At 38.2% G+C, this 137948-nt stretch overlaps 19 protein-coding genes, 1 long non-coding RNA gene and 1 other non-coding gene across 23 annotated transcripts; 11 read left to right on the top strand and 10 right to left on the bottom strand.

Annotated features, from left to right (window-relative positions):
- Positions 1-223: 223 nt before the first annotated feature.
- On the bottom strand, positions 224-3607 carry LOC113680799 (UDP-glucuronosyltransferase 2A2). Its single transcript, XM_089203869.1, has 5 exons — positions 3275-3607; positions 1915-2479; positions 1345-1551; positions 706-994; positions 224-553 (listed from the first exon to the last, which is right to left on the bottom strand). Exons 1-5 carry the CDS (start codon positions 3434-3436, stop codon positions 271-273), a joined length of 1506 nt encoding a protein of 501 aa, XP_089059995.1. The 5' UTR covers positions 3437-3607; the 3' UTR covers positions 224-270.
- A 570-nt stretch (positions 3608-4177) lies between these two features.
- On the bottom strand, positions 4178-13808 carry LOC113680801 (thrombospondin-1). Its single transcript, XM_027197855.2, has 7 exons — positions 13777-13808; positions 12513-12678; positions 8514-8699; positions 7248-7406; positions 6273-6446; positions 5536-5712; positions 4178-5171 (listed from the first exon to the last, which is right to left on the bottom strand). The coding sequence occupies exons 2-7, from the start codon at positions 12577-12579 to the stop codon at positions 5014-5016; spliced, it is 921 nt and encodes a 306-aa protein (XP_027053656.2). The 5' UTR covers positions 12580-12678; positions 13777-13808; the 3' UTR covers positions 4178-5013.
- Positions 13809-16806: 2998 nt separating this feature from the next.
- On the top strand, positions 16807-18556 carry LOC149046698 (uncharacterized). Its single transcript, XR_016185874.1, has 2 exons — positions 16807-17097; positions 17655-18556. It is a non-coding gene; the product is annotated as an uncharacterized LOC149046698 (long non-coding RNA).
- A 936-nt stretch (positions 18557-19492) lies between these two features.
- LOC113680776 (uncharacterized) lies at positions 19493-32085 on the top strand. The gene is made up of 20 exons (XM_027197820.2): positions 19493-20170; positions 21395-21466; positions 21913-21984; positions 22317-22388; positions 22691-22762; positions 23187-23258; positions 23878-23949; positions 24192-24263; positions 24681-24752; positions 25041-25112; positions 25747-25818; positions 26278-26349; positions 26849-26920; positions 27605-27676; positions 28083-28288; positions 28644-28907; positions 29165-29494; positions 30046-30153; positions 30633-30986; positions 31209-32085. The coding sequence occupies exons 1-20, from the start codon at positions 19971-19973 to the stop codon at positions 31271-31273; spliced, it is 2463 nt and encodes an 820-aa protein (XP_027053621.2). The 5' UTR covers positions 19493-19970; the 3' UTR covers positions 31274-32085.
- Positions 32086-32562: 477 nt separating this feature from the next.
- LOC113680775 (cytochrome c oxidase subunit 5A, mitochondrial) lies at positions 32563-35488 on the bottom strand. The gene is made up of 4 exons (XM_027197819.2): positions 35329-35488; positions 34876-34957; positions 33744-34021; positions 32563-32794 (listed from the first exon to the last, which is right to left on the bottom strand). Exons 1-3 carry the CDS (start codon positions 35390-35392, stop codon positions 33757-33759), a joined length of 411 nt encoding a protein of 136 aa, XP_027053620.2. The 5' UTR covers positions 35393-35488; the 3' UTR covers positions 32563-32794; positions 33744-33756.
- Positions 35489-35498: 10 nt separating this feature from the next.
- Positions 35499-46773, top strand: LOC113680774 (uncharacterized). The gene is made up of 6 exons (XM_027197818.2): positions 35499-35718; positions 37274-37792; positions 43196-43320; positions 43514-43588; positions 43836-43982; positions 44674-46773. The coding sequence occupies exons 1-6, from the start codon at positions 35659-35661 to the stop codon at positions 44801-44803; spliced, it is 1056 nt and encodes a 351-aa protein (XP_027053619.2). The 5' UTR covers positions 35499-35658; the 3' UTR covers positions 44804-46773.
- Positions 46774-47561: 788 nt separating this feature from the next.
- Positions 47562-48263, bottom strand: LOC113680806 (partner of Y14 and mago). The gene has a single exon (XM_027197859.2). The coding sequence runs from the start codon at positions 48201-48203 to the stop codon at positions 47664-47666; it is 540 nt and encodes a 179-aa protein (XP_027053660.2). The 5' UTR covers positions 48204-48263; the 3' UTR covers positions 47562-47663.
- A 9-nt stretch (positions 48264-48272) lies between these two features.
- LOC113680807 (alpha-ketoglutarate dehydrogenase component 4) lies at positions 48273-51044 on the top strand. Of its 2 annotated transcripts, none has more exons than XM_027197860.2 (3): positions 48273-48414; positions 48497-48690; positions 50730-51044. In XM_027197860.2, the coding sequence occupies exons 1-3, from the start codon at positions 48324-48326 to the stop codon at positions 50745-50747; spliced, it is 303 nt and encodes a 100-aa protein (XP_027053661.2). In that variant the 5' UTR covers positions 48273-48323; the 3' UTR covers positions 50748-51044. The 2 variants fall into 2 exon arrangements, with proteins under 2 accessions (XP_027053661.2, XP_089059997.1); XM_089203871.1 differs by lacking the exon at positions 50730-51044 and adding an exon at positions 48855-49460.
- Positions 51045-54680: 3636 nt separating this feature from the next.
- LOC113680809 (cyclic GMP-AMP synthase-like receptor) lies at positions 54681-56624 on the top strand. The gene has a single exon (XR_016185871.1). It is a non-coding gene; the product is annotated as a cyclic GMP-AMP synthase-like receptor (transcript).
- A 3035-nt stretch (positions 56625-59659) lies between these two features.
- On the top strand, positions 59660-67076 carry LOC113680767 (RAB6A-GEF complex partner protein 2). Its single transcript, XM_027197809.2, has 7 exons — positions 59660-60173; positions 60304-60387; positions 61470-61619; positions 62644-62781; positions 63567-63694; positions 64376-64559; positions 64874-67076. Exons 1-7 carry the CDS (start codon positions 59852-59854, stop codon positions 65107-65109), a joined length of 1242 nt encoding a protein of 413 aa, XP_027053610.2. The 5' UTR covers positions 59660-59851; the 3' UTR covers positions 65110-67076.
- A 1804-nt stretch (positions 67077-68880) lies between these two features.
- On the top strand, positions 68881-69866 carry LOC113680770 (histone H3.3). The gene has a single exon (XM_027197813.2). The coding sequence runs from the start codon at positions 68948-68950 to the stop codon at positions 69356-69358; it is 411 nt and encodes a 136-aa protein (XP_027053614.1). The 5' UTR covers positions 68881-68947; the 3' UTR covers positions 69359-69866.
- A 686-nt stretch (positions 69867-70552) lies between these two features.
- On the top strand, positions 70553-78742 carry LOC113680768 (isocitrate dehydrogenase [NAD] subunit alpha, mitochondrial). Its single transcript, XM_027197811.2, has 12 exons — positions 70553-70690; positions 70804-70839; positions 71263-71346; positions 72415-72529; positions 73379-73436; positions 74509-74638; positions 75008-75141; positions 75976-76078; positions 76239-76303; positions 76710-76794; positions 77363-77515; positions 78133-78742. The coding sequence occupies exons 1-12, from the start codon at positions 70613-70615 to the stop codon at positions 78205-78207; spliced, it is 1116 nt and encodes a 371-aa protein (XP_027053612.2). The 5' UTR covers positions 70553-70612; the 3' UTR covers positions 78208-78742.
- Positions 78743-82096: 3354 nt separating this feature from the next.
- On the top strand, positions 82097-96753 carry LOC113680784 (proprotein convertase subtilisin/kexin type 6). The gene is made up of 18 exons (XM_027197835.2): positions 82097-82625; positions 82791-82895; positions 83037-83132; positions 84559-84661; positions 85817-85854; positions 86520-86596; positions 87120-87208; positions 88091-88263; positions 88533-88745; positions 88997-89097; positions 89432-89653; positions 89773-90065; positions 90435-90625; positions 91123-91759; positions 92743-93064; positions 93266-93483; positions 93830-94522; positions 94857-96753. The coding sequence occupies exons 1-18, from the start codon at positions 82467-82469 to the stop codon at positions 95870-95872; spliced, it is 4746 nt and encodes a 1581-aa protein (XP_027053636.2). The 5' UTR covers positions 82097-82466; the 3' UTR covers positions 95873-96753.
- A 1627-nt stretch (positions 96754-98380) lies between these two features.
- LOC113680802 (GTP-binding protein Rit2) lies at positions 98381-104218 on the bottom strand. Its single transcript, XM_027197856.2, has 4 exons — positions 104017-104218; positions 101742-101798; positions 101076-101149; positions 98381-100593 (listed from the first exon to the last, which is right to left on the bottom strand). The coding sequence occupies exons 1-4, from the start codon at positions 104099-104101 to the stop codon at positions 100174-100176; spliced, it is 636 nt and encodes a 211-aa protein (XP_027053657.2). The 5' UTR covers positions 104102-104218; the 3' UTR covers positions 98381-100173.
- Positions 104219-105227: 1009 nt separating this feature from the next.
- On the bottom strand, positions 105228-109980 carry LOC113680789 (uncharacterized protein C3orf38 homolog). Its single transcript, XM_027197841.2, has 3 exons — positions 109766-109980; positions 108827-109005; positions 105228-107458 (listed from the first exon to the last, which is right to left on the bottom strand). The coding sequence occupies exons 1-3, from the start codon at positions 109884-109886 to the stop codon at positions 106877-106879; spliced, it is 882 nt and encodes a 293-aa protein (XP_027053642.2). The 5' UTR covers positions 109887-109980; the 3' UTR covers positions 105228-106876.
- On the top strand, positions 109938-113685 carry LOC113680790 (swi5-dependent recombination DNA repair protein 1 homolog). Its single transcript, XM_089203867.1, has 5 exons — positions 109938-110082; positions 111855-111925; positions 112313-112411; positions 112859-113047; positions 113280-113685. Exons 1-5 carry the CDS (start codon positions 110043-110045, stop codon positions 113460-113462), a joined length of 582 nt encoding a protein of 193 aa, XP_089059993.1. The 5' UTR covers positions 109938-110042; the 3' UTR covers positions 113463-113685.
- A 2567-nt stretch (positions 113686-116252) lies between these two features.
- On the bottom strand, positions 116253-118576 carry LOC113680787 (kelch-like protein 40). Of its 2 annotated transcripts, none has more exons than XM_089203863.1 (2): positions 118473-118576; positions 116253-118366 (listed from the first exon to the last, which is right to left on the bottom strand). In XM_089203863.1, the coding sequence occupies exon 2, from the start codon at positions 118198-118200 to the stop codon at positions 116491-116493; it is 1710 nt and encodes a 569-aa protein (XP_089059989.1). In that variant the 5' UTR covers positions 118201-118366; positions 118473-118576; the 3' UTR covers positions 116253-116490. The 2 variants fall into 2 exon arrangements, with proteins under 2 accessions (XP_089059989.1, XP_027053639.2); XM_027197838.2 differs by having other exon boundaries at positions 118499-118561.
- Positions 118577-122273: 3697 nt separating this feature from the next.
- LOC149046697 (uncharacterized) lies at positions 122274-123128 on the top strand. The gene has a single exon (XM_089203865.1). The coding sequence runs from the start codon at positions 122274-122276 to the stop codon at positions 123012-123014; it is 741 nt and encodes a 246-aa protein (XP_089059991.1). The 3' UTR covers positions 123015-123128.
- On the bottom strand, positions 123110-127639 carry LOC113680798 (von Willebrand factor A domain-containing protein 2). The gene is made up of 6 exons (XM_089203864.1): positions 127548-127639; positions 127178-127214; positions 126419-126544; positions 125781-126014; positions 125233-125439; positions 123110-124408 (listed from the first exon to the last, which is right to left on the bottom strand). Exons 1-6 carry the CDS (start codon positions 127575-127577, stop codon positions 124155-124157), a joined length of 888 nt encoding a protein of 295 aa, XP_089059990.1. The 5' UTR covers positions 127578-127639; the 3' UTR covers positions 123110-124154.
- Positions 127640-131212: 3573 nt separating this feature from the next.
- LOC149046696 (uncharacterized) lies at positions 131213-132916 on the bottom strand. Its single transcript, XM_089202636.1, has one exon. It carries the CDS (start codon positions 132914-132916, stop codon positions 131213-131215), a length of 1704 nt encoding a protein of 567 aa, XP_089058762.1.
- A 567-nt stretch (positions 132917-133483) lies between these two features.
- LOC149046695 (uncharacterized) lies at positions 133484-137476 on the bottom strand. The gene has a single exon (XM_089202635.1). The coding sequence runs from the start codon at positions 137474-137476 to the stop codon at positions 133484-133486; it is 3993 nt and encodes a 1330-aa protein (XP_089058761.1).
- Between the last annotated feature and the right edge of the window lie 472 nt (positions 137477-137948).

Here is a 137948-nt window from a genome sequence, read left to right as displayed (position 1 = left end):
TTTGATAAGTTTGGGTATTCTCATTACTTGTTTGTTGGATGATGTATAGATGTTATAGGGAGAATTTACAAGTTAATCGCTTCTGGGAGTCAAAGAGTTAAGGAGGAGCTTATCTGATCGATAACAATCAGAAACAGAAAGAGAAAGTAGGATGAGGAGCAAAACATCACTGATTGTAATCTCAGCTCCTTGTTGTTGTCAGAGGACGATGGAAATACATGATGATAAAGTTGTCTAAGTTTATTTTTGTGACAAAAATATTGCGATCTGTTAGTTCGGCTTTTCTTTCGTCGGCTTCTTGTTGCAGCAAAAACGATACAAACACCTGAGCACTAAATAAACAGCGGCTACAACGATGATTGACAGCAAAAGAAACAGAGCTAATACATCCAAAAGGTAAAGCTGATAAAATGATAGATCCAGGCTTCGTGGTCTGAGGAACGACAAGTCACCTAGAGCTTGCGCGTACTCCACCCAGTCAGCGGCTGCCTCTATGGCAGAACGCGGGCGCAGCTTGATAGACTTGGAAATTCTGGCAGCATTCTCGCGGTAACTGAAAGTAAACAAATGTTGGTTAGTCTTTGGTCTTTTTGATTTTCAAAGTGGACTCAAATTCCCCTTTGCGATAAAGAAAGACAAAGGCGTGGACAAATCCACCATAGAAGTCTTATGACCAGCTATTAGCCGTTACGTGATCTCGCTTACCTTGGTTTGTTAAGAACAGCGGTTATTAAATTCACAAGACTCCCCTCAGTTATTGACTCCTTGTACAAAAATTCCGCCATCCCAAAGTGCTTTGCCGCCACAGAGTTGTCAAACTGGTCTCCAAAGAAAGGCACACAAATCATAGGGACTCCATGGTAGGCAGCCTCCAACATTCCATTCATTCCAGCATGGCCAATGAACAGACGTGTCTTTGGATGACCGAGAATGTCGTTCTGTGGAAGCCAGGAAGACACTTTGACGTTGTCGCCAAGGTTCAAACTTTTGCCCTCTGTATCACGGAAGGATAACATCAAACATCAAAATTCCCAGGAGTGACACAATTACGTACGCACGGTTTCAAATTTTGATATTCTGATTGAAGCCTTGTTGTCGTTATGACAACTAGATCAAGGCTTTAGTCTTCAAAGTAGACAGCAAAAGAATCGCTCTTTAGAAGCCAATAATGAAAGCAGAGTGTTGAGATTCCTTCTCAAACAGTACTTGTAGTCAAATACCAGCTTCTCACACGGGAGCAAAGGAAGGTAAACTTTATTTTAATAGTCCACCTTGGCTTGTGTACACTGAATTTAATAAACAGCACCAACAACAACACATCGACCAAACTCATAACTCAGTTACCTGTATCAAGTTTCCAGATAACTCTCTGTGGTAAGCTAGAAAACACAGCTGCCATTCTTTCAATTGTTTGATCGTCTATCTGAGACAGAATCGATCCAAACGACACAAGTATAACACCTTCGTCCCCAGACCCCATGACAAACTGTTGAAGATCACCTGGGAGGGGTTTGGCCGGACTTGAGAGTAATGGACCAACCAGTTTAGTATCTGGAAATAAAAAATAGAAAGGAAATAAAATTACACACATGAAGTTCTGATGATAACGTTCCCTTAGAGAGAAGCCTACCACTTGTTACTTTTGAGGAAAACATGGAGATTGCTTGTCTAAAAGCATGAGTGGTAGTTTTGCTGTTGTAAACGTAAAAAGTGATATTGAGTTTTAATCTCAGATCACAGAAAAGGAAGGAAAACAAGAGAATAGAAGAAAAAAAGGAGAGTAAGGATTGAAATTTATTGGGATTGTTAACTGCCTCGGTGTCTTCCCTTTCCTTTCTCATTTAAAAGGTTAGCCTGAAGATAAATTTTGGATAAGCATCACCGGTAAGTTAGCTACAAAAGTGTGATTCTCACTCGGTAAATGAAACCTTGGATAATCGAGGGGATCCGATTGAACAAGGACAAGGTCAATTTTTTGGTAAGTCTCTCGGAGGGATTTCTCTGGTGTGATGTTATACTTCTTCTTTAGCGGTCCGTAGACGTTGTCTATTTTCGGAAGAACCATCAATTGATGAAATAAGTGTTGCATGGTATTCTTCACTCTCTGAAGAAAATTCATGTGGTCGGTGAATCCGGAGGTGAACTGGGGTATGTAGGACGGAAGTTGTGCAAAGTTTAACTGCAACACCGAACCGGTACTGAGAGGACTCATCAAGACTGTAACATGTGGTAAGGAAAATTTATCGGCGATCAAATATGAGCACTGGAACGCAGCATCTCCAATAACAGCATCAGAAGATTTGACTCGGTTCATGATCTCAGGGTTGCTGAGTATTGCATCGCAGTTGTCAAACCAAAACTTCATCAAGTGATCTATCTTGGTTGGGTCAAGTTTGGTGAGATCTTCTGAGCACTTGAATGTTCGTACACGGGGGTCCTTCGCAGCAAACTTTTCACAATCCCCCACAATAATCAACACCTTATTTGGGAAAATACAAAGGGCAAAAAGCAAGTGAGCGAGTTTTTTGAAAGGTAAAGAGAGTAAAAACATCTTACCACTGAGACTTTTTAAAGGGATCGTCTATCGAGTATGCGAGCTATCGTGGCGTGCAAAAGTATGAAAGCACTCGAGGAAAAACCATGACTCCTCGTTCGCACACGTCGCTTCTTAAGGCTCCATTTGATTATTTGTGCATCCATGAAGTTCTATGTGTAGCGTACCTCATAAACCTTTCAGTTTATCTGATAAGCTGCTTTGAAGGATAACAATTATATTTTGTGTATCTGTTGCTTACTTTATATATTTAATATGTAATATGTTTACGGAGAAAGAGACAAACGGCGCTTCAGTCACATCCGACGAACCGGCTGTCACGGTTGCCCGGTTTTATCTTCTCTGATTGACTTGCATTACTGCTTCTTATCATCCAATCAGAGAGCGGAAACAGCGTGACAGCTTCAATTACTCAAGCGTAAGGTAGCGATTCGTCACACTAAATCGCTCATTTCTCCATATTTTTCTTTAGACTCGGCTTGTAGAGGCTTAGAATAATTTTTAAAAAAATGACCTGATATAAAAATCTCAGTGTTTAAACTGGACGGGAGCGCGGTTTGGGAACCGTGGAACGGTAATTTTTGGTTGATTCCGGCGCCGAATTAACAACTGTGGGCCACTTACCCTAACTAAGCGAAGTAAGTTGGATATCGAACCAAAAAATTTACTAAACTCATAAGTTGTAATGAAATGTGATCTCCATGAACATTTATACTTCACCTCATGACCTCTGCTTTCCAATTCTTCTCCTATCCTCGCAAGAACTAAGTAGTGACTCCGACCCACCATAGGAAACATCGTAAACTTTGCAGCAAAGCAGCTAGTCTGAAGTGCGAGCAAATATACAAAGCTGCAGAGGAGCGAGAGAATTAATAACCTCATCTTCGCTTAATAAATGCTAATTTTGTGTACCGTAGAATTTCACAACTGAAGTTAGATGGTCAATATGGCGTGGGTGCTCCAAATAGTGTTACTTTACGTAAATATGACCTATTTGGTCGCGGTTAAAAGGGATGAACCGAAAGGACCTCATTAAATATTCAAAACACTGACGTCAGACGAAGTGTAGTTCAGTGCTGAGTAATCAGTGCAAATTGCATTACATCTATCATGCGTAACAAGGGACGAACAGGAGCCCATTATTGCTCCTGGGGACGAATAAACCTTCAAAGTTGAACTGTTATGAGGATCCTCCTTTTTCATCGATACCCAAAAGGCAAAACCGATCACGTTGAAGGATCGATGTTAGCTTAAAAAACAAACAAACAAAACAAAACAAACAAACAAAACAAAACAAACATCCAAAAAAACAATAAAACGATTAAAATCTTCTTCTTGGTGTCATCCGCACTCTCCTTGATTCTCCTTTCTAGCACCCTCCCCTCCCCCTTTTGACAGTAAAAGCTGAATCTTTCGGGCCCAGTCCGTTCTTTGAAAAAAACAATTGCCCTACTGAACCGTCTACGGCTTTCCCCTATGTGGTGATCAATAATTGTGTCGAGGGAAGGGGGAAGGGGGAACAATAGCCTCGTATAGATGCTCGGAACTGACATAACTAAACGAAAACAAGACAAACTGTTCGTAGCTATGTACAACTGATAACTAGAAGGAAATTATCACTAATTTGCCAAAATATTTTATTTATTTGAACTTCAAAAATGTAACCAGTAGGAACATGATTATACGAGGGAAACTCACGCAAACCTTATAAAAATAATTCAGTGAAGCTTATATCAAACTTCGTCAGAGACTGTAACGAGCTCCTGATTCCCGACTCCACTCGTATTCTGAAGATAGATAAAATCTTCGCCTTATTTGTAAACCTTAGTCAAATATTCTTAACTAAGTATTCTAGATATTCATATTTTTCTAACAACTTCTGACTATTAGACTCTGAGATGAATTCTTAAATTTCATAACTGTTATTACTTTGGATAAGTCGTTATTGCTCAATCAGTTCTGACCGAAAAAGTATCAAATTCACTAAAGTTTCAATGGCAAAGTAGAATTTATCGAGAAACTTGTACCATTTCCTTCAAAACGACAAAACATGGTGACAAAATCTCAGTCTCTGGTTACAAGTTAAAATATTTTGAAGACATCAAATGTTTGATTACTTTTCTGATAGATGTTGATATTTTTAGTCATAGTTTATATCTCTCTTCTAAAGAAAAAAAATAACTTAAGAAACTAAAACATTTTTAATCATCAGCTCTACGTCTAACGCACTACTGCAAATCTTTTGCACCATTTGGTTGGCAAATTTTCAAGGAAAAAAAAACTCTGAATGACCCTTTGCTACGTCTTTGGCGGATCATCATCGGCGACTCTCCACCCCCTCCCTAATTTTTAAAAGCGTAACATTTTCACTATAAAATTGTAAGAAAAGAAACGATCGCTTAACTACTCTATAAAGGAACTCTTGAGGACGTTGCCAACGTAGACGTAACATCTATCACTCATCGTAAGTCTTCATCATCGCTCCAGGCTCTCTTTCTCCTTCTACCACCTATCTCCCACCCGTCGTCTGCCCCAGACCCAGACCCAGACCCCGCAGAGCCGGATCCTGATCCATCACCACTTTCCCAGCCATCTCCTGAACCAGATCCTGAGAATTCTGTAAAACATTAAAAACCAAGTTTGAGAACCGAAGAGGTAAGGACTTGTAAGCACCACCACCAACACAATACAGGAAGTACTCCATCTTGCCTGACGCATCCTAATGGCGATGAGGTACTGGTCTTTATTTCTTGCCTGAGGAGGGGGAGGAGGGGAAGGCTGTCGAAGGAGTTTGCTTGCGTCATAAGAAAACTTACCAGATTTCCAGATCCCCCCATAATGGTCTGAGGTATTCTGACGATGCCCTCCTCATTGGCAGTCAATAATCCAAAGTGACCCATAACTTAGGCTCATCAATAAATAAAATAAATAAATAAATAAACTAGGACTAACATTTATTATAATGTAATCTTCAAACAAACCTTCTCGGCATTTTTGTTCCCTGCAATGTTTTATATCAAGTCTTTCACTTTCTTTACACATTTGGCCACCATACTGAGGTTTTGGTGAGTCACACTTTCGCTCACGTCGTCTTGTTCCAATCCCACACGTTAAACTACATCCGGACCATGCGCTCCAATCGCCCCAGCCCCCGTCAACTTAAAAACATAATCGATATAGTTCATTTAGATCTTAAGTTTTACCATTGATTTGCTGGTTCTCGAACTTAGATCTAGTCCCCAGGCCCTCGATACTACTCACTACAATCTCAGGGGCTCCCCCTACCTCATTGCAGTTGCCTTTACCTGTGACCGAATACCTAACAAAACAAATTTTCTAATAGTGGTGCTAAACTATGGAACTCACGCCCTGAAGACATCCGATTGTACGAAACTTAATCATCACTTCAAACAAAAATTAACGCTTACACCTTCTCACCATCTTAGATTCACGTGATTATTTAATTGTAATATTTTAAATTTATTTTTTAAACGTAGTGATTCGGATTTTAAATTCAGTATTCCTAACCATAGGTCCCTAACTGTGGAAATCAGCTCAGTTGACAGGGCAAGCGTGTTTTACTTACTTACTAAGCGTTGACTCTTTCTTGTTTTTCACAGTCAATTAAACCTTCAAACCTTATCCCTGTAGCATCCAAAACCATGTGCTTGTTCTCAGTAGTTAACAAAACGACAAAATCAAAATCATTGAAACTCACTCGGGCATTTCTCTTGTTCCATACAAGGTCTTCCATCTTCCAGTTTCCCCTGACACTCTTTGCCATTAAACTGCGGAGGAGGATTGGTACAGGTCCTAGTTCGTATTTGTGTGCCATTCCTACAAGTCACCGAGCACCTTGTCCAGTTACCCCAGTCAGACCAACCACCATCGACTAAGAATGAAATAACAAAGGAAGGAAACCTGTAAACTCCCTTAAAAATTAGTGAAGGAAGTTAGAAAAAAAGAAAAACATCTAAATAGGAAGGTGAGAAGATGATCATGTGAAATTTCATCAGGGACCTCCATTGCCAGCCAGGAGGGTCGGGCGTCTTCGGAGGTGGTACGGATCAGTGTTGGTTTTGGTACCAATCGCTGCGCCATCATCTTTGATATGCGACAAATTAAATTATTCACAACCTTTTTTCTGCGAAATCAAATATTGTGGCGAAGAGATAAAAATACTTTCGCGCAAATGGCTACTTCATCATTACAATTACAAAGTATAACCTGATTGGCGATGGAGTGATGTTTTGGCACGAAATACTGAAAATATCATTAGTGAAATCGAACCCTCATAAACAAGCTCTGCGTCTCGGATAGAATTGATTGATCTTGAAAATAATTTTAATCGCAACGGAAACTTGAATACAGTGTCGATGGTTTGGTCGGTTCTTGTTGTAAACATAAACAATATGTCTGTCTGTCTATCGGGCAGTTGATGTGTCTTTCTGTAGGTGTGCTTGTCAGCAGTGCCTAACACATATAAAAAGGGTGACATTTTGAAGTTTTCATTGCAAATTGATTAGTTGTCAACATCAAACGAAAAGTGACAAAATTGTGATATCACCTGTCTCTCCCCTTCCCTAATAAATACTTGGAACCCTCCCACCCCTCCCTCAATACATACTTGGAACCCTCCCACCCCTCCCTCAATACATACTTGGAACCCTCCCACCCCTCCCTCAATACATACTTGGACAGGGCGTTGTCTTGCAGCGTTTCCATTCCTCTCCAGATCCCTTGCAGTTTGGCTTTCCCTTAGAGATGCATGTTCTGTTACGGACTTCAAATGAAGGACCACACGTCGCGTTGCATTTACTCCACGCATTCCAGGGTCCCCAGTAACTTGTTACTAAGAAAAATGATTTTAAACAATTCAAATTCATTCCTAAGTGCTGAAATTACTACCTTTACTCATTTTATGATCGTAAACTTCAGTTATCCAGTAAAAAGGCTTAGTACCGTATTTCCTCGAATAAGCGCCCGTGTGTTAATTTGAAATTTCGGCTAAATTGGGGGGCACATGTCGGAAGGAGGGTGCTTAATCGAGAGGGGCACTTATTTAGAAATTATTAACCCATGCTGATTATATTTGGTTGAAGCTTAAAAAGTTACAGATAAAGTGGCAATAGACACAGTTTTTCCTTGTATCCTTACTATTTAAGAAAGTAAGGGAGTAGAGAGGGGAGCACCTATTCGAAGGGGGTGCTTGTTTGATATAATGGCCTTAGCAGTGGGTGCTTATTCGGGGGAGGGCGCTGATTAGAGCGTGGGCGCTTATTCGAGGAAATACGGTATTCATTGGAGTCCACCCGAGCGTGGCGAGCTGTTACTTTGACATATTTTTTCAGTGGCCTAAATGTTTTTAATTTAAACCTGGATTTCTGTAAAAAGTTTGCATGACAAAGTTTGTATTTGTTCATCGACGAAACATGTACGAACCATGGTACAACTCCGCTGCGCACCTGTGGTGCCAGTGTTGATGGTGACAAAAACCATTTCCAGAAATAGGACAAGAAGATTTGACAACAGCTGATGCAATCACACGTCACGAACTAGTCGCCTTCTCCATCAACGCTTTATTTTTGTTCCTCATCATATCTTTTTGGTTCCTCATCGTATTTCTTCGTTACTACACTCGCTAAAACTAGTCGTGATTATCGACCGTATAGTACCGCAACGTCCATTAAAATTAAAAACTGTTTTTTGTTAAAAAAATCCCTTGTTATTGTCGCCAATTGTTTTTTTTTTCTTAAATGGTGTGTCAAAACGTGTTAACGTCATAAAATGCCTGAAAAACAATTTCGAATTAAATCGTTTGCCGTTGGACGTTCGTCAGATAAAACCGGCCGTTTCGCGTGAAAAGAAAGCGTTTCCCAATTAATTCATTAAATGCACACAGTTACAGCTTGTATTACTTCCAGTCGCAAATATAGTTCTCAACTGAAGCCCAATTTACCTTTATTAGAAGTCTTACAAGGCTCACATCTTGTTCTGCCTTTTTTTTTAGAGCTCCATCCTCCGCCGCCATTTGAGCAACAATCGCCTTTCAGTTGCTTGAATACTTTCATTCTTTTCTTGCATTCTCCAGTTTTTTGGTTGTACCTCTGGAAACAAAATCCTTGCCCGGCAGGACGTTTTGCTTCTGCAATAAAGGGAAGTGAAACGTAATATATCGCATAACAACGGGATTAACTGAAGAGCTGTTTACGGCAACAGTTTCATTTATTCTAACACTTGACTCAATCTACTCGGAAAATGCTCTCTCGTTCAACAGAAATGCAAACATCACTAAATTAGCCAATTATCAAGAGGATATCAACACATCCTCTTGCCAATTATCTAATGCGGAGTTTGTTTTCTTCCAAATTTACAATTTACGCCCCGTTCCTTTTTTTTTAAGAGGGTAAGTGGCGATTGTGAACGGGCTAATTTGCAAGTAGCAATCACAACCCAAATCAGGGCGTGAAATTGCGCCTAATACAGGCGCCAACGCGACTAAATTTTTCACTTGGGCGACCAAATCTTGAAAATTAGTCGCCAAAATGGCGACCAGAATGTTTCATCACAACCTTACCGAGAGATATAGTGAATAAAAAAGATTTGAAAAGATAAATCCGCGGCAAACTTCCTCGTTAAGTTTGTTTCCAAAACTCAGCACACGCATCTCAATCGATAACCGGACACCATCTTGGATTTAGGTGAGCTTTAACGTTGTATATCATCCATCCTAGTGTCCACTTTGTAGAACGTTAGAGATCTTTTCCCTAAGTTAATTTTGGAGGGTCTATCTAGAACGTTGACAGCGTGAAAAAAGGTTTTGTTTGTCTTTCAAAATGGCCACCGACTTTTTTTGAATTGGCTACCACTTTGAAGAATTTAGGAGCCAAGTGGCTACCAGAAAAAAAAATTAATTTCACGCCCTGCAAATTGTGTTCTGCTCCATTTCCGTTTTCTCTTCATTTCTCCTTCCCCTTAATTGCAACTATTAGACTGAATGCAACTGAATATAGGATAAATTAATAAAGGGGGTAAGTTTCTAAAGAAACTGTGGTACTACGTCGGTAGGAGAGTGTAGCAGGTAATTTAGTGTTAACAACTAGGTTGAAAACGTAAATTGGCCACCGTAAAGAGTAAAAAAGCTGACGTTTCGAGTGTTAGCCCTTCGTTAACCCTTTCGAGCGTTGCCCTTCAGCAATTGCTCTGACGAAGGGCTAACGCTCGAAAGTGAGCTTTTTTGCTCTTTACGGTGACCAATTTACGTTTTCAAACTAGTTGTTAACACTAAATTACCTGAATATAGGATACTAAAGGAACTGCTCATTTGTTTGAGGGTCTTGGGGAAGTTTATCTTTTTTTGCTTAGAGTCTCTGCTTGAAAAGTGGGTAATGAACTCGAGAGACACAAAACGTTTCTTCTGCCCTTGGTGCATTTTAAAACAAAATTAAAAGAGCGCGAATTTAGAAAAGAGTATTTCGCCATCTTTTTTCGAGCCACCATGTTTAATTTGAATTTGTATGATTAGCTGAGTTACCCGCGCATTTTTAGTGACTTATTGGAAGAAAGGTGCATAGATGACGTCATGATTAAGACTTTTTTTTGCTTCTTTCTCATATAAAACAAATCGATTCCATGTTGCCGTGGGTCTGTAAAGTGATAGATCGCAGAAAACATCAAAACGTGGCAAAAACCTTGCAGGTAGGAGCTTGGGGAGGAGTGTCGAGAAGGCTCCCTTCCCTCCCACCCATACTCTGGCCTATCCATCGTCATCCCCCTAAAGAATTTTATTTGTCTCCAAAGATTTCTGATAGCTATAGAGCTTTTAATGGTAAGAGTAATATGCCTGCAATCTCGATTAACTATAAGTGAGCTGAGATCAATCATCCAAAGATTACGTTTGAAATTTAAAAATAACTATGAGCGAATGAAAAATTGTATTATCTTGCAGCAATTTTCAATGTTAACTGCAGTTTTAGCCCGTCATAGTTAATGTTAAGTGTCCCAACTAAATTTTAAAGCCTTTGTATACCTTTTCAAGAGATCTACAAGCAATAAAAATATTTTGATAAGGTCGTCAGGCATTGTCAAGATTTCCGCGGATTACAAAATTAATCATCTTAATGATTTTAGGTCAAACAGGCACCGGCTTAACCTGAATTCCTAAATTTAACCATCCATGGCATTCCTGCTTTAATCAATTGCTTTTTTGTTCACTTCCTCAGCTTTTGAGGCCGTGGTTGCGGCTGTAAAGTAACCGCTCGTGTTTTTAATTTCATTGGTCTTTTTTAACCGGGCGACTGTATAATAGCAAAGGGAAAGAGCAATTTAATACAAGGAAATGTAATAAAAGCACAAGTTATGTTTTTGCTGAAACGTGCCTCTGGCGTTAAGTCTTTTAAGGACTTATAAGTTCCTCTTTGCAATACAGGAACTTATCACTGTGTTTGCTGAATCAACAATGGCAAGAGAGAAGACAGCAGACATTCAATATTTTTGGCAAGAAACGTTGAAACTAAAAATATGTTAAAATAGATGCTTTGCTTCTTAATTCGTCCAGAAATTGATTTAAAATTTTCAACACAGTTTTTATTTATTGGTGACATGGTCGAAGGAGATATGTCACGAGGCATTTAGAGTCCGAAAGAATTGGCCAAGAATGAAATGGAATCATTATGTTGACACACAAATTACTGTGGAAAAACAGCAACGAAGTGGATTGAATCAATAATAAAAACAATAATTGCAAAGACGAAAAACGAGATTATTTAGATCCTCAAGAAGGACAAGCCATTGGCATTGTTACTTTAAGGTCGAGACCTCAATTCCTGAGTTAAATCGTTCCGGTTTGTTCCATGGCTACACAATTTTTGATGTGATACGCCAGCGTTCACCTTCAATTTTCCGATTTGGTAGTCGATGACAAGTAGTTACATGCACGGTGCATTAGGAAAAGCCAAAAATATGCTTCGTGTTCCGCGGTAAAAATAAGCAGTTCAATGTACTATGAACATGAGGCAAAGCAGATTTCCATTAAGTTTGTTTTAGCTACGAAATGCCCCAATTAAAAATACTAACTGATGACTCTCGCAAAAGGATCCAGTCCCTGTCAGGTACAGTGATCCCTGATGAGTAGAAAATTACTGAAAAAGGAGTTCAAGTTTTTCTGGAACCTTGCCGGTTGCTTGGGATGAATTTGATACCAGGGAATCTTTCTGGCAGAATAATACAATTGGCTAGCGGCCACGAATCGGTCCATTTCTGGACTTTATAATTGTTTAAGTCCCAGATCATCTTTTCTTCCTTTCGAGAAGGATATTTTATATAGCTTAATGAGCGAGCGAAATAGATTTATCTGCTTAATGAAAAACATTTGTCGTTTGAAGAAAGCTTCGAGCTCATGAAAAGAAGACAGAATATGAAACTTTCTGCGAATGAGGAGGGGGGGGGCTATTTGGCCTAAATCTTGATACGAGAGAGTGGGTGACAGTTTGAAAAAAATCAGTGTGCAATCCATTTTAGGACGAAGAAAAAAAAAACTTAGGGAAAAACTTAGGGACCACAAACTTAGGGACCACAAACCCTGCAATAAGTCTGATGTGATAATAGGAAACCAGTTATAATTCTCAGAATTGAGAGCAAAGGGAAGGTATCGGAACGCGACGACAGAATGAGATCCTATTGAGGTTGGTGAAAGCAATCTTTATTCTAATATCGGCCCTCCAGAACCGGGATTATTTTTTGCGTTTTTCAGGCAAACAGAGGCAAGCGCGAGGCGAGCGCGAAGTGCAAGTCACACATAGATGAAAGGAAGAATTTTCATCGTTTCAACCGTCCGTCGGAAAAGGTCATTATGTACACCGTCCGATACAGGACTGTCGTCTAAACCCCCCCGGAAAATACCTTGCTCAAGGCGAAATTGAGACGACCCAGATTTATTAATTACGTTAAAGTTACATACCTGAAGTTTGGAGAAAGAAGCAGATACTTAGAGCTACCGCCGTCACCAAAACTACCAACTTGACCATTTTTTAATATAGCTTTGTCGCTTGTGGTGTAAATGTTCTTGAGAGATTTGAGGGGCGAGCTGCAAACAGTTGCAGGGGAGATGAATCGATGAACCAAATCTGCAGCAAATTCAATTAAATGTTGACCCTTAGTGTTGAAATAAAGCTAATGAAATCTTAAACCTGATGATATGATGATAAGGGCCTTTACTGATTCAGTTGAATCGACAAATATCGGTACAGATACGCTGGATCGTTCAGTTCTTTGGCGAGCTGAACTTCGGTTATAACTGTTTCCTTTTTTTTTCCCTTCTGTTGTTCGGCTGGACCATTATGCAATGCATTTTATTAATTGCACAATCAAAGTATAGTCCTAGGAGCAGGGAAAAATCTTAGTCCTCTACTTTTTATTGCCTTCAACTTTGATATCGGGCGATGGTAAAAGCAGGAAAATATGAAATTAGATATTGAGGAAATTATAGTTCAAGTTCTAATCTTGCTGAAACCGGGCTCCAGTTTTAAGTTCCTCTTTGCCCTACAGGAACTCAAGTGCCTGTTAATGTAATTTGGTATGTTTACTGAACCAATAACGGCACTGAGAAAAAGGGCATGCTTAGAATGACTCAAGTTTTGATCATGCTAAAACCAAGCTCTTGTTCTAAGTTCCTCTTTGCCATACAGGAACTCAATTGCTTGTTAATGTAATTTACTATGTTTACTGAACCAACAACGTCACTGAGAAGATGGGCAGAATCTGAATACGCGCGAAAGAATCGTTAAAGACGCTAGCTGGATTGCCTTTTCGCCTAATAGGGGATTTGACTGCAAATTCTACCATATCTTTGTGTGAAGCAAAGCGAAAGATCATTGAATGCATCATTAAGTAAGTGAAATAAGTGTGCGTTAAAAGAGATAAAAGATTTCTGATGTTTTCTCGCGTGCTCCAGTGCTGACAAAGACAAAACAAAGGGTGATCTTTTTATGATGCCGAAGAAAATCTTCGCAGACATTACTGATTATTGTTGGAACTTAATGTGGCACGCGGTGAAAAACGCCAAACGCCAAACAGACATAGAAACGGCGCAGCTAGAAAAAAATTTCATGCTTATGACTTGAAATAACGGAAATAACAACGCTACCAACGGTGTACCGGTTACTTGTTAGCTAAATCGAACACAAGCTACTAGAATAATCAGGAGAAAGAGATTGACTACTCACTAAATTTCCCTTTGTGAGAGCGTTTCAGTCATAACAGATTTTCCTCAACAACTGAGCCTTCTATGATCCTTCAAAACGATTCATAGAGTGAGCGACGTCATTTTTACATCACATCCCGCTGTGCTGAAGCGTGTGAAGGGTCGAGATTTACATCCAATTGGACGATACCGAGGTCAGAAGCATGAAAGGAAATTCAATCTATTGTTTCCTACTCATCACCTCACTAACTAAGCAGAACCTACGCTTCAGCCGATCCGGGAAAAAAACCCTTGAACGTTTCTGAGATAGTAACGGAGTAATTCCTCAGTATGGCGGATATTTTGATCACGTCTCTCTGGGGCCACGCACGCTCATTGGTCGATGTCAGACTGTGAATTAGTCTATCCAGAGATAACAGGTTTATTTTGAAGTAATTCTAAAAATATCAATGAAAACAGACTTCAGTGCTAACCGATAAATCGAGAAGTACTAATACTTGTCAGACGGACTTTAAGACGTGCGCACTGCTACTCAGAGCTCGCTGCAAAAAACATTTGACTCATGTTAGTAGCCTTAAAAAATTTCCTCCTTCAGGCAATTCACCACGGGATAAAACATGTACTGAAAAAGGTCAAATAATAAAAATTTCTATTGTTTAAATACCGTGACCAAGTGCCAACTTCCTTCGGTTTTATCTATCATTTAAAAATGGCATTTAAATCTTTCACCACTAAATCGCTTAAGATTCCTCTTAGGTATTCCCCTGAGGAACTCAGCAAGGATTATAGGAATAGAAATGTGTTAAATTTTATCTACAAAAGTTCAGTCTCCTTCAATCAGAGTAATTGTTTCGAGGCGTTCATTTTTACTTTGGGTTAAGTGGATCTAATCGTTAGTGGTTGAATTCCGAGTAAAAAAAAATATATTTCTTCAACTCTTGTCAGATCCTTGCTAGACCGTGGGACCATCTGCTTAACTCATCGACTACAACCATTGTTCGATACATTTTTCATCGGAATCTTTCAAAACACACTTCATTCGATAATGTGGACGATACTCGCACAAACAGTTTCCAGACGTGGGGAGGCGGGTACTCCAACTAAATTTGTGGCCATAGCCGGTGTTGGAAATAACAAACGAGCTATCAAAAAGATTTGTGCACAGTTTTACGGGGCATGTAGTAAAACATGTAAATAAAGGACTTCATGTCAAGCAAACATTAGCCCAAGTTTCAAGTTTTCATTCTCTTATTTACTGCAAGAATAACCTGTCCAGTCGTGCCTTAGACATCTCTACCAAGCGGATCCCAAATTAAAATTAGACTGATTTGTTGCGTGAAACCTATATTGAGCTGAATACTTTAAAGGAGAAAATCAAGTTTCGTTTCATCCGATTTAAGTTTAAATTGACGTATCGTCTTCATCTTCAAAGCGTTTATTCGGAGAAATAAGCTGATGTTATTTCATTTACCTGAAAGGGGAAAATTCCTAAGGTTTCCGATTACTCGCTCCGTTCTTAACTTTGTGGATTTTGACATTAAACTACCATGAAACAATTTTGTGGAACTGTTTAAAGCGGATGCCAGCAAGAGTTCTGTTGTTATTTAATAAGAACATGAACCACTGGAGCTTGTTACAACTTAAGAACAAAGGGAGAAAATCTTACTCCACTCCCAATGGTCACCCCATCGTTTTCAAAATTTTTCTCTCTTCCCTTCCTGTTCGCTCGCCAGGCGAAAGAAGAACTTTCCTCAGTACGCACGTTTTAGGCCTCGAGGTCAAGTATCAACTGAAGTTCCTAGAAGCATCATTTACGTGTCAGCAATTAGGGTTCTTCTTGTCTTGGCCCTCAGCCAAATCTTTTGAAGGATTTAGTTCCTCATCCCCAGTCTAAAAACCTTCAAGTAAGGTGCAATGAGCTGAACAATAAAACTGCCTTCCATTCAGGCACATAAATGGATAACTGCCATACATGTCACTTTTTATTTAAAATCTTCCCATCGCATATGATGTAAACAGTCGTGAATATCTGATAACTGCACTTTTCATCGTTTAATCATGTTCGTACGCATGCGATTAGGTTAAGCGTGTTGTGTTACCGAATATGCCTAACTAATGTGAAATGAAATCGGCCAGTACACTGTGGGTACCTTTACGAGTGAATTTCCCATTTAGATTAGATATTTAAATCGAATAAAAAAAGTAATTAATTTAGTGTTATGGCAACGGTAACAACCCTGAGTCACAGGAAGGGCAAAAATGAAAACATTTCCTGTGACGCTTGTTTTTCCTATATATACCTATATATACCTTTGTACATTATAAAATGGGGAATTTTTTATCAAGAAGAAGGCCGTAGTTATGCGATTATTCTATCAATTCGAAGCTTCAACGATTTCCCCACGGGGAACCCCCCGGGCATTTGAAGTTTTGAAGATTGGTTAAATCAGATTCCCTTCCTCCCCCGGGTAAAAATTCCGTTCAAATGCCCGCTCAAGCACAATTTTTGTGCGATCAACGAATGTCGTAGAATTTAGCGAAATCGTGTATTAGTTTTTGATGCCGCTGTTTGCTATATGAAAATCTTCTTGGAAGCCATTTTCTCACGAAAGCGGACTCTTCTTTTTAACTCCTTCCTACTTAAAATTAAAATTTGTGTATTGCGCTGATTCAAATTCCTTAACCCTGGGGCACGAACGACAGTCAAATGCCCGTAAGTCAGACCGGGAGGAACTCTGAAGCTTCGAATTGATCAGCGCATAAATTTAGATCAACTTTCAGACGTAGGAATAAACGTAAAGAACTGCCTAACGTACATATCGATTCAGTATATTAATATTTATGCTTCTCGTTATTTCTAGTTTGCCAAGTAAGCTTTTAGTATGATCGGATTATTCTGATCTTCTTTGCATAGTTCTTAAAATTTAGCCGACCGGCGCCAAGGGAATTAAAGTATTTAGTACCTTGAGCTATGAACGTCATTGCTCGATTTTGTATTATTAACAAAAAGATTCTATATTTCCGCGCGTCTGTTCAAGAATAGATCACAGAGATGACGTCAAAATGTGATAAAAACAAAAAAAAGTGGCACGCGAGGCGCAGTAACATGACAGAGTGCTGGGGGACCTACCTTCCCAAAGGGCCTTTTTTCGTATCGTGGCCTCGTTGCTTTATGTGTGGAAACTGAGACGAGCCCCAGCACGTTTTTTGGTAGCAAATGTTTTGCTATCCGATGACAACTTTTAAGGAAAGTAAATTATAAAATAGTATCCCGTCTAGTAATCCTTGTGCGTCAGCATGGAGTGTACGTCTGGGGAGAATTGCAGCAGGAAGCATAAATAGTGTGAGTGAAATTTATATTAAATTGAAACATAAGAAGAGGTATCATATCAATTTTTACCCCTGAGTGACATGTGCGTCTGGTGTAGAAGGGAATTTCGTCAGTGACATGATGTTGCCAAGGTGTTGCTTGATGGTCTTAGCCCTTTAAACACTAAGATCAGTATCCATATTCTCTATACTCTTCTCTATACATTTCCCTTGGTACTGACCAGGAGAATTTGTTTAACAATCAAAGTTTCTAAGGTTGGTAATCATTTTCTTTATTATTACCATGAATTACCATGATCTTTATTAAAGATTTAAAAGTGATTACTGTAAGGAGAAATTAGATGCTGGTCACTCCTACGGTTTTAAGGGTTAAAACAGGTTTGCAGCCAAGAAAAGGTAGAATCATACAGGCACAGCTCTGCTACTACCTATGAATTAATATACTTGCATGGAGAGTAGAGTTCCATTGTGGAGTATTTTAGCCTCTAAAATTGAGATAGAACCTAAACTGCTTCAAACAAAATTAGCCAAGTCTCTGTATCAGCTACTAAATCAGTTTTGCATTAGCAGATTCAATCAAAGATGGCCGCTGACCTGTTTCCGACGGAACGCGAGTTTAGTAGACACAGGGTCATTGGTGCGTTTAAAAATCAATGGATTTCTTGACTGGGAAGACAAAGAAAGATGGCACAATCGAGAACAATGAGAATGAAAAGTTGAAATGTCGTCGAAAACGTTAGGATCGAGATTCAGTTTGAACACCAAATCGCCTTCTAAAATGTAGTGGAACGTACTGAAGAGTTAGAATAAAAAAATAAAAAAAAAAACGAACGGGTGATTAGCACGTTTGATCTTAAACTTACGTGCTCCATATTCCAGGCCGTAACAAGACGAGTAAAAAAAAACAACATGTACGTCCAAATGGTTAGTTACATCGCTCCAGGTATACCGAAACTGAAAACAGCTCATTATTGTTCGAATCTCACCAATTCTTCGTGGAAGGTAATAGCCCATGGTCATTATTCCACCAACAGTTCATCGAAGAAACATCTAAATATCCGTAAGACTTAATCGATGCAGAACAGACTGAAAATGCCGAGTCTTCCTCACGATGTCTTTAGTCAGCTTTGTGCTCAGGGCTGTGCTACAAGTAATTAGACATGACTTTCTTCATCCAAGACGGTCAGTTGAGCAACAAGTGTGGAGGAGCCATAGAGACTGAGGCAAGCCCAACACTCATCACGAAGAAAGAAAACTTTTTTTATTTTTTTATTTAAAGAATAAACCTTTGAAAAGAGCAGAATTTATGAGTCGATTTAGAAGTCTTCTTTGGCCGTATAACGGCCGCCATACTCACGTGCCCGCAAATATGTATGAGACATGTCATATTCGATTTTTTTTATATCCAATGACAGTAGAACCCTTGGGTAGGACAAGTGTACGAAATAAAACCACTTAGCAGGGAAATTAAATTCGTATGTACGGTAATAAGTCCAGTACGATTTTAGCATGAGCAGTAACATTCAATACTATTGACATAAAAGCGTTCTCTTTCTATGAGAAGCGGGGGGGGGGGGGGGACTTTCTAGTTATAAGCTAGTGGGGTTATGCCGCTGGATAGGGTCGCATTTTCGCGTCTGGATTGAGAAGAATGTGCCTGTATTTTCAATAGAGTTAACTTGAATGGAGTCGTTCATTTTCAGGATTTTGGGGGTATATCCTGGAAAGTGAAGTGTTCTGCATTCAGTTTAAGAAATGTGTCAATGAATTTAAAGATGACCTACTTAGAAGGCTCTACAAGGTAGATGCATCGCCAGAAATGAAATTTTCCCAAAAGTGATTATGATGGGGTACAAATTGGCCGTTGAATAGACTGTAAAAGGTCAGGAGTGCTGAAAGACCACTGCACATACACAGCAAAAAGTGACCCAAGTAATCCACCCCGGAGCAACCGGAATGAAAGTAAACTTCAATGGGCTGTTGCGAGGAGTTAATATTTATTCAGCTTGAATACACCAGCTAAACATGGTACCTAAGATTATTCTGCGCCCTTTGCGTGACATTTACACATGCAGAAACCGTTGTGTTATAAAATATGACGACGACTAGGCTCCCATAAATGGGAGTGCCCTTGGAAGGTATTTATTTGGTAGTAAGATCAGATTGCTATGACGTGATCAAGAAAATGATTGGGGGGAAATAGGGATCAAGACTGGGTTACATGTCAGGTAAAAAAAAACTAATAACAAGAAACACAGAGAAGAAATAAAAGAAAACGCGAAAAGTGGAATTATTGACAAGAAGACATACCTCGTTCCAGGTTTGTTGTGTGTACACGCAGAAAATCGTATTTCAACCCTGACCGCAAGAGACGCCTCTTAGGTTAATTTAAACAGGACATTTTTAAAGAATTTGAACGCTCGAAACGAACATAACTTAGTTTCCTGACATCCATAAAGACTGGTTTTTAGGAGCTGTACATTCTATGCAGTGAGAGCACTTCTTCAGAAAACTGGTGAAAATTCTTTTTTTCATCTTTATCTCTTTCTTATCTGTTTTTTCCCCTTGTTTTTTAAGGAGCTTTTTTCTTGTAACCGTTTTTCGTCCATTGTCATGCTGTCAATAAGTGAAACACGATCTCCGCTTATCATGTGTTAGGGAAGCAAATGGTTAAGAATCCCCAGCAGGCAAACGCTGGAAAATAAATCATAACCATTTGAGTAAATGAATGTCATCTTTGTTTTCTAAAGTCCGTCACACCTTTGGGGCGACGCTACACTGGGCAGAATTGTAACAGAACCGATTTCCACGGGATAAATTGGTACAGATCTTCATTGTTATCTCGAGAGCGCTGTGCCGAGGATTAGACAGGAAATTATCGAGGCTATGAATTCCCTAATAATTGTGTTTGTCGTCGTCGTTTTCTGTGGCATAGGCCTGAGTCAGGTTATAACATCATGTCCAAAGCAGTGCTTCTGCGAGGAACAATTTTTTCCCGAAACGCAAGGCTATGGAGTGAAAGTGAACTGCTCAGGGAGAAGACTGAAGAAGTTTCCTCGGCCCCTTCCACATGTCACTACGACGTTGTAAGTAAATGCGTCAATGTTTCTGTACTGCAGTGTTCGTCATGAAAGGTTTACGTAAAAAGGCGAAATATCAGAGCACGTTCGCAAAATGGATGCCTAATCAGTTTGCATGATTGAGTAATCAGGTAAACAGAGTTTGATCAATTAGTTAATTACTCAATCTGTTGTCACGAGTGCAGCTGCGTGTATAAGGAGTCACAATGAATATCATCGATGAAGAGATCTATTAACAAACAAAAGGATTCGTGTATATTTAGAAACAATAAATTATTACATGACAAAAGGTTCCTTTGTAATGCCGTTCTCTCTGGCTATCAAAGGAAAATAACAAAACATGATGACAGCAGTTCAGACGTTGCGAATTAAGACAATTAGCAAATCGATCATTAGCCAATCCAATTACAAAATCTTTAGCGTCAATTTTGTTCGCGAAGTTTCCAACTTTATTGATTGTTCGGACTCAATTTCGTCGAGACTGGAATTCAAATATAAAGCCATCTACCATGCAGTGTAAAATCGATGTTTATCAAGAATGGAAACATCTCGAGGTTAGATTGGAAAAGATCGAGAGAAAGTAGTACACGATTTTAATCAAGACGGTTGATCAGTCGCTATCGATTGGCAATTTGTTGTGTGGGATAAGGGATATCACCAAAGTAAAGAACTTTCTTTCTACATTCATCTCTATCAAAGGAAACAACCCATATCCTGAAGAACCGAAGTATCAATTTCCCGTTAAGTCTCTGGTATGATAAAAATTAAACAAACTTGCAGCAATTTGTTTTGTTACGAGATAAATATAAAACCGCCAGCTTCACGCTGATTTTGGTAGGATGCTGCACTGTTAGTAGTTCTCCTTCGCAATTGTTTGGTATCATCAAAAGACGTGATCTCTCTCTCTCTCGGATTGAAGGTCGAGACATGTTTCCCCTAAAAAATTTATAACATAACCAATACTCTTAAAAAAAAAGGCAGCACTAAGCGAACGATTATGAAGAATTTGTACAAACCATGTAAAGATAACACAAAGAACTCAGGCATGTGCGTGGACTCTGGCTGACAAGGCTCGTTATCATTTGAAGCTATTTTGGAGATGTCATGTAACAACCTCATCCAATTTAGGGACTGTCACGAAACAAATAGTGTTCATTAGCACTGTCGTAAGAACAAGGCTGAACGGTTTCTAAATTAAGCAGCTATATTCTATTTTCTAACATATACCAGGCTACTACAGAACAACAGAATATCCAAGCTGGAAGGATGGCACTTCTCCGGAATGATCTATCTAAGGATCTTGTAAGTGTCTGTGGGTGATTAAGCTCGTTCTCATGTTATTACGCAACGCGACAACTCTGGGTAAGCATTGCGTGACGTCTTGCAAACATCTTGTAACGCAACGCTCACCCGCTGTTAGATCGCGTCATGATTCTGCAAACATCTTAAACGTTCTTGGCGAGATCGCGCCAAGATATATGCATTCTAGACATATGATGATTGTGATAAACAAAGTTTAGCTTGACAATCACGTGCGCGCATTGGTTGCTCCGTGATTCCCCCAACTTCTTGCCAAGGTTCAGCCGAGCGACCACGGCGAGATCGCGCCAAGATCTCATTTGTCTTTCATTGGGCGACGCACTTAAAAACTGGACAATGGACAGAGAAGGTCGATGACTTTTTTCACAATCATCAAGTTTCGAAGTTGATTTAATTTTCCTGTTAATTTATAATTTATTTATACGCAGGCATCTCGAAGGGAATCGAATAAAAAAGATTGCAACAACTTCCTTGGGATATCTTCCTTCTCTTCAAACTTTGTAAGTTGTCTGAAGATTACGAATCATAGTAGACAAATCATTGTACATAAATTATTGTACATAAATAAGAGGTTTCTTGGATGCACTGGTTTTGTCTATTAGGTAACTCATATGAAAAAGGAAGGCGACACTTTTTAAAAACGTTTTTCTTGTAATAGAATGAACGTTCGATATTATGCGCATAAAGTGATACACAAAACAGCTTACCCCTCAGGTGTTAGTTAGAAAATGATCGGACCGGTGTGACCTGTGACTCGAATAATGGGCCTAGATTTGAGTGATCCACTCAAACTTTTTCGCCCTGCGTATTACCGTCTTTTTTTTCCCACCAGGTATTTGCAGAACAATCGTATCGAAGAACTGGCCTTCGGAGCATTCAGAAATTGTTCAAGACTTCAAACTTTGTAAGTAAGGCATACTGATGAAGTTTGTTTTTGGTTAGTAAGATAATAACTGATTGCATAATAATCACGTGAACCAATAAGATAGTGTCTCTTAAAATTAAAACGTTTGCCAAACTCAATTTCTCTTCTAGAATTTTTGATACCGCTTTAAAATATTTCTGAACTATAACATGAATTCGTAATCGTTGTTAAATGCTTTTAAGATGGTTTTTTGTTGAGTGAATTTCATTGTGCTCTGTTGTGAACAACCTGATATTACAGTGAAAGCAGATTGAAATACCTTAATTTTTACCATCGCAAAGGAATCTTGCTAAGAACAAGCTTACTACCCTTCAGTATGCTGCGTTTGATGGACTGAATCAACTGGATGCATTGTAAGTGAGCTTGTTGAGCCTTCATTCATGTCACCACTTCTGTTGTCTTTTTACGTATTCATGTGACATATTATTGTTATCGTTCTATGAAGCTAGTTAACATGGCATTCGCACGAAGACGCTATATTTAGGCTAATGCTTAAGTCAACACAGTTTTTTACCTAGAATTCAGTGAAGATTATAATTCAAGTTACAAGAGAAAACAATTCCTAAGAGAATTTCAGGCTGCGACGTGGCTTGGAACTGTGCCTCTGTGATAATGATTGCTTTCAGTATAGATATCTCATAAATAATATTTGAGATTAATTTTGGTTATGAAAACATGATAGGTATTTATCTTGGTAATATTACGGATCACTTCCTCTTTCAATCTACTTTTGTGAACCTGTCAGAACAAAAATCCTTTACTCTCTTTTTGTTGAAGGGATCTGAGTGCAAATTTGATCGGTTCTATAGAAGATGGGGCATTTCTTGGTCTACATCGTCTTAGATCATTGTAAGTATATTACCGACCCAGCCATTGATAAAGAAAGTCATGGTCGAGAGTATTATGATAGAGAATCGACGTAATGTGTCTTTTAACAAGCGAGTTTCATGATAACTGAACGAGTTTTTGCAGTTAGTGAGGTGATCCGGGAATTTCTTCGCGTAGTAATATTAAACCGCTGAAAATGGAAAGACCACCGCGGGCGCAAAACTTTTGTCCTTAACCACCATGTTTTCGAGGGGCTTTGTAGCGATAACCTAGGTGAACGTGCTTTATTGATATCTAAATGCTATACTAGTAGTCTAAGAAGCTATTATTTTGGACAAAATCATTCGCGTATTCAATTAATTCCATATTCACTTCATCATGAAGATGCGATGGTCTTTTTGGAGTCAGGGAAAGAAAGAAGCCTCTAAGGCAGGGTCTCTAGGGTAAGCTGACGGGGGAACCCCTGACTTCCTCTCCCCCCTCCCCCAAACAACTGCAAACTACTTGAGAAAGTAGGAAATGTTCCTCAATAAACTTGTAATCCGAAAAAATAATTCTTAATGTTGATTATTTGGTCGACCTGTAATGTCAAATGTTTTTACTCAGTATTTGTTATTCTAACTGCCAAATTCCTTTTTAGGTCCCTAAGCCAAAATCAGATTACAAAGATTGGAGCATACCTCTTTGCTGATGTCTACTCTCTTACTTCACTGTAAGCCATACAATCTTAACTTTACTAATCACTCACGTTCGGGTTTGACAAGATGGAGGTCTCCTCCTAATAGCGAGAAAGTTTTTCAAAAAGCAAGAAGTCTTGCCAAGAATTTGAAGTTTCTCTTATAACCCTTTACACCAAAGCTACTTCTCCAATGTCTCAAAAAAGAGTATGAGTGGCTACGACGTAAATTGACACAACCTTTTTGCTAATTTCTTGTTCTCTCCCCAATCTTGCAGATACCTTTTTAGAAATCAGATTTCAGTCATCGAAAATGGTGCCTTTTCACGACTGCTGTATCTCAAAATTCTGTAAGTACTTCGGCTCTGTGGTGAGAGTTGAGATATCGAAGCTACCAAGATGAGTTTCAGAAAATGATTGACACCCTAACATCAGTATGTGCATTCTCCATACTGTTCTCTATACATTTACTAAGGTGCTGACAAGGAGAATTTGTTTAACAATCAAGAGCGTCTTTATTTGGTGATCATTTCTTTTATTCTTGCGACCTTAATGTTTGATTCAGGATTGGTATTGAAAGGAGAATTTAGATGCTAGTCACTCCAAGGAGTCAATGAGTTAAGATTTTCTTTTGACATCGATAAAATAATTGTTCCAAAGAAACACTGATAGGCTGATAGTGTGGTGTATTTTCTTATACCATGGTGTAGAATTGTACTGAGCTATCGCAGCGTTAAGACACCACGACTTTCTTTTAATTTCCGTAGGTCACTTTTTGACAACAAGATTTCCGCAATTCTTCAGAAAACTATTGTTGGACTTGAGAACCTCGAGGAACTGTAAGTCATGAACACCAAATGATCAGCTAAATGATATGAAAAAACTTCTCTTTAAGACGGAAACTTTTCAAACTCGAGAAAGGCGAAAGACAGACCGTGGAGGAAAATTCTCAAGGTTGAATGATTAATTCCGTCAAATTTTTATGAAGAGGTTTTTTTGGCAAAATCTCTTTCAACAATTTTTTTCTTTCGTATGAATTTTTTTTTTCGGTTTCGATTTTTGTGCCTCAGCGCCAGTATTTTTAGTGACTAGCTATCACTAACTCGCGATTATATTTTCTTCCATAGCTATCTACAACGAAACCGAATCTCTAAAATTGAGCCATGGTCTTTCTCAGCCACCAAGAAATTACGATTATTGTAAGTACTTCGCTCAATTTAACTTCAGGTATTGCATCGCGCTCAAACACGAAGTTCTGTCACATTCCGCGGTAGAACAAATTTGAATGGTCAGTCTCTTTCGAAGGTCGTCCTTTGCGACATGTGCAAACATTTGGGATCAAATCTAAGTATGCGCCGACAAATCGAATCAACGTTACTGTTTGGTTCTCAGAAATTTTGTTTGACTTTTTCGATATTAAGAGTTTTGGATTTGCCAGTTTGTATTTGAATCTGAACCAAAGTAAAGAGCTCATTTCGATTGAGTGTCATAAAACCAAACCAAAGTTATCACAACGACCAATCAGAAGAGTCAATGGAAATTCAAAGTAACAACAACCAAACTGCCTAAAGCGCGGGAAAACGCGGGCGACCATATGGTGGTTGGTTTTAGTTTTGAACCTGATTGGTTGAGAGAGTGGCGCGAGTTTTTTTTTACCAATCACAGAGTGAAGTTAAGCACAATCTATGCGGTTCCGGATTTTTTTCGAGATTTAGCTGGTTCGAAGGGTGTGATTAATATAAAAAAGAGGGTTTGTAGAGTTTGGTAGAGTTTTAAAAACTTAGTGATATTTTGACACCCTCCAAATGAAGTGCAATGAATTTTGTTTCTCAGGTACCTGTACTCCAATCTCCTCTCCGTTATTCCCGACAACATGTTTGAGGATCTGAGACATCTGAGTGTCCTGTAAGTCGAATAATTGCTTGTTTCATTTGACGTTTTTTGTGACCTTCTTACGAATTAAACATTTCTATAAGAGTAAAAAAAGTACACGAAACCGATCTTACATGAAGAATGACGACTTTAAGAACTTAGCTGGCCGCGTAGGATTGACAAGTAAGATTCCCCTTCATGGAAATGATTAGATTGTGATATTTTGCCAATCGAGTTGAGTATTTCGCGGACTGAAGTCAGGTGTAGAAAGAATCAGAAAGGGAAACTATTATGAGACATTTCAGATGATTTTTCATGAGTGGACTTTACACAATTTTTTAATGTACTCCTCCAATTTAAGTTGCACTGACTTAGAACCTAATTTTCTAAGGAAAATACATTTATTTTTTGGTAAAGACATGACAAAGCACTTTTCCAGATGGAAAACAGTCAGTCTGATCTGAGGTTGTCGTTTCCTTTTTTTTTCTGCAGCCACCTTGGTATCAACACCATCTCCTACGTCGCAGACGAAGCATTCCGCCATCTTGGACGTCTGAACGTGTTGTAAGTTTAGAAGGCAACTCAATTATTGGGTGTTGTTGTTGTTTTTAAATATTGTTTTGTTCGTGTATGTCTCTGTTTGCTTTTCTTTTGTCTTTGATTTGACCACAATTACTGTGTGACAGACTTCCCACGATAAGTTCTTTCATATTAGAAATAAAAACTTGTAAGTTAAGGTATTGTGCAGATGAAAGATTTCCGCCATTATTTACATCCACTCAGTTTTGTGACGGTGTAAGGAATGTCCTCATCCTAATGGATACAGACAGGACCACGAATCAGCCTCTTCAGGGTCGTTCCTTTGGCGAAGATTGGCAAGGAAAGAGATTTAATCACAATTTAAATCACAATATAGGAGAAAAATGAACGTAGAACGGGAATATAACGGAATTTTGTTCAAGACTTGTCCTCTAATTTTTCTCACAGAACCAAAAATGCAGTTTTCTTTTTTTCAGTTTAAGAGAGTTAAAGAATTTCACACTTCTACTTTATTCTTTTCTAGAAATCTCGATGCAAATCGTCTCACTCTTCTTAATCACAAGACATTTTATGGCCTTTCAAATCTCAAAGATATGTAAGTGTACTTAGTGCTTCCTCTCCCCCCCTTCCATCCCAAGGGGTGCCCTGCATTTCTTGTCATGAAGCACCTGAAACAGCTGTAAAAGTAAAGGGATGCCTCGATTGAGGCCTTGAGGGAATTCCCTGACGATGCGGTAGATCGGCAGCAGTAGAACCCAATAGTTTTTGTCGCTGGACTGAAAGTCTTAAGATCCCATGTTCAAATCCGCTGCTAAGCGACTTAATTAGATTTGCCTCTTCCATTCTCGCACCCAGACCCCCGGTTTCACTGTGCTTGGTCCAAAGGGCCAGTCATGCGCAATGGTAGAAAGCACTGGAGTCGAGATTGAGTTTCTTCGCAGTCTCCCCTCAGTTTGGGGTCTTAACAATTCATGCCCATTTTACTGGCTTGATTAAACGAATTTAAATTGAATTTTCCTCACTGGCTTAAAGGTACTAAATGGATTGAGAATTCAAGGCACAAAGTCATGTCCTATAATTAACTATGACGTAACCTTCCCAATCAACTTTGCACGCCCCTCTTGATCTCATCACGCCATCCCTCGTTTCAAGAAAAGTAACGCTTGCGTTGGAAGCTACACAAGCCCAACCCACCTTTAAAAATTTATGAAAAGTAAACATTGCCTTAGCGGTAGTTTCCTTGTCTTTGTAAGATATTCTTGTTTTCCCCTCCGCTTAGACATCTTTACTTCAACAATATTTCGTACGTTGGAAAAGGAACATTCGATCATTTCAAGGGAATAACAAGACTGTAAGTATGATTTATCTAGTTATGAACTTTGTCCTTTAGTCTAAAGAACGATATACTTAAAAGTCTTTTTATATTTGCCCTTGACAATAATTTTTTTTTTAAGAACACGCCTCAAGAATGTCAAAATTCAGGAAACAAATTAATCATGTCGATATTAATTCCCGCTCACTTATTTATGTAAGGTTAGGAGTTTAAGAGGGAGTCTTATTCAATGAAACGCTTAAAGAGCCCCAGGTATTTGCGCTTCTTACGTGATTGTTTAAACAAAAGGAACCGATCATGTACAATATTTCCTTGTTCTTACGGAACTCATCTCCAATTCCCACCTTCTTGTTGATCCCACACTGGTTAGAGTTTTTCCACCCATGTATCATCGAGGATGGCCAATGTCTGATTTACCCATTAGGTTGTGGGATGTCCCAGAGGCTTACCGCGTGTCTCTGAAACCCAGTGCGGCTAAGACGAGAGGGAGTGGTCTCCACTGTGATTGCAACGCACGTTGGTTGAAGGCCTGGTTACTTGAAAGAAAATTAGATGACATTACATGTGCCACTCCTGCCCACTTGACGGGGGCCACGGTGACAAAACTGAGGGATAGCGACTTCGTATGCGGTGAGTGGCCATAGCTAAGGAATAAACACAGGCCATCTATCATACATACAACACACGGGTATTTCAATTGAAAAGTCTCTAAATTTGGAATGAGTTTATTTTGCGAAGAACTTTCTGTGAAACAATCTAGCCTATCGCGATCTATCTCTTACCCCCTTCCCCCACCCCTCCCCGCGTCAGGTTTTTCCTGACAGTTTTCCGGTACTCTTTTTTTCTCCTGGGTGGAGACTGGAGAGAGGCACGGCGAGAATCAAGTGACAACATATGACCTGGTCAGGTCATCGTGTATTAACCAAATAGTATGCTGAAAATAAAGTAAGTTGCATGAGTCTGAGTGCCATTAATTATTTTGCAGGTACTTTCAAAGTTGCAGTGTACCCGAAGCAAATCCTCGCCATTCTCGGACAAAATGTTGAAATTCATTGCCATGCAAATATGGGCGCCACATATCACTGGATGTTGAGGGGTGTTAAACTGGAAGCTGATCAGTATCGTGTCCCTAACCCCCTCGGTCTACTGACGGTCTACGGCTTGGCCGAGGAGGACTTGGGGGAGTACGTCTGCGTTGCTCAGAACGAGGCTGGATTAGGAGCCAGTTACGCTACGGTTACCAATGGAGGTAAGATTATAATACAATAAAATGCTGTAGGTGTAATTGTAATGCTTTTATTTGCCAATTGCTGTTACTCTCTTTTACTTTCCTTCATCATTAAGTAAATGAAGTTTTCCCTCATGCTATCTCTGGCTCGTGACTGTCAGAACCCTTCCTGCCTCTTAGTCTCTCATGCCCCTTTTGTCACTCGCTCGTCTTCTTTCTTTGGTGCCCTATCGACCCCCAGCGGTCTTTAAAAAAATAGCTCTTTGACTTGTTCACAGTTCGTCCCCAGTTTACCGTGTATCCGTCAGCAGTTGACGCCACGGAGCCGCTAAAACCAGTGGTGCTAAAATGCCGAGCGAAGGGAACACCAACACCTGAAATCAATTGGTACAAAGATGGTTTGTTGATTAAGGGTAGCCCTGAGGAGTCAGGCTTCCAAGTTACCTTGGAAGGCTCCCTGGTGCTCGTGGGAAAGAGGTTCCACATCACGAGGGAGGGGTCTCTTATAATATTTGATCCTCGCATGGAGGACGAGGGGAAATACACATGTGCCGCTGAGAACAAGTTGGGGAAAATATCGTATGATGTCAGCCTTTACGTTGAAACAAGTGAGTGTTTATTTTCTTTTGCAATACGGAGCCCACCCGCTCAGGAATTCCGTAGTATCTTATTCGAGTATATTCAATCCTCCTCATTTCGCACGTACTTCCAACTCCCTGAAATCTTCATACTGGATATTTTCCATCCCCTGCAATCTCGGAACCGGGGATCTCCATCTACCCATTACCTTCAACTTTTTCGTCCCCAATTGTGTATCTTCGAATTTAAAGCCGCATTCTTTCGTTTAGGGAAAACTTTGTCATCTAACATCTCTGGTTACCTGGGAGCTAGAAATAGAGTTAAGATTCACATTCCGTTGTTCACTCCCCTGCCTCCATAGAAAGTAAGATTTATCTTTGTGTCGTGGCAAAATTCTGTGAAATTAATTTTCGCAAACCAATTCACGGCTTTACAAATTAAAAATGCTGATTACTGTAGCCATTACTAAAAGATTCCAAGATTTTCCTCGACTTATATATATAGTTGGACCTTACCTGAGAAAAAAGTTTTAAATGTTTTGTTTGTTTTTAAACTAAGGGCCTCATACGTTTCCCCACAGATAGTAAGTGCGCTCGTGGTTGTAGGGGTGGAGGAATTTGTACCGCAGTGAAGTATGACTGTATATGTACTCAAGGATCTCACAAAGAAGGAGACAAATGTGTTCAAGGTAAAAAACTTTAATTGTAGAGTAGTTAAAATAGTTGACTCACATGAAAAGTTTATGAGCACTTTCTGTCGCATCTTAGCGATGGGTGTGGTCGCCATAGAACAGACTAGTAGACTCGATCACCAGCCGCTCTTGAAGAAAGGAGCGCGAGCTTCTTACGAGAGGCGTGTAAGGACGTAATTACGCTTCTTCAAGAAGGGGGGGGGAGCAGGTTCGAATTTCTGCGCCCTTACATGAAGTATCCTAAACCGCTGTTTAATTTCGTGTACCAGCAGGTTCGCAACCAGTAGATTCTTCGCATTCACGCGTTTTTTTGCGAACTGAACCTGCATCGTAGCGATTTCAACATTTCTTGTTTTGAATATTTATCGTCCATACATAATTGATACACGACTTTAGAATGAATCAGAAGATGTTTCTTCGAACATTTTAATAAGTAATAACGTGAACAGCTGCAAACTCCTTTATCCCCTCATCAGATAAAAAGGTCAAGAATGAGAAAACAATCGAAACAGGTTCCGGTTCTGGATCAGGACCTGATGGAGAATCTGGTTCGGGGGAGGCGGAATCAGAAGTTGGATCTGGATCGGGCGATGTGTCACCAACCAAACCAACTTCTCACAAAACAGACGGGCCGGGAATTGATCAGGAGACTGGAAGCGGAAGCGGGGAGGGTGAAAGGCCATCTTCAGCCTCCAGGGGAGCTGGGGTAGATCAAGAGGAGTCTGGTGACCTTACATCGTCGACTCCCTCAACTGAGGCTGGTAGCGGAAGTGGCGATGGAAATGCTGGAGGAGAAAGTGAAGATGGAAGTTTGGAGACCTGGATCCCAGGTAGCTTTAGGTCTTAATACTATTTTTTAACACTATCAATTCAGAAAGTGACATACTAAACACAAAGGGCATACGACGTTTAAGTTACAAAATTCAAATAAATGGGAAAACTTCCGGCCTCTTTGTGAACTGCCTCTTGTTGAACTAATTCGGGAAAGTATGAACTTCTCGTGGAATCTGATTAACTCTAAGTGCTGTTATTATTATTATTTTTTTTTCCAGTGGAAGAGAGATCCCGTTCATCCGAGGCGAAGCCAATGAATCCTTTAAGAGCTCCACCCTTGTGAGAACATTCTAAATGTCTCCTTTTTTCAGCGGCGGTTATGTCAGAGACTAACAAAATAAGCCAGTTATGGTATTGAGTTAAGCCAGACAGCCTAAAAATCATATTGTAAACCTAATGCCGGCTTTATCAACTAAGTAGTTGTACCTTCACAATTGTCACTGACTCGTCTAACCAAAATAAATACAGTGATACTCATGAAGGTATGGATGGGATTTTTCATTTTCAGAGGGGATGGGATTGGAGGTTCTACACTAACACCCTACAGGAACCAGTAGCATGCCATGTGTCAATCTTCTTAAATGGTCACTTTTTTTTATTAGAAAAAGGGGATAGGGGGTCATATGCTCCCTACTACCCTCCTTAGATACACCCTTGCACACTTGAATAGGTAACATTAGATGAGCAGTAAATATCCTCAATTTACACACCTTAGTATATTTCTCTACTTCTACATATATTCATGTACTCACATGAATTTGAAACTGAATATGAAGGCACTCAATCTATTGGTCCCTGAATGATACGACAGAATGAGCAATCATTCTGGTCATTTGCCATTACAAACAAGGAAACTACAAAGAATGAAATTGTTGAACATTCATGTTCTTTTCTCCTCTACTGCAGCATTATTTTAAGTTTCTGTAATGAGGCTCCACAAAATCACCCTGTTTGGAGTATGATTTTACCATTTCACTCCCATGATCACAATAGTAATTCTCCTTACTGTCTACCATACAATTCTCATGAGAACTTCAGAGAATTTGTAATCAGATCAACTAATATTCCCTTAATTGATATTTTTCTAAATTCTCATCACTTGTGTGCTTGTTGCATTGATAATGTGAGGAGAAATTCTGTCTTGATCACTCCTGGGAGTTAATGGTTAAGAAGAAATGGTGTAATTGTACCAAGGTTTGGCAAGAAACTCCTTGTTTTTGTCTGTTCCCATGTTAGTGGGAATTTCACAAACTCAAGAAGCCTCTGCGAGGTAAAAGTACCCTGTAATGAGAGCTTTTCCATTATCATTAACATTTTTAAGCTACCAAGAGTTTATACTGTCCAAAGACCACCCCCATCTCTTGTTGTATCCAATCACAAGGTAGGTAAGGCAAATTGCACAAGACTGATTGGAGTGGCAAGGTGTGTGAAAAATCAGTCAATCACTGCGGGCCATCTTGTCTAGGGACTCTTTATCAACCTTTGTGACCAAAGAATTTGATGGTTATTGTCATGGGTCATGGCTTGTTAATATTAAACCAACCACCTTCCAAAATCACTTTGACAAGAAAGTTGTTGCATTGTACATTTAATCTACATACACCCTAGGTGGTCTTATCACAGTTTACATCAAACCCTACTTAAGAAAAAAAGCATTGAGTCACCAAGTGATGCAAAAATTTCAAAATTACATAGCCAAGTTTAATGTCATGTCAAAATTTTATAACACAATACGAGATAATCCAGTTCAAAAACTTCTCATCAAAGTCAGTATGTGCATCTAACACCACTTCAAACACAAGATCTGAAATATACAAGAAATGAAAGGATTACTCATAGCTCAAATTGGAAATAAAAGGAGTGAAATTTGTAGCAGTTACAAATACATGTATCTGGAGGAAGATAAGAACAATCAAATTTTCTCATATCTAATTGACAAAATTTGTTATCTTCAAGTGCAGTGAACACAAGCTGCAAATTATTATGTAACATAAACAAAAAAAAACCACACACACTGCACTACAAAGTAACCTGGAATTTTCTTTAAAAATCATTATGCAATTGTGTGTAACAATAAGGGCTGATTATCTAAACAAAGTTTTAACAACGTTTGGGAATCATAAATGCATGCAGAGAACCTAGAAGTTAAATTCAAGGGTGATTATTTAAATAAAGTTTTAGTGAAGTTCATGAAAGAAGCCACAAACCCTTAAACCAAATGACCAATTTTCCTCCTTAACCCTGTTATGGGGAACAACTAGTAGGAAGCTAGCTGTGCTCAAAGATGGGTTTTAACACTGCTTACACAAGCAGTTTTTGTTGTATATCCCGCTTTGACCTTTTGCTTTCAAGAACTAAAACTATAACATCATGAAAAAATAGGACTTGGCCATGAATATCCTCTGACATTCCTTTAACCCTCACCCCTCTATTTCCCGCTCTTCCTTAATGCGCAGTTGTGAAAGGCAACTTTTTTAGCATGATCTTTGTCATATTACATCTACATAAAATGTATAAAAACCCAAATGACAACATTTACCAGTTTTAACAAATCAAGGGAAAGTCTACAGGTCAATTTTAAAATCTACATGAGCTTCCATCCTCTGACCCCTTTGCTTTGGAAAAACAGAAAATTGTGAATGCCTTTATTGCACCATGTATGTTAAAAATTGCAGGAGGCAAACTGCTTCCCAACACTGTGCTAGAAACTGCAAAAAAAAACAAAACCAACAATATAAAACCATTAAGTATACCTTGCAATTGGCATCATTTGGCCAAACCAAGCTCTTCAGGGGTGGAAAGTCCTAATTCTTCCATAGTGGGTTTGATTTCACCCAGAATGTAGTTATAGATTTCATTGCTTCCAGCACCTTTATCGTAAACTGCTTCAAGAACCCTGACAGTCATGGGAAAGTCATTAAGTCGACGGCAGGCATGGAGCATTGCAATAATGATCTTGGGTTCTGGAACCAAGTCATGTCCATAGATTTCATTCAGTCCTTTACGCAACTCCCAAGCATCAAGGTCTGGTCTAATAGACAAATATAATTAAAAAGAAACAAATTTCAAATTCCTCAGCAAAACATCACATCATTAATCCCAGCAAGAACTTTGAAGTTTTAAATATTAAACAAACTAAAAAAATTTGGATCAATATCAGCATCTGGGCAACTGCCCACCTACCCCTCCCCTAACCCAACAACAGTCAATTGATAACAAGTGAGGGTTAATGTTGGGTTAGGGGAGGGGTAGGTAGGCAGTTGCCCAGATACTGATATTGATCCAAAAATTTCAAGTGGATTTAAAGGATTGAATACTAAGTACAATTGTTAACCTTTATCTTTAATAGTAATTTTGCACAAATCTTCTTTTGTATCTTTTTTTCAATTTTCATGTAAAACAGCTCCAATGAGATGCATGCATAATAACAATTTAATGTACCATAAAAGTTTTAGTAATTATAATAAGGTTATGTAAAAGAACATTTCAGGCAAAAAAAAAAGAAAACATGTTCAGCAGGTGGAGAAACATGACCTTTATGATTTCAGCACAACCCTATGTCATTGTAAAACAAATCAGCAGTCCTGAAGGCAACTAATTCCTTTCACTTTTTCTTTTATTAATCAAAGAACTGTACATAAAATGAAGTATAGGGCTGTGTGGAAATCTTACCAAGTGGCCTTCTAACTGTTTATTGTACACAACAAGTACTAATTTTCTACTTAAAGATTTTCCTGGAATCAAATTGGTAACTGAGGCAATATAAGACGAAAATTTGTCGAGAAATAACTTTCAAACTACTCCTTTTAAAGTGTTGTTTACATATTGTTCATGTACAAGTAAGACAATGCAAATTGAACTGTGAACTTAAAGGAAAAAACCTGCCTTGAAAAGTAAGCGTGCCATCGGTTGTCAAACGCTTCATCTGATTCTTTGGGTTTGCTGCTCATCTTTCGTGATGTAACACCTGGTTTTAAGCAAATTGTTTTAATATCAATTGCAGCATGTCATTTTCAGTAAAAATTCCCTTTCTTGAAAAATTCACGCAGGAAACCCAATATCCTTCTTCGTCGCAAACCTGTAATCTCAAAACTTAGGTTGTTACCGCTCCTGAAAATATGACCCTAATTTGAATATAAATCAGTTATTCAGAAACCTCGTACATCTTTAGACGCTTGAAGTCCTGTATCGTAAAATTCAACACCACTAAACTATTTGATTTAGGAATGAGAGGTCACGAATCGGACTATGTTGAGTATTCTGGAATTACTGCGTCGATTAGTGTTGCCCAGTCTCTTAGCTTCCCTCGCAGATTCTAGAGTCATAAAGGAACCTTACCCAGCATCGAGGCAGCACCTCTCATGGAGGGAACCACAAGGCGGCTGGCAACACAACGGAGCATCTCGCAGAACTACCGCTACTCAAGTAATCCAAAATGGCGACTAGGTACCGATACCCGGTGGTCTGTGCGAAACGTGCGTGACCGCTGAAGGAGGAGGTGTGCTTTGCAGGCGCAGAGGGGTATGATTATGTGACCGAGGTGAACGGTGAAGGTGTCAAGTTATTTCCCTTTGAAACCGATTACTTGTGAGACTTTTGTGAAGGATCTTAATTTTCCATCGTTGGACACGATGTAAAAGAGCTCAAAAGAGGAGGTTAGCCAGTTAAATGAGCATCATCGATGAAGATAATGGCTTCGAGGGCAATGACAAAAAGGGTGAATCCGAAGTGAGTACTTTGATTAACTATGCATAACATTTTGACAATAGCCTTGACAAATGAGTTTGTTTCCAAAGTTATTGCACTTATTTTGATTGTTATCGAGCTAGATTTAGATGATTTTATGTCGTATTATAATAAATACCTCACAACTTCTCACAGCTGGTGGGTTTAATATGAAAAGCACATTCGAAAGACAATCTACGAACCACAATAAAGTAGCCTGTAAACAACAGAGAGCTGCAATTTAGTATGGAAATCCCATGTCAGGAGGAGGTAGCAAAGAGGGTTGCTCCAAACTTCATCGGAAGACAACTTCACCTGGCTTCTTTTTCACAACAACGAAATTTTGCCTGAAATTTTCACTTTCTCATTACCATGTCATCCCAAGGTGTCAAATTAAGAAGGTAATTATGTTTAAGCGGTTTGGGATGTAAACAAAAAATTTCAGTGATATTCAGTTATCCAGGGCCATGCTTGCTCAGATTAGTTTTACAGGATTTGATAAACAACATTGAAATAACCACTTCCCCTCAGGCTGTAAATATCCTATCCAACTCTGATTCAAGATTCCTTGAGGCTTGTACCACTTAAAATAATAGTGGAGCTCGCAGAGCGTAACCCCATAATTATACAAAATAGTAGTAACCCTTCAAGCCAAAAAAATTTGGATGTACAAATGTACGACTGTATGACTGTACAAGGTGCTGCTTTTAACATGTGTGGTCAACTGTTCTGCAGGCACGCCAACGCCACGGCTTTGTCCAGTAGTCCAGTGGTCAGTGCACTGGGCTCGAGTCGGATGACCCAGGTTCTAGTCCTGGCCGGGGCAAGGCGTTGTGCCCTTGAGATGTGCAGGAAAAAAAAATGCGAGCTTCGCTTTTAGCCTTGGCTAAATCTATATATTAAAGTGGCTGTAAATGGTTTTGTCAGTTCTAAACACCAATTCCTTGATGCATTGCAGCTTTAACACTTTTTCATTTGTATCCTCAGAAATTGTGTCTAAAAAATGCCTAATTATTATTTCTTATTTCTTTGACTTACAGGGTTACCATAACAACACTACATCTTCTTCAAAATGCCCTTAATTTGGGCTTTATGATCCTGTACCTAAAAATTTAGTTCATTGATACCCCCTTTTTATTGCTGAATTGCATCCAGTGTACCAAGATGGATCCTCCTTCAAAAGTTACAAAATTCTGCATTTACTGGTAGTTCAGAGCTACCTTAGTTTTTTATAGTTTTCATTTGGCACAATTGATATAGCTTTTCTAGAAGGAGGTTAAAATCTTGAATGTGTTAAGTTGAAAGAACTATCCAATGTTGAGTGTTTTTGTTTCTCTAGTTTAAAAGTGGAAATAAGGAAAGCTGCAACATAGATTGTAAGTTGTTGCACAACCAATCCTTGAAAGTCAAGGAGAAATCATTATGATCAGCACACTAATTAGAGATCTGTATTACCTAACACTTTTAACTAGTGCATGTCCTATCAGTCAATGAGTTTTAAGTACAGTATGTTAAGATTGTTCTGTGTACTATTATAACCAAAATTTTGTTTCTTCAGCCAAACCTTCAGTGGTCTCCATTCAAGCAATATGATCAGCTTAACAGAAAAACTACAAGAATTGATATCAACCTAGTTAAATCTGTGATTGATAACACTTTCCCTGATACAGAACTTAAAGATGAAAGAGAGTGCAAGGACCTTGAAGCACTTGTTAATGTCCCTTGCTTGGCAAAACTTGTTTGTAATGATAAACCTCTTTCTTTGGGAAACAATCCTACTATATCTGAATGTGCTTGTGGAAGTCTAGCAAAGAGGGAATGTGTTTGTTTGTGGGAAAGCTTGCAAAACAGCTTCTTTCGAAAGACAACTATTCAAGGTACCGAGGTGACTTGGTGGAGGAACTTTTTACATCTATTTAGCCTGGGAACAAAGGTAGAATCAAGGTTTGGGAAAGGTTCTGCATTGGATGTCTCAGAAGATCTGAATGATAAGCATCCTATTTATAGTGGTTCAGGAAAGCTCCGAAATGGATTTTATGTTTCTTCAAATGGACTTGTGTTCTCAAGTGAGATTAAGGTACAAAACTCACCGGTTTTATTATGCAAAGTTGTATCTGCAAACACCCCTTGTTAGTGACTAATTTGCAAAAATACCAAAATTTCATGTTGAAGTTGAATCCGTTATCACTTACAATAAGTGTAAGACCCTTAGCTTTTATCCAATAATGATCTCTCTAATTAGAGCTGGCTGTTTAGAATCTTCCATTTAAACACCCACATGACAATCTGCTTTTAATGTCACCAAGACAAGAAGTATATAATTTATTTCTTAACATTTTACACCCTCACATCAGTGTGCATATTCTCCCTACTGTTGTTAATACATTTCCTAAGGTGCTGACAAGGAGAATTCTCTCAGCAATCAAAAGCTTCTTAAGTTGGTGATCATTTCTTTTATTCTCCTGACATAAATGTGTGATTCAGTGGTGATATTGTAAGGAGAAATAATTGGATGCTAGTCAGGGGTCAAAGGGTGAAACAAGTATTGGGATTATAATCAAAACAAACATTTCAACTCACAATAGAAATTACAAGAGGTTTATTGATTGAATTAGACTTACCATAGCTATAAACCAAACTTGAATACACTGTCTCTGATAACATGGACTTTATTCAACTATTTTATTCAACTAATTTGTTTTTGTGTTTTTTAACATTACCATATCCCACCAGCATAGCTTCTTCTTTCTGTATATGTATATAGACCATATGCAACCCACAGATCCTTTATTTGCTCTGACTTAGGGCCAACACTCAAACTGTCAGCTTTAGAAACTCTTTACTGCGGCAGATTTACATCATCAACTCAATTGATTAAACTAAATGATCTTTTTATACCTCCTACTGATGCATGTGCAACAACACAGTTTCTCAAGAAACTTACCCTTGGTATGCTGATTTTGCTTTACAATTTATCACTACCTCCAACTCTCTGATTTGCACAATATGCCTAATGGTATGGTTTACTGCTGCGTTAGTGTTGAAATGTTTTTACAACCCAGGTATGGTACTTTTGATACTTGGAACCATTACAGTGACTTAACACTTCTTATTATTATAATAATTAATTATAATTTTTAATCATAAAATTATGATTGATATTGCTTGCTAATGCTTCAAACCTCAAATTGATACATGTATGTGGTGTCCTGACTTCTTGAGAAATCTTGCCATATCCTGTAGCCTTAGGTGTCTACAATCCTCTTCAAGATCTTTGCTGCATCCAATAAGAAAATTTTTCTAATGAACAACTGATTTTAGAAACTCCAATCTTGCTAAATCATGTTTTTAAATGCTTGATCACTCTTCCAAGTGCTGTGATCATGTTTGTTCCTATAGTTCCTACATAATATTGTGTGTCATCATCTTGCCCAGTTTTCCTTACAGAGTGGAAGCTTTGAATTGATGGGCCAATTACATGTAAATAATTGGTTTTTCCAAGCTTTAACCCTTCAAAACCTAAGTCATTCATTGAGATCATGTGAATAAAGTAAATGATCACCAACCTAAGAAGCTTTTACTGTGAACTGAATTCTCCTTATCAGCACTAAAGGAAATGTGTAAGGAACAGTATGGAGAAAATGGATACTTATGTTGGCATGTATAGGGTTAATTGAAAATTTTGAAACCAATGTTGACTGCATGAGGACTTTGTGATGATCTATTCCTGGGAAGAGTCTCAAAAAAAGCTTTGTTCTTCAGTTGCATTGCAAGTTTGCACTGTTTTTGGTTACATTTGGCATCAAAGGAATGTTTAAGAAATTAATTATAGCTCATGCATTCCTAATCAGATGGAACAGTTCTTTTTATCCTGTTCACATCGCCATTTATTGCAAAATATTTACGTTTGGTTCCCACATGCCAGTAATTGATATTATTACATGTACCTTCAGACCACTGAAAACATGTTTCACAGACTCTAGTTTTTAACTGTATTTTGATCAATAATATCTTCAGTTGTGGCCAACAAAGATAAAATACCCACAATTTTTACTGTAAGTGTTCTCCATCATTATCAATATGTTTACACTGTTTGTAGTATGAATCATAAATTCACAATGAAACACGTGGCTTTTCCAATTTGTAAGACATATGATAAGACTTACATACATTTATGTTTTGATTGAATGGCTTGCTTCTGTGTGGTTCTTGTAATGAACCAGATATGTTTGAAGATTATGTACAACTTATTTTGCTTGACCGTGAAGGCAGCAGCACAGAGATTTTGTGCCTCTGTTGAATGCTGAAATAAAGCACAAAGAAAATTTAAGTTTGATTATTATATTGAAGATAGCAACCAACCAAAAGAAGGTTGTCATCACCAATTGCAAAACGATAAAATGTACCTTTTCTTTGTGGGTTTTTTTTTGGCTTTGAGCCTTTGAATACGAGGGTCTACTTTTTCCACTGATGTGAGATTTTAGTGAGTCACTGAGATACCATTTTTCTTTTTCAACATGCGTTCACATTGCCATTCATAGCTATGTTCAATTTCATGGACGATTCCAAATTTATGACCATTTTGCATCAATGTTTTCTTCCAAGTAAGACTTTCTATTATAATTATAATTAAAACTTGTAAATATTTTGATTTTGTTTTTCTCAAGCTGATACAGAGTTACTTTACAAAGATTACATATAGATATTTATTTTCAACTCGTCATTTATCAGAGGTGTATGCATTTGTTTTTTGTCAATTTTTCTTGACATGAATAAATTTTTGATGAATTTTTGATAAATTTTTGAATGAATTTTTGATGATGTTTACTTTAAATTTTGAATATTGATGGAATCACTAAAAATATTAAAGTCACTTTGAAACTGGAAAATGGAAGTGCATAGAGAACACAATCTAGGAAACTTTTTAAGGCAAGGATCTGAGTTTGGAGATTAGTATTTAGGACACCAAAAATGGATGAATTATTGTAATTGTTCCTTTAAATTCTAGGAATGTTAAGACATACACACGCTTTTAAGCTGAATATTGTTGAATGAATGTCGTCTTCTACAATTTTAATCATTTGTGGTTTTAATATGTGGGTTTTGTCCCATTAATTATTCATGAAATTATTACTGACATTATTTGTCACAGTGATTTTTTTTTAGAATCAGTAAGATCAACAAAATTGGTCCTATGGTTGCAGGTAATGAATTGGGTGTTAAAGTATTTCACACTGGCCCCACATTTGATTTTTTTTTTTCTCACATTTGGCAAAAAATTTGACAAAAATTGTTTTAAGATGAACTCAATATGTGAGGAAAATTACAGCCCAGAGATTGTACAATATTAAAGCAAACATTATTATGTAAATTCAGATGTCACTACTGTGTTATGGAAATTCTTGTAAGCCATTATTGACATTTAATCAAATGGAAGTGTAAAGTTTGCTGTATTTTGATTGGTTTGTTGTTTTCTTGTCAAAAACATAGTGACTTTTAAACAAATATTGCATGATTTGCCAACTTTATTTCTTTTTCACCAAATGAAAATCTCCATATTACATAGAGTGTGTCTGTCAAGTTGTCAGAAAAATATTTATCCTCCTGAACAATTATTTATGCATCAGCTTGAATATGAATCATATTTTGTTTTGACCAGGTGGACAATGTGTCTAATGTAGAGTTTTTTTTTTCACTAAAGCTGATTCGGTCATTAAAGAGCTCAAGGTTAAAAATATTTCCCTAGTGAGGGCCATTGGGAATCAATATAATGAATATTATTGTCATATGCCATTGAAAAATTGTCTCAATCACTGAGAGAAGATTTCAGTTACTATTGGATCCTTCTTTTTCTGATAAGAAACAATGTCATCACGACTGGTGGGTTAAATTTAAGAATCAACCATTTTGTGTTTTTCTTATTTTGTGTTTTTTCCCTTTTTTTTCCTTTTTATCGATAAGCACTCGTTAACCCTTAGTGTTTTCTTCCCTTCATGTATCAAATTTCTTTTTGTAAGACATACCGTTTTGAATTACCAAGATCAATCTGTTTAAAATTAGTTTTCATATTATTTTGATAGTAAACAGTATAGTGATTGTTAAGCATCTGACTCTATATCTCAGATATATTTTGAATCAATGAAGTAGAATTCTTCAAACATTTTAATTCATCCTTATTGTGGGCTAATACATTTTTTCTTCTTCTCACTACTTACTGTAGATAGCTAGAAATTAAAGAAACTCTCAGAGATGTTTTGGGTGCAAGTCAGTTTTTACTTTTCAGTGGTTTAAATTACATGAGTTAAAAATTTTTTTTGAAACTGGTAAAAATTTTAATATGAAAATAATGGAAAACAAAACATGATAGTGAAATGAAATATATATTGAAAAATTGAATTACCAAAAGATTCTAATTCTGCCTCGATTAAAGGGAAAAATACAAAGCAGAAAGTTACCTGCTTTATTCATTTGTGCAATCTTAAAAGATGTTGATGTCTTTGTTCATTTGAGCAATAAAAAAAGATATATAATGTCTAGTAGTTTTCACTCAATGACCTTTGTGGAACTCAAACCAAATGGGAAAAAGGAATTATTTGCTGTTGATAATTTTGATCTGTAAAATGATGTAATTTACTTGTTGGTGGCTTTCATTAAGTTAAGGTGGTTTTGATAATTTAATGTAGATCTTTGTTGCAGTATTTGTGAAGTCTGATGTTACGATTCTTGTTTTTAGTAATATTCAATGCCTTCGTGTTTATTTTGAAGAACCCCACATTGTGTGTACTTTCATGGATAAGTGATTGACTAGAAGCAACAGTTTTATAGATTCATGCGTATGTTGTGGTTCAATTATATCCTTGGTTCGAAATTTATTTTCCTTTGTTTCAAATTCATTATCATACATTACAACACCCAAAAACAATTTGAACCAAGGATAAAATTGAACTACAACAGATATACTGGACAATGTTGGTCAGCTATTTTTTCCAAATCTACCATGGCCCCATATGTTATCTGTTAGGGTGTTCCAAATCATTTATTCTAATCTATGTTAGGATGATAAAACCATAACTAATTGAATAAAGAGAGATATTGTTTATTTTTTACAAGCATGGGAGAAATAAAATAGTCTGGATTTCCCATGATAAGTCAAACCTGGAACCTTCCTGTCTGGCCATCAGGTTGTCAGAAAAATACTAAGCTTTTTACACTGTACTGTAATATAAGGGTTTTATGATCAAAATCAGATGGTTTAAAAGGTTGACAAATTGTGGCTGATACAGATCCTGACAGGCAAATTCCAGCTTTAATTTTTCTTTTCCTGAGTCGTAAGCATCTTTGATTCCACCTAAATCAGTACAGGTATCCCCCATCCACCTAATCCATTCCTTCAATGCCGTTCTGTGCTCATTTTTCCTTTTGCATACTGTGGTGTCTAAAAAAAGCTGCTGCAGTCACTATTCTTTTTTCCCTTTGCCAGACAAAAGCAGAAGAAAGGAAGCTTCTTTCTCATAGGATGGAAAGTGTCGAGTCTGACCAGGATGAAACACCTAACGAAAATCAACTGTTAAACAAAGAAAACAAAGCTAAGGATAAAACAGAACGGTTAGATAAATTACTCATATTGCATTTTAAAGTTATTTGCAGATAGAAAATTTAAACTGATAATTCTCAAAAAATATATGTGAAACTGTTAGTGACTAGTAACTGAACTTATTTCTTAAAAAAAGGAAGAATTGGAAATAGACTCTGGCATTGTAATGCTGTTATTTAATTTTTGTTTAATGTATTTTCATAGAAAATCAGGATTGTTTGCATCATTGAGTGCCTCCTTGTGTGCAGCAAGGTCTGGGATTCAAGGACTTTTGGAAAGGTGGGTCATTTAGTGCATTTCCCTGAGCCAATGTGGACTACAATCTGGGGCAAGCTGTGTTGAATAATACATGAAAACATCAAATTTTGACTTAGGACCTATAAAATAAGTCTTGGAACCTCAATGCCACCTTTTGATGTTGGATATTATAGGGGCACAAGCTTCTCTGAGTTAAAATTGTTCATTCAACCCTGTGCAGTGAATAAACCAGTGACCAAATGATACTTTGATTTAATAATTTTTTTAGATCCTCACCAAAGGAGCAAAGGCGCTCAACCAGTGTTGTACCCACAGGAGACAGTGATGGTGAAGATGATACAGAAAAGTTGACACAGAAACCAAATTTGCCAAATCCTGATGTAGATGGCTTTGATAATCATGACGAATTTACAAGGTGATTGATTGGTTGAAGATGTTTGACTGCATATTAAGGTTGACATCAAATCAGTGAATAATGCTCTCAGGAATACGGCAACTGACTCTTTAAAAATGTGTCTCAGAACAAAATTTTAAATTTATTTGTTTGGGGGGGGGGTGGGGAGGGGGAGTAGGGGGAACCTAAAGTTGTGTTCCCTTGGGAAAAGGTCCACTAGAATTGTGGTATCCTCATTCCTGTCATTCAGAGTGACCCAGACAGGATTTCACTTGACAGCATTTGTATATTTATTTAATTATTTTGCAAGAAGAAATATAACAAGAAGAAAAAAAAAGTGTCAAAGGGCTAATGTTTGATCCATAACTTAATTCTAATAGCAAAAGAAGTATGTGGCGAACATAATTATTAATAGTTATTGCATTATAAAAATAGTTCCAAATCACTGAATTATTGCCTTGTTAGTGAGTAACTGGGAGAGATAATTATTTGAAAAAAGCTTTGAATGTCCACATTGCCCTCTTTTTGAAATTACTAAGCACACAACTGTAAAATGGCTCATTAGGTTTCCTTTAAATGTTCTCTCTCAAAAACCTATGTGAAGTCTAAATGAGACATAATCTGTTACATGTTGAAATCAGTTTTTTCTATTGGATGGCAATGAAAGCCTAAAGCTGTTTGTTTATTTGTGTATTCGCACTTATATTCTCAGACAAATGGAAGCAAAGGGAGGTTTAACTTACCAGAGTGCTGACAGAACAGTTCACCAATTGTCCCATGATTCTTTGCCTCCTCCACTCTCTCTTCAGTCATTTCAAGCTGAAAATCAAGCTGGCAAATAGAATTTACAATATATGTTTATTGATTAAAATAATTACTTTGTTACTGGCCCAAGTTATTCAACCAGTACAATACCTTTTTGTCTTGTCTTGCTTATGATATCATGCTCAAGGGTGCAACATCTACAGTGAAACTCAGAAAAACCTTGAGGGCTGGCAATACAGATTAATTATCAGGCATGATATATCTTTACTGAACACAATATGGATGAGTAGTTTGTTATGTTGATATATGCTCACATGTCCTTATCATCCACACAGTTAGTCACTTGTGGGAGCTCTTTTATCACAACAGGATAAACAATTTTGGGGTGTCTTTCAGGTGTTCATGGTTTTCTGAGTTTGACAAGAACCCTTTAATTCCCAGAGATGATTGGTACAGAGATTCTCTACACACTATCAGTACATTTTCAGCAAATAGGTAACAAGAATAGACAAACGTATCATTAGGAGGATGAAATTTCGATATAACATAATTTACAAAGAGGAGCTCAGAATAGACAAAGTTTGCACCCTTAGAAGGCATGATCATGATGCAACAAAAATATTCTTCCCAAATCTGAAGAAGAGAATTACTCATTAGATCTCAAGTCTAAAGGGTTAAATATCAATAATATATGTTTTCAGTTAGTAATTAATTGTAGGGCTCTGCACTTGATTTCATTCTGACAGTTTCTTATGTTCAAGAAATAAGGAATTTTGAAATCAAATTATTAACATTAATTGAAGTCAATTAAAACTTTTAACTTCCAAGATCTGATTAGTAATTATTCTATCTGTAATATATATCAGAATAAGATATGACAATATGGTTCTTTATCAGCAAATTATCTCACAAATTATTTAAAACAGTGTTTGGGACAATTCACATTAAAGAGACTTGGTTACTCCAAATGGTGCTGTCAAAATTTTTGCTGAAATGCGACATGAGCAAGAATTTAAGTGGTAAGCTATTTCGGGGAACAATTCTGCTGGCTCCACTTTTTTGACATCATATGAAACAGTTTTCAGTTTCTGCTTGTGAGAGATTTTGGAAACAAGCATCTCTAAAAGTGGTCACTTACAAGAGGTGGTCACTTATGAGAGGTGGTGGATTACAAGAGGTTCTATTTATAGTGATTTGACTTAGAAACTTTTGGTATTTTGAAGAGGTGGTCTCTAACAAGAGGTGATCGCTTATAAGGGGTGGTCGCAAAGAAAAGTTTGACTGTTGTAACATGATTGAATACCACTATGAATGAAGTTAAATACTTAGATGTATGAAATAATTGTTTTTTCATTTTATTTGAGAGAAATGTATGAAAGATTGTGAGTTTTGTGAATTGCATAGTAAAGTGATTAAGTTTCACTGTATATGTTTTGGTTAAAAGTCAAAGCAATTTCAAACTAGTTTGATATCTATTTCTCTAGTATGTTCCTAATACATTACCAGAATCCTTGAGGAAATGTAATGGAAATCAAACTATTTTGAATTCATTTTAACTTGAAATTATTCCAAACCACAGCATATGTAGGTCAATCTAACTAACTTTAAAATTACTATCACATGGCATGAAGATTATTGTAATTTTTATGATTATTATTACTATTATTACTGATATGTCATAAAAGTATCTCTGAAGGGTTATTAAAAATTATTGTAAAGTATCAGATTTTTTCTTCACAAATTGTTTGACAAAATTGGTTAGAATCTGTTTTTGTGTTACCATGAAAGAGATGTTTCATATTTTCATTTGTGTTTTTTAATTTTTTACTATTATCTTGTAATTCATGTCAGAGCACAAAAACACTTATTTCTAAGAAATGTTATAAATGAAATATGAAAGAGAATGACTCGAATGTAATATATATGATAGAATTAATAATTTTTAAATATTTAGTGTAGTGAGAGATGTCATGCTGCACATGTAGCTGACCACAGATAAAAATTTTCATGATGGATTTCAATAAAAGTATTGTTTCCTCTGTTGTAAGGAAGTTCCAGGTAATTGATGTTTTGTCAGCCAAAGTAAATGCATTTAGGTACCCTTATCTGTGCTGGAGTCAAATGAGCCTCCATGACACACACAGGTGGGTGAAGGCCATTCCTCACTACTCATTTGTTCTTTTCCCTTTCCCTTTTGTCCAATAGCTGCAGAGCAGGATGAAATATGAGCCTGTCTTGGTGGGCTCTGCCACTGACCAGTTTCCAATCTTGCCAGCTTATTCAGCATTTATCCCAATTCTCTATGCTAAGAGGGGAAACTCTTCAGTGGCATTATAAGGTGCATCTTAAAGTGATGAGTGTTGAATCTGTGAAATTAAGCTCTGAAGTGGCAAGGTGTTTGAGATGGAAATGAATGTGAACGGGCTAGCTTACTGTTAACCATCTGACTCTCATAAGCCTTCAACTTTCAAATCTTAATGACTATGGGAGAATCATTTTTCACCTTGAGCAACAACGTGGATTCATGGATTCTGTTGAAAGTCGAGGTAAATATCCCATTTCATTTCCCCACCCAGGTTTCAAGAGAGTTGGAGGAATAGAGACATCAGAAACATGGTTGCCCTTCCCCACCAAAACTTACCATCCACTCAGGGAGTTTTATCAACGTGTAACTAAATATGGAGACAAGCATGCTCATCTCTACTGAATTGTTAATTATCATGGGTACACAGGATACCCAAGTCTGTGTTCAGAATCAAACTCTGCCAATTTAATCCAAACCCGTTAACCCCCTACTACCACCTTCACAATTAATCAATCCGTGAGCACAGAAAATAAAACTCTAAGCATTTTAATTTGATTTCAAACAGTAATAAAACAGTAGCAAATCTTCTTTGAAGCTAGTCTTATTGTGGTGCTATCAAAACATTCAGTGTCTCATGCTTCCTGTTCTAACTCTGCAAGTTCCTTTTCAATCTCTTCCCTTCTCGAAAGCTTTTCTAACTGTGTAGCTTCTGGATTTACTAACTCTCCTGAGTCAATTTTTTCTTGTAATTCTTCAATCTGTCGCAATTTCTTTCTGAGATTCTTGACACGTTTTAATCTTAGATCGTCCGGGTTGCTAGTGTATACTGTGCCCGCTGCAGTCGCGGTTCTAGAAACTGTAGCACTTTGCAATTTTTCCGTAACTTCCTCGACTTCACATCTTTGATGTTCACTCTCCTCTTTCTTTTTATTCTTACGTTTTTTCTGGTTTTTCGTGAGCTGTTTGTTTTCTTCCTCGTGTACACCAGGCGGTAATTTCGAAAAACTATTGGCCCATTGTTTTCCTTTACTTTCGTACTTTGCCACTTCATCTGGTGGGACATAACCCTCCTTCACTCTACGAGCCTTACGCCATGTGCCATCAGGTCTTCTAGAAGCTGGAATCCACGTCTCTCCAGCTGCATCACCAGAACTTGCACTATCGTCCGCCATGTTGGAAACTTTTCCGACATGTTCGGCGATTTTCCGTACTCTAGAGTTACAATCGGCATATATTCGATAACTTTCGAGACTACGAATCCCAGAACACCCTGCGTAGGTTTCGGACCCAAAATGGCGTCCGCTACCGGTAGAATTTTTCAAACTGTGAGAAAACATATACCAAGTATAAGATTTCCAAACAGAGCAAAACAAAAAATGGAACGTAAGTGAATGAGAATTATGTCTCTTTTTATTAACAAAAGAAACAAACCTAGAGATTCTCTTTCCGTTTTGCATACCACTAGCCGGTTCATCACACAGACCACCGGAGATTTCGTCAGTTTTATCTGCGATCACAAGTAAAGCAACACCAGCAGAATCAGCGACTCGACCGACAAGTTCCAATTCTATGACCGCCGATGAGTCGTTCGGTTATCAAAGTTTACCGGCAAGATACAGAAGAAGACTTCTAACCCAAGAGGAAATTGATTATATTGAGGTGAGCCATCATATCAAGCTGAAATTTTTACGATGCGATATTGTGATAGTTTCACTTTACTATCTACATGTTTGATCTTAAAATCCTGGCACACTAGAACAAGGGGACTTCTTCACAAAAATTGGCACATTAGGACAATGACTTTATTTTCCATTTATTCACAGAAACAATAACCTTTCGAAATGACACTGCAGCAGGATCTCTTTTTCATGACCTCATTGTTCATTATAATTACAGTTCTCGTTTAAAAGAATGGCTAAAAGAAAAGATCGCTTTTAGGACTACGCTTTTGTTTTAGGATAGTGTAAGATTATGCAGACATGTTTCTCACTTCCCTATGTCCCTGAGAGATTCCATATACAAAGCATTTGTGTCAACTATTACAAATCTCGTGCAAAGTTTACCAAATCTCCCAAATAAATTAAGTTTTATAAGCTTTTCTGTAGAAGAGGGCTAATCAAGTATTTTAATCTACTATAGGGCAAAATATTGAGGCTAATTGTCTCAAGGTTAATTGTATTTTGTATTTGCATTTATCATCTGTTTTATTGTTTTGGAATCATCTGCATCCCATGAAACAATTTTGAATTGGTGGGTGGAGACTGAAACAGAGCATTCAATTAGAAAATTCAGGGGGAGGAAGGGTGTCAGGACTCCCATATCTGTGAGATAACAAAGCTGTTAGAAAATTTGCAGCACAAGGAAAGTTAAAGGGTGTACAATGTCTTTCTAAAACATTGTTATGAAAATAAATAACCATCTTGAACCCACTCATGAACCTATACCCTTCTTACTGCTTACAGTCTTGAGCTGTTGCAGAAAGAAACTGACAATAGGGAAATCACATGCATTTACTTTAAGTAAGAAACCCCTCTGAAAAGTACACCCTGTAAGACCCTGCAAATAGCTTATTGGAACTTGCTGACAGCCATAGTTAAAAATTATTCACCAAAGTGGAAGTGAAAAGTGGTGGATATTTACCAAGCTGTGAAACGGTATGGAAAATATCCACTACTTTCACTGACACTGAGGTGAATAACAGTTTTTAGTTTATACCACACAGTTATAAAAAAAATTAGTTTATTTATCTCAACATACTGAATGATGGTTGGAAATTAAACTCTGGAGGCACAATTTTGTCTTTTGGCTGCTTGAAGGTGAATAGTACTCACTATTCACCTCTGAGCTAGCCAGTCAACAGGCAGGAAAAGAACTATTCACCTGTGTGGTATATACTAATATGTCAAACTGTTACTGACAACCCTTGCGACTGTGACAGAATAGCCTTTGAAGTTTTTGTTGACAAGCATGCACATGTAGAGTAGATTAAAGTAGGGTCATAATAATATCATTCAGCAGAGGTGATATTTAATGGACTGCAAGGTCCTTTGTCCTGGAAATAAGGGACTGAAAAGAAATCAGATCAGTAACAAGATAAGTGTGTGAAAAATGTTGGGGATTACTTGATCATAGACTAAGGGACAAGTCTGGTTGAGACTTTTAGTTGATGCATGTTATCCACCCATGCACTGATCACTTCAAATACCCAAATTCCATCTCCCCCTCTCCCCCCCTTCCCCCCCCCCCCCTTTTCATCAACCCATGGTTAATTGATCGTTAAGCATATCTGAGGGATTAGGGATTGGGAGTTTGAACCTAGCCTGGATGGGGTGGCGAATTTGAACTTGAACTTGAACTTGGAAGTCTTTTTCAATGGAATAAACTTGTTTTATCGTTTGATATGGAGGTGTTCAAAGGTAAAAAGTTCTCTTTTGTGAGCACATAGCTAAGAAGAAAAGGTCTTTAAGAAAGTCATGATCACTAATCTCACCTTATACAGAAACATTGAGGGTGGTGGTGAGGGATTTGAACAAATGTTTTGCCCTAGGGGGCTTGAATTTGAAAAACTAATCTTCAATAGTTTTAGTGCTCAAGGGAAGATTTTGAAGCTTCAAGTTAATTGACCCATTAGGATGGGCATGAGTTAGTTTCATGGGCTATCATGACTGATTTTCAATTTTTTTTTCCTTCAAATATAGAGAGGTGGTCCAGAATGAAACCTCCCAGGTGGCTGGAAGTATTTTACACTGTCTATTAATTATTTAACTTGTTAGAAGACTGTTGGAATCATTTTCAAGAGAAAGAAATGTAGTGAATGTTGAAGTATCATTCACTTCTTGGTCATTTGGTTTTAGACCAGTCATATGCGACATGAAAAATGATTCACTTTTAAAATAGTGAATAAGCATTCATCTAAAGATGGTGTTTAGCAGAACAGAGTGACTCCCAGTAAAGATGGCTTTTTACACATGTATTACAGATTTATGAGTAATTAAACTTAACTTTTTATAAAATGGCAATGGTGTGCATTTATTAATCATATTTTTGAAAACTCAACAAAATGTAGGGTTTTAAATTGATTAGGCTAGAGGTTTAAGGAGTGTCTCAACCAGGTTAGTAGGAACTCCAGCACAAAGAGTAATCACAGACCCAAAATGATTAGGTTGTGTGACAACTCCTTCAGATGGAGAAGTATCATCTATTGAACATTGTATGGTTGTTTAAATCAAGTATTTCACAGTTTGAAGTAACAGTAGGCCTGGGCAACTGAATTTGATGCATATGGCTCAGAATTTCTGTATTCTTACTCCTGCTTAAGAAGTATGGGTTTGTTTAAAAGAAGGCCTCTACTTCATTCTCTTGGCTCAGTTTTCCTGACTTAATCATCATCATGTCCATGCCTATTTACTTTGAGCTTCTGCACATTAGTGTACAAGTTCTATTTCAAAGTTTACTAAGCAGGATCTGAAGATCTTTTCTAAAGATATCTGTTAGGAACTTCGCAAAATTGGCTATCTCTTTGTCACCTGGTTTAAATTCCTTTGTCCAGATGTTGTAATTGGGTAAATTATCTCCAAGACTGTTCATTCTTGTCACAGCTACTTCTTTGAAAAGGTCTAAAGCTCTGGTAAAGCCTTTATCGACTTTGAAGCGTTTCCTGGGGTTTAATAGTATTAAATTCTCTTTTGGGGCAACTTTTTCAACTAAGGCTTGAATGTAAATTTCACAGAAACAGAATCGGTTCATTGCAAATGGAAACCAAAGAATTCGATTCTTAAAAGATGATTTATTTGTTTGCCTTGTTTTATTTCGATCTGGGGGTTCTATTCCAGTTGCTTTACTTACCACTAGTTCCAGGTGTCGCTCAAAAGTCCTTGTAAGTGTCTTATATGACAAATTTGTAAACGTTATTTTATGACATGCAAGTCTTGAATCTTCTTTCACACTTCGGATGCAGTCATTGAAATTGTAATCAGTGTCATTTCTTTTTGATGTCATCCAGTGCTGCAGGATGGTTATTGAGTTGATGGCATCAGCCTGCCCCTTTGACATCTCGTCGTAATCTCCGGGTAAAACATTATAATCTGAATAAAAGAAACTTCGCATACCCCCGTGCTTTACGCAAAGAAGAAGCTCATCTAGTATTTGAGAAACACGGTCACTCATACAGCTTTCAGACCAATATTTCTTTTCTGGGTATTGACTCCATTCATATAACACTAAAGTTTTAAACGCATATGAAGAAAAATAACCGTTGCTTTCCAGTGGAAGATCAAAACCAAAATAATCCTGTAATTTGGTGTTTGGCAAGCTAGTATTAGCATCCAGTCGAAATTCGCACGGAGCAAGGTCAACGATAGTGGTTATGTCACGCAACATCTTGAGTACCCTTAAACACACGGTTGGTCCTCCTTCAGGGCCAAAATGTTGGAACAGCGCCTGTTCAAGACACGACTGGGAACAACGAAGACGAAAAAAATTTCCATCAGGATGCGAATCTCCCAGATGATCTTTCAACAAATTTGAAGAAGGGCAATTAGTTCCCTTATAGTCACTAACAGCAAAGAAATAAGGCACAGAGTCAGAAATAATCTTCTGCATGACATCAGCTGGAATCTCTGTGCAGTGCTCTAAGTTCATGGTAGAAGAAGAAAAGTTAATCTTTACTGCTAATGACAAATCAACCCCGATTTTTAACCCACTGTAGCGTTCTCCGCCAATCCATTGAAGCTTCAAACTGCACGCGGGGCCGTGCTTGGTTAGGCCTTGTATGACACGCAATCCATATCCCTCATACCCAATCCCCTTTTCACGAAGTATTTCATAAAACGGTCCCTTGACATGCGTTTTCCAATCGAAACAAGAAATTCTGCCCGGGACTTTCTTGTAAGTTGATAGATTTCTTAGTTTATCAAAACTCGACTGGCTGGGAATCACAATCACTGAAGCACCAGCTAATTCTTCGTACTGAATATCTTTCGGCTCGGAGAAATTATCAAGCTGAACAAGATAATCAAACTCATTCGGTTTTTCGACTTTTGTGTCTTCATAGAAACTGCCACTATTGATAAGTGTTGTTTTGAGGAAGGGATTTTCCTGCTCTATTTCCAGGAGAAGATCTTTTAGAAGGTTTTCGACTCCCATTTGGATGTCGATGACCTCTTGGCAGCGAGGTATCAATGCAGTGTTTTTATCCAAGTCCTGTAGAAACAGATCTAGTGGGGTGAGCGAAGAGATTGCCTCATCTTTATGAATGGACCCTCCTGAAAGGACTGAATCATCTTTATCCCCGTCACTTTTAGATTGGCTTAAGTCGTCGAGGTTCATGTTTCATTTTCTGCAAACTCTGTCGATCGAGGGCTGATAAGTATTCCTTCACTTCCGCTTTCACAATTTGTATCCCACAATGCACGTAAACACTTAGGGACAGGCGAGTACCCAGATCTCCCACCATAAGCGGCCAACAGCGAGAGGATGTGAAGGAAACTGAGTTAATCGACACTCTTAATCCTCACGGTATCAACGAGCGCTTTTCATTCAACTAATTTTTTCTTGTTTTCTCGTCACCATATTCCCACCAACAGCGTAGCTCCATTTTCTGCATATATAAACCCACACACAACCACAATTCTTTCAATCGCTCTGACGAAGGCCTAACGCTCGAAACGTCAGCTTTTAAAATTTTTACGGGGGCCAATTTACGTTATCGACTGAGTTGATAATACTAAATTACCCAGATTATCAAACTGTTCGCTTCCATAGGCGGGCCCTCTTTCTATTGAGCACCGGCTCCGTTGTTAAGGAGCATGGTTCCTTTTCAAGGGAAGTCTACGAAGTAAATGTCAAAAAGGAGGTAAAGAGATTGAGAAGGGCTACATCTTTTCCACTTTATTGATAAGCAGTGAAATTTATCCGTTTAAGTCACCAATGGACACGAGCACTCTGGAAGCGAGGATGCTCTTGATGCCATGGGACCACACTTACGACATGTAACAAGACGTGCACCAGTTTGCACTTATTTCCGAACATCAGAATGACTTTTTCGTTTTCCTCTCACTTGCGCGATGTACAGATACACTGTCTTCTTGCTAATTAGGTGTGGAACTGAACAAAAATTCTTTAGTCATCCCACTATTGCCAAAGCGCGAATTTTCAGGCGTTAAGGGAACAACAGTATATGATTCACACTTGATTCAACGTACGGTAGATGCGAACAAAGAGCAAACTACATTTATAACTAAATTCCTATCGAAAGTAAATTGCTGTAATTACATGTTAATCACCAGTAGACTCCATTAGATGAACCAATGGTTTACAGGGCTAGATAGATTATTGACCTTATTTCGTGTTATGTCACAAAGTTGTGTTAATCTCAGTCGAGCTATTCAAAACGTGAATGAGCTGACCCTGAATGAAAACAAATTTTCACTCCTGTTTTCATTTTTCTGCCTTCAGTTTTGCTTTTAAAGATACGATCCTTTCTAACAAGCAGGCCTTAGTGGAGAAATGAGTTTTATGCACCGGAATATGTTGAATATGATGGCTTCCCTCTCCTCTGGACAGGGGTAACGATACTAACGGAGGCGCTAGGAATGAAATTTTGCTGCCGGAGTAGGGACTAAGTACTACATCGGAAAGAATAGAACTCCGTCATTTTAGACGAGCTAGTGGTTGTTACTAAAACCAAATGAGGTTAAAATGACGGATAATGGTCATTTAAATCTCTTTTTGCAAGACTTAGACGAAAGAAAAGGCAGAATCCCATGCTGCCAAGAGGTCAGTCTTATTCAAAGCCGCACCAGAAGGGTTATAAGGAGCATTCTGCTAGAAGTGAGAAGAGAAAATCCGTTCTTCAGGACGACGCTGATCAACAGCGGAAGCTTTTATGAGGGAACCAAGGTCGGACAGCCAGATGAGTTTGACTTCCTCATTCAACTCGACAGTTTTTCTGGCCCTGAGAGATATTACTTTCACGAACTTCCTTGTTCTACAGTGATGGTGTTCCCTGCAGACGAATCAGCTTGGGAAGACCTTTGCTTCTTTTTCCCTCACTCCAAACAGGATTTGAGGTATGGCTATTTTGAGTGGAAGAAGACTATCAAGACACCATTTTATAAGATCTTCAACAAAAAAGCGAAAGATTTTGAGGCATTCGGAATGAAGGTAGTGCCGTGGGATTATTACTCTAACGTGTCTACGCAACCACCTTTAACAAAACATGGACCGGCATATACTCTGTTGCTCGAATGGAACGGCGGAGAACGGTACAAAGGCTTAAAAATTAGCGTTGACTTGGCTTTAGCCGTCAGGATAAAAAATCGACCTGATAACACTGACATTGAATTTGAAACCCCAACGGGAAGAGTGCTTCGACTTCTGTTTGATAAATTACCATTTTACTATGCAGTTGGTGCGTACAGGAACATGCTCACGGAAGTTCAGCCAAATTTCTTTGCTGATTGGGATGCCGATTCACGACCAGAAAATTTCTGTCTACGTTGCTCGCACTCGTGCCTCGAGCAGGGATTATTTCGCCAGACATTTGGCTTCGACAGCGGTCAAGCCAAGTGTCTTAGGTTACTGAAAGTATTACGTGACATCGTATTTCCTGATACTACCGAATTCAAAGGAAGATTAAACGATAGTGGTTTTTTTCTTTTTTTCGTCGAATCAGCGGCTGATCATTTGAAAAACACCGGCAGATTGCTTTCTTCTTATGTCTCAAAACGCTGGTGTTGTTTGAATGGCAGCTGTACCCTGAAAAAGAGCAGTGGTCCGGAAACAATCTAAGCCAACGATTCCTCAACATTCTTCGTAGTCTTATCGATCATTTGAAAGAAAGAAAAATGCGAAGCTTTTTCTACGCAGATTACAACATTTTCCCTTCCTCAGTTACTCAAGAAATGGATTTTTTAAATGTTGCTCCTTGATGGTTTATCTTTCGTCGACAACATGAACGTTTATAACTTCGAAGAATGTTTGACAAAACTGAAAGAGGACTTTATTGATATAATTTATCGCAAAAAAACTCTTACAGCACTACTTTTAAGAGGCGTTTGGGACACTTTCTTCCAAGATCCTTCTATGGAAGAAGTCGTTCAGAAATCCTTAAGAAAGGAAGGTAAGGCAACAGTTTGTCAATATTCAGATGCCTTCGCGGTACATGGACTAGACTGGAAGACAAGGACTGACGAGAAAATAAGTTTAGGGAACATCTACGTTCAAGCTTTGCTTAATTCAATAGCTCCAAATGAGAGTTTAATATTGACAAATGTTAATGTGAAAGATACGACGTCCCTGAGTCAAGGCGGACAACAATTTGAGAAAATAGCCCGTCAGAGAATGGAGACTAGTGCAAACGATCTTCCCAGCTACAGTCTTTGGTCCCAGGAACAATGGAGACTAGAAGGGTCAAGTTACAAGTACAAAACTGACGAACCAAGGAAGCTGTTGGAATTTCTGTTCAGTGCATTTCGAGAAGACATTGTCATATTGCTTAATAAAATGAAAGACTGGTGACGAAGATTTAGGTATTTCTTAATTTTTAGGGCTGTTCTAAAACAATTTCTGATTAAAGAAAGTTCTGATTGTCATTGTCAGTTTGCTCGAAGGAAACCCAACTTGGGACTCCACAAGCATCTTCACCACTCCCCCACCTCCCCCTCCCTTCCACTCAGGCTCGGAAAAAATGTAAAATGTACCTATCTTTTCATTCCCAGCGGTAAGGTATTTTACCTTCAAGTATTTCCTCTTTTAAATTTACTTTCTTTCTTTTAGTTTTTGCGACAAATCTAATCTGCAAGCACATAATTTTCCAGAGAATAGTTACAATTCAGCAATATGGAATTATTTTTGAGATACAAGCTAAATGGCAATTTTTTTCAAGATATTTCAGCGAAGCTTATCGGTAAAAGCTGCTCATTTGGCGAATACTTATCCACCTGGTAATTTACTTAGGTACAATCTGGTAGTAGCCACTAAAAATCTCATATTAATGATTAAACGCATAGCCGGACCATGCATTCCAGTGAAGCGTTAAGAATTTTAAAAACAGGAAAATGAACCTGAAGAGTGGATCATTGAACCAGAACCGAGTAAATAGAAACTGACAAAGGGATCTCATGTGAACTGACTTCATCGAAACTGAAGTACAATTTCAGTAAATAAGCTAGATGGGGATTACTTTTGGAAAATTGAAAGTAAACTTGCAAAATTGGTAGTCTTAAGTCTTTTTTTTTTTTTTTTTTCATTCAAAATCACCATAAATTACGAGGACAAATCAAACAACCATCAGGTGAACGGCAGATCAATAAGAAAATGAGTTGTTGTCTTCGATCGCTGGATTTGTCCATACACGATCTTGATGAAAATAAAGGAAACGTACTAAAAGGGCCATACCACTAGGAGGTCATTGATATTAAACCAGTGTTGAAAACTTTCTTGAAGGTCTGCTTCTAAAGTTAAAAAATGAGGCCTTCCTACAAGACAGCACTTATCGACAAGGGTAGTTTCTACAAAGGAACCGAGGCCTAATTTTGATTGGAAAATCAGCGTTAAGACTCTGTTTGTCAGAGCCAACCGGGAAGTTAAAGAGATAGCTATAGGTGAACGAAATTGAAGTCCTGTCTTCAGCATCTAAAACAAACGGACCTTTTTACAGTGTAGGGCTTAAATGGACTAGTGGAGAACATTATGCACGATTGGTAATCAGCAATCAGCGTTGAATTGTCTCCTGCTGTAAAGATTCACTCTTGTTCATTAACCATTTATCCATTTGAAGCAGAAACCCCAGCTGGCCGAGTGATAACCTCCTTCCTTGACAACTTACCGTATTTCTTTGCCGTTAGTGGATACTCGAATTGAGCCCTCGTCATCTGATTTGTTTTAGGAATTCAAGAAATCAGTTAGAAGTAACCGGCCCGTTGACATAAATCACTTTTCTTTGCAATGTTTGCAATCATGCCTTGAGCAGGCGCTATTCCTCCGTTTGGCCCCACAGGTGAGCCAACGGTGTGTTTAATAGTGTTGAAGGCGTTGCGTGACATGTTGTTTCTTGTCATAGAAGTGGAGAATTATGCATTTTGGAATGAAGCCGTCCAAAATTCTCACTGGAAATTTATTCGTGATCCTGGAGTCAGTGTAATCTCTGAGGTGGCCAATACAGTAAGAATGTGGATGAAACTATATGCTAATTATGACGAAGGTTCTTTCTTTGATCAGTACAGTGGCAGCAAGAGGATTTCTTCGTGCACGCTTCATCAAACCTTGGTGTTACTTGAATGGGAGAAACACCCCACGAATGAAGAATGGTCTGGCAGCAATATGAGCAAACGCCTCTTAAACATAATTAAACGCCTCCAACTTTCTTTAAAAAAAAACAAATAGCGCAGCTTTTTCCACAGAGATTACCAAATATTCCCAAATAATTCATTTATAGTGCTATGGAAAAAGGCTTTCTCTGACAGGATAAACATCCTTCAATGCTTACTCTTATCAGTTAAAGATCGCCCGGTCAATGAATTCAGATTTGATGAATGCCTTAAAGAAGATGTGATGTGGAGTTACCAAAGAGTGAAATTGTATTATTTCCTTTTAGATTCACTTGAGGTTCTTTGTGATCATCAATTAAACGAGAGAGAAGAATCATCAAATCTTCATGGTGGCTGCATTGGAGACTTAAAACAGGAGAAAACTCTTCTCTGTAGCGACTACATTTAATCCCGCTTGCTAAAGGAAATTGCTCCAGAAGTCAATTTAATCCTCCCTGAACATAAACATGTTACCAATGTGAAACAAAAGAAAGTTATAGAAACGTTCAAGAATGAGAGACTTTGTAAACATGCTGAGTCACACCCTTTCACTACACAAGTTTGAATCTCAGTATGAGTTGGCAGAGTTGTAGAAATTTCTTTTCATTACCTTAACAAATGATATAAAAGTGCTATATTAGGAGAAGTGTAAAACATTCCATGAAAAGATCTCAATGATGATTATTAGCCACATTGATGTAAACTAGAAGAATATATCCAGGTTGTATGCTCTTGAGTAAACTGATATTAGGTTCATTTCTTTGTCGCCTCAAAGGCACCATTTCGACGTATCTTTGACGCCTTTTTTTAATCTATTAACATTCTTAGCCACTTCTCAGACAATAGTTTCAGTGACCAATTCTTTAAAGTTAAAATGCACCCGAAACTGTTCTTGTCTGCTAGGAACTGATAAATCTTATCCTTTTCTGTCTTGTATAATTTTGAGTTGGATCTTTCCTTATTTCATTTGTTAACCGTCTGGCGAGGTTTCTTTTTTGGGTAGTTCATAAAGGGTGAAAAAAAATTAGAAGGGGTCTGGAACAGGAGCCCATAGGCTCCTGTCTGGAACTAGAACGCTTAGTAGAGACTGGAAATAACAAAATCTGACTTAAAACCGATGGGAATGGAGGGCGAGTGAACCACTTGATTTCCTCTCCGATGTTGTTCTCTCTTTTTGATTGGCCTTGAAAATGAAATCAGAAGAAAACATAAGGTAGAAACTTAAAAACTGGTTTCGCCACAATCCTACACTAATGGTTCGCGGGTCGTTCACCGGATCGCCGCTTGTCATTGACGCCCGCAAGCACAACTGGCCAGCTACTTTCCGTTGAAGCACTTCGCTGTTACATTATGGCGGTTCCAGCGGATAGCGTATTTCCACTCGGAAACGATCTTCCACATAATCGTCGGCGTAAATATTCTTAGAGATTCCTGAGAGCTTTACTTTTAGTTTTGGAAATGGAAGAAGAACATATGGGTAATGAAGAAATGCTTTCTTGATTTTATTTGCGATGATCGAGGTGAAAGTGCGCCTACTCCGTGGTTCTGTCTTCTTCGCTGGCGAATGTATCGAGTGTGAAATTATTTTTACAAACGTCGCAGATGGCAAGAAAGAGACCTGCAGTCATCCATGTAATCACGTTAATAACGATTTTTCAAATGGGAGCAATGAAACGGACAGACTTGCTTGGGCGAGCGCTCAAATACATTGCCAGTGTACGGTAAACGAATCGCGGGTTGTTCTTCCAACTACGAATTCAAGAATGGATCGAACTCTAAACCAAATTTCTTCGGATGCAAATGCATCTTGTACAAGCTTCGTTCCCTCAAGAGGTTAGAGCACAAACGCTTCTTTGGTGCATGTATGATTTATGGTTGGTTTTGCTGGTATACTATTATCGATCGGAAAATGGTGAATTATTGATCGTGATGTCGTGTTTTGTTTTTTAAATGTCTGTCGCAGGAGAACAAGGTCGCTGTTTATTGTCTACGCAACCGAAGATATTGTTTTGTGATCTGGAGCTTGCTCCTGGAGAATCTAGAAATTGTAAGTTTACTTTTACCTGTGAAGTGAAGTAGTTTCGGGATTGCGTGAATGATAATTTGAAAAGTAAGCAAGTTGTATTGCAAATGTGTTGGTAATATCCATTTCTTAAACTCCTGAGCGATTCCTAACCCACGATTCGTTCGAATTTCTTGGTATTGCTTTGTTCCTTGTACGTTCTGGCGGACCTTTTTGTTTTGTAAAACAAAGGAAAAGCTTATCTTAATTCATTACTTGAAAGTGCTTGTTTACGGTATCGTTCGTTCATCCATGAATTGGTTCCCTATCGAAAGTAATTATATAAAAGGTATCTACCTTCTGCACATAATTAGATCGTAGTTGTTCTCTCTTTTAAGGCTACTGCGTTTGAATTTTGGGATCAATCGAAGTTAAAATTTGTTTAGAGTTGTCCGCCGAGACTGCATATTTACAGTCAAGAATTCTTACAGATTGACTTTCAGCTTGGAAGAAATTTTATCTGAGTATTATTCTCCGACTTTCAATCATCTTTTCGTGAAACAAGATCACTGACTGTGTGTGGGACTCTAGTACTGTAATGAAATCATATTATGCCCTGAAGGTTTATGATACCAATAAACTAATTTAGCTAATACTGATACTGGTATGACTGCAATGTATTATTGTCTCGGAATATAGAGTAAGCTAAGTCTGCTTTATCTGTCATTTCAATGATTCCTGAGTAAAGAGAGTTAAATTTTAGTCCAACATACCAGTATTCACTTGATGACAGACTTTTCAGTTGTTGTTACTTTATTAGTTGATAGCTTTCTTGGCTTCTATAAAAATACAAAAGTCAGATTGCAAATAAGAGAAAGGGAAATTCCAGTCAGCAGGGATTTTTTTTTTTGTAATTGAGTTTGAGTAAGCTAATGGTTAATAGTAAAGTTTCCTAACAGGCCCAAAACATGAAATGATTAACAGCATTGCATTACATATTTTGCATGATGCATTTTGAATTCCAAGGTCATGCTATTTGAAGGGGTAGTGCCTTTTTTTTTTTCTTCATTTTGATCACGAAACCTTAATATTATATCACTGAATACATGATATCTTGACTGTTTCAGATTTTTATAGTGACACAATTCCGTTTGATGGAGTGCCCTCATATAAAGGACATACAGTGAAATATTCTTACAAGATCACTGTTGGCACCAGTAGAGTTCAAGGACATTCCAAACTTTTAAAATTGCCTGTTAGAATATTGTCTTTACAAGGTGAGTGTGTGATGAATATAGGCAATCCTCTATAATGGCAAACTGATGTAGAGATCTCTTGTTGTAAAATAAAGAGAGGAAAGATTTTGCCAAAAGTTTATTTTTATTTCTTTCTGATCATATTTTTCTGCTAAATAACTGAACGTAACCTGCTTTTCCTATGCTTTCGATACATGAGTTAAAATACAAGTTTTCAATATTTCCACAATAATTGACCTCAAATTTACAATTTTCACACAAGATGAAAGCACAAGTTTGGTTCGCTAATATTGTAGAGCGCTGCATTGCCATATGGGAGGTCAAGGTTTCAAGCCCCAGATCCAACCAACATTTAGGGTTTTAAAACAGTTGAGGAGATGGTACTGCCTGCCATATAACATGGGCAAATGGTTAAACATTCTAGCAGGGAGTGAAATTGTGCCTAATACAGGCGCCAATGCAACTACATTTTTTACTTTGGCAACCAAATCCTGAAAATTAGTCGGCAAATTGGTGACTAGAATGTTTCATCATAACCTTACCTAGAGATATAGGGAATTAAAAAGATTTGCAAAGATAAATCCGCGGCAAACTTCCTCGTTAAGTTTGCTTCCAAAACGTAGCACATGCATCTCAATCAATAACTAGACGTCATCTTGGATTTAGGTGAGCTTGAACGGTGCATATCATCCATCCTAGTGTCCTCTTTGTAGCACTTTAAAGATCTTTTCCCTGACTTAATTTCTCGATCAATGACAGCGTAAAAAAAAAAGGGTTTGTTTGTCTTTGAAAATGGTGACCAATTTTGTTTGAATTGGCTACCACTTTGAAGAATTTAGGAGCCAAGTGGCTATCAGAAAAAAAAAATTTCATGCCTTGTCTAGTCTTCTTGGATAAGGACAATAAACCGCAGGTCATGTCTCTTGCATCTTCTCGGAATCATACTTAGCAAGGGATGTGAAAGAACCTACAAACTTCTCCTAAAGAGTAGAGAACTTAGCTCCTTAATTTTTTAAATATATTCCTCTAATTTCTTTTTTAACAGGACTTGGTAGGATTGAACAATTTTTATGCAAGCAAGAAAATTCTCATAATCCATTTTTAGATGATTCAAATCCAGAAACATCTTTATTAGATTTAGCAGTGGACATTTTAACTACAGTCACCTCTAAAAGAAATTCACGTAAGTACAGAACCACTGTTTATACATGATTGAAATATGAATAAGACAAATGACGATTAATCTCTGATCATCCGCTTAATAGTTTGATCATTACCCCACTGTTTGGTATTCAGAAAGATTCAAATCTTTTGCAAGGATTTGCATCTTATTTCTCCTAAACATATTGCTGTTGAATCAAACATTATAAGGCCATGAGAATAAGGAGAATGATCACCTACCAGAAAACCTCTCGATTGTTCAACAAATTCTCCATGTCAGTGCCATGAGAAGCGCATTGAGAACAGTATTGAAAATGTACATACCAATCCCCAATCCTATGGTTTAAAGGGTTAGTTACATTATTTTTTCAATGTTTGGACCTCGAGGAAGGTGCTTATTCAAGGCTGCATGGTTATTCAAATTTTTACCCTTTTCAGTGAGTAGTTAATTTAATTTGCAACAAAACAATTAATAATAAAATGTGAAGATGTACCCTACATGGTAAATTTCAAGATTGTAAGCCAGTAAATAAAAAATGATCTATACTCCCCTGGTGTACTTTAGTTTTTTGGTGCTGGCTTTTCTCACCAACAGGGTGGGTGCTCATTCAAGGTTGTGCCCCAAATCAAATAAGTAAAGTTACAATTTGATCTATGGGTAATTTGTATTAACTTACTCCAATCCAATTTTTTTGTGAAATCTAATAACATGAGTTTAACTTGACAGGGAGTCTTGGATGGTAGTTCTAAATGACTGAGTAGAACTTTGTTCTTGAACTTTGCTTTTTTTTTTTTTTTTTTCAACAGATGTATATAACATTGTCAGTGGCAGAGGATCTATAGGAAAGTTTTGTCTCTTTAAGTCAGCATATCGCATAGGTGAAGAAATCGTAGGATCTTTTGACTTTTCAGAATCTCTCATTCTTTGTCTCAAGGTAATTAAGGCATATATATGACTTGATTTTCCAATAGTGGTGCATTTTAAAACTCTGTTAATTCAATAGTTTTTTAAAAAAGCTTTTGAATTTAAAATAATTTCTGCAGTTAATCCCCTTTGAGGAGGCCATCTTTAGAGAATCTTTGATTAAAACCACTCCTAAAACTCCTGATGAGCATATTTTGATGTAATATTGTTGAACAAAAATTAAAGAAAGAGTTAAAAATGGCCCATCAGACAGAACTAAGTGAAAGAAGCCACCATGAACTCAACGTAGCAACAGGCAAACTTCCCAAAATATGGGAAAACATAATATACTAAATTGCATTTGTTTATGTTTTACAGAGGAAAATATACAGTTTGAGTTTTAAAACCAATCACAGTTTATTGCTTTAGATAACCTTGTCACTGTGGATTACTTTAGTTACACTCAACTTGAAATTGCATTCAGCAGCCAAATTTTATCAGCAGGAAACATCCAACCTGATGATATTTCAACTGCTGTTTTTACCTAGTCTTAAGTGGCTTTGAAGTTTGTTGAAAGTAAATGAGATTATGTAGAGAATTTGTAGGTCTGCTTGCAGTTTTTAAGGAGTTGTGTACATGTAGTTGTGGTAAATCTTAGAAATTTTAGCTGTTTGTATTATTTACACTTAACCAAGTACTGTTCTTAATCTAGTTTTCAGTTGTCCTGCAAAGTGAAGAACACATTCCTGAGAATTCACGCAATCCTTCAAAGCAATCTTCAGATGTGACATACTCTTCTTTCACTTCTGTTCAAGAAAATTGTTTGCACACTAAAAAGACTCATTTAGTTTTACCTATACCTTACACTGCTTGTCCAGAATTCGTCTCAGATTTAGGTAAGACAGATATTTCTGTATTGAATATATAGATAATAGTATGGAGAATGTGCATACTGATGTTAGTCTCCTGAACAGTTCCACAAATACAAATGTTTGAGTTTGTGTCTCATGGAATCAAGAAAATGCACTAGGGCAGGTTGGTATGGAAGGAAAAAGCATTATCTGTTTCAAAGACTTGTTGCACTTACTTGTTACCTAATGTGCCATGTCCTCTGGTTTTTTCTTAAAAATAATTATAAGTGCAAAGTAAATTTAGAACCACACAGCCCAGCTATTAAGTTTGATGAGATATTGTTCTCATTTTTTCACAGTTTGTTTGAAATGGAGACTTCATTTTGAGTTTACAATAGCTCTGTCACCATTACCTGGAGGAGATAGTCCTGTTCAGCAAACAACTCCTTTTACAGACAATGCCTCGTGGCAGGGCCCCTCTGATATTCAGGCTGAAACTATGTCATGGGATCTACCTGTCAAAATTATAGCTACAAATCCACTTCATGCTTCTTCTATTTCAATGCACAGGACAAGTAGTACAATGGTTTTTTAAGGTTTGGGAGAAGTGGAGGCTGTGATTTATGCTTTTAGTGTCAATCTATGTAATGTTCTTACTACTTCACGTGTATGACAATGGTTCTGCTGTACTCAGAGTGGATAAGAGTATACATGCAAGGCTGTCTACCCAGGATAGTGCACTTGTTGTGTACAGGAAACCCAGACACCACCAGCTCTTGGCAAGACTACTGTGCTACATGGACAAACAGCTTTTTTTCATAACTAAAGACAGAACAGACTTGTTTATTTTTTAACTTTCTATTTTGTCAAAGAAGCTGCCAACAGAAATTGTAGTAAACGGTTTTGACTACCTGAAAAGGACAAAATTCTTTAAATAATCAGAGGAAGCCACTAATATTTGCCTCCACCTAAATTTAAGAGGGTGAATAATTATCTATTCAGCTATTACTTAAAAGTGCTGAAATTCTTGTTAAAGGTCCCCAATAGCATTCAGTTAGGAAATCAATCCCCTTAAATTTACCAAAAACTTACACTAATACCATAAAACGTTTTAAATTCATTTACTGTGATCTTAGACTCTCAGGTTCCTCAAACAGTGCCTTTCATTTCCCATTCCTTTTGGCTGTTTGCGCAGCAAGCTTCAGCTGTACCACAAGGTGTTAATGCAGACATGTGACTGGGTATGGTTCAGTGTCTGTGATACACAAAGTTTTGATAAGACAAGGGTGACCAAAAGTAATATATGAATTTTGAATTGAGTGATTATTTGGAACAAAATGTTTATTATAACAAGTATCTTGTTACATCATTTTATGGCAGTACATTGGCCTGCTTTAAAATATCTAGCACAGGAGGAAAGTGTTGTTACCTTCAGGCCTTCAACTCCAAAGATCTGATGGTTAATTCTCCCTTCTAGTTGCTCCACATCTCCTTTTAAATTAGGTATGAGAATTTGTGGATAGTTGATGACTTAGAGTATTCTCACCACCTGTTTGCTGGATAATTTATTGATATTATAGGAAGACGTTACAATGCAAATTTTGTTGAAGTAAATGTTGTTTTGTTGGGGTGAGGATATTATGAAAGTCATATTTAACTTATATTTTTTTGGCAACATTTCAACTTTTTTTACTTTCTTATTGTCAAACTCAGAAATCTGCGAATACCAAATATATTTTTGGAGTTGTACTGTTTTAAGGTAAACAATACGCCAAGCTAGAGTTAAGGAACTATTAAATGAAATAATTACTATCCTGTGATTTTCTTGCTTGTCCTGATCGCCAGTGTGAATGTAACTTAAGTGACATACCTTATCTCCTTGAATAAGTACCTGGCACTTATTTAGAACATCATCTCAAAGGAGGGGCACTTATTGGAATGAGGGTGCTATGTTAAGGGGGGTGCATATTATTCTCCTGTGCTGATTCCATTGCAGTCAAAGCTTATAAAGTTATAAATTAATTGGCATAAGGAACAGGTTTTCTTTGCATCCCCACTATTTAAGAAAGTGAGAGAGGAAGGGGTGCTTGTTTGAAATTATGGTTTAGGAGGTGGGTGTTGTTTCAGGAGAGGGTGCTTAATAGAGGAGATATGGTATTTGCAAAATATCCCAGGTGTTTGTCAGTAATTTGTTGCCTTGCTCAATTGTTTATTTCTTGTTTATGGTAATAATCATCACAGTTTCCTCATAGTAGAATGACAATGCACTTGGTTGGTTTTGTAGCTGTTCTAACTTCAAATTTGTGGCTTTTCCCTTTACAAATCTCTATGAAAATGTTCTATATTTACTGGAGCAAATTCTCTGAAAACATAATTGTACATATTGGTGTGTTTGTAAGTGAATGCATTGTGAACAACTTAGTGCATGCATACAGAAACTGACATGCAGACCTGACATCAACTGAAATTCTTGGTCTCTGTTTTCATTTTATTTATCATAGAAATTACCTGTAAAAAAGCTATTATATATATATTCAAGATTAAAAGACAATATTTTATGAAGTCTATGTTGGTATTAAAATATGAGGTACTTAAATGGTAAAGAAAGAGAAACCCGTCTTACTGTTGTTGGGCATAATGTACCAACATTCTCTTGCAACCTGGTCAATAAGATGTTATTGGATGCTACCTTTGAAATTTTAAAATTTCACATTTTCAAACTAAATTTCTTTCCCTTACATTTGAAGAATTAAGATTTGACTGTTAAACCAAAGTTTTAAAATAAATTGGTTAACTTTACACCCTAACATCAGTATGCATATTCTCCATACTGTTTCTCTGTACATTTCCTAAGGTGCTGACAAGGAGAATTTGTTTTTCAATCAAGATAATATATAGTTGGTTATTATTTTCTTTATTCCCATGACCTTGTTGTATGATGTAGGAGTTATACTGTTGGGAGAAATTAGATGCCAGTCATCCTTGAGGGTTAAAGAGTTCACAAACAGATTCCATGGGGCCATGCATTTGTTTGGCAGTCAAAATGTGGTAAGAACAAAAAAAAGAGGAACAAGATGCAAAGCTAACTGGGTTACTGAAGTTTTCAGTGACCTATTACTGTGCTAACATGGCATCCATTTGTTCTATAATAAATGTGCTAACATGGCATCCATTTGTTCTATATAATAAAGAGGCCAAAAACTGTCAATCATGAAATCATATGCATCTGTCCTCTTATAGCTCATAACTAGGACCAATCGAAAAGTGTGAATAATTCAGCTCACTCTATGGTGACAACTACGAGCTCATAAAGATAGGTAACACAATTTATCACTAACAGAGGATTGCTCCACATTAAAGAAAAGGCCAAACCATATTTTTTTTCTGGAAATTCCTTTGAAAGTGTCAATCAAAGTCACTTCTTAACACCTTCACAGACAACCAAAAGATCTGTATAACTAGTATTTAACACTATTTTCCCAAATATTTCCACAAATATTCTCATGCCCTGTTGGAAATCAGTACAATAAGTCAGCTCCTTCCTGTACAATTTCACCCAGTGAAGAAAGTTCATCAACTTTTGAGAAGTTTAAGACAACAAATTTCACGCAAACGTGAGATGTTTCTTTCTGTATGACCACTACCGAGTTTACATCTGCCATTGTCACATAAACCCCTTCCTGCCGACGAGTTATTACAAAAGAATAACAGCGTTAAGTGGAAAGCAAAGCTGACTTGTTCACCCATTATAGTTAGAGTAACACGAGATAAATAATTTATAATCATCATGAAATGCCTAAATCTTAATCAATCGTTATAGGCAAGAGTATCGAACGTTTAAGTTTAAGTATGGATATGCTCATAAGCACAGAAACCTACAAAAATGTTTTGCGTCACATCACCACACCGCATGAGCTCACAATAACGTGGACAGAGATGCCATGTACAGAAAAAAGCTTTATAACACAAATTGCGCAGAAACACATATCGACTCAGACTAAACCGAAGAAAAATTTAAAGGATCTTAAAATGAGAACGAGTTAGCGTTGTGACGATTTTGTTCCAAGTTTCTTCAGGACGGAAGATTTTTCAGCTCACGAAGACTATAAACAAGACTGGAGCTAACTTTGTACCTGATAAATACTACGATAACAAATCATTTGAAAGATATCCTGGGTTGAGCACAATTTAGCGAGGCGCTCAAACAAGAAACGCACCAAGGTAGAGGAGCTTGACTTTCGCTCGGATCGAAGTCAGCCAATCACAAATAAGTAGCATGGAAATTTTCGACCAATCATAAGTTACGAAAGCTGACCAATCAGATACGTAAAATCTGCATTTATATCATTCAATCATTTGTTACGTCGCCATTTGTGTGTTGCAACCGTTTGTGCTCTCCTACTTGGAATAATACTGTAGTAAAGGCAAAGAAAATGGCTCGTACGAAGCAAACAGCCCGTAAATCGACCGGAGGAAAGGCCCCAAGGAAACAGCTAGCAACCAAAGCTGCCCGTAAAAGCGCCCCATCCACTGGTGGAGTGAAAAAGCCTCATCGTTATAGGCCGGGAACTGTCGCCCTTCGAGAAATCCGTCGTTATCAAAAGTCGACAGAACTGTTGATCAGAAAGCTTCCATTTCAGCGTCTTGTACGTGAAATTGCCCAGGACTTCAAGACGGATCTTCGTTTCCAAAGTGCCGCTATTGGTGCCCTTCAAGAAGCCGCAGAAGCGTACCTGGTTGGTCTATTTGAAGACACAAACTTGTGTGCCATCCACGCTAAGCGCGTGACTATTATGCCAAAGGATATTCAACTCGCTCGCCGGATCAGGGGAGAACGTGCTTAAATTAGCTCATTATCGCTGTACATATTGAAACTTTAATGGAACATATCTAAATGTAAGGAACCGAACTTGATATCTATGATGCATGCACTAGTCGTCAGTAACTAAACTACTTTTCATGTCGGTTAAAGTTCTCCTTTTCGTTCACTTTTCTCTCTGTAAGAGTTGCATGATTTTAGAATTTTTGTTACCAAAATCGTAAATACCAATCATAAGTTAGTCAATTTTAAGTTTTTATTACATGTTGGCGCCGTCTTCGCTTTTGTATGTCAGTCACTGGTTGGGGCAATAATGGCGGGCGAATAAGGAGTCTTTGTTCACCGATATTTCGTATTTTCGCCGAATCCACGGTGATTGGGGATTAACGGAAGACAGTGTTCTTTGGATCTCTTTGTAAGATAAGATCTGGTAGCCGTTCGTTTTTATTGACACTCTTGAGTAACGATCTTGTATGTAATATATCCATTTTTAACCTAACTTTATTTAAGAGACAATAAACTGTCTTTAAAAAGCTGTGTTCTATTCTCCTGTATCACAAGTTGGCTTCTAGTAATGTAGTGTGATTTTACATAGGGATAACACAGGTTATTTTTTTTACTGAAACGTAACGAGATGGAATTTAATGGACGGGCTTAAGTACACCAGCTGTACAAAGTACATTTCAATGGCAAAATTTAGAAGCTATGCTTTCTCTAAGGTAATCAAATCAAATGTAAAGAGAATTCCCTACCAAGTTTAGTTTTGAATGCAAATGAGACAAATGTGCATTAATGTGTCTAAAATAACTCGATGGGGAAGAACCGCAGCTGGTATCATTCTCCCTGTGAACTTTATCAACAATAATTCTCTATCAGATCAGGACATGCTCTTTGCAACCTTGTTCTGATTACTTTTGACAATTAATGCCTTAGGCGATGAACACTTTCCTCTCTTCCAGCTCCTAGGAGTGACTCACTTGTAACTTCTTACAATATCCTGCCAAAATTTAGCTGGTAGGTCAAAGAGAACTCCAATGTATCAGGTACAGTTTATCCTGAGTTAGCACCAAATTATTGCCACCAACTTACTAAGAAATTTGGAGCAGCTTTAGGGGAGAATAAACAATTTGATCCTGGGAGTTAAGGGTTAAGTTCTGACGATTTCCTTTAAAGATGTGGTTTAGACATTACTCGAATGTGTTCGTAATTATTCGTCATTCCTTCGGAATGCTTCGGTTTTTCGATACCAGACTTCTTTGCATACATAGCAGAAACAAACATGGCGTCCTCCAGGTTGAGTAAATTCTGGTGTTCAACCTCTAATTCAGTCTGTAATGCCATCAGTACTTTACGTAAAGTAAGAATTCTTATATGTATAGAGGCTACTTGATGAGAGGATCTCGCGAAAACTGTTCGGTTGTTATTGAATAAGTGTTAAAATATTGTTTGACCTTCTCTCTTTGCATGCAGGTTACCGGTGTACCAAGCCGATTTTACTCATCAGAGGTAAAACAGACTGCCAACCTTTCTAAAATCGCTAAAGCTGGTAGCTAAGGAAAAAACTGTTAATCTTCCTGTTTATGTTAGCTCTCTGTTTCCTCCACGGGTTCACTTGTTTCAGGTGCTTTTCATTATTGTGTTAGGTATTTAAACATGTTGTGCCGGGCAGTCTGATATTAAAAATATAGTCCTAGAGGAACACGCTAACCACATCTCTAAAAAAAATGCATTTGAAATTCGTCATAAGACATTTTCATTAAAGGAAAAGAAATGTGTTTATTTTTATAATTGTTTGGTGTTCAGGTCGTAGTTCTGTTCCACCCGAATTTTTCCAGAAGATTAATGAACTGTGCAGTGAGTGATCTCTGAGCTTCTTCGCTTGTGTTTCTTGTCATTTAACCTTGCTATTTCTCTACTAATTTACACTAGATGCAAAAGGTAACGCTTATCCCTGGAGATGGTATAGGACCAGAAATCTCTGATGCTGTGAAAACTGTGTTTGCTGCTGCAAAGGTTGGATAGGTTCTATGTCAAAGAACCTTTTTATTAAATAAGTTAACATAAAAATATTAGATAATTCATTTTATTTAAATGCAAATACCTTTTGATGATTTTATAATTTCAAGAGATATACCAGTCGCATGATGCCCCCTATGTGTTAACCCTTAACTCCTAGATGTGATTAACATCTAACTTCTCCCAATAATATCCATACACTATCCTACAAACAGGTAATGAGAATACTCAAACATATCAAGTAGAAATTGTTGTCTTGATCTCACATCAAATTCTTGTAACTAATTTAAAAGGAAATATTAATAGCTGAAGGGGAGAATTGACTATCAGATCATGGGAGTTAAAGGGTTAAAAAGAGGAAGGGGATAATACCAACACGTATTTCAGGATTTAAAAAATCACATGATGGCTTGTGTAAAGAAGATGGAAATTAGGAGTTGTGCATACTCAATATACTGCTTGGGGCCTGTGACATCCTATTAGATTGAATTTTTTATTCTGCCTGAAAAACTCTCTTTTCAATTGCTTCCCCACCCTCTTCTTTGTGCATCAAATGTTAGTTACAAATTCTGTAAACTTAAGATGGCATGACAAGATAACCACCCTTTCCTAGAAATTTTTTATCATAATTTTAAATTTAAGGTAAAATTACTTTCTTGAGCTTCATTCATATAAATTATTTACATACTTGACAAGTCAAACCATTCAGTTCAATTTGAAGCCAAATCACTTGGTGCCAGTAGGTTCCTGTCTCACTCTTTTGGGTAGCTTAGCTCTAAACGTTTTCACTCCTAAATGTGACTGAAAAGAAATTTCTCCTAACAGTATCAATACATTTCAAGCAGAAAGGTGAGGAGAAGAAAAATATATAAAATACCAAATTCTTACAGCTAAAATTTAAGAAATGTCTGGCTGGTAGTGCAAAGCTTTTGTAAGATCAAAGTTAGGCATAAAGTTAGTCACCTCGTGGCACCCAAGTTGAAGTAGGACACAGCCCTGCAATTTATCTTTTTTTACGTATAATTCTGATCAAATTAGCATCAAGGTTGATGAACTATTTTTCAGGTTCCCATTGAATGGGAAGAAGTCACAGTCACCCCAATACTTCTCCCTGATGGGAAGACTACAATTCCAACAGTGGCAATCAACTCTATGAATAAGAACAAGATTGGTCTTAAAGGTTTGACTTCTTATTAATGACATTTTGACTTCTTATCAATGAAGATGTCACCCCAAACTCGTCCACTGTTATAATTAAATGATATTGTCAGGATTTATTATCACATTGGATTATTAGGTGATAGGTTTTTTAGTTTATTACTCTCCAATTCAGATTTATTTTTCTGTGTTTTAGAATATAATAATCAGTAGAAGTCAAGGTAAATTGAAGATATAAGAGACTTGAAAAGCAAGCCCTTGATTGAAGAATGTTTACAGGATCCTTTACATCTTCAGGCCAATTTAATAAGTGTGCAATGCCTGATAACAGCCAGATTTTATGAGAATCTGTATTGTTAGTGGAGTTGGGTGCTAGTTTTGCATGGGATCCAATGCTGTTGGAATAACAGATCAGGCCAACAAGTTCTTACAATCTATAATGCTCATTGAACATGAGTCTATTTGAGAAATTACTTTTACGTATTAGAATAAGTTTGGATATAAGCCAGGATAATTATGTTCAGTACATATAATTGAAGTGTTACTGCTAATCTTTCTATGTGCAATAACTAAATATAAATTAAAGTAAACACATTTTTACTTGTACTCCTTGCTTTAGCATAGTCAGTGTGGCTTTTCTTTTCTGTTAAAAGTTCCTTTTAGGAAAGGTTTTGTAATGGTGCAATAAGGCTTTGTAAAAACAGTAGTTGCTAAAGACAAGTTTGTCTTTCCAAAATTGTAACCTGGGAGGCTTATTTGTATGCCACAGCATTACAGGATACATTTTTCACAGCTCAACGTCCAAAAATATATAGATGGGCCATTATTATAGATATGTTTAACTTAATAATAATGTGTTTGTTTGTAACAGGGCCATTGGAAACAAAGATTGGTAAAGGACATGTGTCCATGAATCTTACTCTCAGAAAGTAAGCAACTAGAAAGTTTCATTGAAAAAATGTTCATAACATTCTGCTTTAAAACTAGAGTAATCTTTAAACTTTATTGGTTGGTTATTTAACCATAGTTAAACCACTGTTTAACAAAACTGCATCCTAAACAATCCTCAGTTTAGTTGGACCTCTTATAGGAACATGTATGTTTGTGAACAGTGTCAAGAAGCTCTAAAACTAATAATGGAGAGAGATTTATTTGATTAAACCAAACCTCTTACAAAGACAGCCTGAGGTCCACTGATTGTGTAAAACCATGGTTTGGGTTAGGCCTTGTGTAAATAACTGGCTTTTATGACTAATATGTCATTCTGCACTATTGAATGGAATTACGGTCAACTCGCCGACGGACCAACTCACCGACGCCAACTCGCCGACGTATAAAATCGAGTAGAGACGTCGGCGAGTTGGTCGTCAATCCAATACAACTTATTAGAAGTTAAACATACAGAAAAGTAAACAACATTTAGTGAAAAAACACTGGTGAATATTGGTGAACATCTAACAGAAGCTTAAACATTGGTGGACATTGGTGAACATCACCAATGACTATAACAGCTTAAGACGCGAACGAGTTATTGTGCGACAACAACACCGTAAAGACTCATCATGTCAATCGCTCAGATTTTTTAACGAAAACTTGGCTTTCTAGACGAGATCTTTAGTAAAAAGCATTTCTTGTTATTTGCATCAAAAAAAAAAAAAGAAAAAGAATGTATTGGATTGACGACCAACTTGCCGACGTCTCTACTCGATTTTATACGTTGGCGAGTTGGCATCGGCGAGTTGGCGTCGGCGAGTTGGCGTCGGCGAGTTGGTCCGTCGGCGAGTTGACTGGTTACCATTGAATAGAGTTTTGAAAAAAGGATTCTACTTTCATTCATGGAGAAATTCCAAAAAAAATTTAATAGCTGAACAATCACATTAGAAGAGGAGTCAACAGTTTTACAACATTTTTTGGCATCAACTAATTGCTGACTGTTGTGTTTGTATTTGTATATTGTAGAGACATGTTTGATGTAATGACCAATCTTTTTACTTTACCCAGAACATTCAGCCTGTATGCCAATGTTCGACCATGCAGATCTATAGAGGGTTATCCTACAGCATATGATGATGTTGATCTAGTCACCATTAGAGAAAATACAGAGGGAGAATATAGTGGTATAGAACATGTGGTAAGTTGGAGGAGCTTAACCCTTAAACCCCTAAGAGTGACTAATGTCCAATTTCTCCTCACAATACTGCCCCTGAATCAAACATTGAGGTCACAAGAATAGAGGAAATGATCACCAGTAAAAGAAGATCTTGATTGTTAAACAAATTCTCCTTGTCAGTGCCCTAGAAAATGGAAGCAAGGAAAAAGTGAAGAAGTTTTGGTGTTTCCTAAAGTTCCAGTTACAAGCATTCAATTTTGAATACCTGATAACTCAAACTTTCCACTAACTTAGATAACTTTTTTCCTTTCCCATATGTTGTAATACTTTTTTTTATTATGAAAAATTATGAAGTGGATGATTAAAAAGTGGATTTCTTTTAATTTATAGGTTGTTGATGGTGTAGTACAGAGTATCAAGCTGATCACAAGAGAGGCTTCCCAAAGAGTTGCAGACTTTGCATTCCAATATGCAAAAGCAAATAACAGACACACTGTGACTGCTGTACATAAGGCAAATATCATGTAAGTTCAAGAAAGAGCTGCAAAGATTACTGGTACTATTGATTGTTTGTGTGGAGTAAATCTGAGTAAAATATTCATTCAAAAGAAGTCTTGCCTCAGGCAAAATGTTCTTTCCCATATGGACCCCTCACCCAGTAAATAACATCTTTATATTCTTAGAATGAAGAGCAGCTAAGTCCATCCAAATTTAGCCCACTAATTTGTTTTAGTACATGGAGAAGTCTTGGATCTTTGACGGGTGATGATTATTTAATTGCATGATCTGTCCAGATTACCTAATTGGTTGTATGTGAATAAGTAGTGAACAGGGATAATAAAATGAAAGTGGTTAGTGCTGTTAGCGAGGAACAGAAAACATATTGATGTAAAATTTTAGCTCAGTTTTCATTTGAAATTTTATTGTGTTCCACAAGCATTTTTTCACATTTAGAAAAGTCTGTTGGTTAAATCTTGCAAAGGGCTAAGTAAGGGTCATGAATAAGTCAGGGGGAAGGGAAGTGGAAGCTCTCTGCTATGTTTTGGGTTGAATGTGATACTGACACGTTAACCTTTTATACCCTGCTCTCCTATGTAATTTCTTTTATGCTGAAAAACCATTTATTAACCCTTTGGCCCCTAAGAGTGACTAGCATCTAATTTCTCATTACACTATTACCCCTGAATCACACTTTAAGGTCATGAGAATAAAGGAAATTATCACCAACTAAAGAAATTCTTGATTGTTAAACAAATTCTCCTTGTCAGCACCTTAGGAAATGTATAAAGAACAGTATGGAGAATGTGCATACTGATGTTAGGGTGTAAAGGGTTAAAGTTGTATCCTTTTTCATGCAGGCGACGTTCTGATGGTCTTTTTCTGCAATGCTGTCGAGAGGCTGCTGAGAAAAATAAAGATATTAGATACAATGAGATGTATCTAGACACCACTTGTCTCAATGTAAGTTTGAAAATATAAGCAAACCAAAGGAAGTGATTTAAATAATGATGATGAAAGTGAAATAACTTAAAACTTCTTCAGCCAATTGAAGTTAAATGGTTAAGGTGTTGTGTGGGTGGTTTATTTGGTTAAAGGTTGTTGGTTGCTTTTTCTATTCCAGATTGTTTCAGATCCATCAAGTTTTGATGTCATGGTAATGCCCAACTTATATGGAGACATTTTAAGGTGAAACATTAATAAGAACAACAAGCTATTTAATTAAATGATGTGCTTCACCATGGGAACACTTAGACACACAGAACCTAGAAGACAGCCAAATTTAAAGCTGATCTGCTATCCAAAGAATTCTTCAAATCCTCAAATCTGCTCATTTGTTTTGAAAAATCTGCAATTTTTGAGGTTTAGAAGGGTACATCTGTTAATCGGCAAAACTTTAATTTTATTAAAAATAACACATATGGTTCAGAATTGTATGCAGTTAATCAAGATGCACTAGCTGACCTTACTTTTTTCTTTTTTGTTGAAGTATCCAATGCTACAATCAGTCGGCTAAAACTCTACCTTAAAACTTGTCTGAATAGAGTTGGATTTTATGTTTAGTGGTAACTGTGGCATGTGTCCTTATTTTAAGTGATTTGTGTGCTGGCTTGATTGGTGGCCTAGGTGTAACACCTAGCGGGAACATTGGGGCTGATGGAGTGGCCATATTTGAATCAGTAAGTGCTTGAAGACTGTATAATAATGATTATAAATAAACCTGTAACTTTGATTTGTGTGATCCAAAGCAATAATTTATTTGATAAGCCTTGGAATCATCTTTTTTATCAAATGTGAACTTTGACTTTCTTTAATGATGTTCACAGAAGACAATGGGGTTGGTTCTAGCAGTCATGCATACCACAATAAAAAACGTAGTGTTTTGAGTATCGCACTTGTGTTTATTTCAATTCTTGTCTTTCAACTGTCGGCACTGGTCAATGCTCTTATGCCTTGTTGGGGAGGGTAGGAGTTCGGTTGTTCAGCTATTTCCACTAATTGGGAAAAAAACTTGTTATGTATGCATTAAACAAGCTATTGTAAAGGTATGATTGTAGACCAACTCGAGAAATAAATTGACGTGGTGTAGCATGGGATTTTATTTTTAATGCAATTTCTCTCATATGCTCTAGATTTGAGACAACCTTTTACCCTTTTTTTTTTTTTTTGTATGGTGGAGATCTTAAATTGCCTAAATGATTTACGGCATGTTATATGTGAGTAATTTGCCAATATTGCCTCTTGCAGGTTCATGGTACAGCTCCTGATATCGCAGGTCAGGACAAAGCAAACCCCACAGCACTCCTCCTCAGTGCTGTGATGATGCTTAGACACATGAAATTACACTCACATGCAGACGATGTGGAGAGAGCTGTGCTTGCAACTATCAGGGATGGAAATGTAAGGATGTCTTAGAATTTGGCCCTCGTTATCTAAACATAATAAGAATGGCATTTCTCTTTTCAGTGTTGAGCATGGAATTGTTTACCATAGACTACTGCTCGTAGTCTGTTGGTTGTTAAACAAATTCTCCTTGTCAGCACCGTAAGAAATGTGTATAGAACAGTATGGAGAATATGCATACTGATGTTAGGGTGTGAATAGTTAAGGGAATCGTGGAAGTTGTTCTGTTGGGTGGTGGAATGTCTTTGATCTCAGTGGAATATGAAACAACAATTTTTTTTATCTGGGCAACTGCCCACCTTAACATGTTGTCAATTTACTGTTGTTGAGTTAGGGGAGGGGTAGGTGGGCAGTTGCCCAGATACTGATATTGATCCATTTTTTTAACCACCCGTCCACATTGTCCCAAGGCAAAGGGCAGTCATGTTGTTAATAGAAGTTGGATGTGTGTCATTGATTTGTGGTCGCTACACAAGAAGACTGCATGGCTAATGTGTGCAATGTCATTTGGATGTTACCTGATACAACATCAAATTCTTCATATGCATGGAAACTGAAAATGAAGTGTGATGATCAGCTAGGAAGAGAGTCAATTTATGTTTGTGTATCAACAGGCACTGACAGGAGATTTGGGTGGAAGAAGCACTTGCTCTGAATTCACCAAGGAGATCTGCCGCCATCTTGAGTAGTGTAGTTCTCAAATGTTTAGTTCTTCCAGCTGGTTTTGGAGTTCTTTTCAGTAACTGATCATTGTGGTTGTGCCATTTTGGCAGAAGGTTGGAGAAGATATCAAATTTATAATTCGATGGTGCAGCTGAAAAAGTGATTTCTGATTATTTTTCTTGCACAGTATGGTCAATGTTTTAACGCTCTTCTGTTCACTTAGCTTTCTCTGCTTCCTCAAAACTGTAAGAATTTTTTTCCGAGAATTATCCTTAAAACCGTGGCTATTCGATTTTTTGTTGTTTCAGTCTCTGTTTGGGGTTGATGATTGATTAAGAGGATTTTTCTGAAGTAATTCTCGGAAAACGATATCTGTGATCTTCTTGAAGAAGGCTTTGGACAGCCCAAATTTCTTTGATAGATAAAAGTGAGATGTACATTTTGGAAACGAGACGATTTGGCTGTTGAATACATCTTAAGCTCGTTACCTTTATGGAAATTATTGCTGTAACAGATTATAAAAAGTTATATATGAGATTAAAGCAATTCCGTAAAAATAAATACATTGCAATTTGGCTCGTCGTGCTCAAAATGATTTACATAAATCGAAGGATCAGACCTTTTACCCTTCTATATAAACTATTCCCTTCATCGCTTTTAGTGGGATTCGGTCTCCGCATTCGTGCTTTTCAATAGCAAAGTATGCGGTAATCGGTCAAAAGCCTTTTCGCCGCCCCTCTCGATTCTCGCCATTTTTTTCACAACCTCTCGTAATGGGGTCACATTGATTTCTTTAATAAACACCCTCGAAACTGTATAGAACTTTTTTTAGGTCATTAAAATTTCAACCGAACATTAAGCTTCTTGAAAATCCTTCCTTTCTGGGCGGCGCATGTCTTTCGCTCCCAGGGGCCACTTGCAGGAATAAAATAACTGAACTGAGTTGTGGTTGATCTCTTGGGTAATGAAATAGTTTGACCCACTAATGTCAAAAAACTACTGTTTTAGCTGATTTCTCAAACGACTGAGAAGCACTGGTAGAACCAACGGTTTGCTCGTGCGGAATTCTTGTCTGACTAACAAACGCGCAAATGTAGAGAATGAAGTGAGCAATGGAGACACCAAGGAGTCACTCGTTATCTGTGGGACTGTTACCGCACAGAGAAGGATAAGTCGAGCGACAGTTGAGTTTACAGATTTATTTTGCAAGGGAAGCTTTCACGCGTGTTGGGGAGAAAGATTTGTCATACCAGACTAACATCTGGTCTCCTCTAGCGTCTGAGATATTTTGCTAATATAGGCGCGATTTTGAGATGACCCAGTGATTAACCCTGAAAAAACTGACCTCGAAAGAGTGACTCAAAGTAGGGGTACTGCTTCAAGATAGTATACAACCATGGTTCTCCGACGTTTTTATCAACTCTGAAGTTCTTGAGTGTACAGAATGCCAATTAGCAACAACCTTTCGTCTGTGTATAGTGCAAACGTTCATTTCCGTAGTGCGTGCGAATGGGTTGAACATATTATTTTTACCGTATTTCACACCTTGTGATAGTATCACTCACAAATCTTACTTGCTTATCACTGCGGTTAGTAAATAAATAGAATACCGCCTTGTAGTAGACCTTGCGTGCATGCAATAACCCGCCTTGCGATACAACAAAGCCAGGGCAAATTCCAAAGGAACGCAATAAGTTTCTATTTTAGAAAAGTTTTCTGTTTCATTACCACAAACAACAACAACAAAAAAAAACTTAGACACACCTGATACGCTCAAGCTGTTGACCAGTATCAGTCTCATCGGCTTAAGTGGAGGGGGTGATATATCGGAACTTGAAATAATAAATCAAAATCTTGTTGATATGTTGACATTCTCGTCATTTTTCGCTTTTCCTACCACGCTCATCCTTTTCTCTGTCCTCGCTTTTGATCAGAATGAAATGGACGCATTCCACATCTTTTTCGAGTTTTTTTTAACTATTATTATCATCACTTTTAATTCATAAAGATTAAAAATCATTCAGACATTTTACCTAAACACGAGCAGTTGGTCAAAGACTATGAACTGTCAAGTGCCTTACAAGTATAATACAAACACATTTTGTGTAGACCTTTTGTCTGTATCTCACCGCGTTCAGCCAGACTTAAAGCTATTGGAAAACATTTCCATAACCACGCCCTACTATGGAATTGCACCATTTTGGGGAGCAAGTCACATGTATCTCAGCCTTTACGTCCTTGCCTTTTAAGACGTAATTCAAGACAGGACTAGCTCAGCTCACGACAACCAACCCATATGATGAAATCCATCTCTATTTAATTGAGTATAACAGTGACACTTTTACAGGTATCTTGATGTCATTTTCTAGAAATTTCAATGAGCGCAATACTAAAATACGAAAACCTGATTCGCTCCCCGCGCACTTCCCCCTTCCAAAAAAAAAAAATTGAGGATATCTTTGTTATAAAAAAAGAATTGGGACAGTTTAGGGTGAAATAAATAGACTAGATTAGCGAGACAAACATCCAATCGGCAAGAATTTTTTTAACGAGGCGCGATTTTTGTTTTTGTTTTTTCTTTTGTTTGTTTACTTTGCCTTTCGTCTGTTTTTATTACAAAGAAAAAGCCTATACGGCACAAGAGAAGCCTGATAGACGCCAAGATGCGTAGAACTAATAGCTGTGTTCGTTTCAGGATTTGAGCGGAGACATCGATACAGCTCCAAGTTTCCCATATTTACTTAGCAACCTGGATAGCGACAGAAGTGAAGACAGGCGCGCTTATAAAATCCTTTCCCATCAAGAACGCCTCCATGACGCTCTTATCTTTGTGGAGTTATGTCATATTTTGTGGTTATTTACAGAATAAAGTTGGGCTGTGTTCGCTTTCATTTCGAGGTATCGGGAATCACAAAGAGAGGGAATGATTTATTGTAGTTTAAGAGATTTAAGGTTAATGTCAACCTAGGATTTCCCCGCGGCGGCCGATGATTTACTATATACCAACATGTCACTCTCATGATGCGCCCCTCTGTTTTCCACAGGAAATTAATGGAGTGCCAAAAATGTAATGATTTCCCCCTCTGGTTTACACATTCAGCGATTCTTTCATGGTATTCTTTGTCTGAATTATCCCTTGAAGGATACAAGTGAGCTGTAGCCGGACTTTTAAAGGCGCTGGGTACAAAGGAAAAACTCCTTTAACTGCAATATCATATCTCGCTTTTTATTTTGTTTCGCTTATTAAAAGGCTTTAAGCATTTTACTGTGCTATGGCAATTTAATTGGTATTAAAAATTTGTCACAACATGAGAATTTCGTAACCTTAGAACAAAAGACACCACTATTTTCAATGTTGTAGTATTACTGACAGGTTATGTACGCCATTGAAAAATTAGCGCAAACTTAACTTCTGAACAGCATAGACACTTCTTCTCTGCTCGGCTGAGATGTTTTATATTATTGTTAACTGAGAAACTCGAAGATCTGCTTCACTAACAGTCCTTTTCTACAAAAGCACCTGCTTTGTTTCATAAATCTGCCTTTCTGGCAGATTGAAAATAATGAAGTTTCAATTCTTGTTCCATTGAAATAAATCTCTGGGAGCGAAACAGCTGTGTAAAAATAGATTCGTTTACAAACAGTGGTTCGGAAAACCGTTTATGGAACAGATTAAGTGAAGGTAGCGACAACGAAAAATGTAAATCAAATTGATTTATGAATTGATCTCCTTTATATCTGTATTCTCGGAAATTCAGGAAATTTTTAGTAATGTTCCTCACAGAGTTTACCAATTCAATCTATTAACTTTAAGCAAAAGCGAGTTTGTTTTTCTCCTCATCTTTTATGGCGCGTGGTGGCTGTGTTATCACAGCTTTCACTCCAGAGTAAACATTAAGTCCCACGCGCTATGAATTCTTTCTTTTTCGCATACTATTTTTAGGTTGGGCTTATTCGAATGGTTGCAGCCAACTAGGAAGGTTTCTATTTCCGAGTATCAACCATAAATCTTATCCATGAACCCTTTTCAGCAAATTGCGTCACGCGCGCGGTAAAACTAAAGGAAGTAGGAGTCTTCGTGTGACGTCACGAAGACAGATATTTTGTTTCGGCATACTATTGACATTGCACGTAAATCTGTATGGAAAAATTATGTGAACTTGTTCGTTCTCGATCGGTATAGGTATTCCGCGGTACCGATTATTCCTTTTGTATTTTAGTTAGCTCACTTTTGATTTATTTTGTATACACTTTTGCGGCAAGATCGTTTCTTGAAGCGGCGATAATGCATACTAGTTATTACATGTTGGTTATCGCGGTGTTGAACTTGGCTACGTGTCGTACTCGGGAAGTGTATTCCAATACATGGGTTGCGAAGGTTGATGGTGGTCTTCGGGAGGCCGAAAGGATAGCAAGAGAAAAGGATCTTACACTGTTAGGCCAGGTAGGGGAGACATTGATTCATTAGCCTCCCGTGAGTGGCATAAGTGCCTAGAAGGATGCTATTTTTCATTTGAGGTTTTCTGCTCGAGGGAATTCAACTTATCCTCTTCATTTCACGCGTTTGTTTGATCAATGAATTGGAAGTGTTTTTTGTCTTCATTTATAGGTTGGAAGTCTGGAAGGATTTTATTTGTTCAAGCACAATTCACATCCCAAACGATCGAAACGCGATGCCATGGATATCACATCGGACCTTGGTGAACATCCTAATGTATGCATTGCGTTTTATAATCCATTCTTAACATCTACACTTGCATTAACAAAAATGCTAAATCCAGGAAGTTGGTTTCTTTTGTTACGGCAGTCTTGCACTTCCTCAACGACTTTAATGATATTATTTCTTCTGTTTAAGGTGATTTGGGCAGATCAACAAATTGTGAAGAGACGCGTACGAAGAGATTATAATCCCAAGTTAAATGATCCAGATTATAGTAAACAGTGGTTTCTGGTAAGTTAGGAGTAAGTCAAATTCTATCGTTAGTTTGCCAGGGAGCTAGTTCTTGCTCTTACAGTCGTAGAATTGAGCTTAGTAGTATGTTTAAACTTTCGTGCGATCAGAGAAAATTTTTGTCGAGTTGTAAATTTACACCAACAACGATTTTTGAAGTGCAAATGATAGATCTGAGGCGGATACGTTGCGGTGAAAGTTGTACCCAATTACAGAATTTAATTGAAGAGAGCATAAAGTCCAATTTTTTAGAGCGTTTTACAAAGTACCATGTGCAAGTTTACGTTTACCGGTAGTGCATTTAATTGTGCAAAGAGATTTCTGAGATTTGAAATAATCTTAGACACAAATCTGAAACAATTCTTTTGAAACATTTTGAAGACGATTACTCTCTATTTCCGTTTGTATAGTGTAATTTAAACGATTCACGAAAGCGGAGCAGGTGTAATTTATTATATAAAATATTCCTTGAGGGTTTCCCTTTACCTTCACTGTAATTATTATCATGAGAAAAAGTATTTTCATTATGATTTTTACAATTTTTAAAATCATTTTGACTCAAAAACTTTTCCAAGTGGAATATTTTATTTGCTTTTTTCATTCCACTCCACTTTTAATTTGCCACATAGATATTTTTTACTGATCTGGTAAATTATACATATATACAAATCTGTCTGATTGGCCTGTGGGAGAAACCACTCTTGCACATCTGCTATTCATATTTTCTTGGTCTCCCAGAATATATTCAAAATACTTTATACAAGGAGATATATAAAATGGTTGTTAGGTTATTGAGCTCAGCTTTACTGGTAGTCTGCACTGCTTTTAAGAATGCCAGTTGGAAGTCAGATAAAAAGGAAGTCAGAAAAAAAGAGCCTATTTCCAGCTGCGGGCTGTGGGATTGCATGGCAAGCTGGAGACAAATTAAAGATAAACTCAACATAACCAATTATTTTTTCCTTTTGTTAGATGGATATTTGTCATGTTTTCCTGCAAACTGAGAACCTAAAACACAGGCACTTTTTTTGATTGATTCTAAAATGACACCTTTCCATAGGCATTTGACAGCAGCACTAGGTAATGATTTGTACTACAAGTACATGAAGTGATAGAGAGCACCCATTCCTTTTACCAGTGTATGACCGTAATATCTCAAGGAAGAGATAGAGGGAGCAATGAATTTTCAAAAAATAGCTCTCATTTTCTTTCTTATTGATTGCAACAGTTATTGTATATGCCATCTAGATTTTATTCAGTAATAGTTTCAAGTGGGTTTTGGTTATCCATTTTTTTCCCAGATGATGAAATACATTTTGTTATGGTAAGGGAACGACATAAATGATATTGCACAGCTCTCTCACAAATGGAGGGCTGATATATAACATTTGCTTTTTCTTCACATTGAATTATTGCTTTTCTTTTACAGCATAATAGAGACAGTATATTTAGAGGATATGATCACAACGTCCTTCCCGTATGGGAACAGGGTGTTACTGGCAAGGGCATAGTTGTGTCCATCCTAGATGATGGTATGTGAATTTTAACTAGCATATCTTTTGCAAGTACACAGATATACATTGAATATTGAAGACCTCAAATATTGATTTGTCACAGATATTGCTAAGCTAAGTTGCTCACTATTGGCAAATACAGTTCCCCTAATATTGACAACAAGAGTGAGTACAAGAAAAAGAAATTTCTTTGTGTCAAATCTGATTGCTGTTAGAACTATCTCAATGGAGACACTTTCATAATATACAAACAATAATGAATTAATAATGATTACCGGTAGATACTGATTTAGGAGAGTTACTGGGTCATACAATCTTTCACTCTAGTTGATATCAAATGTCAGTATAATTCCTTGACTTTTCCCTGATAATGAAATAAACCCTGACCAAAAGAATACATTCTATGTAAAGTTCTATAGTTAATCCTTTCAGCCCATGGTTTCACAGAGAAATTCAATAAAATAGATCACAATAAAGCAATCAATACTTCATTGTGATGTATTCGGTTCTTTGGCCATGGCAACAAGAAGAGTCAATATTTAGAGAATTAGGAGAATTGCTAATGAGATCTTGAGAGTGAAAACGTTAAATAACTAGAAGTATAACTACTCCTGCTAGTCTTTCACAGGCTATCCCATGGTGTTTTATGAGGCCTCCCAGTTGCTTTGCCCATACTCATTTGAACTGGAGCTCTTTACCTTGAGTCCAGTTCGCTCTGCATTAGGCCACTGTATCTGTACATGGAAATGGCTGTGAAGGTCTTCATTATTAACCCTTTAACTCCCAGAAGTGACTAACATGTAACTTCCCCTAATAACTTCCACACTATTTTTAGCAAACAGTTAAAGAGAATACTCAAATTTATCAGGTAGAAGGTGTTATCTTGATCTTTCACCACATTCTTGCAACTAATTTACAAGGAATTGTGTAGCAGCAAGAGGGGAGAATTAACAGTCAAATCTTGGGAGTTAAAGGGTTAAGTTCAACATTGAGATCAAAGTGAACAAAAAATCTTGTTCCATCCATGAATGATTTAAAATCAACCATTTGTATTGTGAATATTTCAATTTCCTCCAGCATAATTTAGTTCCTAGACTTTCACTGACTATGATTAATTTGATTGTTATCATTCTATTACTTTCATCTCAGTCTGTCTGTCCTATTCTTTTGTAGGAATTGAGTATAAACATGGGGATTTAAAGGATAATTATGTAAGTTCTTATCAGTTATTGTTAAAGCAATGTTAACCCTTTCTTGCTTTTGGCCTTTTACAGCCACCTTGTTTTTATGACCCCCTTAATTTGGACCACATTTTCATAGCCTTGTGGGGGATGTATTAAGAAGGTTTTGCAGTAAATTAATAATAAATCAATTAATAGTAAAAGCACTCCCAAGTTGCCACTGTTTTGTACTGTTGCTCTGATGAGTTTGAGAAATTTTGGCAAATGAATTTATATAAGAGTTTGCCATTAAGCAAGCTGTTATGTTGTTGCCACTTTAAGTGTTTATGGTTTTAAGTGAAACTGAGATTAAACATTGGCAGTCCTTTTATATTACTTCATTATTTTCAGCATCTACCATTGAACAGAAGGATTGAGAAACTGATCAGTGATGCCTTTAAGATTTCTGAAAGCCCCTTCAACCCTTTAAACCCAGAGAGTGACCAGCATCTAATTTCTCCATACAGTTATATGGCTGAATCATTCATTGAGATCATGAGAATAAAGCAAATGATTACCACCCAAAGAAGCTTTGATTGTTAAACAAATTCTCCTTGTCAGTACTAAAGGAAACTTATAGAGAAGAGAATGGAGAATATGGATTCTGATGTTAAGGTGTTAATTAAGGGTTAATGATTACATCGCATGTCTTTCAGGATTCTGAGGCTAGTTATGACTATAACAGCAATGATCCTGATCCTGCTCCGAGACCAACATGGAATGATGAAAACAGGTAAGTCATGTAAAAAGGCAAACAAATGCTTCAATGTCAATGAGGTACATCAGTTTACACTTTGCCTTGTTAATTCTGTAAGCTCTGATGCCAAGATTATTTGACAGCTTCAGGCATAGTAAGGAGTATGAAATTAGTGCGACCATAAGTAAAATTTCGTAAAATCCAGAGGATGGTTTTGCATCTGTTCAAAATCAACCACGATTTTCTAGTTGCTGTGAGTTGTGATTTGATTTTGAACATTTTGGATTTGATCTCTATGATCAAAGACCTACCTTTCATAATTTGATTGACGTTAACCCTTTAACCCCCAAGATTTATTGTTCATATTCCCCTCGAGCTGCTACACTTTTCCTTGTGGATTAGTTGTGAGAATTTGATGTGAGATCAAGACAACAACTTCAACCTGAAAAGTTCTCATTACCAGTTTGCTGGATAATGTATGGATATTATAGGGAGAAGTTACATGTTGATCATTTCTGGGAATTGAAGGATTAAGCTATTTGCTTCTCACATTACCTAGGCATGGTACAAGATGTGCAGGTGAAGTGGCTGCAGCATGGAACAACAGTGTCTGTGGTGTGGGCGTGGCACCAGGATCGAAAGTTGGAGGTAAGCTGGCTGTATAGGTATAAACATGCAAGTATACAAACAAAAAATACCATATGCAGTTGCAAGGAATATCTACAGGCTAATGTCGGTATTGAGGGAAAATTTGAAGGTCTTCAAAGATTGCTTAATCAAGAATGCAATACCAGTTTTGACAGCTTTCCCTAGACCATGTTTTGCAACCAGCTGTCTTCTACTCAAAGGCGGCGACACACTTGGTGATTTTATGTGCCAATCGCTGTGATCAGAGCTTAAAATCGCCAATATCTGACATGCAATTTTGAACATTGCAATGGCAATAAAATCCCCAGGTGTGTTGCCTGCCTAAGACTCCAGGGCTGAGTTGTTTAAAGCCAGGTGAAGATGACTTAGGGTTAGTGTGAATTCTGATTTCAGATATGAAAGTTTAAAAAGAGAATTCAGTATAATTCTTTTTTTTTACAATTTGATGATTGGATGCTCCAAACAAATAGAAGAAATTAGCCCAAAGGAGGCCTTTGTAGAAAGGAATAAGAAATCTGGGTTAGTTTTGAAGCTTGAGTTTAAGCTCAAGTTTAAGCCTTGGAGTTGGCCTCTTACATTCACAATCCTCCTCACTCAAGAGTGTAACTGGGCACCTGAAAATTGCCAGGAAGAGTTTACAAAATGCTTGAGGTGTATTTGTGATAGACTTACGTCAAGTCTCTTTTTACCTGTAAGCTACCAATACTAGGAGAGCTCTGATTGTAGAGTGCCACTAGGCATACTACGGTGAGCTTATTTCTCCAAGATCTGAGATTTTTTCACCACATGCCAAGGTATCATCACTCTGGACCCATTACTCTCTTTTGGGTGAATCAATTCAGATTGCAAAAATTTTTACATGTGTTTTTCTGTGGGTTTTAGGTGTACGCATGCTTGATGGTGATGTGACAGATGCAGTGGAGGCATCATCTCTGAGTCTTAATCCTCAGCATATTGATTTGTACAGTTCAAGTTGGGGACCAGATGATGATGGGAGAACAGTTGATGGACCAGCTACTTTGGCAAAAAAGGCATTTGCTGATGGTGTTCAAAAGGTAAACCTTTTTTATTATGGCCTCTTCTAGTACAAGACTCAGTTCAGACATCTTGCTTCTGCCTTGTCAAACTTAATTCAGTTCAGTTAAGTTCAACAAAAGTGCAGCAGAAGCCTAACGTCTGAATCAAACTTTTTAATTAAGTTTTCCGTGTTCTTGGTGAAAATACCATTGTATTATTAAGGGTAACATTGAAAAGAGAGCTGTAAAATAAAAAGAAATCAAATGAAAAATGTGAATGACATTTAGCGTGTTTCATTCCCTTACAGGGCCGTGGTGGATTAGGTTCCATTTTTGTGTGGGCCTCTGGCAATGGGGGGAGAGGCCATGACAGTTGCAGTTGTGATGGCTACACAAATAGTATTTACACTTTGTCAATCAGCTCAGCAACAGAACATGGAACTTCTCCATGGTATTCTGAGTACTGTGCATCAACTCTGGCCACTACTTTTAGCAGTGGGAGCTATGATATGAGAAAAATTGTATGTACATTAAGTATAGATACTTTTTCCCTTACTGTATTTATTCAGGTATTTGTTACAAATATCATAAAAGTCGTTGTTGTAAGATTCAATGTTACCTTTACAAAATGGCATGAAGCTACTGGAGGTAAATTGTCGCTGAAAGAGCATTATGACCTCCAGGTTGTATCACTTGTTTTCAAATAAAAAATATTTGTAATTTAATGTTGTTATAAACAGAAGTCAAGTAACAACGTGATGTTTGGTTATAGGTTACCACAGACCTGCATGGTAGATGTACAGATTCACATACAGGCACATCTGCTTCAGCACCTCTTGCTGCTGGAATATTAGCCCTTGCAATGGAAGTTAAGTAAGTACTGATCCCTCATTCCTTTTTGTACAGTACTGTGAAACACAGATAACAATGAACACCAGAGGCATGCATGGAATGTTATTATGTGTCAGGGAAATGCCAAATGGGTAAAGGTTTTGGATAACTGAACTCCAAATTAGTTTGTGTTTTTTGGAAGTTTTCTTGCATGTGCTGAACTTTGTTGTGATTGGTCAGGTCACCTGTGGAGGTAAAATGTTCACTTTTCTCAGTTTCACAGTAACAGTGTTGGTGTGACTTAATGATGAAGATATTTCGTAGTCACATCATTCAGGGTGTGCCTAATTTTAACATGCTAATTCTTCTCACCCAGTCGCAACCTGACCTGGAGGGACATGCAGCATCTTGTTGTTCGAACATCATCCAATGCTAAGTTGAAATCCGATGACTTTGTTGTCAATGCAGTTGGGAGAAAGGTCAGCCACAAGTTTGGTTATGGTTTACTTAATGCTTTAGCACTTGTCAACCTTGCAAGGAAGTGGAAAACTACACCAGCCCAGCATGTCTGTCGTGAAATACCTGAAGCACAGCAGAGGTGATCCTTAAATTTGAAACGTATGAATTGTTCAGAATGAATGACAATGCATCATGAAAGATCTGTTGTCCTTTTTTTCATTTAATTTACTACTCATCACTTAATATTTTCTCCTTTAGACCAATTCCTGGAACTGGCTCTTTAAAGGTGACTATTGATGCAACAGCTTGTTCAGGTAGTGGCCGCTATGTGCGTTACTTGGAACATGTTCAAGTGGTCATAACCTTGACTTTTACACGACGTGGAGACCTCACTATTAAGCTGATTTCCCCTCGTGGAACAGCTTCAGTTTTATTGCCACAGCGAAGGGAAGACTACTCAAGTGCTGGCTTTACAGATTGGGAATTCATGTCAACTCATACATGGGGTGAAGATCCAAAAGGAACATGGACATTGGAGATTGAAAACCATGGTGAGGAAAGCTCTCTCTGACAAAAGACATTTTGTATATTTAAATCTTCATGTTTCTCACAAGTATTCATTGTGTCCATTATTTTTCAATGAAGGAAGACAGAAGACAAGAAGAAAAAAAATTTATCCTTTTGAAATGGTGTTGTATGACTTTAGCCATTTCCTAAGGGTGTTCTAGTCTCTGAGAATAAGAGAATTCTAATCCTTAATCATAATATAAAGGAAACTGCTTTCATCACAAGAAATGGATATGAATCAGTATGTGACCTTATGTAATTGACGTTTCATGATTCCATGACAGGAAGGGAAAGAAGGTTTGGACAAAAAGGCATTGTTGATTAAGTGTATTTTTTGGTTTTATCTTTTCCAGGTGCTTCTCGAAATAGTGGAACACTCAAGAATTGGTATTTGATTACTTATGGCACATCAGAACCGCCACAACCTACTGATTCCACCAAGGAACCAGTAGCTGCCTGCAACTTGGAATGCCAAAATGGCTGCACTGGACCAAGGGCAAACCAATGTAAAGAGTGTAAGCACTTCAGAAGAAGCACCAGCAATGTAAGAGTAATTAATTAATAATGCATGACTAATACTATGACCAACTGCAGTTGGAAAACATTGTTGTAGCACTTATTATCATATTGACAGGTCTTCATATAATTAGTTTCATGTGGACCTGTTGCTCACAACTTGAGTTTTGATATGTAGACCTGCAGCTCACAACTTGAGTATTGATATCATCCTTTAGCTACAAGTGAAAGAATCTCTTGCCATTACAGCCTGATCGATTTTTATAATTTACATACAGCATGTTCCTTTATTTTTGGTGGTTTACCGGTGTTATAACCTTTAGCAAACCACCAACATAATGGAAGTAAGCTTGAGATCACCTTGCTAAGACTATTATTCAATTTACAGTCACAAGTTCATGTTCTTGGATATTACCTCTAGTTAAAGAGACACCTATAGTTTATGTTGCATGCTATTATATTCAAGGATATAGAAATATCATAGGCGTGACGTTATGAATCGAAATCGTGATTATTTTTTTGAAGGAGTGTGTTGCCGATTGCACCAAGACAGAATACAGAGATCTGACTGCAAAACTCTGTGCCCCGTGCAGTCCAACATGTGCAACTTGTTATGGACCTAACTCACCTAACTGTTTATCATGTCATCGACCTCTTATTCTGAACAATGGAAGTTGTGTGAACTTTTGCCCCGATGGTTGGTATAAACATGTCAATGGTTCTATTCTGATGTGCGGGAAGTGTGACAAGTCATGTTTGACTTGTGCCGGTAATGCAACGTCATGCACTTCCTGTAGGTCACAGTACAGGCATCATTTCAGCAGATGTGTAGCTAAATGTGCAGATGGACAGTACTTAGCAGAAGACGGACAGTGCAAGATTTGTCACCCTTCTTGTCGTAAATGTCATGCTGGTGGTGCAAGCTCTTGCACAGAATGTGGCACTAAAGAAACTCAGCAGCAACTGTTTCTGCATGGGGGAGAGTGTAAGGCATCTTGCCCAAGTGGATTCTATGGGGATAGAGAAAGCCAGGAATGCAAACCTTGTTCTGCATCATGCAGCAGTTGTGAAGGATCTTCAGCATCCGATTGTCTGTCTTGTAGCAAGGGACACTTTAGGACTGGAACCCCAGTTGGGACATGTGTTGAAAGTTGTCCTGAGGGTACGTTGACTGATAGTAGCATGTAGGCTTGAAAGTGAAGATCTCACTTTTGATTTCACTTTATAATAGGCTTGGCTCTGTCTGTCCATTAGTTCCGCTGTAGGAAGGGAAAATTCACCTGTGTTTGAACTGATCTACCGTCTTCATTTTTAACAAATGACTGAAAAACAACCAACCACTCAGGTTGGTGAAACAGAGAATTAACTCTGAAGTGTAAATTAAAGTGCTATTTAAACCCATGAATAACCCACAGGGCGTTAGCCCTAATAAAGGGAAACAGGGAACCACACGAGGCAAAGAAAAAATCTTTTGACCTCGGTGGGAATCGAACCCACGACCTCCGGATTAGATCTACCGTTACTCTGCCGACTGAGCTACGAGGTCGCACAGAGAAAGTCGGGGACGATTTGGGATGGTGAATCGCGGCGAAGAGAAAGTAAGGGTACATATGAATGTTCAGAGTTAATACACTTCAGAGTTAATTCTCTGTTTCACCATTTGTGTTCCCAGTGCTACGCGGCACAACATTCATATGTACCCTTACTTTCTCTTCGCCGCGATTCACCATCCCAAATCGTCCCCGACTTTCTCTGTGCGACCTCGTAGCTCAGTCGGCAGAGTAACGGTAGATCTAATCCGGAGGTCGTGGGTTCGATTCCCACCGAGGTCAAAAGATTTTTTCTTTGCCTCGTGTGGTTCCCTGTTTCCCTTTATTAGGGCTAACGCCCTGTGGGTTATTCATGGGTTTAAATAGCACTTTAATTTACACTTCAGAGTTAATTCTCTGTTTCACCATTTGTGTTCCCAGTGCTACGCGGCACAACATTCAACCACTCAGGTTACCTAGTAAGTGTAAAAGGGTGGTCTTACTGCTGGCTTTAGAATTCTTCTCAACAACCCTGTCATAATTATGCAGCAATTATCATACTATTGGTACTTGATATTCATAAGATATGGATTGATTTGATCGATGTCATTTCTAGGTCAGTATGGGGAATCCTCAAATGGCACTTGTGTTGCTTGCCTGTCGTCATGTAAACATTGTGATGCTATCGAACCCACCAAATGCACCAGCTGTCAAGAAGGCAAATTTCTACACGTGCATCAATGTTTGTCAGCTGAACATTGTCCAACTGGCACATTTCCAAACAGTACCTCTTCGATATGTGAAAATTGCCAGGTTGGATGTGCTTCTTGCAGTCATTCCTCGAGTCTGGAGTGTCAGTCTTGTTCAGAAGGATTTGTTAAGTACAAATCTCAGTGCTTGATACGTTGTCCTGAAGGAACCTTCCCTAGGAATTCCAGGTGAGGCTTGGTATGTAATGTGGTGGGGATAGCTTATTAGCATATTATTCTCATTGATAATTTTCAAAACGTGTTGCAGCAGAAAACGTATGGCAGACCACGCTGATTCTTGCGATTTAACTGATTAAAGAGCTATGTAATATTTGTACAACTAAAAAAGAATCGTCATTTACACTATCTTGTTTTGTTTTTTTTGCGCAGCTGTGTCCCTTGTAACTCAGCATGTCGCACATGCTTTGGTGAGGAAAGCAACCACTGTTTCTCTTGCTCCCCTTCGAATGTTTTGGCTGGATCAACGTGTGTCACCAAATGTCCGGATGGAACGTTCCACAGTCAAAATCCTCTTACCTGTAAATCTTGCCACACAAATTGTGAAACATGCCGTGGACCGTCTGCTAGCGACTGCCAGACTTGTAGAGGTATTTTGAACTCTATCATCATTTTTTTATGCAGAACTCAAGGGGGTCTATAATCATGAAAACGATGACAGAAATAGGAAAATAAAGTATTTTCTTCTGACCTTTCTCCTCGGAGCAATTCTTTTAATTGATCTCCTTTGTAAAAGGACTAGTTTAGGAGGACTCGTTTAGCCTAATCGTATATTCAAGATTTACATGTCCCTTTTTTTTCTCTTTCCACAATTTTCACTTCCTGTGACCGCTTATTGCCACATTGTTACAAGAGAACAAACGGATAAAACTTTTGGGAGCAGGGAAGATTTTCTTTTGTTGTAACGCCTTTTTTTAAAACTTATTTTCTTTACAGCTGGCTGGTCGCTTGATGGCTCTGAATGCAAACCAGTTTGTCCAAGAGGCAAGTTTAATAGTAGTGACGGCTGTCAGAGATGCCATCCTGTGTGCCATTCATGCACTGGTCCAGATGAACAAGACTGCCTAAGCTGCAGTGATATAAAGTTTCTGGATTTGCAAACAAAACAGTGTTCCTATGAGTGTCCAGACGGTTACTTCGGTGAGCTGGATACAACACGATGTAAGCCGTGCTCCCCTGGATGCACAAAATGCAAAAACGAAGTGGAATGTTTGTCCTGTCAGCCAGGTTTATTGTTTGTTGCTAATTCATGTCGAACACAGTGCCCAGCAGGCCAATATCGTAGCAAAACTAACTCATGTGAACCTTGTGATGGTATGTGCAAGGAATGTGTGAGGTCTTCCAACAACTGTGTCCGGTGCAAAGAACACGAGGTTCTGAATAATGGAATCTGTGTCAGTATCTGCCCGATTGGAACCTATCTACTGCCAGGAACAAAAAGTTGTGCGCCATGTCATTCATCATGCAAGTCTTGCACAGGACCCGGTGCGGATCAATGTACCAGATGTCATCCTGCATCTGTCATGGCGAACTCAAGATGTTTAGCATCTTGTCCGTCAGACTATTACTTTGACAGAGAAGTTAATAGTTGCCAGCGATGTGACTACTATTGCTCAACCTGTGAAGGAGGTAAGTTTATGAGTAGTTATTTTCCTTAGCTGTACAACTGTCAACATATTAATATAATTAAGGTTAAAGTATCTCATCCTGCAAAATTCAGTTACGTTTGTAAACCATTAAACTTGCCATGGAAAATGAGAGAACAGTAGAAAATACCTCATAGATCGAAAGGTTCGGATAAAGTCGGTACACCATTTATCCACGGTTAGTTCAAAATATCCCTTTTGGCTTGTAAATTCGATATGCAATGATCTTGAGTCTACAGGTGTCGAAGTACTTAAGAGTAAGCTTTAATCATTCTATCGTACTCACGTTGGCTATCTTTTATCCAATTCTTTTGCAGGGAATGGCCTCAGAAATTGCACAAGATGTATACCACCATTTGTGCTCTATAAGCACTACTGTATCAGAGAGTGTCCCAAACATGGCTGGGTATTGGATACCAGTCGTCAGAAGTGTATAAAATGTCACCCTTCTTGTTCAAGGTGTATTGGGCCTACAGCGAATGACTGCATCACATGCAGCAAACCAGATACAAGTCTAGTTGGCTTTTCGTGCAAAAAGGAATGTCCCCATGGAACATTTCCAAATCGGGACACAGGTCTCTGTGAGAACTGTCACCCAACCTGCCAGACATGTTCTGGTGCTGGTGCAGACACTTGCTTATCATGTGCAAAAGACTTAGTTCAAAGTCAAGACAAAGGAACTTGCGGCTCAGTATGCCCTGAAGGAAAATTTTCTCTTGAAGGAAAATGTGAGAAGTGTCATCCAAATTGCAGATCATGCAATGGCCCAGATAGTTTCAACTGTCTTAGTTGCTCACAAGGCAAAGTATTCTACAATTTTACTTGTGTCAGTAGCTGTCCAAGTGGATCGTTTCTTACGGAACAGTATGGTATTCATCAGTGTCAAACGTGTCATCCTGTCTGTCAATCTTGTTATGGTTTCTCTTCAGATAACTGTCGCTTATGTAAGAGCCCGCTTTATCTTGAGCGTGGAATGTGCGTTGTACAGTGTTCGCCCAATCATTCCATTGAGGAACAAACAAGATCTTGTCATCCATGTGGAAGAGAATGTAAATCATCAGTCATTGACAGGAATCGCTCAGTGCAGTATCCAAATGATAGTGCACTCAAATTTGTGCTCGTAGATCCCGGAAAGACTGGGCTATCGGCAATAGCCATTGCAGCTATGTCACTGGCAATTGTTACTTTTCTTGTTGTATTTGGGATTCTTCAGTTTCGATCCAAAAAGAGAATGAAATACTACACTAGTGTAGAATGTAACGGTAGAGCTGAATCTGATGATGAATGCAACTGGTCTCTTATCGAAGACGAAGACGAAGACGAGAGAATGTAAAATTCTACTTATGGTTAGTGTCGTTCTACACGACAATCGTGAACTGTTATTCGTTCAGAAAATAGACAGTTATTTAATTAATCGCCATTCTAACAGATATAAAAAAGGGGGAAAGACTTACTACGCATACTCGTGTGTCAGGCGATCTGCTCATAAAAAGTGCGAAGATTAACACGTATTTTCAATTTAAAAAGGCAAATCGATACGCAAAGTAAAATTATAATCGATCTTTGCGGTTCAGAAAGTTATTTTTTGAAAACAAATGTTTGTAATCCCGTCCTCATTGACCATGTTAACTGACATGTTTTCTAAGTATCGTATTCTTTACATTTCAGAACGAAACCTGTTCATATTCTTTTGTTGAGATAGTTAGTTTTTACAACAAAGTTTTTATCAAAGGCATTTAGTTTCCAAGCTTATATTTGACGTAAAAACCTTTGAATAACAGTTACTATTTCACTCAAATCATTTGCTTGCAGAAAGTTGCATTTGTATTCGTTTATTTCCATAGCCCGGTATTAAGTACTATGAAAAGTATGCTCACATATCTGAAAAAACTGCAGAGGGATATACATGTCGTGCTTTCTCATTATGGTCTCGGTTATGGAACCAAAATTAGTGAAAGATCTTTATCTTTAATTTAAAAAAATTCAGCGAAACATAGATAAAAATGATGAATTATTATTTTTGCATACAGCATTACTATTAATGCGATTGGGTGTGCAAAGCATACGAATTAAACAACGTAAATTGTTATAAATTAATTTTTCAAACACCCAATAATGGAAGTTACCATCAAATTGATGTTACTTCTGTCACGAAGTAATAAAATTTTAAAGTTTTCTTGGATCCTTCAAGGGAAATAAAGATATATTTTTATATTTTATTGTACAAGGCTGCTGTATAAATATACGATTAGACGTTTAGTGGAAAGTCAATTTTGCTCAATTCTGAGTGCACTAGGCGTAATCTTTCACTAGACATAGCGGGATGCAAGGCACGCGGTTATTAGTTTTTAAAGATACTGATGAACTGCGTCAGAAGCAAGTGAAACAAGCCACAGCGCTCAAACGTCTGCGCATGTGTTAACGTTGTAATGACTAGGTGGCGTGCTTTCAGGCCGCCACAACCAAGCTATCTTCCACGAGTTACAAACAAACACAAAAGCCAGTAAGGCACGGTGTCTGAGAAGCGTATAACTTTTTTGGTAAAAGGTAAATCACCACAGTACGTAATTGAATAAGCTTTGTATTCGAGAAGTCTTAAGCTTCGCTTTTCCCTACTTTTGTTCCCTTTAACAAATTTCAATGAACGCCGTTTTAATGTTTTTCGTTGAAATTTTGCGTGGGAAATATCAATTGACGCGCGGGCGTCCAAAATTGATCCCCCAACGTATGCTCTATGTTTGACCGCTGTGTTGTGAGACACTAGGTTGACAGTTAGAATTTGGGAAAGGTAGATACACTGCAATAGAGAATTTTGGAAAGCGGACGTCTGGAGCGTCAGACCTCCGTTGGACCAAAGCAAGTTTTCCACGATCCGCTCTCTCGATCAACTCTCACTGCTCACAACAGAGAAGTAGTTTAAAACTTGAAAACTTATTTAAAACATTGAAACAAGGAAACGATATAACCGCTATAGCATCATTTGTGGTTGACAACACGGATGTGACACGACGGATCTACACGGGGAACAGATTTCCGCTGTTAGTGATATCCAGGGGGCGAAACTTGAAGAAATGCCTGTGAGATATCTTTTTTGCGCAAATGCGAACGAAAGAGAAATAATTCTAAACAAGTCGATATAACTCTCCTTTCCTCACTTGTGACGTCATAAATATTGACTAAGTGTGCGCTAAACTGTGACCCTGGGTGATCCAATATCTCCTGGGACCTCAAGGTAAGTACGAGGTAAATAGCGCGCATCCCCATCCCGACGACTCGATGCTCCTTGCTAAATCTGAAGGTTCTTCGACAGGTGAATATTGAATCTTATAGACACAACACATGATTGTTTTTAAGGGTTTCATCCTCAATTCGTTTGGCAGTGGTATCAATTTATCCGATAGAAATGCTCAGATTCTCCTATTGAACCGAGAGCAGAATCCAGTCGTGAAAAGAAGGGTACGTGTTTGGTCTTTGTAGAAAAAGTTTTGTAGTTTGCTACCCTCACTGACAACCAAGTTTCTCTTTTTTAGCGGCTAACCGTAAGTATTTTTTTCCTCATCAATACCTTCAAATAATGATACCAAAAAAGGTCCCACTTTAGGAGCAGATTCTCGAAGGTTCCGGTAATTTATTGGGCCTCTAAAGCCATTCTGCTTTCACCCTAGATTGCGTTTTCAAAAGCTTTGAATATTGTACAATTTAAAGTATCAGCTATTAAAGAAACAATATGGACTACTAAAAGTGACAGAGCCTGCTTTTCTGTCCCTCAAATTTTGGCCCTACCCTCCCCTACCCTACGCCGCAACTTTTCTCAAATTTGAGATAAACGTATCAGACTAGATTAATGGAGACAGTGTTTAATTTATCACTAATATAGCTATGTAGCACCATATACAGATAAAAAGAAAGCTTACAGCCACTATTATACAAAAGCTTCTTAAATTACATCATTAAAATACTCTTCATTTCCATTTCTAACAAATAATCTTCACCTACTTTAGATGAAAGTGAAGCTGACTACATTGCCTTGCATAAATACATTTTGGAAGTAACTGTGATGTTACTGCTTTAAATAATCACCTCATTCAATCAGAATATTTTTCTCTTTCATTAAGCTCTTTACACCCTAACATCAGCATCGATATTCTCCATACTCTTCTCTAGATTTCCCTTGGTACTGACTAGGAGAATTTGTCTAATAATCAAAGCTTCTTATGTTGGTGATTGTTTCTTCATTTCTCATGATCTTCTTAAATGATTTGGCATTATTACTGTATGGAGAAATTAGTTGCCGGTCATCTTTAGGGTTAAATGGGTTAAGAAGAGAGAAATCTTCTTTAGGACCTGTTATATTTTTTTTATGAGGTGATTGGTTGAGTTTATTACACATGTTCAAAGTAGAGTATGCATATTCCTTCCTTCTTAGTGTGGTCCATCATGAGTCAAGAAAAATTGCCTCATTGAGTTGGCCCCTGCATGCACTTTCTGCACAAGATCAGAGGGTAGAGAGTTTGATGGGGAACCTCACTATTCAGTCAGAGCCCTGGCCCATTCAAATAGTTTCTAAAAACAGGCAGGATCTTAAAAATAAATTTATCATGGGATGTACAAAATTAACAAAATTATTGATTTACATTTGACTTTTTGAAAGTCTTTCATGGTCTTAGAAGGTGCCCATCCTTGTGTTACTCATTTGCTTGATTTCTGCTTGTATGAAAAACTCCAAACGCAACACATTTAACCAACTTACTATTTAATCTTATAATTAACATGCAATGATTATATGTAAACAGTGATATTTACAAGCAAAAAGTGATAAAACTTAGCAGCTATGTATAGAGCCACTACAGTTACTGTCGTCACTTCAACAAAATTAACCAGTTATGTTATTACTTCAAACAGCCAATGAATGCAGCAAAGTTCTAAGTAATTAAGCAAAGATGTCTAAGGATTTAGATGGAACTCATTGCTTGTTTTCTGCAATAGGATTGGTCAGTTTTGTGTATGTGACATATGTAACAAAATATATCACACTGTAAGTTTCCCTTAGGAGAAAAAAAATTCTGTTTTCTTTCAACTGATTTAATTATGCACAACTTGTGATCAGTTTCTGTTTATTCCAAAAACAAAAAAAAAAACGAAAAAAAGATGAGGATTTCTCTTAAACAAATGTTTAAAACATGACCTTTTTTAATATTTCACAAAATTTCTGGGTGTGAACTTGCATTGTTCCATGATGATAACATTCTAACTTCAAACCTCAGCATTTTTTAGATTTTTCACTATTAGAGGTCAAATTGGAATCTCTTGAGTTTTTAAGTATTAAAAATTCCCAACCATTGGTTGAATAGGATTTCAACATATCATACACATGCTTTATGAATGTTTTGAACCCTCAGAGCTCTTGAAAGCCTAGTAGATTCCATGAGAATTTCTACAATGTTTACGCCTACAAAACTAGTTTGTCATCAAACAATTTGTAAATCTATATCTCTGGAAAGACCACAATATACAGAAAAAAATCTAATTTGCTATTTACAATTAGGAATTTTTGACTTACTTGATACAAATTATCATTTTCTATGAACAGAAGCGCAATATCATTTTTGTTCCCAACCTCATGTCCAGATACACTTACGCCCTTTTCTTCTGACGTCTGAAAAAATTCTGAACAATTGTGCTTGCCCTATGATGACGTTTCTTTTTCTTTTGAGCTAGCTTCATACCCAATCTTTCCTTTTTCCGTATCTGTCGAATTAAAGTATGGAAAACATCATCCACAAAGTGCCTCAGGGCTGCAGATGTTTCAAAGAATGGACAGTCAAACTCCCTGGCTAATGCTTGGCCTTCTTCAGTAGTCACCTCCCTTTTGCTCTCTAAGTCCATTTTGTTTGCAACCAGGACCATTGGTGTTCCATCTCCTCTTCGAACTCGCTCAATTTGCGTCTTTGCTTGAGCTGCTTCAAGAAAGCTTTGTCTGTCTGTTATGGAATATATTATGACAAATCCTTCACCACTACGCATATACTGCTCCCTCATGGCAGTGAACTCTTGCTATAAATTAAACAAAAACAATTTTGTAATCTGCTACTGGTACTAATATAGCCTGTTCAGCAAAAAAAAATTATTTCATGCTTAATATACAGCTGCTATTCAGTAAAAGAGCCTCTTATGACCTTCCAATCTCAGAGATGAATTAACTTTTCCCTTTTGGGTTTAAACTTACATAATTTCATGGAAATCACCAGACCCCCAAACTCCAAATTTTTAAAAAATTAATTTGAGGACCCTTCGTCATTAAATTTTCGTTCATCTGAGATATCCCATATACTTAAGAGTGATGCAATAGAGTATGTCTTCTTATATTCATTTGAAAAAGATGCTGTTCATCTTCTTAACAAACATTGCATGAAATCTCAAAAAAAATATACATAAATTAAATAAAAAACAAAGCATAATGCTTTGTTTTTCCTTCAGCTATCTCAGTTTTTTTTTTCCTTTTGGGCAACATCATGGTTTTCATGGTTTGTACCCACCTGTCCAGCAGTGTCTAAAATATCTAACAATCCAGACTCTCCATCAATTACAGCTTGACGTTGGTATGCATCTTCTAAATTGGTAGTAATCAAAACAAATGAACAAATTTTAACAAATTGATTAAGCTTAGCACTTTCAGGATAATCATTATTGCTTGGGGAAAACAGATATTCCTTTTCTGTGCGTTAAGGTTTAAGGCTGGTTTGCACTTACCACACAGTTGGAGTGAAAGTCTTAATCATACACACAGAGCAACACAAACTAATAAAAAATTTAGCTGACAGCATTGGAAGAAAAATGTCCATGCCCTCGACAACTGCATAACTTACAATCCAGTTAAAACTGAATTGTCGCAGTCCTATGTGGAAGACTATACTGAAAGGGCCGGAGAACGAGAACTGACATTCTGTTTGGTTAATTCTCCCCTTTCTGCTTGCGACTCCAACAATCTAGTTTTCACTGGATCATAAACCTTGGAGTCATAGGCAGAACTGGAAAAAAAGGAAACCATTCTGATTCTTCTGAGTCCAGTTCCATTTAGCTCATGACTCTACTTACAACTACAATTTTAAGAATTTTGCCAGATCAGAAGTGCTCTTATGACTCTGACTCTTACTCTCTTGCGAGTGAAATTCCACCTTCAGTACCTAGTAATGTTTACTCACCAATAGTAGGATCATGATAATCCACAAAACAGTGAGATACAAACTGCATGGTTAGAGCTGCCAAAAAAAAAAAAAGAAAAAATTTTATTTCCACATAATGTCTAACAAAAGCTTACTGAATAAAAGATGAAAAAAAATACTATCAGTAACAAGAACTGAATAGATCAAATTATTTGTTCAGAACCAGTGGAACCAGTGGAGCCATGAGTTTTTTGTTAAAAATAAATAGAAAGTAAATAAAAGAAAAGAAAAACTAAAACTACCATAACACTGTTCAAAATTTGGTTTTTGGTATAAGGAAGATAATATTTTAAGAGAAAAATAATTTTTTTTTTAAATCTACCTTGACATCCAACCACTGAAAGCCCAAGCTCATGCAGTGGGCCTCTGTGAATATGCAAATATGTTTTCATCATACCATGGGTGAAATATAAGGATTTGCATGGAAATGAACAGTCGTGCTCTAAACCTTTAAAAGATCTGGACTAGTTTTGAATAAGGACAAATTAACCCTATTCAAATGGATGTTCTTTTGCATTATTTGAATTTCTGGGGCTGATTTAAGGTAATTTAGCTTGGTTTTAGTTCATCTGCTTTTCCTGTTATTTAACCCTTTCCAAGATATGTCTGAGAGTAACACCAACCAAACGAGTCCAATGCATGCAAAATTCAGTAAATTCCCTCCTGAGGCCCTGGTCACCCTGGAATTCTACATGCGTCACAAGCAAGGATGTTACTTTTTTCACTGATATTCCTCATTCCAGGATTATGTACAATGAAATTAAATTAAACAATGCTAAATCCAGCCTAAAGGTTTGCTGAGAGCCTTAAGATGAAGCATTACTTGGATATCACAGTACCCAAACCATTGAAGCTTTCAAATTATGGTTCAGTTATTGACATTCAGGGTAGGTGACACATACTCTTGTACAGTGAATGTCCCTACAACAATTGTAGTTGAAAATCGAAGACAATTAAGACATATTTCTCTTTTCAAATGTTCTTCCTCACACTCGAAAGTAAACTTTCCAACAGTGTTAAGGTCTTTTTAGTTTTTATTTAATTCCTTTCTGCGAGTTCCAGTGGTTACGGAGGTTCTGTGGTCCGCTGATCCACAATTTAGTAACACCCACATTAAGAACTAGTACATCTTACTTGAAAGGTAAAAAAATAGAAATGAGATTTCATTTCTAGCTATAAATATGCGCCTATTTCATCCACAATTCGGACCTGTCTCAACAACAAAGTAAATAAAAATTTTGAGAAAGTTACTGGCGTTAATTCGCTCTAAATGCCCCCAGCCCGAGCAACTATCTAAATTCAACATTGTATGCTGTTCACGCGCTACATCGACCTGATCTCGTAACTTCTATCAAAACAACGTGTATCAAAACAACTTCGATCGAAACAGTGGAGCGCGCGCACGATGAAGGCTAGTTGAAGTTTCAGCATCATTGGCGGTCTCTGGTTTACAATTTTCCGGTAATTAGGAAACAAAATTATGAATTCAAAAAATTCATAATTAAAAAACAATCGATTCAGAAAAATAAAGCGATAAAAGAGTACCTATGATATGGTTGTTTATCTTGGGATGTGAAGTCAATTACGTTACGGGTCACAAAACATAGGCGCTGATATTGTTTCGCTGTCAAAGTGACAACTCCGTTCAAAACATCCGATGATGAGGCAGATTTTACTCAGTTCCATTAAATTTCCCTACGGCAATAATTTGTTGAGAAATAGCGTAATTCAAAATTGAACTGAAAAGCGAATGTTTGTGAAACGAACTACAAAACAATTTTAACATGCAGGAAATCACTTGTTTCGTTTCACTGAGCAAAGCAAAGTATACATTTCACCAGAGCGAGTTGTTTGCGCGAGCAGAAAAATGTGGTCAGATCGAATGAGTTGAAATTCCAAGCGCACTAAATAACATAACTGGAATGAGAGATGGCAAAACAGACAACGTTTACCCGAGACAAACAGATGTTATAGCTTTGAGGTATTCCAAATATTTTATAATTAACCGAGCTAAAAGGCGCGTTAGAGCAAACAAATAACCTTTTCGCTTTTCACTTTCTGATTTTGTTCTTCACTAAAATAACTCTCGTAGAAAAACTTAGCAGGAGTTGTAGATCAATACTAAACTTCAGTCTACTAGGCAAACTCATCCAGGAAGCGATTTCGTTTCAACGATCAACACTGTTCCCTTTTGCAAGTGTTTGCTCGCGAATTCCTTCAGTCAAGCGGGAAGTAAGCCCGTGCACAAACTTACCTGATTTTCCCACGCCGCCCTCTCCAAGAAGAACAATCTTGTACATACGGAGTCCACCTAGAAAGCAAGCGCTAGGAGGATGCATCCTTGTTCTTGACAATGAGGATGTTGATTGCACTAAACCTTCGTTTCTGCTCGTTGGATGTAACAAATAACACGGATTGACATGTCACATTAAATCGCTGTAGCAGATCGAATCGAATAAATACGTACTGGCTCCTATTTATAGAACGCTCCCTGATTGGCTGACCTCCCAAAACTCGCAGATTGACAAACAACTCCAGGATATTAATTAGGAAGTGGTTTGTTTTCCGCTTATTTGGCCGCAGGTTCAATGGGAATATGTGGATAATGACAGTCACGTTACTATCGTTACACCTATCGGATTAACTGACAGCTATCAAAGTCCACGTTGGTTTAGAGTTAATTTCAAGGCGGATTGTTGCAATTAAGTTTTTTCTTCTCTGATACGTGCATTAAATCATAGAATATCGAAATAATATACTAAGAACTTGAAAAATAAAAGAAACAGAGACGAATTGTCATTAAAGCATTTTGAAATTACTCTTTAGGTTTTGTGTAGGGGCTGGCTCGTGATCCAGTGATATCTAAAACGATGTATTTATCTTGCCATATTCAGTAATCGTTGGTGGTTTGATGTATATTATTTTTTCCGGATGAGCCCTACCTAAGGTGGTTATTGTACCTTGGTCCTCTTCAGCTGAAACTGAAACCCTAAATTTGAAATATTACAAAAGCCAGAGATTTTGAGTAATTACAATTTGTTTCACTATTTGAGGCAGATTCACTTCTCCCTAAGTTTCAACATCTATGGTCATGCTTTAAATGTACGGTCACGCAATCCTCACTTGACTGTAGGACTTAGAAACCATAGCTAGGAACAGTCCCTCTTTCCTGGTTCTGCTTTTTTGGAGTAAACAAAAACAAGTTCTTCTCATTTCTGAGTTCAAACCTGACTATGCTTACGGTAAACAGCACAATGAACTAAGATTTTGATCAAGCTTTTTTATCATGTGTTTCCTTCTCCTGAAGGCCAAGAGGAAAAAAAAAACAATGGCCAAGACAAACATACACACAAAGTAAAAAGGATGTTCCTTGTTCCTGCCTGATTCAATTCATGAGAGCCATCGCTTTTAAAATGTTATTTGTTATTGATAATGGATAATTTGTCTACTATACCTTGTCAGTTGATGAATTCAGAAAAAATTCTCACATATTTATTCAACTGTTTGGGGTTGAAAATTAAACAATTTCTAATAGCAGGAAATTGGCGAGGCTGAATAGATATTTTCACGTGATAAATGGTATATTTTCACTTTTCACAAATATTTTGATTGTCAAGAGTGTTTTTGTTATTTGTTGAGAATGTTTCATTTTATAATTTTGTATACCCAACAGATAGTATTATTATTCATCAAATATCAGTTGAATGTGGTTGTTCTAATCACATCAAGAGACCAAAATCCCCCAACCTAAACTGCAGAATATCTTTTGATATTCCTCAGTGGTCAAACTTTAGTACAATACAATGAAAACCTTGAAGCAGAGAAGTAATGGAAAAAAAGAAAAATATCAGTCAGACAATGATTTGTTGATTCAATAACAAATTCTCCAAACAAACCTCATAAGAATTGTTTGGCAGACAGTAAGGAAACTCATTAATGAGATCTCTGTTGTGAAAGGGTTAAAGATATTTTTTAACTGTGTATAAAAGACACAAACTTGTCTATCACAAACTTGTCTATATAACTCATATAAATAGAATAAGAGAGATGGGAAGTTTTGAGCTTGATAAAGAAATAGAGAAAGATGTTTTTTCATCTCATCACAAGCGTAAAGCAAAGAAAAAATTCTGAGTCTCTATGAGGAATTGAAGCTAAGACTTTCAGAGTCCACACTCTGATGCTCTACCGCTGAGCCACAGAGACTCTATAGTGAGCAGGGCTTATTACTATGTTCATATGACACTCATTCTGTATACTGCTAAAATTATGGTCAGATTGCACCATAGTTAGATTGCTCCCAGTTAGATTGCTCCAACCAAAGGTTAGATTGCTCCACTCAAAAGTTAGATTGCTCCATCAAATAAGTTATGTCACTCCTAACACAAGTTACTTCGTTCCATGTAGAAAACTAAGGTAAAGGTAGCAAAACTAAGCTATCTAAATTGATAATTCACCAAATGATATGTATATCTTATCTAACAATAAATTAATATAATTGCTTGTGCGCTCTTGAAATAAATCCAAGCTACGCAGAAAGAACAAATAAAACCTCATGTAATGGACTCACAAAGTGTAACCACAATCATTTATTCCATCATCACTATACATCTAGCCACCTAAATATATATATATATATATATATATATATGTATCATAAGACACATCATCACCAATGAACTTTAAAGATCATTGCTAAGAAATACTTCACATAACAACATGGAGTGAAGTAACTTATGTTTGGAGCAAAGTAACTTATTTGATGGAGCAATCTAACTTTCGAGTGGAGCAATCTTACAGGGAGCAATCTAACCATGGTGGGATCTAACTGGATACCTACTGCTAGGATCAGCAATGTCAATAGTGTCATGTTTGTAAATAGAACAAGAAAGATGGTAAGTTTTGAACTTGGTGAAGAAATAGAGAAAGAAATTTTTTCCTCCTGTTTTTTTTTCTCTAATTCATATATTTGGCAAGTACTTGAAAACAAGAAAAAAAGTGACGCTCACTATTTAAGAAAACAGCCATAGTGTTAAAATAGTGACACTGTCCACTATCCTTGTCCTACACATTTACATTAACACTACAGTCTATTGATATTACATTCTCTTCTTAGTTTATGTAATAGCCTTTTTTGTGATACCTTCCACTTCATTTTGTTGTTGCTGTGCTTTGAGTTTTAGCTCAGTAAATTTAATTTTCCAGTTATTTTGCATCTGTGGGTCTCGAATGAGTCCGAATGATTGTTCGAAAATTCCAAGGCAGTTGGAAAATCTGTGGACTGTGCCTCCAACTGATATTTTGACAAGTCCATAAGCATCTATGTGGCCCCTTGCCCCACTTAAATTTGCATTAAAGAGTATTTTTTCTTTGCAAACAAGTTCTTGAAGTTTTGTACTAACTGCCATCGCTCCTTGGCACTCATCAAATACTTGTCCATTAGATACTACAAGCACTGATCCTTTTGCATCTTCCCAAAAATGCTGTGGACCCCATTCCTGTGAAGTGTTGTCAGAGAGGGTATTGAAAGAGTTCAAGATTTTGTAGAACCAGGGTATAAAATATTCAGCTAACTGCTGTCCATCAACACTGTTGTCAAAGGGAGGATTTGCATAGCTAGTATCACTGCATGAAATTGCTGACTTAGGCTCTGATGCTGTCAGGTTTTCAGACTCATTTTCAATCTCCTCTTCACTATCCTATAGAGAAAAAGAAAAGACAGATTCATGACAAACCTGTTCAAGTTCTTTTATCCAGCATACATGTCAGGATTTCTTCCATTGTACAGTTCTAAGAATAGATATAAGCTTTACTTTACAACACTGGGTCCTAACACAACATCTCACTGAATTTTTAGGGTATATCAAGAGGTATACCATGAGAAGTCACATACATCCTTGACACCTTTCATGTCTATTATGTCATTTATGCATAACTTATCTTTTGAAGGGCACCATATCAGTACACGTGCTATTGAAGAATTTGGCTGTATGCGACTGTTAGAAATATATCGTGTCTTATGGAATTTCTATTTTGAGACAGATTCTCGAATGTGAAGTTCACAACAAAGATATGGTTTGCTTTGACATGCGTGTCTAGCAAAGTTTGCTAAGGCTCTCAGAAATTTCTAAGTTTAATTTGTACTTTTAAAATCTAAAGTTTAAAGAGGAAGTCTTTACAACACCTCTAAATGGTGGGTTTACTAAGAAACATCCTCTCCACTCCATAGTGAATGAATTGAACATTTTTGGAGAGGGTTCAAACATTTTAACATAATTAACCCTTTACAACCTAACATCAGTATGCATATTCTCCATACTGTTCTCTATACACTTCCTAACATGCTGATAAGGAGAATTTGTTTAACAATCAAGAGCCTCAGTCTTAAGTTGGTGATCATCTCCTCTTTACTCATGACCTTAATGTGACTCAGGGGTACTACTGTTGTTATGAGTAATTGTTGTTGTAGGTATAAGCTTCTAGAAATCTCCAGACTGCTTAGTCAAGCTGACATGCATACCACAGAACTTTCTGGAACATTTCGTCGGGTCACACAGTTATTACATAATACTACTAAAACAGTTCTTTTGTAAACTTCTGAAATGTTCCAAAACACTTTGTGAATGTATATAAGGACTCAGTTATATAGTAATTGTAGTTGTTGTTGTCTGGAGTGACCAGCTGTTTAGAAAGTGGGAGAGAAGAAGAAGAAGAAACATTGGAGAAAACTGTGAGTTTGGCTCAGTGGTGAGCTAAGATATAGACTGTAGTGGGCTTAAGTGAGTTTATTGAGCATAAGTACTGTACTGCCTTAAGGAGTCACTCCCTATTAAGAATATCACTTGTTGTTTAACAAAGAAGTTGAGTTTGTAGGATTGTAGTGTTTTTCTGTCAGTTAGATTATAGCATAACACTGTAAGGAAAAATTTGTTGTTAGTTCCTGTTAGGGATCAAAAGGTTACAGAATGAAGCTTGGTAAAGCGGGTGAGGAATCAAATCACATATTTAATAGCACAAATCACCTTACTCAACTGAAACTTGCATTCAAATAAACCCTAGAAACTCACCTCTTTGCTAGAGCCCCAATACAATAATGCCCTTTTTATCAAGGTGGGCTTGTCAGACGCAACAGGTTCAATTATCCCTTTTTCTGCCAAGTACTGATAGATATGTTCTCTCTTTACTTTCTTCCTTTTCAGCAACTGTGAGGCTGTATGGCTGTAACTTAGAATGGCATTGACTGCCTCTGTAAGGGAGGGTGATCAACAGAATTATGGGAGGTTTGAATTGTCCTGCTCTAGATCTGGTTTAATTTTATCCATGTTTCAAAAGTGGGCTAGTGGATGGTGAAATGAATAAACTGCCTTTGGGATTACAGCTTTGTTTTAGAATAGTATGAGGTTATATACAAACCTTTCCCAAATGTTTAGTTACTAATTATTGGCCGAAGCGAGAAATACAGGAAAACTAGAAGGTCAAGTTAACTTAGAAATACACAAATGTACTTATTTCACTTAATCCTAAGGTTCAAATAATGAGTTGAAAATCTACTGTAGCATACAAAGCAATGAAAACGGACGAGTTGGACGACGTAGAAACTTGACAAGAAGATAATTTATTTGTGGGGTTTCAAAACACTTGTGAAGTAGTTTCTAAGGCTGACCTTTGAACATCTGATGAAGGGCTTATGGACAAAATGTCTGCTTTAGAAATTCTTTATGGTAGCCAGTCTACAGTATCAACTCAGTTGATGAAATCAAATTATCTTGTAATACCCCTCACTTTTCCCGCTTGATAAGAAATGGATGTAAAATAAAGCAGTGTGAGAAGAAATTACTTATTAGTCGTTTTGGTGTGTAGCATTGCTGAATATTCGTTCTCTTTGTTTGTATTTTCACTCATCCTCGTCAAAATACGGCACAACTCGTAAACATACTCTGTGATATTACACGCCAAAACGTCCACTAAGATATATACACAAAAGCGAAATACTTGTAAAACCTTACCAGTAGTATTTTCTGGCGATACTACTCGGTTCGTTACTGTATCCGTGAGATTTATTAAATCCTGTTGAGGAAGTTTGTTCAAGATGGATTTACATCCTTCTCTCTCTTTGTGTGACAACATGTGTAAAGTTGGTTCCGTCAATAATAAAACATTTTTCTCATTTTCATGCAGTTTCTTTACTACAGACAGGAAGTTCCGTGACCCCGCGTGATTTCGGGCCAGTGAACAGGCCATTTGCTCATGCGTACTGTTAATCACAAAATGAAAACATGAATTATGGCGGACAATGTGGCGGGAATTTCAAATACTTCTGAAGGTACTCCACTAATGTAAAACGAAGGATTTACCTCGGTGTGAGAACCTGTGAATTTTTCTTTGTTTTTTTCACCATAATTCTCCAAGGCTCTACTATTTGATATCCTTTTTCGCACAACGCCACCCCTGAACGTATTGAACTGTCTCTTCATCTGGCCTCTTGAACCGAGGTCGGGCCGAAACGAACATTTAATAACAGTCGTACCTGTATTACTTTACGCGGTCAACCACGGGGAATGGCGGGGTGACCGTTTGATAGAAGTCGACCGCTTAATGCAGGTTCCACAGATAAGGGGTTTCATAAAAAACAATACACAACTAATACTGTTTACTCTGATTTTGGGAGAAAGACATGGATTGAAAATTATTTCAACAATTATCAGTTTTACTGGAGTGATCCGCTTTCAGTGACCATTCAATACAGGTGGAAAACAATAAAAACAGGCCATTGTGTCAGTAAAGGGTGACAGCGACAGCATAATAGAGGTGAAAATTACATTAAATTAATTATTAAGGGGAGACAAATTCAGAACTTTGACAGCCAATTGCTTAACACAGGGTGACAATATAATACAGTGCCACTTAATCCAGGTTCAGCTGTAGTCATCCTGTGGACAACAATTTCCATTTTCCAGGCCTGAATTGTGTTTATAGCTGAGTTTTTACATAAAACATTGGCCAGGTAGAACAATGGTACATTTACCTGGTTTCATATCATGCTCGTCAAAATGATCTCTTACTGAATTTGTGTGCAACATTTTGTTGTCATTTAATTTTCCTAATCAGAAAGAAAGTACAGATCAGACTTAGTAGATTAAAAGTAGTTTAACTTGACAGGGATTACAAAGAAGCTATGAGAACTGCAAGAAAACTATGATCATCTTTTCTTCTACATGTTATTGATCAAGTAGGTCCTCAAAGTTTCCAAGACCACTCATAAAGCATTCAAGAAAATTTCATTTAAAAGTAATTCCAGACAATTTTTAAAAATTACACTGGGTCTCTGTCATCACAACATACTGCTGTGTGGCCAAAAGGTTAAAGGTGAAGGCAGCCAAGGGAAAACAAAAGCCCATCATGTGGGATATTTGGGACTGCAATCACACCATTATGGCGACAGCAACAAGGATATGGCAAAAAAAAAAGATCTAATCGGCAGAACAATAGCTTAGCCATGTCCTAATACAACAATGTGAAATCACAAAAATTTGTGTGTTTGAGAACAGAATGCCACTAGCAATTTATTTATGTTTCAGCTATTTGCAAAATTTTATCTAACAGTATAAATTCATTTTTTGATCAATATCTTCATCTGTGTTGCTATCCTGATTGTTTTACCAGTTTCAATAGGGTGAAGAATTAGGAGTATTGCTCTTCTCTCCTGAACTGGATATTAGTCCATCACAGACATTACAGGGTTTCAGTTTCTGTCACAGTTTTTCATTACCCATGTACATTACTTGATGAAGGGAGGCAATGTGAGAGCAGAGTATCCTGCCCAAGAACATAACACAAGGACCTTCTCAGGGCTTAAACTCAAACCTTTCAATCAGGACTCTAGGACACAAACCTCTCTACCACCATATCTTGTACAGCTGTTTTCCAAGCCTTATGATGAATGATGAATTGCACAGAATATAATATTATAATTTCATTGTTTGTTTTTTTTTAAATTAATATTGGAAGTTGTCACATCATTGCAGCTTTAAAAGGGCTACATTATAATATTTTTCAAATTTCATAACATGAAGCAGTGCTGCTCTATTTCTACAGAGTCAACACCACCACAGTCAAGAACACCATCTACAAGAAACATTGGGAGTTCTTCATGCGTAAATCAGAAGGTACTATTAACTGATTACAGCTATTATGATGCTTACAGTCATACTACTAAATATATTTGTATTTGGACTAAGTGGGCTTTGTCATCTCATTTAAAAGCTTCAAAAATAAATTGTTGAACAGATGAGAAACACCCATAATGATAAATAATGCAATTCTATTACTTTGAACTCTGAATGTAAAGAAGAATTTGGTGAGCTGAGCTTGACTACTATAATATAGAGGAAATTATGATTCCCACCAGAAAGAGGAATCTGTCCTTTTGTAAATAATGCATCACTAAATTAAATGATATTTCATCAGATGAATTAGTTATGAGATAATTATTTATATGTGAGTGTACAATCAAATAAACACATTCTTATTTAAAACTTTTCATTTTCACTCAGTATACACCAGCATCATGTAAAAGATCATGTGGGCTGCGAAGAGTGTCGTCACCATTTGTTTCTCCAGTAATAAAGCGCTGTTTTCTTTCTGACAATCAGGTAACATATAGCTAATTCATTGATGATTTATGGTAAAGTAAGGACAGATTCAGAATTAAAATGACTTAAGCCTTTGACCCCTAAGAGTAACAAACATCTAATTTCCTGTTACAATATCATCTCCAAATCACACATAAAGGTACTGAGAATAACAAATATGATCACCAACAAAAGAAGCTCTTGATGGTTAAACAAATTCTTGTTGTCATTGCCCAGGGACAGGTATAGAGAGTAGTATTGAGAATGTGTATACTGCTGTTAGGGTGTAAAGGGTTAAAAAACATGGTTTTTGCTAATTTTGGGTTGGAGAGTTTCTGTTTGTCATATATGTAGTTTTGAGTCACTTGCCTAAAACTCCCTGAAAATCTTGTGATATCTTACTGAAATTTAATGGTAGAAAAATCATAAATCAGTTATATTTAGATTGATTTATCTTTTCTATTGCAGGAAAATTTTGATACACCAAAAAGATGTAGATATATTAACAGTCAAGATTACAATGAGATTCCCATTCCTAAGGAAACTGGGTCAGCTTTACACCAGCTTCAGACTGAGAAAAAAAATTTAATCAAAATAATACAAGAGAGAGAAGACTCCCTGAGAAAGCTAAATCTTGTCAAAATGTACAGAAATAAGGTAAGCAAGGAATAAATTGATACTCACTGGCAAAATGCGTACAAAGAAATATAAGAAAAATGAAGCCTGACAAATTTACCCGCCCAACATCTGGCTGGATGGGCTCTCTGTCTGTGACCACAGTTAGGATGCCTGTGGCCACTGTTGGGATACCTGTAACCATAGTTAGGATGCCTGTGGTTGTGATTTTATACTTTTGATAGTGACTCTTGGTTGTTCCTGATTTTTGTAGAATGACATCATGGAGCTGAAATGTTTAATAGACAAGTGGCGAAGAGTAAGCCAGGAAGCTGCAGAGAGTCTTCTCGAAAAAATACAACTTGATCCCAAGCCTACTATGAGTGAACTGTTGTCAAACTTGCAAATAGATAAGGAAATTATGCATTACTCTGAGGATAATGAAGCATTCTATTGATACTGATAGGTAGGTATTTGTAAATAAAAAATGACCATTCGTTCAAAATGATGATGCTGTTGATTGGCAGAAGCTCTGATTTATAACTCTGTAGAGTAACACTCTTTAAGGCCTTGCTCAAATTCTCACAATATTAAACTTGGTCAAGAGAACATGAGCTTATGTGCTTTTGTTTCTCAGGAATACACAAAGTTCATCCAATAAAAATGTAATTCTGACCACACTCACATGAGACAAAAAGTTTATTTAGGATGAGTCAGTCAGTCTTCTAGTATACGCATCCTGATACAATTTTAACATGTGCACCCTTAAACTAGGGGTTCTAAAAAAAGAACCTGTACTATGTCAGATACGAAAAACCACTAAAAAATCCACTCTGTAGATGTGGCCAAAAAATGAGTGGAAACGTATTCCTCATCTAACAAAGCAGCACAACACCCTAAGAAAAATGTAAACTAACCTGGTTGCACCACTAATCACAAAGAAATAGCAGTGATTGTAATGATATTTTACAAGGAGTTGGAAAACCAAAATTATAACAAACACAAAAAAGAAAGTGGTCAAACATAGGACTGACTGACCTAGAATGACTTAATTTTCCCACAAAATGCTTAAATAATCCAAAACTTCCATGATGCCATGCAAAACTCTTCAATGTGCCATCAGAATATTAATTTCTGACTAATTTGTTCCCATGTTACTCAAAAATCAGAAATTACATTTTTAAATCAAGCAATATGGTGTTCTTTTATTCATTAATAGTTTTAGGAAATGAAAGCTTGCAATTTCATTTTTTCCCCCATAAAATCACTGGAAATTATTTTCCCTTCAGTAGAGAACTTTTCATTAGAATACAGAACAGTTATTTTCTTCATTTTGACATCTGAGTAACACAAGGATTCTATATTATCTAGTGGTTAGACTCTTAGTGGAAACACAAACTAAAAGAGTTTGTCAAACTTTTGGTTTCTAAAGGGGTGACAGACCCCCTGGAAATTTGCATAGGGTCGCTTAACCCTTTCGCTACTAATAGTGACCAGCATCTAATTTCTCCTTACAATATCACTCCTGAATCAAACATTGAGGTAATGGGAATAAAGGAAGTGATCACCAACTGAAGAAGCTCTTGGTTGTTAAACAAATTCTCCATGTCAGCACCTTGGGAAAGTATAGCGTACATTATGAAGAACATTCATACTAATGTTAGGATGTAAAAAGGTTGAGATAATTGTTGGAACAGAACTTGACGAGAACAAAATGGTTTTTTAAGGGACGTAGGAACGTAGTGCAGTGTTCTTAAAGATCTATCGTTACTTTGGTTTGGGTTTCCCGAAACCGGAAGGACTTCTCAGCGAAAGATACCTTTGTAACGTTTCAACTTGACTGACTCCTCTTTCAAAAGTGTAAAGGAAGAGGCTTGGTACGGCGAAATGTTTTCAACGCAGAGGGTACGTTCCTTTTCTTCCCAATCATCTTTTTCTTGGTCGTAGCCCTCAATTGACCATATCTTTCCAAAGAAATCATATACAGCACCACCCACCGCGTACAAAGAATTACCAACAAACACCAAGTTTCCAAAAGGCCGGAAAACTGTTAAACGACACATCAAGTTCCACTCATCTGTGGACTTATTGTAAACTTCACACGTGTTGGTAATCTCATCAAAGTCCAGCCACCCTCAAGCGACGTAAATCTTTTCTTTTGTTCCAACTCCGAGGGCATCATACCTCGTTAGGTTTAAATCCGCTAACTTCTCCCATTTGTTTTCCTCGATATCAAACTTCGAGCATCGTTTAATAATATTTATTTCTCTAACCTCACCGATAACATAAATGTTCTTCTTTGGAAAAGAAAAATAATTTCCCCCGGTATGAGAAGACATGTTGTAAGAGAGACAGTTTTAGGCGATTCAGACTCGGTTTGATCGGACAAATTCATCTTCAGCTCTGTCAGCTCCTTTAGGAGTTGTGGAAAGTGTTAAGACTTGGTGAGTCTAACGGCAAAGTTTATCGAAATATGTTTAGGCTATAAACACAATGAACAGCCGCCGTGTTAAAGTTTTTCTTACGAAAAAGGGCTGTGGCGATTACGAGACTACTTCAGACAGCGATGGTGCAATACGATGTTTGTTGATTTTTCGACTCGTCCCCAGTCGTTTTCAAAATATGCGCGGCGCTGAAATGGGGTGAAAAGGAGTGGCGGGAAGGAGAAAGAGGAAGAGAACTTCCTCTCTTGCTTTCTCCTTACCCATCACACTTCTTCCTTTTATCCTATGGTTACACCCATTTTGACCATTGGGGACGAGTCAAGGAATTCGCTGGGGTCGGATCATTCACTAATCGCCGTCAGGACTCCAACGCCCCAGCAGTATAAACTTATTGAAAAGCATGAGAAAACAGTTTGAAAGGGAAGATATTTACACATACTATTCAGATGCTTTCCACGTGCCTATCACACGCAAATGAAAATTACTGGTTATTAAGTATGAAAACCGTCCACAGATTTTACCATTACTAGCCCCTGGGTATACCTAGACGTGCGACTATCTGATTGTTATGGAATATTTTATTCAGTTTTTAGTCGAGCGCGCATGAGTGCGAAGGAGAGGTCCCGCGCTGGCGGAATACCGTTTATTTCTTTCCGCGTGACGTGCCTAAGCACGTAACTGTAAAATGGACTATTCTACGTAACCGGCAATATATTTTGTGTGGAAAGGTGGCTGTTTCTTTAAACTGTTCTGTAGTGTATTGAGTACTATAGCAACATTAATGAAATCACTGTAGGACTACTGAATGATATGAAAGGACTGTAATGAAGTAACGTGATTGTACTGGATCATTACATGGGTGATCATTGAAGAAAGACAGGATGTAGAATGGAATGGAAGAGTATGTGCTCCTGACTGACTTACTTCATGAAACCCAACAGTTTCCATGGACACGACCAGAAAATTTCCTTGGCACTCAACCCCAACAAAATGGGGTCTAACATATGGATATCATACTAATGCATGAGGCTTTGATATTGATTAAGAGTTGCCATGGTGCTTCAGCTTAACTGACACGTCTTTCAACAGTCTAAAGGTACACGCTGTGAACGTCATGATTTTGTGAATGTCAAGGAAATGTCGGTTTTCTTTCCACTCATCTTTTTCGTGTTCGTAGCTTTCAACTGACCATATCTTTCCAAGAACGGGATGGCAAACTCCACCCAATACGTACAAAGATTCATCGATCGATAGCATGTTTCCAATGTCCCGGGGAAATGTTAAACGACCAATTAAATGCCACTCATCAGTCAATACACTGTAAACCTCACACGTGTTGGTAATCTCACCGCCGAAGTCGAGCCATCCTCCAGCGACGAAAATCTTTTCTTGTGTTCCAATTCCAAGGGCTCTAAATCTTGCTAAGCGTAAGTTTGCCAATTTCTGCCATTTGTTTTTCACGATGTCATACCTAGAGCAATGGGAGACGATATTTACGTCGGATTTTGTCCCTCCAATGACGTAGATGTACTGGCCCAAAGTAACGAGACAAGTCCTTATTGTTTTTAACCAGTCCTTCGAGCGAGTCGTGGATTTCTTGTCCAAGTTAAATTGACAGAGACAGCTTGAATAAATTTGTAGATTTTCTTCAATAAAACAAATTTTGTTTTCGACAACTAACACTGCGCGAAGAAATAGTTTGCCTATCTCTCGACGGTTAGTTTTGCACCAATTAGGCTTTGAATCGGTCATCGTCCATGGTGCTGGATGCCAGCAGTTGGAGTCTGGGTCATAATATTGCGATTTATTTACTTCCTGGGCAACAAAGAATAGTTTCCCTCGGCATGAGAAGACATGCTGTGGTACACAGTCCGGTTCGGCCATACCCGGTAGCTGATAAAAATCATTATTTTCAGGAACATAGAAAAGAGGGCGGAATGTCTTATCCTCTCCCCATATTGCAATGACACATGTCTCCATTGCCTTCCTTGGAGAATACGGCCGGGAAAGGTCGCAGTCAGTTTTTCGATTCATCCAAGCTAACGCACTGTTCACGCGATCAATACAGTCTTCATTTTCTGTCACAATTTCGTTTGTCACGACATCGTTCAGTAAAAAGTCACGCGACAGAAAGGTCAATCGAACGTGACTGAAGAGTTTACAGAATTCTTTGCTTCTTTCACTTTTCTTGTGAAGGGTCCACTTGAAAATTGCATTGAAAACGTCTTCCTCTGAATTGATAACAATATCGTCGCTGGACACCAACTGTTCAACTTCGTGACTCGGTAAACGTGGGAAGTTTTCTGTTTGTGCGACGTCGGCAAAATTTGATAAGATGAACTTCCGCACGCTGTCTAACAGCTCGGAATGATCGAATTTTTCCGCCATGAAGTAAGTTGAAACGCAGTTTGAAGAGGACATGGTCTGCTCGATAAACTTCCCAGCGAACGACTTGAGCTTGGAGAGACATAGGTAATCCGCTGCTGCAACGAGCTCTTCGGCATTTTCACGAGTCGAAATCCGAACGTTACCAGTCTGAATAAACTCGAGAACATCTTTCATCAGCGACTCCGTGAAGACCTCCAATCGAATAACCCCCTCCTGATTCTCTTTCATGTTGCTGGAGAGAAGTTTTTCAAAGAAGGGACTTGCTGTGGAAAGAATATGTGAAAGCGTCTTGAATTCCTTCCCATCCTCAACAATCAGAGACACAGTATGTGGAGTTTTGTGCCCTTGCTCGGGTATATTCATCTTGAGGAGTCTTGTTTCGGAATGTTGGAAGATGTAATGACTTTTGACAGCGATTCCTTGGATTTGTATTTCACTGGGCCATCATAATCGATGGTTGAGCGTTATACCAAAAACGCGGGGGTACCCAAAACACCGACAAGCGACTAAATACAGGAATGGCTCCGACCTGTAATTGGATGATAAAAATAGTAAAAGTAATAAGTTATATCTTAACTCTTGTTTGTCTGTGTCTCGAAGCGGAACGATGAAATATCAATGCGAGTGAAAAATACCGATGTGTGAAACAGGAAATGGTTACTTATATAACGAAGAGAAGGCCTTTCTTGTTCAGCAAGGTCGTTCAGCGATATTCCGGCGATAAAGTCATCCGCTGACTGGTTTCATTGACTAAACTAATTATTCAGTTCAGGCGGACGACCGGAGACTGGAGCCATTCCTGTATTTCACCGCTGACAGGAATAGCTCCGACTCGTGCGCGTGCATTTATTAATTTTTTCTCTTTTTTTTTGCCAATCGTTTTGGATTTTAGTGTTTTACTACGTTCTTCCTATGTTAAACTCTACCATGCTTTTAAATAAAGCCGGCCACGCATTTTTTAAGTGATAATGTCGATTTATCCTAATACCAGTACGATCTCCCGGGCGCTTTTATCGAAACAATTAAAAGAAAATCCCCGCGCGAGGGCCTACGAGATGCGAAAGAAGAAAGAAAAAGACAGTGTGACAATCATATTATAAATTCGTGTTCACTGACTAAGGTGGGGCCGGACAGGAAAATATTTGGCTCTCTTTCAATCGCTGCGCTCGGTCGGTATCAGTTCCCGTCCGGCCCTCCTACTCAGTCAACTACTCTTTTGCAGCAGGTGCATACGCAGTGCCTTTCAAGTGTTGCGTGACGTTGCGATTGACATAAGAACCATCTCGTTCTTCTCATCAACATTTTTCCACCAACTCAACTTTAATTTTCACCACCTCAGTTTTTAGCTGGCAAGACTTCAACTTTAATTTTTACAGACCAGAGAAAGACGTTCCGGAAAATTAAAAGTCGTGCCGGAATGTTAAATTCGTGCCGGAAAGTTAAAGTCGCGCCGGAATGTTAAAGTCGCGCGGGAAAGTTGAAGTCGTGCTGAAATGTTTAAGTCGTGCCGGATAATTGAAGTTGTACGCCGGAGAATTTTTGGCTTTCTTGCTTGACTTTTCGGATTACTATCGTCTTTGTCCCATTGCAGAAGGTATCAGTTTCACTTAATTTCATGTTTCTTGCGTGCAGAGTAACTTGAATGGTTTTCGTTGTGAAGTATTAATGTAAAGCCAAGGCATAACTTGGGTTATAATTTTTTTCTATAATTACAGATGTTTTCGGCTAAGCAAAATAGCAAAGACCTGACCTCAGGAACTCTGAGTGAATTAACCAGATTTCAAGCTTTTGAATGCCGTTTTCTTCACCTAAAAAGGCCCAGAAATGGGAGGTAGAAGTTCACGACCAACTGAAACAATAATCGAATTTACTGAGTTTGCAGTATATTCCAGATAGGCATACGTTAGAGTCATGGGGGGATGAAATGAGGAGAGTTAAGAAGCTATTGCTACGCGGAAAGTTCTTTGGATTGTTTTGATGACGATGGAATCAAAGGCATGCTTCGGATTACCGAGGCAATAGGTATTAAGAGAGCTGTCGAGAAAGAACTCGATTGGTTTGCATCGACCTACCCTCGCCCACTTTCTGTGATAAGCCATCCTGCCACTAATTCTATCAAAAAGTTCCAAAATCTTATTTACGGAGAAAAATTTGATAAGCAGGTCGATGGTATACAAATGTCACCCAATGAAATGGCGAATGTTTGTTGCGATCGGTGGATCTCATCTGATCATGTACATTGGTTGCTTGACGATCTAAATATTTCACAGAAAAAAACTCTTTGAGTTCACATCAATCACGTGTTGGATGTAGAGGCGTTCGTGGCTCGCTCTCTTCCAGATGGCCAGTCAAAGCCAACGAGTTTGATCTTTGTCCTTAATGTGGGTAAGGATTCAAGTGGCAATGTATTCATTGCAAGCGGATCCCGGAGTGGTTGTCACTGGACAATGTGCCATGTTGATCGGGAAAAAAAGAAAATAGTCTATGGTGACTCACTGGCTTGGAGCGTACCAGTCGCCCTCTTGCCTAGATTAGAGCAATTCATCGAGCACATTTATGGAGAATGTTTATCCGACTACTCCGTTTTCGAGTGTCACACTTCAAGTAACGTTTTCACTGAACGGGAGCACAAATGTGGATTCAGCTGTGCATCTCAATACCCCCTTCAGACATGCTCTAATATATGCGGCGTTGTGGTGTTGATTATGGCTGTGTACGCCTGTACAGCCCGATCATTTTTTTCTCACATTACCACTTCAGGTCAATCGCAGGCGGTGTCACCTTCAAATGTCTTCATAAGTGCCCCACGCGCTATACAAAGTACTTGCGTAGAGTGATCATGGAATGGATCGGTGAGAAATCAATTAACCCTGAGCATGTGGTTCCATCTTCTTTTCTTCGCCCCGAACTTAGTCACGAGAGCCATTCAGACTCCGATTCGGACTTGGACACTCCTAGAGTACCATCATCAAAAGGAGACATAGATGAGAGAGACAACACCGCAGAGAATAATGAGAAGGGACTTTGTATTCAAAGAAAAGCGGAAAGGGCAGGCAGAACTGAGAGCACTCAAAGCAGCAGTGAAGCAGAGGATAAAATCCTGGACTACAAACAGTTACAAAAGATCAATGGTAACTAGGGAAAAAAGTCAACAAAAGTGAAAACAGAAATGACAAGGCCAGTCAAGAGAAATACCGTAATATTCCTGTTAAGAGAGTGGGTGGAGAGAAAGATGGAAAAAACAAGGGCGATCGTGACAGAGCAACTGACGGCGATGGAGTCACTTGTGATGAGAAGAGAAACTGTGATGACAGCCCAAAGCATAGGCCAGGTAATGGAAAGAAGCATAGAGGTGAACGAGGAACCGGGAAGTCTCATCAATGTCCTGAATGTGAATATTCTTGTGTTAAACTATCAAACATGAAGAGACACATCAACCGAAAACATACTAGGGCTGTCGGGAAGAGAGCGTTCCAAAGTGGGAAGTGTCTATGTCTTGAGTGTGGTCACCGATGTTTCAGGATTAAGGACCTAAGGAAACATTTGTCTACAGAACAAGGCGTGATATTCAGGACAGAAATTTTGCAAATGCAAAATGCTAAGGGTAAGGTTTACTCAGCCTCTTTTTTTAAATTAAACATCTCTCATAACTTTCATATCTACTTATTTCAGACCCTTAGACGAGTCCCAAATGACACATAATATATCTTTATTTTAGAATTCGAGACGTGGAAAGCGGACACTGAGGAGAAGGAAGGCTGCTCTTTTGTCAAGGTGACAGGTGCGTTACTTAAAGAAAGCGGTAACCCTTGAAAATGCAATAAGGGCAGTCTCTGCAGGCAATTAACATGTTTCACTTTCAACCAGTAATTGTTAGTTAATTAATTGATTAATTAGTTAATTAATTGATTAATTAGTTAATTAATTAATTAATTAATTCACTTATTTGTTAACTTTTTATTTGCTTACTTATTTACTAATAAAGGTTCCAAGAAACAAAAAAACAGTGGGCTTAGGGTCGATTATTTCCAGTGCAACCGTTGTGGGAGTCAGAGGTCACGCAGAACTGGAAAGAAAAGAGGAAAGTTTCAAGGTACTAGTTCAGGTCAACGAAAGAAATCTCTACTTTGTAGGCATGTCATCTCAAGATCTTTGTTTCAAGCTAAGAGAAATCTCGAAATTACTTATTATAAATATCATTTTAATTTATTAAATGCTATAGGAGATATTCATTTATCTGTCTTTCTGCATATCTTTCGGTCATCTGTCTCTTTTTTTTTAATAATGTTGCATCGTTACTTTATTGTACTAAATTTACATAAACAATCGATCAGAAACGATTTTAATTCGTTTAGTTTTAATGATGGAATACTCTGCATTTTTCTTTTCACAGGAACCTGCAAGATAGAGAGGAACTGTACTTCCACACTTAATGTATGTTGAATCTAGCGGATGGCAAAGCAAAAGTGCTATACCCACTATGGCCACACAAGAGACATCCAGCATACGTGGCTGCCAAAAGGAAAAGGCAAGAGTTTGCGGCAAAAATCCAACAGGGGGTTCTAAGGGAGAAAATTCTTGACGACATCAGAGATAGTGTAACGGAGAACAACTTCTTTCGGCATCATCTGTTGGAAAAAAAGGATTTGTTGAACATTGAAAGAGCTTTCGGGCTGAAAGACTTTCAGCGTCACATCAATGATCAAGATAGTGTGTTGGCTTGGATTACGGAATGGGAACAATCAGCTGATACTAATTCCATACTCTTCTGCAAGTTTCAGGATGAAATGGTAGAAGGGTATGACTTATCTAAGGAGGACTTTGTGTTGATAATACAGAGTCCTTTTCAAAGGCACATGCTTCAGAAATTTGGGACCAAAGGTATTTGTTGTGTATTTGTTTGCACTCATGGTACCAACGCTTACGACTTCCTTCTCACTACATGCCTCGTGGTAGATGAGTATGGTGAAGGATTTCCTGCTGCATGGTGCCTTTCTAATCATGAAGATTTCACAACTATGTGTACGTTCTTTCGTGAAGTGAAAAAGAATTGCGCTGGTTCTATCACCAGCAAATGGTTTATGAGTGACATCGCCCCACAGTATTACAACGCGTGGGTGGGTGTTATGAGTGGTCTCACGGCCCCAGAAGCTGTTATGCACGTGGCACGTGGATAGGGATAAAGAATAATCCAAAATACGGTCTGCTGGACACAAAAACAATCTTGCGGTTTCCGCACCTTTTGCTCAAATAAAATTTGGATATTTTATCAGTAAAAGAGGAGAAATAAATGAAATGTTTGGTTTTTTTTAATTCTGGTGTACTTGCGTCCACAGAGTTTTTTAGCGACTTCCTGTTTGAGGGCAAAAACCAAGACGAAGTAGGTGTGAGAGTAAAGAAAACGCAAAGAATCAAACATCTTGTAAAGTCGGTAAAGGTTAGATTTCCAGCAGACCTGGATTTCCAGTGCATATGAGAGCATTCCAAATTTGTAATTTTAATTTTTTTCAACATCCGGAAACTGTTGTGTCCCAAAGAATTTAATGATGAATTACTGAGAGAAAGGACACACATAGCTACATTTTCTCTTTTTAGAGTGCATTTTGATTTAGTGTCATAAAACCAAGAACCAAAGCAATCTCAACGTCTAATAACGGTAAAGAAAATATCACCAGGAACAAATGAGAACTCCAGTGAAAACAAACAAACTTTCTAAAACGCGAGTGACCAAGTCGCGATTGGTGTTAGTTTTGAATCTGATTGGTTGAGAGAGTGGCACGAGTTTTCTGGACCAATCACATAACGAAAGTATACAATACCAAAGCAATCTCCAATTACTTTCGACGCTCAATTGAACTTTGCTTTTTTACCGAACAGTTATGTGTGTTCTATTTTCACGTTCCCGCGAGCATATTTACTGAAGGTTTCTTTTTTTTCGACAAACTAACTCGTAGCGACGGCTTTCCTTGATTCTCTTCGAACTGTTTTCCAATCTAGGTGACCTAAGACGCATACTTAGACTTCAGTGTTCCAATGCAAAAATCAACCTGAATTATTACCAACGTTTATGTACGCATTCGATGATTTTGGCATAAATATCTTATTCGGTGTCTTTGCGACAACGATTACGCAGGTTCTTGGCTATCGATGGTGAATTCCTCATCTACTGACGTCGGCATTCAATAGCTAGTGATGTTTAAGTTCCAGGCTCCTATGTAACGCAGAAAAAGCGGCAGTTAACTTCCTTCATGTCTGTCACCACAAATAGTCTACTTGTTCGTTTCCAGAGACGACTGTGAGCAGCTGAGAGTAAATTCTTAATTGAAAACCATTTCGTAGTGTGCAGAATCAGGATTTAAGATCAAATCATCGGATGATGTAAGCCTGTTTGTATGGTTCAGTTCACAGAGTTGGCTGTTTATACTGTAGTTGAACGAGAAACAGTTTCTGGTGTTCAGACACGCTAAGGCACATAGCAACTCATTATCTGAGTGCATAGCCTTGATCAGGTGACCTTGTAAAGCAGACCCTTCCATCCTCAAAGAAACGATTGCTTCTGGTTTTCTAGCAACTGAGAAGAAAAACAGAAGGAGACAATAACGATATGATAATGAGGGTGATAGGATAAAATCCCTCGAACCGCTCATCATAGAGTGTTTTTGTGTTACTACCATTGAATTATTGAAGGATAAGATTTCAGATGAATGTACTGCCTAGAAAACCTTGTGAGTAGGCTCCTACTTCTAACTAACCCTGCGGCATGAAGAGCCCGTGAGACTCGATCAACACAGCGGTCAAACGTTGGGCATGCGCGAAGGAATCAACTCTGGCCTGCTGCGCGCCAAATTTCAAATGAAAAGCAGCTGTTATCTCGCAAAATAATCGAAAGAAAATTCATGGAAACGTTTATCGAAATCAGTAAAATAAGCGAAAGTGGGGAAAAGGAAAACTCCATTCTGTCTCGAGCTTTACTCAAACAGTTATGGGCTTTTACAACATCGTGACTTACTGGCTTGTGTGGTTGTGTACAACTCGTGTGAGGGTTGCAAACAACCACACAAGCTGACGGCCTGAAAAGCACGCCATCTAGCCATTACAACACCTACACGTGCGCAGACGTTAGGCCACTGTGTTCATCGCTCGCCACCTCTAAACAGAAGAGCTTCGCCCCACGTATCGTAGTGCCGTTGAGTGTCGGCTGGCGGGTCATACCTAGAATTGTGGTCGGGGAAACAGCGCGAGCGACCTCCCTACTCCGTGTAAAGTTTTTTCTTACACTTGCATCACAACTTAGACGCAATCAGCAAACTAACTAAGGCATAAAGCCAGTTAAATATCTTCAGAGCAACTCATATTCAGTAATTATAACCGAACAGTCATTTGAATAAAACTTACCTTCGCATATCATTGAAATAAGATCACCCGCGATATCTTTTTTAACAGGTGAGGCGCTGTGGGGAACCAGCAAAATCTGTTCCTCTGAGGAAGCAAGCGCTTTTAACATTATCGGTTTAACTTGGGAGCTGATTCCTAGGCCAATGATGATAATCCCATCATCTTTGACTTGTTGTGAAGAGTTCACAGCCAGCTTGAAATCGTTCTCTGGAAGGAAATGAAATAAATAATACAGAACGTTCATCCCATTTGTTTTCATTTCGTTTCATGTCATCCAAACCTGCGCGGACAATTTCTCAATGAAAGTAACGTGGGGGCTACAGATGGGTAAAAATGTAGTACGTTGTAATTAGATTTCGACCGCCGGGAGGTCCTACCCAGAACTCGGCCACAACGTTTTTACCACTGTGATGACGATTGCTGTTGTTGATAACAACACAGACCACTGTCGCTCTGTTATACTCTACGAATTTGTGATAATATATCCATTTTAAATATAAAAAAACAAACTGTAGTGAGTAGTTTCACCTAAAACAATTGAATCCTACCATAGAAGTCAGCATCAGTGGCAATGACAAGCACACGTGTAACGAAATCTCTTCCACCAGCAGCTTCTGAAAATAATTTGCGAGCCTCCTTAAAAGCTACAACCATCTTTGATCCTCCTCCGGGGTGAGATAAACCCTGTACGGCCTCTTGGATTGCAAAAATATTCTGTTTATCTTTAAAATAGTATTGATCATTGGGGGTATTTGCAAAAGTCATCAACGCCACGTGAGCCCCTGAAAAAAGTGAATGAATATGTACCTTGAATTGACTACGGAGGATAGTTTTGTGACTAAACTCGTCCCCAGTCTTCTCATTTATAGGAACATGGGATGGAAGGAGTCGTTAGGTATCAAGTAAGAAGCTGGAAGCTGGAAGCTAGTTAGACTTTGTAAGGATAAAAAGACAAACTTACGAGAACTTTTCATTTGTTTTTGTTTTGTTTTTTTAATGTGCATGGTTATACAAGTGTAAGCACTTTACTTATTAAACGAGAGTTGCTAAGGAGGGGGGGAGGAGGGTGGGGATATTGTAGCTTCAATTTGATTGACCCATTGCATTAAAGCTTTAAGATGAAAAGACGAACCGAAAAAAAAGTGACTAAATTTTGAACAACATTTAACTACAAGAAAAAACTGACCATCAGCTGTTATTACAAATTGTGAGATAACTTTACTGATCAAGGTTTTCAAAGCAGCCAAGTCTGGTTGCATAATGCTTCCTGACACGTCAATCATGAACGCTACATCCATGGCAACGGGGCATTCTGAATGAGAGATATGAGATGAGAGATATATAAGCTTAACATTTCAATGTTAAGCGAACTCAGCAATGATTAAACGAAGGATATTTTTAAGACCTTGAGCCTCTGTATTTCTATTTTTTACACCAAGCTTTGGCTGATCTACGGCATCGTTAGGGAATGTAAAGAAAATATTTCACTTTGCGTAATATAAATGCGATGTAGGTGATACCATAACGGATTTTTTTCTATTGAGGTGAAACAAATGAAAGCATATAGTTATAAAATTCTCTGCTTTGGTCCTAATAGGCATGATAGCGACGAGGCCAGCTTAAGGGAGAGTATGGAGTGAGATGTATCAGCTTTTCAAAGTGTGTGAAAATCATAACCAAAAGCACACTTGTGCAACTCCGTAAAGGCAAACTTTACCCTTGGAAAGCTGGTGTGTGAACAATCAGATGTAACTCTTGACAGAAATGTGGTGTACGTTATCGGCCAATCTTATCAATCAAACCCTCGACAAGCATAATAAGCCCTCTATTGTGGATAAGTAATAATATCTTGATCTGTTCATATAGTTTTGGTGCAGCGTCTTAAAAAACTTTGAGTCACTCTAATACCGGCCAGTGTCAGAATTCATGAGCGATTCAGGCCTACCTGGAATGTGCCTCGAAGATCTGACGTTCAATATGGCCTGCAATGAGACATGAGATTTGGTTGACAGGATGAAAATGGCAGCTTCGGACGACTTACTTTTGACATTAAAGACTTATCTGCTTCGTGTACTGCAAAGTCAAAGAAAATTGAGAATTCGCATATGGTGGCGCCTGAATGATAGGAAATCAAGAGGGAAATCATATTAAATCACACAATTTTTTTCAGTTTTCGTCCAGCCTGGTCTTGGCCGTTTACTCCCACCTCGATGCCTGCTGTCTCGGATTATAAAGTTCCGCACGATCAACTGGTCTAATACAAACTACAAACCTATTGCATGTAAACATTTACCTTCACTTAAATTTTCACTTACCAACGACGTAAGCAGTAGGATCCAAAACATCTTAATGTCTTTCTGCAAGAATCATTGACTTGTCTATCTTGTGGTGGTCCTTTAGAGTATAATGTTTCAAGTTATACTCGAATCCTTTTTATGTGAAGACAGTGATGTCAGTACTATCCATAGAGCTCAGGATGTACTCAGCTGACCGGAAAAGGAGTGAGCATAATAAGTAAAAACCTTATTCAGCTTTGCTTTAATAAACAAGACAAGCAGATGATGTGTGAAGCTCAAATCTCGTGTTTTTATGATGCAAATGATCAAATGAGAGCAGTGTAATCAAATGAGAGAAAAAAAAAAGCCAATTATAAATAATTTCCTCGAACGCAGTGAGGATTTTGGTTGAATCACGATAAGATGTACCTGATTCGCTCATAGGGCTCTGTATTTCTTCCTATGTTCCCGACTCATTAGAGTTTAATTGGCAACAAATTTTATTCCCAATTTATACTCTGTTGGCGAAACTGCACCAAAGAACGAAAAAGAAATAAAGAAGCAAAAAAAAAGTTACAGGACATTTCGTCAATTCTCAATTGAAAAACTGACTTTTCTTGATGAGATTGCAGTTGAATCAAAGAATTCACAAATAAGGAAAGGAAAATGATAAACGAATAATATTCTTATGTAAACCCGGCAACTAGTGGTTAGCGACGGATCGTCCCTTTGTCTGAAGATTGAAAAGATGGCTTTACTTTCAAACGACGTAGGAGCGCTCTCGCGTCTTGACCCCGGCATCAATATTTTTCTCGGCTATGAATATTGAGAAATAAAAGAAGCAAAGGAATCATCTTTTTTATTTCTTAAGTTTTTATTTTTCTTAAAACAGTATTTATAAATGGCACAATAATAATAAAAAAAAAATCAGTTATATATGGCACAATAGAAAATAATCAATTCTTAAGATTAAAAACTAAAACTACAACTATCAGACTACCGTGTCCAGATTGGGGGATACGATTCCGATGCGCGTCGAATTTTAAATTGCTCTTTAGCTGAACATGACCAGACCCCTGGTGGACACGCTCGCTCGGTGTCTCTTTTGGCCACGTGACGTTTAATCTGCTTTGACCTCTTGACAGCTGTCCTTAGCATCTGCTTTGACATTATCATCTTCTTTTTACAAGCCCACATTCCTGGCGGACAATCTTCGGCCTTTATTGTATGTTCTAAACGTGAAGGGTTCCTGGGTGCCTTGTCCATGATAAAAGGTTTCTTAACGAAGAATGTTTCAGCACCAGAGGTATCCCAGGATGCTCTTCCCGCCATTTCTGATCGCCTTTTAGGTGGACCGCTCCAGAGCTCCACAGGACGAACGTCGTGCTCAGTTGTTGATACCTTCATTTTCTCACTGATAAGGCCAGCATGGTCCAAGTGAATGGAATAACACAATAAAATTAGAACAATCACGAAAAAGTTCATTTTTAGATCAGATATCAACCTCTCAATTGAGAAACTTGTAATGGTTGATGTTTTGTCTTTCGATTGGATTACTTGTGAGTTCATGGATCTCAAACCTTTATATTAACGGTTCACAGCTGAGCCCCGAAACGAAACAGATTTTACACGTTTTTAAAGGGCTACTTCTGGTGACTAAGCTAATAATAATCTTGATTTTGCCTCGTGATTGCTCTTTTACAGAAGGTTAAAAAGATTACTTTTTAGGTCAACTACCATGTAAAATAACCACTTCTTTGCTTTTAAAAGTTCTCCATGAATTACATCTTGTGTTTAACCCTTTAACTCCCACGGGTGACCAAGACAGAATTTCTCCTTACATATATTAATACAATATCAACCAGATAAGAGATGAGAATAAAGAAAAATATCAATTTGGGGATGATAAGTTGATCCAATACTAAGTTCTCTGAACTAACATTATAAGAATTGGTTGACAGTAAGGAGAATTACAAATTTGATGTGGGAGTTAAAGTGTTAAACGGTATTTTCGTGTTACAATTAGGTGTTTACTTGTCACTGTAGACTAGTCTTTTTCAGTGGAATGCCATTTTCCAGTACACAACCTAAATCTTACGAAATAATGCTGGCCCAATGAAAACATTTTACTTGGAAGTAAATACTAATGTTCGTAGAACACGTATGTGACCTGAATTTTAATAGTTACTGAGCATATAAGAGGAGATATGAGGTGACAGGGGGGTCATCACAATATCAAATATTATATAATAAGCTCAGTTATGCACGCATTCTGATTGGTTCTCACTTATGATCTATTGGAGGGCAGACGTATAGATGATGTCATCACTAAAACTTTTTTTCCGTATATTTTAATTCTTTACTATATAAAACAAATAGATTCCAAGTTGCCGTGCGTCTGTTCAGTAATAGAGCACAGAGGACGTCAAAACGTGGTAAGAACATCAGTGACACACTCGGCTGCGCCTCGTGTGCCACTTTTTTACAATGTGACCACTTTTTTACAATGTGACCCCCTTCGTTATTTAATTAACAAATAGATTCCAAGTTGCCGTGCGTCTGTTCAGTAATAGAGCACAGAGGACGTCAAAACGTGGTAAGAACATCAGTGACACACTCGGCTGCGCCTCGTGTGCCACTTTTTTACAATGTGACCACTTTTTTACAATGTGACCCCCTTCGTTATTTAATTAGCAAATAAATTCCAAGTTGCCGTGCGTCTGTTCAGTAATAGACCACAGAGGACGTCAAAACGTGGTAAGAACCATTGTACTCGCACGTGTCAAGATTGCATAGGCCAGATTGTCACACCTATCTTTTCTTAAAGTAGAATGTTCACCCAATTTCATTGTTAATGTACCACGTTTCACAAGTGGACACAGCTTTCGATGATTTTTTCACGTTTGTGGCTCGTCAATCTAAAAATAAAAAATCCACGGACTGGCAAGTGTTTCATTGAGCAGACAGTCAAACCAGCCGTTACGGGACTGTTAAAAACGTTTCTTTGCCGATACGTTTACCCAATTTGCAAATGAAAGTCTCCACTACTTTCGTTGTTTTTTACTGTCAGGAGGAAATCGAGTTCTCAAAGATAACTGTAGTATGCAGCCCCCCATATTGTTCTATTTGCAAATTGAAGACTATTTTCTTTTTTACCGCAGATTTTCTGAGTCTTCAAATATTAATTGTTTCCCTTTCCCGTCTCCGTTGGAAAATCGTTTCTTTAATGTTCTGTCAGGCTGAAAATTTTTACGACATGATACAAGAAGGCTGGGTGGAGCAGTTTCTTCTTCCCAGTTCATACTTTTCGTAGGTGAATGAGCTGGGGGGGGGGAGGGGGGGGAAGGGTGGTGTTGTCGAAAACGTGCAAAAGCTAGCGTACTCACGATTTATTTCTTGGTTCGATTTTGCTATTACACTCCAATTAACTCTCTCTCACAACTCTCACAAAAAAAACACATCACGTCTCCTTGTAAGCACGTGGAACAGCACCATATATGGGCCGATAAGACACGTGCTGCACACATGCGGTTTGGTTATGTAATAGATAAACGAAATCACTTATGTTTAAGATTAATAAATGTAACGTACAGTTTCCAACACCCTCCCCCATATGACTTGGGAACAAGGCATATGTAAGTGGAACAGACTCCATAACACAACAAGAAATAAGCATAAAAATAAAGTTTCTTTAGTAAACACATTCAAGTGTCTTGCTCGGCAATGTCCTGTATTCGCTGACTTGCTGCCACAGCTGCATCTCGTCGCGGTCGGAACTCCAATGCAGTTGGGTTCAAAGGTGGGTCATTACAAGGCAGAGGGTTTCGATCGCAGGACAACTCCAATGGATAGAGATGTTGGATTGGGCGTTCCATGAATCCTCTGCCTGCTCTTAATTTCGCTGCCCTAACAACACCATCACGACCACTGAATAATTCTTCTACTACCCCCATGGGCCACTGATTTCGGTTTCGCTCTTCAGACTTAATGATAACAACATCTCCTACGGACAAGCTGTTAGGTTTGGTGTTGTGTTTAAGTTTATGCCTCTCTCTCAAAGCTCTAAGGTATTCTGTGGTCCAGCGACGCCACATTGTATCTTTGGTAGCTTTCAAGAATTTCGCACGTTTCCTCAAGTCACGGTCTTCGAGCCGATGTGGCTCGAACTCAGGTAAAATGTTAGCATTCAGAAACAGGAAGGAGTTGGGTGTTAGTGTAGGGAACTGCGGGTCATCCTCCACGTAACTAAGAGGTCGATGGTTAAGCGACACTTCGATGTCAAGGACTACTTCGCAGAGCTCGTCCCAGTCTAGCAGACCCTGACCCACAGACTTGTAGAATGAAGACTTAAATAAGCCAATAAGTCTTTCGAAGTGTCCTCCCCACCATGGTGCTCTACTCACGTTAAAGCGCCAAATAATGGATTGGTCACTCAAAAATGAATGGAACTTCTCATCCTCCTTCACTTTCGTCAGCCACTTTGCCGCAGCTGTGAAGGTAGAACCGTTGTCCGAGTAGACAAGGGATGGTCGACCTCTCCTCGCGGTCAGACGTTTAAAGCTCTTGATAAATTCGCTTGTTTCTAGGCTGGGAAGTACTTCCAGGAAGATTCCGCGGGTAAGACAACAGGAGTAGAGTACAACGTAGGCTTTCTTCTCTGGTTTGCTCTTGCCACTATACTTGACTGGTCCTGCGAAGTCCACCCCGATGACGTCAAATGGTGTGCTCCCTTCTGTACGTGACTTCGGTAGATCACCTGGCGGTGGGTCATGAAGGGGCTGAGCTTGGAACCTCTTGCATCCAAAACAGTGCTTCACTACTCTCTTAGCAAGCCGTCGAAGCCTTGGCACCCAGAATCTTTCTCGTACTTTAGCCATAGTCATGCTGACTCCCCCATGGAGAGTTACCCCGTGCGCTTGCTTCACTGTTTCCACTGTGAAAGAATTAGAATCTGGTAAGTAAATCGGATACTCACCCTGAATGCGTCCTCGGCATTCCAATACACCATCGGTGTTTAGTTGTAGATTCAGTTGTTCCTGGTCACTGGCAAACTTGACCGTCTTTGCCCCTTGGCTCTGCGCTCGCTTAATCCAGGACATTTCTTGTTGCTGAATTTCTTCCGTCGTAAGAGGTCCTATGATTCTCTTGGAAGGGTGACGAGAATTGTGATTGAACCGCAAGATCCATGCACAAATTCTCATGGCTTTACGCAAGCCGAACTTCTCGAGAACAGTGTCAAAGTCATTGTTTGCTTCAACACCGAGCGCAAAAAGTTCTCGTTGAACCTTCTTTTCTGCGTTGCTGTCATCCGTCGCCTTTGTCACAATAGAGAGTTTAAGATACCTGGACGGCTGACCTCGTGGACGGCTGACCGGAAGTAAATTTCGCGTGTAGACCACAATGCGCATGCCTGGTCCACGCGGATTTCAGTCCTGTTTGTGTCGAGGACGTGAGAAGTGGTGTTTTGCCGTCCACCAGTCAACGTGAGTACTGTTACTATTATTTCCCCATAAACTTCCGCATGTTTTTAGATTTTCAAACTTCATTAGGTGAACATTGTTTGTCACTTTTTTGTTTTGGGCAATAAAACCACTGACAAGCTGGTTAAAATTGTAAAAGTGATGTGCATTGTGCACAGCCACGGTGGAGCATTTCGACTGAACACGTGCGTTAAATTGTCTTGCTTTACTAAAAAAAAGTCCCTACCACTTGAACCCACTTATCCTCTGAGTGAAAGATGTCTTATCTTGTATTAAACTTTCATCTACACGGTCTAAATGCTTTTCCCTTGGTCAGTTAGGAGCGAGAAATCAGAGAAATTGTTTATCTGCCTTCTCTTTATTTACAGGATTAGCGAGCATGGAATGGAAGGAAGAGCACGATCTCCTTCTCTGCCGGGAAATACTCGTCTGTCAGCCATACAAATTCAAAGAAAGAACGGTCGAAAGAGGCAAAACTTGGGAAGAAATTTCGAATCACCTTAATACCTGTGAGACCGCCAAATTCCGTGTAAACAAGCGATCTGTAAGAGAGCGATTCAAATTGATCAAGGAAAAGTTTAAGCGTAAAATTCGAGAGGAGGAAAATTCGTCGGGGATTGACGTGAAACCCACTTCGGAGCTCGAAACTCTAAACTCTTCATCCGTCAATAGCCCTTCCGCGTAAGCAATAACAATCATTTCACGAGTCTTTCTTAAAGATGCCATGATGAACAAAACGTTGTCGTCCTCAGCTTGAAATCTGCTCCTTAACGTGAAAAGTTTCCCGCCAAGGTAGTCGTCATCGACCCCGTCCCTCGCGCTCAATTTTAACGTCCTCGAGGTCAGCCGTCCAGGTATCTTAAACTCTCTAATATTAGCAGGCCACTGGGATCGGTCGGATAACCACGGTGGACCTTTCCACCATAGCTGTGCTTCATTCACACTGCCACCTCTGCTCCCCAGGTCAGCAGGGTTTTCGGATGTCGGTACATGTCTCCACTGCGTGTTCGGGTGGCTCTGGATCTTTTTAACCCGATTAGCCACGAATTGGCGGTACTCTCCGTCATCGTTCAGCCAGTGTAGGGCTACAGTGCTGTCGAGCCAGCACTGTATATCCTCCGTCATACTGAAGCCTTCTAGCGCAACCCGCACATTCGTAGACAAGTTGACTGCCATATGGCCTGCTACGAGCTCCAAACGAGGAATCGTCAGACTTTTCTTGGCAAGGCGGGATTTGGCGGCAATCAGACCCTGCGTCACGCCTGACGCCTGTGTAACCACAGCATAAACAGCAGCACACACACCGTGAATACTTGCATCACCAAATGCATGAAGTTTGATATTGTCGATCGGTTCCTGGTACTGAACAAGACTGCGAGGAAAGTACACATCGTCCGGTGCATTCTTCTCCCATTTTAGCCACCGTTTCGTAATCCCCTCGGGAAGTGGGATGTCCCAGCTCAACTTCATCTCACTGGCTTCTCGATAGATTTGTTTCCCTTCTAACATTACAGGCGACACGAGTCCTAACGGGTCATAAATCTTCGCTAAGTTGGCGAGGATGCCCCGCTTGGTCAATGTAGCAGGCTGAGATGGGAGTGAAACATGTAAAGTGTCATCCCCTTTGTCCCATTTGAGTCCCAGTAGTTTGCACTCTCCACGAGCTGATGATGCACCAAGCTGTTGTTTAGCAAACGAAGGCTCGTCATCGGTACAGTCGCTTTCTAGTTCTGACACGTTTGAGTGCCATTTATGCAAGGTGAACCTTGCACGATTAAAGATCTCTACTGCATAATGTTTGAGCTGTTGCGCACCTTCCCTAGTAGTATCTCCGGCAATCAAATCATCTACATACAGACTGTTCTTAATTTCTTGTACAGTCCCTGGGTACTCGGACTGCACACTTTCCAGGTGTTGTTGTATCACGGCATTGAGTAGGAAAGGAGAAGGAGCAAGACCAAACACCACTCTCGTAAACCTCAGCACTTCTAGTTCTCCGGTCGATTTGTCTTTAATCCAGTGGAACCTCAATGCGTCACGTTCAGCTTCCTTAACACGTATCTGCAGGAAGGCCTTGCGCACATCTCCGGCAACTGCAATGGGATGGAATCTGTTGCGGACAATAACATTCCACAGCTCATTCTGTAGTGGGGGGCCAGTGTGTAAACACTCATTCAAAGAAGGCGCACCGTCATACGCACGGGCCGAGGCGTCATATACCACTCGTAGCTTGGTTGATTCGGCATTCTCACGTATTACTGCTCGGTGGGGCATGTAGAATTCTTTGCCTGTTACCTTCGCTGGTGCTTTCTCAACCACACCTTCTTCTAACTGTTCCCGAATAATGTCGTCGTACTGGTCTAGCATATCAGTTCTCTTTAATTTCCGTAGAAGAGAGTTCACTCTGCGCACACTGCCCGCACAATTATTGGGCAACTCAGGACAGTTCCCTTTCCAGGGTAGTCCAGTTTCGTATCGGCCGTCTGGACTCCTAGCCAGTTGCTCCTTAAATTCTTCGTGGACGTCGCTCTGGAGAGTAGATAGTTTGTCCTCTAGTCCTAGGACATCTAGGGCGCAGAGTCGGTTGTGATCCACCGTAGAATTCACGGCAAGATACGCGTTGCCTAGATCTGTTCCGGGGGACATTATAGTCCACCCGAAACGTGTACGCTCTGCTACTGGATCTCCTTTACGTCCGACCCGTAAACGATCACTCGTCCGTATCTTGGCAAAGTCATTAGCGCCGATAATCACGTGCACAGGTAAGCGAGCCTTGGTATCACTATCGTCCATCTTAACACCTCTCAGGTGAGGGTGATTTTTTACGAGGTCGGAATACTTTGGGTTGTCTAAGGTCAACAGTTCCCTTTTTTCGATTTTCGTGACATTCACGTTTAGTGAGAAATCTCCAGTTACGGAATGCATGACAACTTCGTATACTTGCATAGTTCTGGTTTCAACGCCTGTAAGCATGGCGATTTGACGCAAACTCGTACTCTTCACTTTAGCTTTAAGTAACTCAATCGCAGTTGACGAAACATACGAATGGCTAGCGCCACTGTCCAAAAGAGCTCTGAATTTATATCCACCCATGTTTATGACTACTACGGGATGAATAACACTGGAATCGTCAATTAAATTTGCAGTCATACCTGGTTCTCGTCTCTCCTTCCTGTCACATATCGAAGTGTGGTGTTTTCCATCGCAAATTTTACAAGTATTTCTGCTCTTACAATCGTTGGCCCGGTGTTTGGCTCCGGTGCAATTGAAGCACAAGCGCTTATCGGCAAGTATTTTCTTCCTTTCTTCAATGCTTTGGACATTTTCACAGTTAATTGCTTTATGTTGTTCGCTACAACAATAAAGACACGCCCCTGGGCTCGCCCTCGACTGGTTTCCGGTTTCTTGTTGTTTGGCAAGAAAAGCTCTGGATTGATCTCGACGGAAATTTGAACTCTTTGATTTCGGTTCGTCTGAAATGGGATTATTAGTCGTCCACTTCTCCAACGCCTCTAAGAATGCTACAAAAGTCCATTCACACCATTTTTCATCTATCATAGCAAGTTCGTTCTTTATTACCTCAAGTTTGTCGAATGTAAATCGAACCGCGGCGTCCAATTTGGATAAGCTCTTCAATGTTCGCAATGACTCTACATTGAACAGTAGTACTTCGTAAAATTCATGTATCTTCTTTACGTTTCTCTCGCGCATGGTGGGTAGTTCCAAAATATTCCTAACGTAGGTTCCCACGACTTCACTCGCTTTCCCATATCTTCTTGTGAGTAAATCTTTAGCTTTTTGGTAACCTTCAGGCGTAAACGGAAGACCGTCGATGAGATTTCGCACCTTCATATTCACTAATTCTTTCAAGTAAGAGAACTTTGTGACTTCAGGGGCACTGGAATCATCAATTTGACTTTGGAACTGTCCCCAAAAACGCAGCCAATCTTGCGGCGTCCCGTCAAATTTTGTGATCACGAGCTTGGGCATTCTCACCACGTTGCTAGCCATTTGGCCGTGCATATTTTCCGGCGGTTCCGCTTGAGCTTGTTTGAGCTCCAACTTCTTCTTCTCAAATTCCAATTCCTCCGCATGTGCTCGATTAATAGCTTCTTGTTGTTGCATCATTTTCTCTTTCTCTAGTTCGACTTCTCTCTTGTGCTCATAGAGCACGGTTGCGTGTTTCAGATTGCGATCGATTTGCTCAATTCGTTCTTCCAGTTCGCGTATACAGGCGTCTCCTTCGTTAATGACTAGCTCGATTTCGTCGGCCCATTCTTGTACCGCTTCGTCGTCTTCGCCGTTCGTAAACTTTTGTTCCTCAATGGAATCCTTTAACTTCACTACCGTAGTCACTAGGGCTTCAACCGAAACTTTGTGTCTCTCAAAGGCTGTTCGGTCGTCTTTCTTTAAGACATCTCCTGTCTTCTTCAAGCGAAAATTCAACGTCTTCAATTTGCCCTCAAGTTCGGCAATCTGTGTCTCCATGATTTCCAACGCTGTCCTGGCAGGGTCGCCACTGTGTCGAAAACGTGCAAAAGCTAGCGTACTCACGATTTATTTCTTGGTTCGATTTTGCTATTACACTCCAATTAACTCTCTCTCACAACTCTCACAAAAAAAACACATCACGTCTCCTTGTAAGCACGTGGAACAGCACCATATATGGGCCGATAAGACACGTGCTGCACACATGCGGTTTGGTTATGTAATAGATAAACGAAATCACTTATGTTTAAGATTAATAAATGTAACGTACAGTTTCCAACAGTGTCTCAGGTTTCCGTCCCGTTCGTTTTTGTGGACTGTTTACAGATTCTTATGTTTATATGAAACCTTATCCTTTCCAAGGAACCGCTGATAAATGAGCTTGCGATATTTTTTTCACTTATCAGCTGATAGTCTTTTCTAAGCGGCTACAAACTAATTTTTTAACACCCACAACGGTCGAAATGCCTCA

Source organism: Pocillopora damicornis, chromosome 4 (genome assembly GCF_964200805.1).
Source record: "Pocillopora damicornis chromosome 4, jaPocDami1.2, whole genome shotgun sequence".
In the NCBI taxonomy this organism is placed as follows: Eukaryota; Metazoa; Cnidaria; class Anthozoa; order Scleractinia; family Pocilloporidae; genus Pocillopora; species Pocillopora damicornis.
Note: the sequence above shows the minus strand (reverse complement) of the source record. Positions and strands in the feature narration are given on the sequence as shown.

What these genes read in the sequence shown, in the direction of transcription:
- LOC113680799 (XM_089203869.1), bottom strand. Translation starts at nt 3,436, where the DNA reads ATGAGGTTATTAATTCTCTCGCTCCTCTGCAGCTTTGTATATTTGCTC. An exon ending in TGGAAAGCAGAGGTCATGAG is followed by an intron (nt 2,480 to 3,274) that starts GTGAAGTATAAA and finishes TTCCCAAATAAG; the next exon opens with GTGTTGATTATTGTGGGGGA. An exon ending in TATCTGGAAACTTGATACAG is followed by an intron (nt 995 to 1,344) that starts GTAACTGAGTTA and finishes TCCGTGATACAG; the next exon opens with AGGGCAAAAGTTTGAACCTT.
- LOC113680801 (XM_027197855.2), bottom strand. Translation starts at nt 12,579, where the DNA reads ATGGTCAAGTTGGTAGTTTTGGTGACGGCGGTAGCTCTAAGTATCTGC. An exon ending in CTTCTTTCTCCAAACTTCAG is followed by an intron (nt 8,700 to 12,512) that starts GTATGTAACTTT and finishes CCTTTATTGCAG; the next exon opens with AAGCAAAACGTCCTGCCGGG. An exon ending in TTGTAAGACTTCTAATAAAG is followed by an intron (nt 7,407 to 8,513) that starts GTAAATTGGGCT and finishes CATTTTTCTTAG; the next exon opens with TAACAAGTTACTGGGGACCC.
- LOC113680776 (XM_027197820.2), top strand. Translation starts at nt 19,971, where the DNA reads ATGAATTCCCTAATAATTGTGTTTGTCGTCGTCGTTTTCTGTGGCATA. An exon ending in ATGATCTATCTAAGGATCTT is followed by an intron (nt 21,467 to 21,912) that starts GTAAGTGTCTGT and finishes ATTTATACGCAG; the next exon opens with GCATCTCGAAGGGAATCGAA. An exon ending in GTCTACTCTCTTACTTCACT is followed by an intron (nt 23,950 to 24,191) that starts GTAAGCCATACA and finishes CCAATCTTGCAG; the next exon opens with ATACCTTTTTAGAAATCAGA.
- LOC113680775 (XM_027197819.2), bottom strand. Translation starts at nt 35,392, where the DNA reads ATGCTCCGTTGTGTTGCCAGCCGCCTTGTGGTTCCCTCCATGAGAGGT. An exon ending in AGGTGCTGCCTCGATGCTGG is followed by an intron (nt 34,958 to 35,328) that starts GTAAGGTTCCTT and finishes GCTTAAAACCAG; the next exon opens with GTGTTACATCACGAAAGATG. An exon ending in TGGCACGCTTACTTTTCAAG is followed by an intron (nt 34,022 to 34,875) that starts GCAGGTTTTTTC and finishes TTTGTCTATTAG; the next exon opens with ACCAGACCTTGATGCTTGGG.
- LOC113680774 (XM_027197818.2), top strand. Translation starts at nt 35,659, where the DNA reads ATGAGCATCATCGATGAAGATAATGGCTTCGAGGGCAATGACAAAAAG. An exon ending in TGTTCTCAAGTGAGATTAAG is followed by an intron (nt 37,793 to 43,195) that starts GTACAAAACTCA and finishes TCCCTTTGCCAG; the next exon opens with ACAAAAGCAGAAGAAAGGAA. An exon ending in ATTCAAGGACTTTTGGAAAG is followed by an intron (nt 43,589 to 43,835) that starts GTGGGTCATTTA and finishes TAATTTTTTTAG; the next exon opens with ATCCTCACCAAAGGAGCAAA.
- LOC113680806 (XM_027197859.2), bottom strand. Translation starts at nt 48,203, where the DNA reads ATGGCGGACGATAGTGCAAGTTCTGGTGATGCAGCTGGAGAGACGTGG.
- LOC113680807 (XM_027197860.2), top strand. Translation starts at nt 48,324, where the DNA reads ATGGCGTCCGCTACCGGTAGAATTTTTCAAACTGTGAGAAAACATATA. An exon ending in AGCAAAACAAAAAATGGAAC is followed by an intron (nt 48,415 to 48,496) that starts GTAAGTGAATGA and finishes GCATACCACTAG; the next exon opens with CCGGTTCATCACACAGACCA.
- LOC113680767 (XM_027197809.2), top strand. Translation starts at nt 59,852, where the DNA reads ATGATCGAGGTGAAAGTGCGCCTACTCCGTGGTTCTGTCTTCTTCGCT. An exon ending in TCCTGGAGAATCTAGAAATT is followed by an intron (nt 60,388 to 61,469) that starts GTAAGTTTACTT and finishes TGACTGTTTCAG; the next exon opens with ATTTTTATAGTGACACAATT. An exon ending in TAGAATATTGTCTTTACAAG is followed by an intron (nt 61,620 to 62,643) that starts GTGAGTGTGTGA and finishes CTTTTTTAACAG; the next exon opens with GACTTGGTAGGATTGAACAA.
- LOC113680770 (XM_027197813.2), top strand. Translation starts at nt 68,948, where the DNA reads ATGGCTCGTACGAAGCAAACAGCCCGTAAATCGACCGGAGGAAAGGCC.
- LOC113680768 (XM_027197811.2), top strand. Translation starts at nt 70,613, where the DNA reads ATGGCGTCCTCCAGGTTGAGTAAATTCTGGTGTTCAACCTCTAATTCA. An exon ending in ATGAATCTTACTCTCAGAAA is followed by an intron (nt 73,437 to 74,508) that starts GTAAGCAACTAG and finishes TACTTTACCCAG; the next exon opens with AACATTCAGCCTGTATGCCA. An exon ending in CAACTATCAGGGATGGAAAT is followed by an intron (nt 77,516 to 78,132) that starts GTAAGGATGTCT and finishes GTGTATCAACAG; the next exon opens with GCACTGACAGGAGATTTGGG.
- LOC113680784 (XM_027197835.2), top strand. Translation starts at nt 82,467, where the DNA reads ATGCATACTAGTTATTACATGTTGGTTATCGCGGTGTTGAACTTGGCT. An exon ending in TTGCTGATGGTGTTCAAAAG is followed by an intron (nt 88,264 to 88,532) that starts GTAAACCTTTTT and finishes ATTCCCTTACAG; the next exon opens with GGCCGTGGTGGATTAGGTTC. An exon ending in ATTGGAGATTGAAAACCATG is followed by an intron (nt 90,066 to 90,434) that starts GTGAGGAAAGCT and finishes TATCTTTTCCAG; the next exon opens with GTGCTTCTCGAAATAGTGGA.
- LOC113680802 (XM_027197856.2), bottom strand. Translation starts at nt 104,101, where the DNA reads ATGCATCCTCCTAGCGCTTGCTTTCTAGGTGGACTCCGTATGTACAAG. An exon ending in GGGCGGCGTGGGAAAATCAG is followed by an intron (nt 101,799 to 104,016) that starts GTAAGTTTGTGC and finishes TTTTTTTGGCAG; the next exon opens with CTCTAACCATGCAGTTTGTA. An exon ending in TTTTAGACACTGCTGGACAG is followed by an intron (nt 100,594 to 101,075) that starts GTGGGTACAAAC and finishes TTTAATTTATAG; the next exon opens with CAAGAGTTCACTGCCATGAG.
- LOC113680789 (XM_027197841.2), bottom strand. Translation starts at nt 109,886, where the DNA reads ATGTTGTCACACAAAGAGAGAGAAGGATGTAAATCCATCTTGAACAAA. An exon ending in ATCGCCAGAAAATACTACTG is followed by an intron (nt 109,006 to 109,765) that starts GTAAGGTTTTAC and finishes CCTCCCTTACAG; the next exon opens with AGGCAGTCAATGCCATTCTA. An exon ending in ATTGGGGCTCTAGCAAAGAG is followed by an intron (nt 107,459 to 108,826) that starts GTGAGTTTCTAG and finishes TTTTCTCTATAG; the next exon opens with GATAGTGAAGAGGAGATTGA.
- LOC113680790 (XM_089203867.1), top strand. Translation starts at nt 110,043, where the DNA reads ATGGCGGACAATGTGGCGGGAATTTCAAATACTTCTGAAG. An exon ending in CTTCATGCGTAAATCAGAAG is followed by an intron (nt 111,926 to 112,312) that starts GTACTATTAACT and finishes ATTTTCACTCAG; the next exon opens with TATACACCAGCATCATGTAA. An exon ending in TCAAAATGTACAGAAATAAG is followed by an intron (nt 113,048 to 113,279) that starts GTAAGCAAGGAA and finishes TGATTTTTGTAG; the next exon opens with AATGACATCATGGAGCTGAA.
- LOC113680787 (XM_089203863.1), bottom strand. Translation starts at nt 118,200, where the DNA reads ATGAATATACCCGAGCAAGGGCACAAAACTCCACATACTGTGTCTCTG.
- LOC149046697 (XM_089203865.1), top strand. Translation starts at nt 122,274, where the DNA reads ATGTTGAATCTAGCGGATGGCAAAGCAAAAGTGCTATACCCACTATGG.
- LOC113680798 (XM_089203864.1), bottom strand. Translation starts at nt 127,577, where the DNA reads ATGTTTTGGATCCTACTGCTTACGTCGTTG. An exon ending in ATTTGTAATAACAGCTGATG is followed by an intron (nt 126,015 to 126,418) that starts GTCAGTTTTTTC and finishes CACTTTTTTCAG; the next exon opens with GGGCTCACGTGGCGTTGATG. An exon ending in CACTGATGCTGACTTCTATG is followed by an intron (nt 125,440 to 125,780) that starts GTAGGATTCAAT and finishes ATTTCCTTCCAG; the next exon opens with AGAACGATTTCAAGCTGGCT.
- LOC149046696 (XM_089202636.1), bottom strand. Translation starts at nt 132,916, where the DNA reads ATGCGCATTGTGGTCTACACGCGAAATTTACTTCCGGTCAGCCGTCCA.
- LOC149046695 (XM_089202635.1), bottom strand. Translation starts at nt 137,476, where the DNA reads ATGGAGACACAGATTGCCGAACTTGAGGGCAAATTGAAGACGTTGAAT.